The sequence below is a fragment of the Eublepharis macularius genome, chromosome 7 (assembly GCF_028583425.1).
Source record: "Eublepharis macularius isolate TG4126 chromosome 7, MPM_Emac_v1.0, whole genome shotgun sequence".
Taxonomy (NCBI): Eukaryota; Metazoa; Chordata; class Lepidosauria; order Squamata; family Eublepharidae; genus Eublepharis; species Eublepharis macularius.
Window position 1 is genome coordinate 315981 of NC_072796.1, and position 121896 is coordinate 437876.

At 46.8% G+C, this 121896-nt stretch overlaps 1 protein-coding gene across 1 annotated transcript; it reads right to left on the minus strand.

The window, feature by feature from the left end:
- Positions 1–56165: 56165 nt before the first annotated feature.
- CRIP2 (cysteine rich protein 2) lies at positions 56166–121643 on the minus strand. The gene is made up of 8 exons (XM_054984284.1): positions 121530–121643; positions 90227–90321; positions 83110–83167; positions 76072–76209; positions 74026–74094; positions 71560–71654; positions 69557–69614; positions 56166–57233 (listed from the first exon to the last, which is right to left on the minus strand). Exons 1-8 carry the CDS (start codon positions 121570–121572, stop codon positions 57166–57168), a joined length of 624 nt encoding a protein of 207 aa, XP_054840259.1. The 5' UTR covers positions 121573–121643; the 3' UTR covers positions 56166–57165.
- Positions 121644–121896: the final 253 nt, after the last annotated feature.

The window sequence follows — 121896 nt, forward strand, 5'->3', positions numbered from 1 at the left end:
CAGAGAACCACTTTGAGCAGCAGGACTCTAATCTGGAGAGCCAGGTTTGATTCCCTACTCCTCTGCTTGAAGCCAGCTGGGTGACCATGGGTCAGTCACAGCTCTCTCAGAGCTCTCTCAGCCCCACTCACCTCACAGGGTGATTGTTGTTGTGGGGACAATAACAACATACTTTGTAAACCACTCTGAGAGGGTGTTAAGTTGTCCTGAAGGGCAGTATATAAATCAAATGTTGTTGTTGTTACTACTATTAACATCATAATGCTCGCAAGGAGGCTTCTACATGAGATAAAAATGTAAAACCAAGTAAGTCTCATCCCATAAAAACTACTAATACTAATGGTTAAATGCCATTTATAATAACTATCAATACAAAGGTCAGACAAGTAGGGGGGAAATGGGCGAAGTCAACTGGAAGGGGGAAATGTTTAAAAACAACCATTGTGGTACACTGGCTAAAGTATCAGGCTAGGACTAAGAAGGCCTCGGTCCAAACCCCAGTAGAGCTATGAAGCTCATATGGCGACCTCAGGCCAGTCACTCACTCACTCAACCTAGAAATGTTTTAAATAAATACAATTTAATGTCTTTATTTATTTAGATAAATAAATAGCCCACCTCACAGGTCAGCAGAGAGGGTAAAACAGAAGACAAGAGATCCCTGTGCTGCCCTGAGAAGAAGGGCGGGATAAAAATTAAATACAGAAATAGCAACACTAATAATAATATTAAATATTAATAATGTTGGAACTCTCACAAGGCTATTGCTTGAATCCCTCTGGGAACATCAGTTCACAATCCCCTCAACGAAAAGCACAGAGGATGGAGTTAGGGATATTGCTGCAAAAGATACTATACTGCTTTCCTGGCCCTGACTGACTATCAATTCTGAAAATCAAACGAGAGAAGTTTTTTTTACAATAAAGAGCCATACATAGTACACCCTTCGCTCTGCTTTCTGACATTCCGCCAACTGCCTGCTGGGAGGCTCTTTCACACAATCGGAAATACTGTGAAAACCAAAGAGCCACGTGCCCAATAATTCAGAAGAGGCCACTCGCATCTACTTGTACACCCCGTGTAGGGCTCACTGCAGATGTTCTGCCGACTGTGAAGCAGTTCCTGGAAGCAGGGCCAGTGGGCACAATTCTGTTCTCATTGTATAGAGTTATGTGGGGGCTGCCAAAACCTCACACAAAGAGCAGCTGTGGGACTCAGCCCAAAGACACGCGTTTCTAGCAGAGATGCTGCTAATACATATAGCCAGGGGTCATTTTGTAGGAAAAGAGCTGGAGGAACTCATTAGATTTGCATATGCCACACCCCTTGACATCACCAGAAATGTGTCATTAGCATAACTGATTTGTATATGCCACACACACCCTGACATCACCTATCCTGGCTATTTCGGACCCAATCCTGGCCATTCAGGGCCGAAATTGGGCCCAAAATTGCAAAAAGGGGCTGAAAATGACCAAAAAGGGGCCCAAAATGGTCAGGATCAGGACACTGCTGAGTGGGAAAGTGATCCACCACCCGTCAGAGGCCCGACAGCAGCCCCTTTAAAGTTCGCTTCTGCCCATGTAAAGCAAGAAGTGGGGGCTTTCCTGCCTCACCCACACCCTTTAAGGCAGCCCTTGACAGCCAGATCAGGGGGGGGGGATAGATAACGATTGGCGTTTTTTGGATAGAGAAAGCCCAACAGTGGCATAGTTCTGGGTTCTAATCCCATCTCATTCAAATATACTCAGCACATGGCAAGACCCCTCAGTTTCCTACATGTAAAATGGGAATAATAATGACCCATAGGACAAAAACAAGGCAAGGCGGGGAGCGCTCATGCTTCCATATTTAAAAGTCAGGAATACAAGAAATACTTGCCCAAACCCAGACACCATGTGTTCATATCCCAAGAACCTTACAAGAATCCTTGAGGGTCCACCATTACTTAGAAATGCCACGGACATTTTTTAAGGCTCTAACGGCCAAAAGAATCGCCGGAGACCACAGCATCCTGATCCTAATGTGCTCCTGAGCAATGAGCAACACTCTTTTGCAGGCAGAGGGAGGCTGCAGAGCAGCAAGCTGGCCAGGCTGGGAAGCGGGATGTACTAAGACGAATGACGGGATTGCCCATTGGAAACAATGGGAAACGGGAATGCCTGTTGACTTGAATGGGCTCCACTGAAACACATCAGGGCAAGAAAAGAGGTGCAACGAAAACATGGAATGGATTTTGAAGGAAAGTGTCTGGGCCCAGACAGACTGTTCTGGGACTGGAATGACAGGCCCCATGCTGGAATGACGGGCCCTGGGTGTGCCAGAAGGGCTCTGGGATTGGAATGACAGGCCCCATGCTGGAATGACGGGCCCTGGGTGTGCCAGAAGGGCTCTGGGATTGGAATGACAGGCCCCATGCTGGAATGACGGCCCCTGGGTGTCCCAGAAGTGTTCTGGGATTGGAATGACAGGACCCATGCTGGAATGACGGCCCCTGGGTGTGCCAGAAGGGCTCTGGGATTGGAATGACAGGCCCCATGCTGGAATGATGGCCCCTGGGTGTCCCAGAAGTGTTCTGGGATTGGAATGACAGGACCCATGCTGGAATGACGGCCCCTGGGTGTGCCAGAAGGGCTCTGGGATTGGAATGACAGGACCCATGCTGGAATGACGGCCCCTGGGTGTGCCAGAAGGGCTCTGGGATTGGAATGACAGGCCCCATGCTGAAATGACGGCCCCTGGGTGTGCCAGAAGGGCTCTGGGATTGGAATGACAGGCCCCATGCTGAAATGACGGCCCCTGGGTGTGCCAGAAGGGCTCTGGGATTGGAATGACAGGCCCCATGCTGAAATGACAGCCCCTGGGTGTGCCAGAAGGGCTCTGGGATTGGAATGACAGGCCCCATGCTGAAATGACAGCCCCTGGGTGTGCCAGAAGGGCTCTGGGATTGGAATGACAGGCCCCATGCTGGAATGACGGCCCCTGGGTGTCCCAGAAGTGTTCTGGGATTGGAATGACAGGACCCATGCTGGAATGACGGCCCCTGGGTGTGCCAGAAGGGCTCTGGGATTGGAATGACAGGACCCATGCTGGAATGACGGCCCCTGGGTGTGCCAGAAGGGCTCTGGGATTGGAATGACAGGCCCCATGCTGAAATGACAGCCCCTGGGTGTGCCAGAAGGGCTCTGGAATTGGAATGACAGGCCCCATGATGGAATGATGGCCCCTGGGTGTGCCAGAAGGGCTCTGGGACTGGAATGACCGGCCCCTGACTGGATCGACTGCCCCTGGGTGTGACAGACTATGTCTTGGATCCTTGCTAATCCTGTCTTTAAACTTGAAAATATTTACCTTTCGGTACTCTATCAAATCAAGAAAAGCTTTACTGCATAAACTCAACAGCAGTATAAGTGGGGAAGGGAAGGGGAACAATCCAAACTTCGAAAAAACAGTTTAATTTGTCACTAGCAGTTTGTGCTACGCGGCAGTACTGCAGTTCAAGGGGCGTGGCATTTTCCCTTGCTCCCCATAATGACAGGACCTTGATGTCACACTTTTGTTCAACGGGCCCAAATGAGGTCACCTTCCACGGGTCTCTCAGAGGGTGGACATATATCATGTTTTTTGATTTATCATTTGGTATGAAAATTGCTTGCTTATTAATTTGAATTCAATAGTTTTTGTGCGGTCCAAAGGGGAAGGGTGTATAAACATATTGTTATCAATATTATATTGCCTTGTCAATGGGTGGTGGGTAGGGGGTGAAGTTTTAACTGTTATTTTATACTAGCAACAAAGTCCGTTGTAGGGGAAAAATATAACAGCCTCTAGAAAGGGCAGGTCAGGCGGGGCAGGCATTGCCGCTTCCACCGCAACATGATCTGGTCAAGGGGAGGGCAGGGCAGCCGGGCCTGGTGTTGCCCCCTCTGCCGCACCCCAGTATGGTCAGGGGGAGGACAGGGTGGCTGGGCCTGGCATTGCTCCTTCCCCAGTGCTGACCAATCATATTGGGAAAGGGCTGGGAGGCAGGACCATCCATCCTGCCACCTCCTCACCCCAACTGGGCTGCAGAGGGTTTGGCAGGTGGACCCTTCCCTCCACCAGCCAATCCCAGGCCTGATTTGGACACCGCAGTGCCAGGAGCATCGCTGGGGGGGAGAAGGGCCCTGGAGTACTCCTGTGCCCTGCAGCCACCTGAAACAGCCCTGAATTTGCCCACTGCCGAGACCAGGAGTGCTTCTGGGTGGGCAGAAAGGGCCCAGGAGCACTCCTGAGCCCTGCAGCTGGCTTATTTAGCCCTGATTCGAGCTGAATCGGGCAGCTGTGGAAACTGGGAGTTCTATCTGGGTTGGGGGCAGAAACGGCCCTGGAGTGCTCCTGCACTCCACAGTGGGTCGAATTGGGACTGCTTTGGTCCGAAATCGCCCTACTGTGGTGCATAGGAGCATGCTGAACCATCGGAGAGTGTGCCCAGGGAGTAGCATTCCCCGTGCTTCCCCCACCCCAATTGGCCTGGTCCTGCAAGTCCATGGCAGATAGACCTGAGCTGTATGGGTCTGGAGGGTAGGTCAACTAACTGTGCAAAGCTATGGCAAGTAGACGTGGCCTTGAGACATACAGGGGCCAAGTAGCCATAGCAAATAGATCTGGCCTTCGGAAGTGCGATCAGATCTACCTGCTTTGCAATGCCATGGTGAACAGACCTGGCCTTCAGACATGCAGAAGCCAGGTATGCTCCCCCCAGGCCATTCAATGCCATAGCAAGTAGACCCGGCCTTCAGATGAGTAGAGGTCAGGTCTACCCACCAAACAAAGCCACGGTGAGTAGACCTAGCCTTCAGACACGTGTGTTGGCCAGGTCTACCTCCCTGGCAAATCTTTAGCAGGTTGATCTGGCCTCTGTTGGCCAGAGGCCAGGTCTACTTACTGTGCAATATCATGGCAAGTAGACCTGGGTTTTGCACGTCTGGCATGTAAGCCGCGTTACCAACTGCACACACAACCTCTCCAGGCAGCAGATCAAGGCTTGGAGGTGGGAAACGGAGGTGGAGCCTTGGAGATGGAAGGCAAGCAACACTCTACCCACCTGTTCCCCCTTCCCCACAGCAGACCGAAGCTTGGGCAGGATCCTTGGGAGGCGGAGTGCAGTCAAGCCAGGCATGCCCCAGGCCTCCTTGATCCAATCATGAGGGTGATCCAATCACCCTCTGGTGAGGGTGGAGCTGACAGCTCTGCAATGCCATGGTGAATAGACCTGGCCAGCAATGTTTTATATGCAAACTTTTTTTCTTTATGAGTTTGAACGAGCATATTGCAGTCTTGGAAATTATTCACTCAAGGAACAGTTTTCCCACTTGCAAAAGACATCAGGAAAATCACAGTTTCCACCTCTCTATGATCTAGAAGCAACTGTTGACAAGATAAAATCAAGCGACCCACCTCCAAAGACAGGTGTGGAGAAGGCTGAGGGTTACAGAAAAAGTCAAACTTCACTTACCTGACTTTGTATAGATTCTGGAGGAGTTGCCCTCTGCCCACAGAGTGCCACCTTTACTGTCAGAGAAGTCAGTCGCTGCAAAGTGCAGGCTGTGAAACTCCTTCCAGAACCTGCTGTTTGTTCCTGTGCCAGTACTGGGCGCTGTTACCATATTATTGCAGCTGAAACGTCAATTGGCCATGTAGAGAAAACTGACAGACGAACTTAGAGCCAAAACACACGTTAAGAAAAACCTAGGCTCAGCACGTGTTCTCTTACCTCAAGGTTTGCCGGGATCTGTAGGCGTCCTGGAAGCTTAAAGTTTAGCATTTACAGAGCAGCAAAAAGGGAAAGGGAAATACAGGCGCCTGTATTTTAAGCTTTAAGCTTCCAGGACGCCTTTAAGCTTCCAGGACGCTTACAGATCCTTTAAGCTTCCAGGACTTTAAGCTTCCAGGACCCCTACAGATCTTTAAGCTTCCAGGACTCCTACAGATCCCGGCAAACCTTGAGGTAAGAGAACACGTGCTGAACCTAGGTTTTTCTTAACGTGTGTTTTGGCTCTTATTCTCTATCCAAGCTTCTTTAAAAAAGGAAGGGCAAATCTCAAAGGTCTGGAAGAAAAAAGGCAAGAGTGGGGGACTATGACTATAGCATTGTACCAGCAGCTGATTCAGTGCTGGGTTCATCACAAGATAAAATTGTTGAATTTGCCAGTGCTCGGAATAATAATATACTGAACATTTCAGAAATTGAGAAAACGCGGACTCCAGGTTCCACGTCACAAGATGCATGGCCATCACATTCCACTCCAAAAGCACAAGGGAATTTGGAGCAAGGCGAGCGGCTGGAGGCTCCTTGGAATAAAACAGCCACAGAAATGGGCAGAAAATTGATCAACAGAACACCGACCAATATCAGAGAGTCACTGAAGCCTGGGGCATGGCTCTGTGATGAGGCCATAGAGGAAGCCATTACTAGCTTCATCTGCCAAAGAAATCTGAATGAAAAGATTTTACTCTGACCAACATATATATATATATACAGTTGTGTGGCTCTGGGCAAACCCCATGTTTTCTCTCCATTTCTAGATCGCACAATGGCTTTCAACAAGGATATTTTAGTCCTTCCCTTCAATACAGATCTATACTCCACCGGACTTCATTGGGTATCGGGCATTGTAGTCTTCAAGTCAAGAGAAATTATAATAGTTGATTCAGCAAAAGATCAGGATCGATCACAGCAGCATGGAAACATTTTGTTGTCAACTGCTGCAGCATGTCATCAAATAGCAGGCATTCCTATAAGGCATGCAGAGTGGAAAATAATGTTATGTGCAGACACAGCACAACAGAACAATACTTTTGACTGTGGAGTCTACACAACATTAAATGCATTTAGCGTTATTTCTGGAGAAGAGTATGGTAGCCTACAAAGTGAGAATGTCAGAAACTGGATAGGAATAAACATTGGTTTGCACAAGGACTGCAAGTGCAGGAGTAACACAGGACAAAAACAGTTCCCAGGTTCCTACCAGAGCTTACACCGGCAACTTCTCGCAATGCCTACTGAAGCACGTGCACAGGAGCAACCTCTGCTACGCTATCTTCTGTCATTAGTCGATAAAGAATCCAGCAGATGGTCGACTTGCCCAGAAGAGTCAGGCCAGGGCAACTTCACCCCCGAAGACCGCATGGTGTTCTTGCTGCAGCTGCAGACGATGGTATCATGCAGCTTGCCTTCCTCCAGCCACAATCAAACTGCCAACGTACTTCATCTGCAAGCGGTGTGTGCACTACACATAATATCTGTAAAGAAAAAACGTTATGTTTAAGAATCTGGGAGGCCCTTTTGGGAGCTGGTTTGGAGGCTTCCTTGGCTGGAGAAATTCCCTCCCCCCCTTTTTTGGAGAGGCTTTTCACTTTTGCTAGCAATAAGTTATGTATGCTCTGTCCTTGAGTCAAGATAAGCTGTTCTTGCTGGCTAATTGGTAATTAACTTCACACCTGTAGTTTGGGGTCGTGTGCCAAGAGCTGCGGACTTGTCACACGTCCCTTTTTGCATGTGTCAGGTGATGTGGTCAGGCCTGCCTCACTTTGGTTCCAGCTTGAACCAATATAAACCGGCTGTTAGCCAACATGGAGCAGCTTATGTTGAGTGTCTATCTCAGACCTCTGCCTATGCTCTTTTGCTTTGCTTCTGGCTCTATTTGATGAGAAGGGCTGAAGCGCCATCTTTTGCCTTGCTGTTTTGTGGGACTTCTGCTTACTACAACTGAGAAACCAACTTGCTTTACCTCCTAAGCATCTAATGTGGTATGTAGAGCTTACTGCTGTAGGTTTTTGTTTGTTTGTGCTCACTTTGTGTCTTACGTATGATAACCTTGGACTTTGATTTAATAAACCTTTAAATTTTTACCTTGAGTAGGTTATTAAGACTCTGAAGCCTCACTGCTATAAAACCTTTGTTGAACTCACCCTGTGTGTGCTTGAGATCCACCTCCCAAACAACTATTCTTTAGCTAAATTCCCTAATAGGCTCTGGAGCTTTGCTCCCTAACTCCTTAGCCTAGGGATAGACTGGGGAGCTGGTGGCAGCCTATCTGGTGTGCTATTTGCAACAGGACCTTCCAGGCAGCCTGTGTCCCTTCCCCTTAGCTGGGCTGGGCCCCAGGGGCCTGGAACTCCTTGACAGGTCTTGTTCAACAGTTGCAACGGTATGATCAAATGTTGAATTCTAATTGCATCTTGTTATTGTCATAATAAGCAGAGAGCAGGAGATTGTTTTGAGAGGTGGGGGTCAGGGTGTCCAAAGGCAAGCTGGATGCAAAGAACTGTTTGCTTGTTCCCGAAATATAGCTAAGCCTTTGGCGGCCACAATTCCTATCTATATAACCCGTGGGAGGTGATCGGTGTAGCCCAGTCTAAGGATGCCAGGCAACTCTCGGGTGACTTCACTTCATGAGTAAAAGTTCTTTATTGATAAGATGCCAGTGTCATACACTTATGCCACGCTGGCGAGGACTTGCAGCCACAGACGAGTATCAAGCGGATATAGGTTCCCTGAAGGCCGCTGCAAATTTCTCCCCCTTTCTCCTCACAGCCCTCTATTTCTGCAGCCAGGAAAACAGGCCGTGTGCTTCATGGACTTCTCAAGGCCCAGCAGGCCCCCAGACCTGGGGCAGATCACAACAGGAACAAGCCCCCTTCTGTGCTCAGTTTCCAACCCTGGGTCCAACTGACAGAAGCACTCATCAGCATCAGCTTCAGTTGTGAGGGGTGTGGAATTCGAGAGGCAATCTGGAGCATCCGACGCCCAGCGGAGGGGAGCCAGTAGCTAGAGCCAGGCGGATGAGGATGAGGCTGGTGGCTGGGTGGCTGAATAAAACTTAATACGCTCTTATCACCTTGAACAAGGTAATCGTATGTTTTATGCCCACAAAGTTTTTCCGTCCGGTGTTACCTGGATTTTATTATTTTTCCAGGGCTGTGATTCCTCAGGAAAGGGATAGAAGCCTGGGCTGCAGTCAGCTCCAAATGGAAGGACAGTAAAAAAGGAGTGGGTGGAATCAGACCAGCCGGACTGTTTACTCTCTTTTCCCAAGGTGGGTGTTTTCTGCTCAGTCATTTAACAGTGTTTCAGAATCTATTCTGTTTCCCATGTTCTCCAGAGTGCCGCACATGCAATGGAGTCATGGGAGGGCGGCAGAAACATTTTTAGCCTGTCTTTTCCTTGGTTTTCCCTTTGTGTATATTCGGGCCGGGTAGGTTGGAATCCACTGCCCAGTCACTGCCGTAACGTGTCACGTCCATGAAGAATCAAATACTCCCCCCTCTGCATCTCACTGCTCCCTTGTCCTTTCCCTTGTAGCTGATTGGTGTGTCTGCTGGTAACCGCGACCACCCGCCAAGGCTCTCTGTACTCCTGTATCATCATCCTTATCAGTAAAGCAAATTGTAGGCTCGTTCCTGGCTTTTTCCGAGCCCGGAATTAGTCCTAATGTTTGCGTTCATTCCTGTGGGCTTTAAAAGCAGGGAAAGGTTGAAACTGCTGCTTCGTTTTCTGCCCCTCCCATCCTGACGCACAGCCCTTTATGATGCGAAGCGGCAGGGAGCTGCCGGGAGGGAATGAAGCACCAGCACTGCTAATCCTTTCCCAGTTTTGCTCAAAAAAACTGACTGAAAGTAGAGGAAAATATAGCAGAGATTGTGCAAAGATTGTGCATTGGAAGTAATGAGAATAGATTCACACACACTCCAGTGTAGCTCTGTAAAATTACTTTACTAAAGGATAACAATTAGGGTTACATTTGGAGAAAATAATAAATTGCTAATCTTACTACATCTTGCTAGATAAGTGATTGAGTAGAGACAAGAAGAACTGAAGAAGTGGACAAAGTGAACAAAGAGCAATAAAATTTCATGATATAGCATCAATGAATTGCCCCCAATAAACAAACTGCCCAATAGAAAATCCTAATCCTACTTCATTATGCTTAGTGACGCCCCTTTCTACTGCGAGAATCTTATTTGAAGCTCTAATGGTTACATTCAAAGTATGTTTACTAATTAAGTGGGTAACACAAACAGTTTAACTCTTTCATGACTGAACTGAAAACGCTTGCTAAATTCCCACAAAGTAGAACAAGCTTAAAAGGTACGTGTCTTTATCCAGAATGCCGCCACAAATTGCCTCTCCAGTAGCCAAATACCAGTCTAATCTGCAAATTTGGTGAGGGGAGGGGCTCCAACATGGCAATCTTGCAATACCTGTGAAATTTGCTTAAATAAATATTGATGTCAGCTCCAGCCCCCACAAAATTCTGCTCCAAACAGACACATGTAAATGCGTCAGCAGACACCAAATTGCCTAGAGGTTGTGCTGGGTCAAACAATGGGACCCGAAGCCATTTGGGCGCCAGTCAATGTGAATGCTCGGTGTAGCCTGCCAAGTGTGCGGTGCAGATTAGGCCACAGTTTTCCTGGTGTCCAGCAAGTTTTTTCATAAAGGTGGGAGATACGTGGCACCTGCCTAGCAAGTATACTGCTGTGCTGAGCAGGTTTTGGAAAACATTGCTTTGGCACCAGCTGACAACTCATTACAGGGATCTTCATCGTGTGACCAAAGGAACACTGCACCCAGTCTATCCTTGCTGCAGCAGTCATTTTGTGTCTGCACCCAACAGGGTGTGTCAGAATCACAAATATACCGGCAGACTCCAAAGGGTCTCAAGTTTGGGGACTCCTTTTTTTCTTGTTGGATTTAGAGTCCATTATCACTGAAACCTGACCAAAAGTGGGTAAGAACAAACCCAGTAAATAGATAAAACAGCAAGAGCACGCAACAAAATAAGACCATGATTTTGTCAACTGTTGAACTAAGGTATGAAATGGGTTTTTTCACAGAGAGACTATGGAGGCGTGCTCTGGGCCAGTGGTCGACAGAATGAACAAAACTGAGCAAGGAATTTGAGTGGGGTGTGACACTTGAGGGGGACATGGAAGTCTGGATGGCTGTGGAATAGGCTGTGGGAGCAGGAAGGGAGAGAACAGAACAGGATTTATGCCTGAAAATAGAAGAGGTGGCTGATACAGACTTCATGAAACTGTGATGAAACTGACCAGGCGAGAGGAAGGATAAAAATATAGGAGGATCTGAAATGATGATACTTAAACAACTCCCTGGAATATAAATTGAAATGTTAAGTGTTTGATTCCAGTCTTGGTGACTCTAGTTGCAGACAGCTATCTCTATAAGAGACCATTATTCCAGTCATGGGCATATCACTAAAACCACAGAACAATTCTACAATTTTTAGAGATTATCAGTGCACTCAAGGATGACTCAATTGGCTCCCACAAAGCTTCCGCCACACCAAGGGCTTTAACTGCATTCATGGGACTGAAATTACACTGCAAGACCACACCTCTCACACCCAGGGGCCGTCATTCCAGTCAGGGGCCTGTAATTCCAGTCCCAGAGCCCTTCTGGCACACCCAGAGGGCTTCATTCCAGTCAGGGGCCTGTCATTCCAGTCCCAGAGCCCTTCTGGCACACCCAGGGGCCGTCATTCCAGCATGGGGCCTGTCATTCCAGTCCCAGAGCCCTTCTGGCACACCCAGGGGCCATCATTCCAGCATGGGGCCTGTCATTCCAGTCCCCGAGCCCTTCTGGCACACCCAGGGGCCGTCATTCCAGCACGAGGCCTGTCATTCCAGTCCCCAAGCCCTTCTGGCACACCCAGGGGCAGTCATTCCAGCATGGGGCCTGTCAATCCAGTCTCAGAACAGTCTATTTGGTCCCAGACACTTTCTTTCAAAATCCATTCCACATTTTTGTTGCACTTCTCTTTTTTTTTTAACTCTAATGCGTTTCAATGGAGCCCATGGAAGTCAATGGGCATTCCAGTTTCCAATTATTTCCAATGGGCATTAAAGTCTCTCCCATTATTTCCAATGGGCAATCCTGTCATTCGTTTTAGTATATCACCTGAGAAAGCAAGCTTTCAGGCAGAAATCGCTCCCAGGATCTACAGAAGGGGTCAGGTGAAGAATCCTGCTCCTTAACTTCACACCTTTGCCTGCAAACTCTATCAGCTGCAGACCAAATGTCCCCCTCCCTACCTAATGCACCTATATGCACCTAATGGAGTGAAAGATGACTTTTTAAAAAAAATTATAATGCAATTAGACCAGTATACATATGATCAAATAATATTAGCGGGTGACTTTAATAGTGTGGTGGACTTGAAAATGGATAAGAAATCGGACTTGACAGAAAATAAAACTAGGAAACAACCAAAATCTTTTTTTTGAATTGATAAAACAGGAAAGTTTGGGAGATATCTGGAGGAGTAGAAATTTCAAAGTTAAAGATTATACATATTTTTCTTCAAGACACCAGTCTTTCTCACGAATTGATATGATTTGGGCATCTAAAGAGATAGCGGTTTGGACAAAGATTATAGAGATTATGCCAAGAGTAAGATCAGATCATAGTCCCATTTTATGGAAAGTCTCAATGGGAAGGAAAAAGTGGAAATGGAGAATCAATGAAGACCTTTTACAAAAGCAAGATAATGTGGAATATCTCCAAAAAGAAACACGATACTTCATTCAGGACAATTTAAATCAACAAGTCCCTACTAGAAAGGTATGGAACACTTATGAGGGGCTTACTGATGGATTTAAATGCCAGAGATAAGAGATATAAGGAAAGAAAATCGAAAGAAATTTATTATAAATTGACTGAGAAGGAACAGCAATTAAAAGAGAGACCAGGGAAAAAGAAAGTACAACAAGAAATAAAAATATTACAAAAACAATTAAAAGCCATGGAAAATAAAGAATTGGAATGGAAGTTGAAATCATTAAAACAAAAAATATTTGAAGGAGCCAATAGACAAGGAAATACCTAGCCTGGCAGTTAAAGAAGAAGAGAGAGAAGAAAACTATTAATAAGATAATAGAGGAAGGAAAGGAATTAACGCAACAACAACAAACAGAGAGAGCCTTTTATAAATATTATGCAAGGCTGTATCAGAAGAAAAAATTTGACTTGTCGGAAATTGACCAATATTTGCAATCTGCTAATTTACCAACTGTCTCTCTGGAAATTAAAGGAAAGTTAAATGCAGAGATAACCGAAGAAGAAATTATCAAGGCCATCGAATCAACCAAAGTAGGGAAAGCACCAGGTCCAGATGGGATAACGGCTAAGTTTTATAAAGTGTTTAAATATGACCTGGTGAAAACCCTACAAAAAGTGATGAATGGAGTATTAAAGGGAGATGGAATACCAGATTCACGGACTGAAGCTAATATTTCATTAATACCAAAAGAACAACAGGATTTGACTAATGTTAAAAATTATAGACCAATTTCACTGCTAAATAATGACTATAAGATCTTTGCCAAGGTTTTGGCAGAGAGACTTAAAATGTGGTTGATGGACTTTGTGGAAGAGGACCAAGCGGGCTTTCTACTGGATAGACAAATTAAGGATAATCTAAGAGTAGTGCTGAACGCAATTGAATATTATGATAAACACCCAGAGAAAGAAATGGCCTTCTTTTTTGCGGATGCAGAGAAGGCCTTTGACAACGTGAACTGGAATTTTATGTTCGCATTAATGGAAAAGATGGACATGGGAAAGGATTTTATAGAGGCAGTAACAGCAATCTACAGGAATCAAAAGGTGACAGTGTGTGTTAAGGATGGAACAACGGAAAAATTTGAAATAAGAAAGAACAAGACAAATATGTCCACTTTCTCCATTGTTGTTTGTTATGGTATTGGAAGTTCAATTAAGACAAATAAGGGAAGATCAAGACATAAGGGGCCTTAGAGTTAAAGGCTTCTCATTTAAATTAAGAGATTTTGCAGATTATGTTATGTTTATAACTGAAAATCCGCTCCAAACTATGCCGAAGTTGTTGGAAAAAATAAATTTGGAGACCTAGCAAGATTTTATTTAAATAAAAGTAAATCGAAGTTAATATGTAAAAATATGGCAAAGCAGAAGCAACAACAATTGATGGAATTAACAGAATGCGAAGTAGTTCAAAAAACAAAATATTTAGCAGAAAATATCTACAATATGATGTATAGATGGTATTTAACGCCTAAGAAGATAGCAAATGGGAATAATCAAATGTCAGATAAATGTTGGAAATGTAAGAAACATGAAGGTTCATTTTACCATATGTGGTGGACTTGTGAAAGAGCAAGGAGGTTCTGGGGGAACCTTATAGAAGCTATGTCAGAAATTTTACAAAAGTAAATAAGTAAAAACCCAGAATTGCTATTACTAAATTTGAATCTAGAAGGAATTCCCATACAAGACAGGACATTAGTATTTTACATGACATCGGCAGCAAGGATTTTATATGCTCATCTTTGGAAGACGCAAGAAGTACCATCTATAGAAAATTGGATACAAAAATTGCTGTACATGGCAGAAATGGATAAATTAACGAGGAAGTTAAGAAAACAGAATTCAGAAGAATTTTTTAATGACTGGGGGAAATTGAAACAATATTTAGAGAAGAAATGGGATGTGAAGGGAGAGTTATGGTTGTTAGATAATTATTAATTAGGCAATTAGAGAGGAGATGCTGATCTTTACAAGAAATATAGATAGGCTAGAAATGTAATCTATAGTTGAGGAATGTATTTTATTAAAGAAAGTACTTAAAGAAGGTAATTAAGGGTATAAGAATTAATTAAAGAAGTTAATTAGAGATATAAGAAGTACAGCTAGACAGTGGGTCGGAAAACTGTTGGAAGTCTAAGGAAAAAGGGGGGAGGGGAAAGGGTAGGGGAATAAGAAATTGAGGGGATTAATTGAAAATTTGTAATACTATTGTTTTAATTATTACTCACCCAATAAAAATCTTTTAAAAAAATATTTAGGGATTGAGCTAACGGCGAAGAATATTGATTTGTTTAAAAATAATTATGAAAAATTATGGGCACAAATAGAAAAAGATATGGTGAAATGGAATAAACTGAACTTGTCATGGCTAGGACGGATAGCGGTAATTAAAATGAATGTGTTGCCAAGAGTGATGTTCTTATTACAGACTATTCCAATAATAAAAGATCAAAAACAATTTGACAAATGGCAAAGGAAGATTTCGGAATTTGTATGGGCAGGCAAGAAACCTAGAGTTAAAATGAAAGTGCTGTATGACACAAAGGAAAGAGGTGGCATGCAGTTACCCAATCTACAACTATATCACAATACAGTATGTTTCACATGGCTTAGGGAATGGATAATATTGAAGAATTACAAGCTACTATCTTTGGAAGGTCATAAAGCCTTCGGATGGCACGCCTATTCATGGTATGATAAGGCCAAAGTAGATGCGATGTTTCACCACCATTATTTGAGACAAAACCTCTTTAAGGTCTGGCTAAAGTATAAAAAACATTTGAATGAAGAAACCCCAATGTGGATTATACCAGCAGAAGTAGTGAATCCCAGTTTGGAAGCCAAAGGACAAGAAATGGATAACTTATAAAGAAATTTTAATGGCAGACCAAACTAGAGGATTTGTAATTAAATCGAAGGAAGAGTTGCCCTTTCAAAATGGTTGGCTTCAATACTTACAGATTAAAGACTTGTATGAGACAGACCATAGAAAAACAGGATTTAGAAATAAAAATTCGGAGTTGGAGGAGTTAATATTGGAAGGAGATAAGAAACTGATTGCAAGAATCTATAAGTTGTTTTTGAAATGGTTTACAGAGGATGAAACAGTAAAAGTTCAAATGGTTAAATGGCAATAAACTGTAACAGAGAAATTACGATGGGGGCATGGGAATTTGTGGAAGAATACATTAAAAATATCAACTTGTATTTCAATAAGAGAAAATGTCTATAAAATGATTTACAGATGGTATTTGACTCCCAAGAAATTAGCGATTAATAATAATCAAATGTCAAATAAATGCTGGAAATGTAAACAACATGAGGGTTCTTTTTATCATATGTGGTGGACATGTGACAAAGCTAAAGCTTTTTGGTCTTCAATAGTAGAGGTAATGCCAGAGATTCTACAAAAGAAAATTAATCAAAATCCGGAGATGTTACTGTTGTGTTTGAATTTAGAAAAACATGACTGTAAAGACAGAGCGTTGATCTTTGACATGGCGACTGCAGCAAGAATATTATAGGCGCAATACTGGAAGAAAGAAGAGATACCTAAAATAGAAGATTGGGTACAAAAATTATTATATATGGCTGAAATGGACAAAATTACATGTAAATTGAAAGAAGAGGACCCTGAAGAATTTGTAAAAAACTGGGAGAAATTTAAAAATTATTTAGAAAAAAAGTGGGATTTAAAGGGAGAGTTATGGTCTTTTGACGTTTATTGAATTGAATGGACTAGCGGTACCTTTACCTATAGACAACATAGATAATTATATAAGATAATGTATAAGCTAACAGAGACATGAAGATTTAAGAGGTGAGGATAATTAATGGTAGCCGGGGGGGGGGGGGGGTTACAACGCTGTTGGAAGTCTAGTTGAAAAGGGGGGGGTAGGGGGTGTGTGAAGAAGATTAAAAGGGGAATAAAAGAAAGAGAGTAATAATGTACGATTATATCAACGTAGTAAACTAATTGTGATATTGTTTAGTGTATGTTTACCCATCCAATAAAATGTTAATTAAAAAATAAAGAAGCGAGTAAAGCCCACCCCAAAAGGAACAGGGAAGCATGCAGCCCCCTCCTCAATCCCAACACAGGAAAGCCCCCTCTTCGTCCCCCCCCCTCACTGGCCAGACGCACCCACTGTTGCTGCAGAGAAGGCAAAGCCCAGAAGAGACTGCCCTGGCCAGTGGCTGCCCTTCCATGGCCCTGGCTGGCTGCAGGACTGCTGCTGCTCCAGGAGAGAAAAGACCTCCGTGAAGAGAAGAGGCCCAGCCAAGCCCTGGCCCTGGGGCTCCTCTCCCAGGCCTTACAAGCTGCGGAGGGAAAAGAGCAAGCGAACAAGCAGCCACGCCCCAGCAGCTGCTCCCAGCACGAGGCTCTGCTAAAGTGAAAGTAACCCCGGGGGAGGCCCCGCCCGCTCCCTCCCTCCCAGGAAGGACAGGGAGGCCGCCTTTTGCGCCAGCAGTCTGGGCTGCTCAACTGCTACCCACAGGAGAGGAGGAGGAAGAGCTTGCACCAATGAATGGCAGGGGCCCACTTTGGACTGCCCAATCCAGAACAAGGGCCAGGTTTTAGAGACTGCAAAGCCTGATGCAACCAGCTGAAAACCTAAAAAAAAGGGAGGAATAGAGGACTAAATTCCACCCCACAGCTAAGAACATCTCTGCCCGTGTGTAGCGTACTAAAACAAAGCCAACAAAAGTATTTCAACACGCATGCCCATAGGAAGCCAATGCAGAATAGGCTGCGACAGAGCACATTAACAGAGCATGAGAGAAGAGAGGGGAGTCTATGCAGAGCGGGGGCTCAAAGGGTCTCTCCCTGTGGGTGGAATATTGGAACACTTGCAACACATCCCTCCATACTGGCTGTAGGACATTCTCTGTTCCTTTTCTGACCTTCAGCACAGAGATAAGCCCCCCCCCATTTTATTCCTTCCCAGCTCCTTCATGCCATGTGCATACGGTTAGAGGCACTTTTGGATATTCCTGCTGACTGTTTGCCCTTTCAGCCCGCACTAGATTGTGGAAATACTACTCCTGGCGGCCAATCAGACCTCTCCTGAAAGAGGCACACAGTGGGCCTGCCCAGGCACTTCCCAAGTCAGCCACTCTTACCTCTCTTTACTATTTATTTGTAGTTCGCCTTCCTCACTAAGACCCAAGATGGATTACACATTGTAAGTGAACACAAACAGATGAGCCAGTCTATAAACAGTGCAATAGGGAAGGCAGATACAAATGTGCAGAAACTGAAAACAAACAGAAATACAGCACAGAACTGAAAAAAACATGCCCAAACAACTAGAAGCAACTAAACATGACATACTAAACAATGCAGAGACTACTCAGTAGTCTCTTACAACGATGAGTACACAGAAGTATAGTCTACAGACCCTGTCCCTTTATCAAAGCATCTCTTTAAACCATTTCCTTACTGCACAGCCCTATTAGAAGGGTACAACCCCGCCCCCCCCCCACCTGGGAATATTGTGGCTTTGCAGAGTTTGCACAAAGTCACGGGAGGGCGGCTTTCTTGACCTCTCCAGGCAGGCCGTCCCATGAGATGGGAGCCACCACGGAGGAAGCGCTTGGACGGGCAGCTGTTAGGCAATGTGTGCGCAGCCTTTCTACTGAAATTTAGGAAAGGGGGCTGACCACAGCTCCTGTAAAATTAAAACCATAAAGCCACGACGCAGCATCTCTCAAATATCAGTTTCAAACAGTGGCCTTAAAAAAAACTGAAACTATCCAAGTTAAATACAGCCCAAGTCTAATACGAATTTGAACAGCACTCCGGATCACAGAGACGTCTCTGAAAGGCGTCATCAGACACCAAACCCACCCTCTGGGCTGGTCTCCCTGGCCAAGAGAGGGAGAAAGGTTTCTCCAAGACAAAATGCAACAACAGCTCTATTTCCGGAACAAGAAGGGTCATTCATGACTGAAAAGTTCAGACTGTTATAACGATAATAGAAGCATCTGTATTTCTGTTCTGTTTACAAGAAATAAAAAGTGGCAATATTGCCATGTATCTGTCAAGGCTCTATGCAAGCACATCTGCCCTCCCAGCTAGGTCTGCCTGAGGGGGGCATTGTATTTGCATGCACAATTCCCCAAACAGCTGGAAATATTGTCTGAAGGGCACTTATACCCCATTGCAAGTATTTACATGTGTAGACTGCCCTCTCCCCTACACACCCTGACATGCTTTGCTTCGGAAAGGCTGCTGGCCACTTGCATCAAAGGGATACAAAGAACCGTTTTCCCCCTTAAATCTGTCTGCGGGTGCCTAAAGGGTAGAAATGCAAGGAACATTTGCAGAAACACAAATACCCTGAGTTCACATCCCAAGAAGCCTCTGAGATTCATTGATGTTCCTTAATGACACAAATATTGGGGGGTTTGCATTTTTTTAGTCAAGAGTCCAGTAGCACCTTTAAGACTAACCAACTTTATTGTAGCATAATCTTTTGAGAACCACAACTCTCTTTGTCAGATTATGCTACAGTAAAGTTGTATTAACCTTAAAGGTCCTACTGGGCTCTTTACTATTTCGCAACGACAGACCAGCACGGCGAACTCCTCTGGGCTTTTTCCCCGAGAGATCCAGCTGCCAAAAGAGCGCACCTCCACAGACAACAGCATCCTCATCCTCAGAGGCGCTGCTGAGCTGTGAACTACACACTCTCCTTTGCAAGCAGAGCAAGTTTGCAGAGCAGCTCCCTGTTGTGAGAAATATTTCTGGGGGACCCCCTTAGTCTGGACCCCTATTCTGGGGAAGCCCCTCACCAAGGCTTGTGTAGGTGTTACACTAAACTGGCTTTCCCTAGTTCTCATCTGCGCTACGGACGTAGGCGGGCACCTTTGTACAGACAAGGTCTTCTTAACCAGTACTGAAGGTTTATTTTGAAAACAAACGAGAGACAAGAGCAGCAGAACCAGGCTCTGAAACTGGGCCGGTCCGCCTGCCCTCGACTGTTTCCGATGGTTAGTCAGACTGATAAAGACACAGACATACAGACATGCAAACAGCAGTGCTATAATACATAACCCCTACATAGACCTAAAAGAATATTATCACTATGTAATATAAAACCTCAGGCAAACCTATAAGCAAACAAGAATAGCGGCACTACAATATAAATCCCTCATGCCCCCAGGAGCGCTCCCGGACTACCCGCTGGAAACCCCAGGACCAGGCAGGTCCCTCTCGAGTTCCCAAGAGGCAGCGCCACCGTGACTGCCACTGACACACCTAGAGGACTGAACAGGGACCTACGTGTCCCCAAGGACCGGTCAGCGACTACCACTGGGAGGCACAGCACCTGAACAGGCTTCAGACCCTAAATTTGACTGGGACTCTGAGATCAAGTGGAGGGCAAGTGAACAGGGAGGAATACACGTGAGTCTGTTCACTTGCCAGGCAAGTGTAACTTGTCACTTGTAGCTTTGCTCCGAGTGATTTTCTAGCACTGACTGGTGTTATTCCTGAGCATCCATTATGTGTTATGCATTGTTCATTGATTGTGATTGACTGTATATATTTTTGTAGATGTTGAGCACTTGTGAACTTTAAATATATATGAGTCTTCAGAGAGTGGTTTTGTATATCCCATTTTTCTTTTAAGCCTGCCAGCATTTTCATTGGGAAGTGCTCACCTGTGTCAGCCCCCCTGACCAGCCCCCCCCCACCGGCTGGCTGGCTGGCCGTGGGAATGTCTCAGACCCCTCCCATTCCTTCCCTCAGCCCATCTGCTTCTACTCCCCTCTCAAAGGACAAGCCCTGCCCCAAAAGGGCAGCATGGAAAGGCAATGTGAAAAAAAGACCCGCATTCCTGCTAGCCCTGCCTTGAGGAGAACGTAGGAAGGGGGGGATGCAAAGGGTGAGGGGGGCACCTTGGGTAAGGGAAGGAGGAGAAGTATTGCGGGGGGGGCAGCCAGGAAAAACAAGAGGAGAGGAGGGCCCCAAACACTAGCAGCAAATAAAGTGCAAGTAGATATGCTTCCCTAGTGTTCAAGAGTTCTCTGGTATGGAGAGCTCTTACCCTCCGTAACGCCAGACAGTCCCCACAGCCCTGCCCCAGCTTAGTCACAAACATGGGGGACACCCCCCCCCCCCCGATTAAACAGACAAAATGAAGGAAGTGCCTCTTGGTACACACCTGAAATACAGGGAGGGCTGCGGCGCTCAGACGCTTTCAAGGCATACAAAGTTTTCCCCACCGGATTTAAGTTGGGCCATCAGCGTCACTGCCCCAGTTCCTTCCCCCAAATATTCAGCCCCAGTTCATCCTACGGCACAGGAACCCCCACCCCCCATGCCGCCACTCCAACCCTCCCCCCACAATAGTAGTCAACACCATGCTTGCCACCAAGAATGGGCTGAGGAAAGAACAGGGGCTGGGATGGCACTCACCTCAACCCAGCCAGACACCAGGAACATCAACCCCCCCCCCACCTAGACAACATGGGGGAGAGAGACAACCTCACCCACACAACAACCCGCACTTGCTGACCAAACTCACCAGACGTTGCTGCAGAGAAGAGAAAGCCTAGAGGAGACTGCATTTACAAAAGGCTGTCCTTCCATGGGCTGGACTGCCCCCCCCAGTGCTGACCCTGCTGCAGCAGCTGCAGAGAGGGAGGGAACCCAACTAGCCCAGGGAAGAGGGGCCCAGCCTAGAGCCCACCCACAGGCTCCTCTCCAGGCCTCACCAGCTTGCAGAGGGGAAAGAGCAAGCAAACCAGCAAGCAGCCACATCTCAGCAACACCCCCACAAGATCTTTTCCTCTGTGTGTTCAGTTTGTTTCATCAGACTTGCTATTTTCCAAAGCCAACCCTTCTTCTTGAAAGTGAGAGGGGAAGGGGAAGACTTTCAGTACCCAGAAATATAAAAGAAAAAAAATTCCCTGCCTATATGCAGAATACTAAAACGAAGCCAGGAACAGTATTCCACAGGCACGTGCGCACACACACTTATGCGCCTTATCAGATCTCAAAGCAGAACTAGCCACTGAAATGCATATTGACAGCGTATTGGAGAGGGGAGCCTCGTTAGGGGAAAACGTGTCCCTTCTTACTGGAATACTGGAGGGCTTGCCAAACATCCCTCCGTACCGCCTGAAGGGGATTGTCAGTTGATTTTACGACTGTCAGCACAGACCTGGCAGCACAGTTTGGTGCCAAACGCAATACCTCGATCTGGCATGGTTGGTTTAATAAATAGGTTCAATGAACACGTGTATTTACTAATAGTGTGGCGTAAGCCTGAACTTGCACATACACACAAGAAAGCATACAAGGACTAGGAGTACAGAGTAAGAAATATAGAGACGGTCGCATTTGCAGGTTCCCAACGATGATAAGGGGAATACTCACAATCCTGAAGCGGAGCAGAGACACGACAGCGAGGTGGTCCAATGCCAGCACTGGATCCACAGAGGGACAGCAAGGGGTTCTGGATAGGAATGGCCTGAGCACCTTGTGGTCTGAGAGACCAGCTTAAATACCCCAAAACGTACCCTGGGGCTGGTGCTGTAGTTGGTGGCTCTCACAGATTAAAACAAAGGCTCTAATGGGTTACTGAATGGCTTAGATGGGCCACTTTAGGAATCTGATTGTGATAAGTGACACCTCAGGAAGAGGGGACAAAGGAGGGAGGGGGAAATCCGAGTGGGCTGAATGGATGTTCCAGCGGACAGGGCTTGTCCTGATGTCATCAGCTTCTGGAATGCGGAGGTTTCTTTGAGATGCATTCTCTAAGTGCTTGGGATGGTCGGCACTTAGTTCCTTCTCCGGGGCGGCTCCTAAGATATGCAGAGCGGGGCGAGGTACTCTCGCTGCGGATGTGGTGTGCCCGCTTCGCCGAAATGGCTTCTCAAAGCAGTCTTTTCCTCTGGGTCTTCTGGCTGCCTGGGAACATGGATGCCGGCTGGGCATAGCTGGGGCTGGATTGCAGGTTGCGCCGGTAGCGAGGGCAAGCTCGGGGACCGGCCCGCGGGAGGCTCCAGGCGGGAACTGACCAGGGAGCGCCTAGCCAGGCTCGCTGGAGGTTTCCCCGGCAGGCGCCCGGCTGCTAGCAGCAGCTTGGGCCCATATGAGGCAGGCTTCCATGGAGGCAGGGGGAACAGCACGCAAAACACAGTCCAAAGCAGGGAACAGGCACGGTCCGTGGCAGATGGCACTGCAGGCACGGGGCACACTTGTGATAAAGTCCAAACACACACTGGGAAGTCCAGATACAGGTCCGGGCAGGGCTGCCCAGGAAGAGAGTCCTTTGTGCAGTTATCCAAACATGGAGTCAGGGAACTACACAGTCTATTGCAGCAGCAAGGTAATCAACAAGCAGACAGGAAACTGACACGTGTATCGGAACACACACGTGCAGGGCAATCTTGGTGTAGCAGTAAAACAGCAATGCAGGAAACTTTAACACCGTCCATGGCAGGCTTCAAAGCAGGAGAGGGGGCCTACTTGGCAACAACTCACAGCATAGGCCTGATGCCAGCTCAGCCTCTGGCCAGCCTCCTCCTTCACTGCTGCCTGCATCTTTATGCTGTAGGCAATTCTGCGTTATTAAAACAGAGGCACAGCAGTGTCTCAGCAAGGATTTCAACAGACCTGCCATGGTCCTATCATACTGCAGATGTGCTCAGAGTCAGGCCTCTTTAGAAGGACTACCAGAAGGTGACTGGGCAAGAATCCTGAATAAGCACATGGCCTTCCCAAATTTCTCCATCCTTATTGGAACTGGAGGCATTACAAGATGGATGGGGGTAGGGGGTGGGCAGAACATGATGTCCCGTTATGTGAAAATTAAGCATTGGTAAGTACATGCAAAAGCAGGCAAAGTCAGCTTTAGTGTCCAACATATAACCCAGATACATGCCCTGTTCACTCTGAAGGACCTTACAGTTTTGAGAGGTTAGAGGCCACAGTACCCTTTTATAGCTGAGAAACCCCAACCTGAAATCACCTGGTGCCCAAGTCCACCTCCAGAGAACATGGTCAGCTGCCACTGCTGCGCTCTACAGCTCCTCTCCCATTTTCCTCTGGCACATCAGCACACAACATAGAAAGATGAGGCACATACAATGTCTGGGGCAGAGCAAGTACCACAGGTGCACAGAAATAGACTGGTAGGAAGGCAAAGAATGTACAGGGGGCCGACAGGTGCAGAAAGGGGCACAGGCAGAGGAGCACCAAGGGGTGGGGGTCCAACAAGCAGCCAAAGTCCAACAAACCAACGAGGGGAGGGGGAGAGACCAACATAGAATACTCACCGTCTGGATTCACAGGCGAGTCCTCTGCTCTTCCCGCCACCCTTCCTGCTCAGACTCACTGGATGTCTCTGCACAAAAAGGAACGCCCACAGGAGACGCAGCACTTGCAACTGGCTGACCGCAGGGCTGCTCCTGCCAGCCAGAAAGGACCCCAGTGAAGAAGGGCCCAGCCAGTTCCTGGCCCTCACTCTGGTCCACAGGCCCTGTTGCCTTACAAGCCACAGAGGGAAAAGAGCAAGCCAGCCACCAAGCAGCCACGCCCCAGCAGCTGCTCCCAGCACAAGGCTCTGCGAAAGCGGAAGTAACCCTGGAGGAAGCCCCGTCCACTTCCTCCCAGGAAGGACAGGGAGGCTGCCTTGTGAACCAGCAATCTGGGGTGTTCAATCGCAACCCACAGAAGAGGAGGAGGAAGTGACTGCACCAATGAATGACCAGGGCCCACTTTAAACTGACCAATCAAGGACAAGTGCTGGCTTTGGAAAAAGCAAAGCAAGTAGCATAGACAAAAAAGTTCTTTGCAGAGAGCTTCATTGCAAAAATCTCCCATTCTAGAGCAAAGTAATAGGACATGAAAGTGAAAGAGATTTTGGTGGCTGAGGAGACAATACCAAAAGGGGCCAGGAGAGTAAAGAAGTCAAATTTCCCCACTGCAGCCCCCATCCCCATTTCTCAAGAATGTCCCTGCACTTTGCACAGGAATGAAAGCTTGGCCCTGATTCTCCAGGGGTGACCAGTGGCCCTCACAGCCGCCAGGAAAGCCTTCTTTGCCAAAGGCCTGAGCAGTGGCCATTGCCAAGCCCAGTGAGACAAGACACGCAATGGCTCACCTGCCGCTGCCCTAATCCGGCTCCATCCTGGGCACGTGATGGCCACGGCTGGCCTCTGCAAGCCTTTTGTCAATCAGGGGAGCAGTAGATGGCGGGGAAGGCGGTGGCCTTTCAGAGGGCATTTTGTTCGCCCGGTCTGCCTCCCCTGCCAAGTTTCAAAAACCAGAGTAAAGGCTGCATTTCCAGGCAGGAGAGGACAGAACCTCGGTCACGATCAGGAGGCGCACTCAAGGCAGCAAGCAACCCTCGCAGGGAGAATAAGGCCTCTTTAAAGAAGCAGAAGGGTCATTGTTTCATTTGTACAGCAGGATTTGGATCCAGCGGCACCTTAAAGACCAACAAGTGTTTCTGGGCATAAGCTTTCAGGAGTCAAAGCTCCCAACATAGAAATGTTTTAAATAAATAAATAATAGCACCCCATAGAACAGTGGCCCAGAAGCCAAGCAGGTGTCTCCCGGCAGCATCTGCTGAAACCTCCTTTCCAGAAAGGACTTGGGCCAGTCTAGCACAGCACCAGTCAGGCCCACCTCTGCCACACGGTTCAGAAGTTTTGTTACCCACATGGCTACCTGTTCTGCACTCCTTCCCTTAATGAATACTCTCAGCATGTCTAGGGCACAGAACAGAAACCAAAGAGTTCATGTAGAGCGGGGATCTCTTCCCGTATCTACCAGGGTCCTGTGGAGGGTGCTCTTCATGTTACTATCAGAAATGACAACAGGGATGGGGGTGGAGGGGAAGGAGACCGCTGGGCTTGCTGCCTCCTGGTAACTCTGCTAACAAAGGGGAGAAATAACCAGACACAACACTTGAGGATCTGCTGGTGATGCAGCAGAATGGTTGCCTGACAGCTGTGGTCAAATGGCTGAAAGGAAACAAACTGAAATTGAACCCAGATAAGATGGAAGTGATGCTGGTTGGGAAGGCAAAGATCTTGAAAACATCGGGCTTCCCACCATTGATGGGGCTCAGCTGACCCTGAGTGACTCCGTGAATTCCTCCATGGATGTCCTGGATCCGTTTTTTGGGGTTCACTGACCTAGAGTTTGCAATTCAGTGGGTGAAGGGGACACCAACTGTGCATGCCATCCGCTTACATCATCGTGGCGGTGTGGCGGACAGAGCAGCCTTTGGGATGCAAACTTCCCTCGGGCCCAACTAGCTGGCTTCTGGTTATGGAGTTAGCAAATATGAATGCTGTGCCGTCACAGGATGGCCTTGTCAACACTATCCAAAGGCACTGAGAAGTGCAGGGAGACAGACAGGGCGCACCAGGGACGCAGTCTCCCAATCAGAGGACCAGTGCAGAACATTCAGCAGGGCAACCAATGATGATCGTCTGCCATGAGATGGGCAACAATCAGACTGAAAAGGATCATCTTCATCGGTTTCCTCGGGAAATGCCTGGAGCCACACCACCTCCCCTTTCTCCAAGAGCAGGACTGAAAAGGGCATATTTGATGCTGGGCTCGTGCCGTTTCCCCAGAGTTGCTGCAGTGCAGTGGCAAGAGGGCTCCACCTGCCAGATTTCTCTGTAGTTTCCCTGGCTCATTCCCCCAGCAGTGGCCTGGCCATCCCTCGCACACTGGCACGCTGGACCACCATGATTTTTAAAAAAATTTACCCCCCCCAAAATCAGCAATTGGCTGTATCATTATAACATTACAACAGCGTGTCTTGCAGGCTCTCCATATTCACAGCTTTCATTTTTAAAACCCTCATCCCCTTTGTTGGGGAGATATACTTTTCTCATATCTCTGCAATGAAAGAGGCCAGGACACTTTAAAAATCAAAGCTGTGAATTCAGAGAACCTGAAAGATACACTGTTATAATGTTGGGACAATTTAAGGGAATTCCATTACTGTTTTTATTTAAAGACGCTGGGCCAGAGGGAGGGAATTACTGCCGCTGGGGGCAGAGGAAGGGGAAATGGCTGCCATGTGGGCTGCGCTGGGCAAATCTGAGCTTTCCCACCTACAGGACAGCTATCTAGGGTTAGCTAAGATCTTTCCCAAAACTTTGCATGAGAAGCAGGTTCAGGAAAGATCAGAGACAAGCAGGGGGGAAACCTGGCAGTGCACAAGCACACACCACAATGCCACAGGGAAGCCGGGGGTGGGGGGGACCCCTTTCCAAACAGCATCAAGCCTGGGCGCTGGGAGAAACCCTACGCAAGTCTACTCAGCAGTAAGTCCCATTTTATTCAGTGGGGCTCAGTCCTGGCCATGTGTTCACAGGCTTGCCACCTCCTGCATAAGGGAAGCGTTCTGACATCTCTGCAGCCGCTGAGCTCATCCGTTTCACATCGCTGCGCCCGTGCCTGAAAATGTCACCGCCAACATCGTTCGTTCCTCTTCGCCTAGGCCGTAGGATGCCTCTCCTCCTGAGCGTCCCTCCATGTTTGCCATCTTATTCCTGTTAGGGCATTAACTCCCACATCGTAAAATCCTGGGACCTTTATAGTTTTCTATGACTTGGCAACAGGGGTGGGCAGGGTGGCCAAAATAAGCGTGGAAAAGGCTCTTCGCCTCCGCCGGTCCCACCCCTCTTCCAGCAGCACCGCCTCATCTGATGGAGCCCCCCCCCCCCCAGCTGATGGACTAATGTGTAAGTACAAGCCAGCAGGGGCAGCCAGCACCACAGTGAAGCCAAGGACTGTGGCTGCCTGCCTCCCTCCACGCATCCTTGCCTCACCTGTCGCTGGTGCCTCTGGTCAGGGATGGAGCCAGTGGGGCAAAGCCAAGGCAGGAGGCAGGTGCAGCGCCACTAGACCACTGGCTGATTCTTGCCTAGCCAGCCTTATTGGTCCTCCTGGCTGCCTGGACTCTGACCGCAGGGGGGTGGGGTGGGCACAGGGATGCTCAGGAGAAGGTCTACCCCGGGATGTAAACTCATCAGAAATTTTCCCCTGGAGACTATAATGGCAAACTCGCTCCTGCTTAGAAGCCCCATCTTCCTTACCTGTTACATTCTAGAGTAGGACATCTGTTGCTCCTCCAGCCTCAGCCTCCCCAGTCTTCGGGTTGCAAATTCTTGCTTGAAGAATACCTAGAGATTTGGGGGTGGAGCCTGTGGAGGGAATGATTCAGGAAGGGAAAGAAATTCATTTCCAAAATATTGTTCTCCAGAGTCTTTAATACATCCCACTGTTTTTTGCAGCACCTCTATTTGTTTAAGGCCTGTTCCATGGTGCTCCGGGAAGATTTTGGCTTGGAAAGGGTTAATAAAAGTGCTATGTCCACATTTTCATTTCTAAAATATTGTCCTCTAGTCTTTAATGCATTACACTGTATTTTGCACTACCACTATTTGTTTAATGCTCGTTCCAGCCCGTTCCAGCCTATTCCAGTGTTTATCCTGCCCCCCCCCCACCAAAAATGTAAGTCAGTGCTCTTGCCACATATCTGACAAGGCTCTAAGGAAACACAGTGGCCTTGGCTGCTAGTTCAGCTTGAGGGGGGCATCTATTTACCCACAAGGCCATCCCCAGACAGCAAGAAATATTTGCTGAACTGTACCTATATCCCACTGCAAGTATTTCCATATTTAATTGGCCTCTCCCATACGTCCCCAGACCATTGTTTCAGCCATCTGACCCACAGTGCAGACACCAAAAAAAGGGGGGGGAGAGGTCCTAATAACAGGAAAACCTCCAAAAGTTACTTGTTCCTGTATATTTGTTGAACAGATGGCTGTATTTGTGCCTATATACAAGTGGTTGTATGTATACCTGTATATATTTAAATTAAACAAGCGGAAACATGCTCATTCCAAAGTTGCATAAGATGGGTACATTTTTGCAGCATATAAGGGCTTGCATTATTGCATTTTTTTATTTATGGATGTACACTGCAGTTATTGTAAGTAACCACTGTTCCCATTGAACAAGATGGGATATGGCATTGAGTAGACCTACTTAGTATGCCCCCCCCAACTGTTCTGAATCACCTGCTTACCATTTTCATTGAGCACCTCCTCCAGTGTCCTTTTGTTGCAGGAGAGAAGGAAAAAATTGTCTCCACCTGCTGGAGTTGCCAGTCCCCCATTCTCACACTCCACTCCCTGCCCTCGCTTGCCTGGCCAGCGGGGGAGAAATGCACCTCCAGCCTGAATTGGGGGCAGCTGCAGACTGTGCCATGATGTCATTTCCCAGAAGTGACTACATCACACGGCCCAGAAGCGTGCACGTGCGCTATGTGCACACCCGAGGGAGAAAGGGGGAAGGTAAGTACCGAGTCCCCCACATCCTGCTAGGAGAACAGGGGGACCTGCCAACCCTACTTGCATGCTCTCTCCCATGTTTCACAAATCTCCCCCTCAGTCAGACCTTTTTAACACAAACAGCTTCAGTCTTTCCTTACAGGAATGGCGCTCCAACCCAAAGAAAGCTCCCGACAACCCCAAAGTGTCTGCCCACAGCTAGCCAAAGCAGAAGAAAACAACCGCGGCCACACCAAAAGGAGTAAGACAAGCCCTCTGCAGCAGGAGAGAAAGTCACATTCTCACGTTTGCATTCCCCAAACGAAAGACTTTGGCCGCGTGCCCAGGAATTACGGTGTTCTGAACTTTCCCCGATGAAATCTCACTGCAGCATCCCCCAAGTGCTGGAGGTCAGCAAAAGCATCACAACTGTGCGAAGCTGAAAACACAACGGAAATCCAAAGGAAACATAAGGAGGACTGTGAATAAAGCAAATAAGTAAACACTGGGCCTCAGAGCCCCGGGTTCAAATCCAAGCTCTGCTCTCGACTACCTGAGGGATGGCAGCGGCTGTTAGCAAGGCACCCTTTCTCACATTTAAACTATTGTCTCTGTTTAATCACGATTCTGAGCTTGTGTCACCCTGGCTTCAGAAACTCCCCCTCTTCTGCACTTTCCCCGCCTATACCATAGTAGTTATTCAGGCCGTTTGGATCCAGGGTGTCCACCTTTTAAACTGGTCTGTCTAGCGCTCTTACCCCTTTAACAGAGACTGGATGAGTGGGTATGGGCACTGGAGGTTTTTAATGGCATGCAGGGAGCGAAATCACATCACATAATGATTGCTGCAAATCAAACTGATATTAAAGGGGCTGAGTTCTGGCTGCAGGCCTAGTTTCTGATTTTTTATTTAGGATTTGACTTCGGCTTCTGGTCATTACATTGACTTGATACATCTTGCCAAGTCATCCCCAATCAGAAGTCATTCCCAATCCGGACATGTGCTGGGTCTGATCCAGTCTCTGGTTCCAGAGTTGAGGCCTCCTATTTGGACTACCTCTTAGAACCGTCTATTAGACACTGTCATGAATAAGGAACTGGGGAAAATAAAGGCCCTCTGTGCTCAAAAACAATCTTTGGATCACCTCAAACCACACAGCTCCACACTCCAGAGACTCTGCCGTACAAGATGGCATGTGGTGTTGCTGATCTAAACTTTGGTTCTGGTGCTATGACTTCCCATTTGGGCTGCCTCCCTGTAGCTCATATTGGGAACAGCTTCTGTCCCAAAAGAGGCCTGGTCTTGAACCTCCTCAGATTTGGAGCCTGGACTAGAGTGTTAACTTATCCATTTCAGTGCCTGATTATAAGTGGTCACGTTTGCCCTCATGATGTTAAGAAGGCTTATGAATATGGCAATATCATAAGCCCCTCTTATGTGTTTAAAACACAGACTAGCTGCTTTGCTAGACATGAGATGTTAGCAAAGAGGTCAGACTAACTGAGCCCCACGTCGCGCACTTATGCATAACCAGAGAACAATGGAGGTCACCAGAATGTGAATGAATTCATTCACACACCTTTCAAAATCTATCTTTACCCCTTTTCCTACTATAGCCTCACCCATCCAGACAACATTTGTCATCAGATAATCTTTTTACACCTGTAGTTCCTCACAGAAAGGCACAATCAAACATTCCTACATCATTGTCCCAACTCAAAGACAGTTTGTCTCCACCAGAGACAACCATTAAACCATTGTTTATGAGCAGAAGTTGCAGTTCTGCCTCAGCATGTGTTTTGGGGCTCAGATCGCTTTTATTTTCTCCAGTTCCTAATGCACAGCAATGTCTAATAGAAGGTTCTGGGAGGCAGTCCAAATAGGAGGCCTTAGCTCCAGAACCAGAGGCTGGATCAGCACCAGCACATGTCCTCTTGCAGGGGGTAGTCTCTGGAGTTCAGGACTGTGTGATTTGGGGTGATCCAAAGATTATTTGGGGGTCCACAGGCCTCTCATATTTCCCAGTTCCTTATTCACTGCAGTGCTCCGGGAGCACTGACTTTGAGCCTATGTGCAATATGATAGTCCAGTGGAATGCCCTGTGTGTGTGTGTGTGTGTGTGTGTGTGTGTGTGTGTTGTAAGGATTGCTGAGACACTGCGGTGCTTTAATTTTTTAAAATGCACTATTACATACAGCATGAAAATACAGACAATACTGTAGGAGGAGGCCGGCAAAACATTTAGCTTGTGTTAGACCTGAATTAAGATACCCTGTGCCCTGAGTGGGTATTCACACTACATACCACATCCAGGCCTTGCACTCGGCATCTGGGAGTTGCTGAGGAGTTGTCAGGACTTGCCAGGTGATCCTTCTCCAAACAATTCACTGCATCACTCATGTGAAAGAGTTAAAGTTGTTTATTTAAAAACAGAAACACCAATAGCAAGTAACTCAGACAAAGGTATTGACTGGAATGCCTAAAGGTGAGAGAATACAGATAGATATAGGGTGAAGTTCCACCCAGTGAGAAAAGGGTCAGGTGGAGGTGCTGGAAGGGACACTCCATGGGGGAGTGTGCTGGAAGGGAAAGGAGAGAGTGAAGGGTGGGCTCTTCTCAAACAGGAGCTTTTGCAAGCTCAAGCCCTCACTATCCCAGCAAGACGGAAACATGGTAAGGGTTCCAAGAAACTGATGTGGATGACCAGAGAGCTCCAGAATAAGCTAAGGGAGAAAAAGGAAATGTTCAGGAAATGGAGAGAAGGACAGACCTCTGAAGAGGAGTATATGAGGATTACTAGGTACTGCAGATCAGCCATCAGAGAGGCCAAAGCTCAGTATGAGCTGGGTCTGGCCAGGAGGGCTCGCTACAATAAGAAAAACTTCTACAGATATGTGAGAAGCAAGCACAAGGTAAAAGAGGCAATTGGACCGCTGTTGGGAGTAGATGGAGAAACTCTGATGCAGGACAGAGAAAAAGCAGACAGGCTTAATGACTTTTTTTGCCTCTGTTTTCTCCCTGAAGAACTTGAGCCCATATAGAGATTGTAGTAGATGTGGCAGGACACCTGAGTGGCTAATTGACATTGACAGAGAGGTTGTAGAGAGACACATGGCAGCACTGGACGAATACAAATCCCCTGGGCCAAATGGGGTGCACCCAAGAGTGCTCAAATAACTTTCTAGAGAAAACAGAGTTTCGCTTACCATAACTGCTGTTCATTGACGTCTTCTGTGCAGGCTCGCATACTGATGTAATGACCTCCTCCATACCCTCTATAATGGGGAAAGCAATTGAAGCCGGATTGCCCGAGTATATATGGCGCAAGATCTTATCCTTGGGCTTTGGGTTGACTGCTGACACTTCCAGCTCCAAGGAGCGAGCCATTCTCATCATCTGCTCCGCATAGAGGTGGAAGTCCTCCGTTGGAGAAATCCTGCCGGAACCGATAATGATCTCATCCGGAGATCGATCCGATGGGGGACTTGGGCTCTGATCCCGGTCCACCTCCGAACGATGGTAGCTACGTTCCCACCTGGGAGAGCCGTAGTGGGAGTAATAACTACCCTGCAAATCCCACTTCTCTCGAGCCGAGGAGATTGAATAGGCCCGACGTGGTCGCAGGAGGTCGGAACCGAGGGCCTCTGCATGGCGGTAGTAAGAGTACGGAGAGCCCTGATCAGAAAAACGGTGGTATCTAGCTCGGGAAGGAGAGCTTATCCACAGACCTTCGCAGGGATCCCACTCATCAGCCAACGAGAGACAAGGAGGCGATCGGATCTGAGGGGAGGGGGTTTTGGGCCTATCCCACTCGGTCTCCGTCTGTACTGATGCGGTATGCTTCGCTTGCTCTTCTTCTTAGCTTTCTTGGGAGGAGGCTCAGACTGATCCTCATCCCTGGAGCGTTTCCTCTGCTTTGGCTCGGATGATGTCGGATCGGAGTGCCTCGGAACCGACGAGCGTGAAAGTTTCACCGGATCCGAACTCTTGGACTCCGAACGAGCAGAGTCGCTGGGTGGTCGCTCGGGTCTCGCTGGTTCCGAGCACCTCGGCTCCGAAGCCTTTGGTTCCAACCTTTTCGACTCCGGTTTCGTCGAAGTGCTTCTCGGACTCGGGCTCGGAGTCGAGGGAGACTTGGGGGTCTGATGGGCCTGTGGTGTGCCTGCAGTGCCGCTTGGATCGAAGGGAACTGTCTCTCTAGCGCGTCCCAAAGAAGCTGATCTAGCAGTAGACAAAGCGCTCCGAGACGATTTCCCACTCACTGACGGGGGCTTAGGAGGGATCTCCGCGCCATTAGTCGCCCACATGGCCCTCTTCCACAACATCGCCTCTAGCCTGGCTTTCCTTTCAGCCCTGGCTTTAGGCGTGAATTTTTGGCAGTGCTCACACTTAAGACACATTATGTGTCTCCCCCAGGCATTCAAGACAAGACTAGGCATTATAGTCATCTTGGTGGAGCACGTCGCACACCTCTTGAATAAAGCTTTCTCAGACATAGCATCTGAGAAAAACAAACTCTCACCGATTGATGAATTTCTAAAACTTTCGCTTCCACGTTCTTCTTCGCAACGGATGAGCTAGGTCTTCACCGGTCGGCGGCAAAGAAGAAACTGGAGGGTGAGGGTGCCCACCAGATGTAATATTGGTAGGAAAGACCGCACATGCGCACTGGCCGGTTGGGCGCCCCCTAGTGGACATTTAGCTAGAGAAAAAAAGTCCGGTCGGCAGGCCTGCGCATGCGCAGTCCCATGTGTGCCTGAACAGAAGACGGACAATGAACTTGCAGAACCCCAGTCCATCATCTTCAAGGCCTCCTGGAGGACTGGGGATGTGCCATAAGATTGGAGAAGAGCGAATGTTATCTCAATCTTTAAGAAAGGGAGGAAGGAAGACCTGGGAAACTACAGGCCGGTCACTCTGACTTCTGTTGCTGGAAAGATATTAGAGCAGATTTTAAAGGGATCGATCTGTAAGCATTTGAAGGACCGCTCAGTGATCCAGGGAAGTCAACATGGTTTTGTCCCCAACACATCATGTCAGACCAACCGGGTTTCCCTCTTTGATCGAGTGACGAGCTTACTGGATCGTGGGAACTCTGTCGACGTGATTTACCTGGATTTAAGTAAAAGTTTTGGTAAGGTTCCCCATGCCATTCTAATGGGTAAACAGGAAGACTGTGGACTGGATTATAGGACAGTTCGGTGGATAGAGAACTGGTTAGAGGACCACACCCAGAGTGGTGGTCAATGGTGTTTCATCAGATTGGAGGGAGGTGTCCAGTGGGGTGCCGCAGGGCTTGGTTTTCGGCCCGGTACTTTTCAATATTTTTATCAATGATCTGGATGAAGGAGTGGAAGGGCTGCTCATTAAATCTGCTGATGATACCAAATTGGGAGGGGTAGCAAACACCCAAGAAGATAGTTAAAATTCAACAAGACCTGAATACTCTGGAGAAGTGGGTGGTTGTGAACAGGATGCAATTCAACATAGATAAGTGTGCAGTATTACATCTGGGCCAGAAAAATGTGAAGCACAAATACAGAATGGGGGAATACACTTCTGAGTAGTAGTGTATGCGAAAGAGATCTTGGAGTAAGAGTGGACTGTAAACTAAATATGAGCAGTCAGTGTGATGCGGTGACAAAAAAGGCAAACTCAGTCTTGGGTTGTATCAAAAGGGCCATTACATTGAAATCACAGGAGGTCATAGCCCCTCTCTATACTGCCTCGGTCAGGCCACAGCTGGAATATTGTGTGCAGTTCTGGAGGCCTCACTTCAAAAAGGATGTGGACAAAATTGAGAGGGTGCAGAGGAGAGCGACGAGAACGTTCAGGGGTCTGGAAACTGAGCCCTACGAGGAAAGGCTGAGGGCCTTGGGAATGTTTTGTTTGGAGGAGACTAAGGAGAGACATAATTGCTCTCTTTAAATATTTGAAAGGCTGTCATTTGGAGGAGGGCAGAGAGCTGTTCCAGTTGGCAGCAGAGGATAGGACTCAACGGGCTTAAATTACATGCAGAAAGGTACCGGCTGAATATTAGGAAAACTTTTTCATGGTCAGAGTAGTTCAAAGGTTGAATCAGCTGCTTAGGGAGGTGGTTTGCTGCTCTTCATTGGCAGTTTCCAAGAAGAGGCTGGATGAATATTTGTCAGGGATGCTTTAGGGGTTGGACTAGAAGGTCTATATGGCTCCTTCCAACTCTGTGATTCTGTATGTGGAATTTCAGCAGGCAACATCTAGGTAGCCAGCCTGAGAACAATTTTGACATGGTTTGTTTGGTTAAGCTGAAATCCAGGCAGAGCAGTTCTCTGGAGAGGTGGCATGCAGGAGACCAGAGCCTTGGCTTTACTCACAGACTCATTCTAATCTGGTCTCCTGAAAGGAACTAATGGACGCTTGTGTCACAGGGGACCAGAGAACCAGCTTAACTGACAGATTTACTGGGGGGGGGAGGAGACACCTATGTGCTTGATGTGATCTCCTTTGAGGAGCTGCAAGATAATATTCAATAGAGAAATAAGAGTACTGGCCAACCTCACAGGGCTAGTGTAAAGAAACACTGGGGGGGGGCAGAGCTGCCCAGGATCTTGAAAGGAATAGCAGGAGTGACACACTTGATGCTCCCTGCCTCTTTCATGGAGCCCGTTTGCTTCTATAAGCTTGGGGACAACATCCAAAGCCTCGTCGATGGAAGGGGAGAAAGGAGGGTCTTTGGCTTTCTCCCAACCTGCTGGGAAGTAGAACTCTCCGCTGAATCTGCCCATGCATCTCACGGCCTTCATATGGCTTGGCTGTATGCACAGACCTTCTTGGAAGGTCTTGGAAACCTCCCTCTCTAGTTGGCCATGGAGCAAACCCTCCCCTTCCCTGGGAAACCACAGCAAAGCTGCATCTTTACTAAGAAACATCTTAGGAAGTGACCCTGGAGGCATTAACTTTGCATATGCAGAAAAACAACCGGGATTTGCCCCTTCTAATACGTTCCCATTGGCCACGGCCCCCTCCAACAGCCTGTTCCTGGCAGTCCCAACCAACAGCTGCCGTCACTTGCTCTGCTCCTCCCTTCCAGCCCTAGGAATCCTAAAGGGACGCTGCCTCCTGTGTCCCCACTGAGGGCAAAGCTGCCGCCATATGCTCTGTTCTTGTAGGTCGCTTTGAGTCCGCAACTGAGTGGAGAAATGGTGGATAAAATGAATAGTGGCCAAAGGGCCCACATGCTTAACAAGGCTGGGCACCTTTGCTGGATGTACAAGTATTATTAGATAAAAATATTTGGAGATGTAGACCCATGAATCCCGACCTGACCCCTTCAAGGGCCCAGCAGGATGCACATATAATAGGTAAACCAGAGGAATGGCTTAATGGCTTACTGAGAGAGAAAGACAGTGTGGCGGGAGAAGAGGGGTTTCCCCCATTGCTGGTGCAGCTGCAGAAAAAACCAAAACTACACCAACACAGAAGGGGGGTAACAAGCTTCAAACAAGTACAACAACAAAACCGGAAAAAGCACGCCCCAGACGGAAAAAATTTCAACCAAGAACAATAGTGAAAAGTGTAAATACAATATTTCATCAAAGTTATACGTTACTATACAAAAATTTTTAATACAACATCCTGAGGACACACAAATCAGTATACAAGGAAACCAAGGCAGTATTGCTGAGAAGATAGTCAGGGCCCTGACACACACGGATATGACTTGTTGGAAAATGAATTGTTCATTTGATTTTGTAATATATGGTGGCCTGAAGAAGGACCCTCAGGTCTGAAACGAGAAAAAGGAATTTTTTGGCCGGCTGATGCTCGTTGCCTTCCTCTCGCAGCAGCTCAAGCTATACCTTGCAGCAGTTTTATGGGTGTTTGCCCCTGGATGCACAGTGTACTCCATCTTATCGCGCGTACTTGGGAAGTCTATTGATTATAATTGGACGGACTATCTTCTCAGCAATACTGCCTTGGTTTCCTTTGGACTCTGTTGATATATATGTATACTGATTTGTGTGTCCTCAGGATGTTGTATTAAAAATTTTTGTATAGTAACGTATAACTTTGATGAAATATTGTATTTACACTTTTCACTATTGTTCTTGGTTGAAATTTTTTCCGTCTGGGGCATGCTTTTTCCGGTTTTGCTGCAGAAAAAAGGCAGCAACCAGAGGGCTTCCGCATGGCAGGTTTTCCCACAGTTTCTCTGGCCTGGTCCCCAAGAAGCGGCCGCCCACCCTCCACTGGGCTAACAGGGCTTCTGCAATTTAAAGAAAAAACTGCACCACAATATTGTTGCATCAATATACCATTGTGCACTTAGGTGTAGCGTCTCCCCTGAATTCCCAGCTTTCAATTAAAAAAATAACTCTTTTGCCCCTTCACTTGCAAAGATATGCCTTTTCCCTTGTATCTCTGCTGGAGAAGGGGCTAGAGACCTTTTTTGATTTAATGAAAGCTGGTAATTCAGAGAAGCTGCTACACCTGTTAGTGCAATCCTATATTGATACAGCAGCCACCAAAGCTGTACTTCAATCCTTCCCAACACTTGGGAGGCAAGCAGGTTTTAGAAGGAACAGAGAAAAGCCGGGGAAATCCCCGGAGGTGCAGAAATGCACCACGATGGAGTGGGGACCTTTAAAAAAAAACCACTTCCCCAAAGTACTGACTGCGGCGGGGGGGGGGGGGGGGCTAGATTACCTTTTTGGAAGATCCCAGAGATCTAGGAGGCCCAACCTGATCTCCTTACAGGACACTAATAGGTATTCTGAAGGCAAATGGACAGGGGGAACTGATCTCCTCAGAGGCAGCACAGAATGAAGATCTTCGCACTGAGATCTTCTCACCAGGCCCGGTGTCTGTCCTCTCCTTGCAGAGGGGAGATGCAGGGCCTTTTCTAGTACTGGCACCTCACTTGTGCAATGCCATCTCCCATGAGGATTGCCCAGCACCTCTCTTGGCTTCCTGGATGTGCTCGACCAAAATATGTATTTTGTAACCCCGGAGAAAACTGAGGGGGGGGGGAGTGAACAATACATCCCAACCCAACCTCCTTACAGCAACTACTGGCTACAAACTTTAAGTAACAGTACTGGCCTATCTACCTCACCAGGAATCTGGTGCACCTACATCTCAGCACTGGTAGCCTTGTGATCTACAACCGTAGCACAAGGAAAAAAACGACTCTACAAAATATGTAAATTATTGAGCACTCCAGAACATCATCTGTTATACAAAAACACACATATCAACTAATATTAAAAGATAGGGTCAAGTGACATTAATGGCTCCAGTTGAAAGAAATCCAGAATGAAAAAATGGGGAGGGGTGGGGTTAACCTCCCCTCCATTTAGGAGGTAAATAACACTGAGGTGAGAGAACAAAAACCCAAACCCATCCTGGCTCTGCCTTAATTTTGATCTTCTAACCCACAGTCTACATTGTATTGTATCATGTCTTAAACAGCTTTTTGGTTTGAATTGTTTTCCAGTTCTGTAACCTCAGTCCTACTGCACTGTTCATTGGAGGGCTTCACTGCTTGTTTTAATTGATTTTTATTTTTTGTGGCCACTCGTTCTCAGCAAGAAAGGCAGACTATAAAGTTAATAAATTACACGAGAGCAGCAAATAAGTACCACTATGAAGAAACATTTCAAGTTCTCCCGAGCCCATTACAATGTAAAGGGAAGGCTTTGAAATGCCCTTCTCCTACCTCCAGCCTTTTCCAGAATGCCCCCAGAATCTGAAGGAGGCAACAGGCGTAGCAGCAGAGGGACGCTCCCACACCCCACAAGGGACCAGTGCGAAAGGGACAGGCAGTTGCTGTAAAGGATCACAAGTCTGTTAAAGAGACATGCTGCTGCTGCCATATTTCAACCCCAAAGCACACAATTCCACAACAAAGGACCATACGTAAAACATTTTACAAATGTTTAGGGTCAACAGTACTGGTGTACCTCAAAGGCTTGCTGTATTCCTACACCACCTACCCAGTGGAACTGTGGAATGCAAATGTAATTGCCAGAGAAAGAATTATGTATCCCAACCAGTTGTCCTTAGAGGAAATTAATGCAATAAATAATAGCAATGGCCTGCCTTGCAGAACTTCTGTGAGTACCAGTGGAGTGGGGGAGAATAGACCTGTCAGGTCTGTTGCCCACTGTCCCTCCATCTTGTTTTTCAGTTTATGATATGTTGCAGTAGCCTCTTGCACCTGCTCCCTGTTGCTTTCCAGAATCTGAGATGAGCGAGCCCTTATATCGGATGGCCCACCACAGCGACCTTGGGACAGCTCCTTCCGTCCTGCTACTGGGACAGCTGGAGGGGTGGGGGAACATGTGAATGGGCTGATATAATGTATCCTGTGCTCAACGCATCATTCTTAACAAGAGACCTGTGTACAGCCAGACACCTTTAATTGCTTCTGTGTAACCTATGGACATATGTATGGAGAAGCTGATGACACCTCAATAAAAAACCATTTACTCAAGAGAGCTTGGATTTCTTGCTGCAAGGGTTGGGAGTCAACTTCAATGTATCCTGTCTTCCATAGACTGACAAGACCTGTGTAATCCAACCTAATCTTCTGAGGGCAACTGCTGAGATACGTGTGATTTCTACATATTCTGCAGCCATGGGAAAGAAACCATTTTGTTGCCCTTTCGTTCAAGAAAGTGAGAAAGAGGGAGGGTAATGAAAACAAACAAAATGCACATAATACTAGCTTTCTTATCAAACTAAACCCATTTTGCTGATTTAATCATATGAAATGCACCAACCAGAAATCCGTTAGCTTGTTTATTTTTTTTTATTTATTCAGATTCACTGTTCTCACTGAGAATCAAAACAGATTACAACCTGTGTGAAACTGCCACATTTGTCAAATCTAAAAAATGTTTAACGTCATAAGATTTCTAAAAGCAATACTGCAGATACACCTGAGACTTGAGTGACAGGGAGTTGAAAATTCTGCAATGTATGCTATCTTAGTTCATTTCACTCATTCCTAACATAGATATATTTAATAGCAATCTTTTAGTGCTGCAAAAATTTCAAATGGAGAACTTTAATGCTGTATTTACATTTTGAGAGAGTAAAACATTAAAAAGTATATCACACTTAAAAAAATGTCACCTGTGTTTTTTCACTGCTATCAAAAATTATAAGTATTCCAACAAGATAATTATGTCACAGCAGACTAGAAACTGAGCTTACCTCACGAGATTCAATCCTGAGCAAAAGCTGCCAGGTGGGGGAGCTCTGCGTGCTTGAAGTTTTTATCCCCCTCCCATGGCTCCGTTGGCCAGCTGGGGAGGCCTGGGGCATCTGAGGGACTTGCCAGGGACCCACAGGAGGCCACCCCACATCTCTTCTGTCCCCCAACAGCCTGGCTCAGCCTCTCAAAAAGGCAGGAGCCACTTGGACTGGGCAAGGATAAGCACATGCTCCAGGCAGAAGGGAAGAGCACAACTTTCTGTCGGTTGTTTTGTCTAACCCTTGCTTCCAAAGTCCCCATCAGCAGCCCCATTTTCCAAGCTGAAGACGATTGCTGCCTCCCCTTCCCACGGCTTTGCCTTGGAGTCCTCCTGACTGCCAAGAGGATTCTGGAGAGCCCATCATGTGCTTGCAAAGTGGCAGCACTATTCAAATACTTCCAATCCCCAACATATGGAAGGAGTGGAGAAACTACAGCTCCCAGAAGCTCTTGCTCACTCCAAGTGACTGCTATGCCCCCCCCACACACACACACAAGCAAGGAGTTCCTGGGGGCAATTTAAACATGGAGCTGAGGAGGCAGAAGAATCCATCAGTGCAACTTTGTGCTCGTCCAGCAGCCCCTTTAAAGTCCGCTTCTGCCCATGTAAAGCAAGAAGTGGGGGCTTTCCTGCCTCCCCCACATCCTTTAAAGCAGCCCTTGACAGCCAAAGCAGGGGCGGGGGGGGAGAGAATAAATAAGGATTGGTGTTTGGACAGAGAAAGGCCAACAGCAGCATGGGTCTGGGTTCTAATCCCATCTCATTCAAATATACTCAGCACATGGCAAGACCCCCTCAGTTTCCTACGTGTAAAATGGGAATAATAGCGACTAGGAGTGTGCAAGCCAAAAATTTTCGGCTATAGCCGAAAGTAGAAAGCCGAAAGAAGATTCTCTATCGTTAAAGCCGAAAGCCGAAACAAGAATCTCTTTCGGCTTTCAGCTTTCGGGATTCTTTCGGGATTCTTTCGGCATTCTTTCGGCTTTTTTCTAAGGGAAAATGCCTCCGTCTTCCAGGACGCCTGGAGGAGGCATTTTCCCACCGAATAAGCCCAAAATTGGTGGAGACCTTCCTCTAACCCTTCTCTAACAACCACCCAAGTTTCAGACAGATTGGACTTTGGGGGGCCATGTTATGGCCCCCCAAAGCAGGTCCCCCCATCCTCCCATAAGAAAGCGAAGGAGCAGCATATTGTTAGCATGCTGCTGCTAATCTTTCTTCATTATTTCCTATGGGGAAAAAATGAAGAGGCAGGCTTCCTTTGCCAGGGGTGGCATTTTGCATGCAAAATGCCCCCTTACCCTCAGGGGCCCTTCTCCCACCCCTCCTCCCACCCCCCACCAAGGCTCAGCCTGCTCCCACTTCGGGGGGCCATTTCATGGCCTCCCCAAGTAGGTGCTCTAATCTCTACCACTGACAGCTGGGGGAGGCTTGTGTTGCCAGGGGTGGCATTTTGCATGCAAAATGTCCCCCAACCGTCTGGGGCCCTTCTCCCACCCCTCCTCCCACCCCCCACCAAGGCTCAGCCTGCTCCCACTTGGGGGGGCATTTCATGGCCTCCCCAAGTAGGTGCTCTGCTCTCATCTCTACCACTGACAGCTGGGAGAGGCTTGTCTTGCCAGGGGTGGCATTTTGCATGCAAAATGCCCCCCAGCCCTCTGGGGCCCTTCTCCCACCCTTCCTCCCACCCCCCACCAAGGCTCAGACTGCTCCCACTAAAGTCCACCCCTTACAGCCCCACACAAACCCAATTCCCCCCCAGCTGCCACACACAGACCCAAATCCCCACATTAGCCCCTCACAGACCCAAATCCACCCCCACCTGCCCCACACCCATAACCCCAGGAACAGGCTGGCGAAGGCCAGCCCTCTCCCTTTGTTCCCTATGCTGGGGACTTCTAAACTCTCTTTCCCTGGGCAATTCTGCACAGCCCAGGGGTGCCACAATGGTGGGCACACTTCTGAGTGCCAGCTGGTCCCTGTGAAAGAGCACCTGAACCACAGACACCCTCCCTCAAATTCCCCCACCACCTACAGAGATGGCGGGCCAGCCAGCCCCATTGTTCCCTATGATGGGAACCAACTGCACAACAAAGAATAAAACAAGAACAACACAAAATAAAGTTTTAATTTTTTTTTCTCCCTTCCAAAGTACAAGTAGGCAAAGCATTATGACACATTACACCAGCAGTCCCCCACACAGAAAAATAACACAACTCACTTAACATCAGAGAATCACAAAGCATGATTCCTGTCAAAAACACTTTATTTCTTGAACAGCTTTAGGTTACACAGCAGGGGGGAACACCAAAGGGCATGGCAGCACTATCTTACACAAAAATAACACAACTCACTTAACATCAGAGAATCACAAAAACACAATTCCTGGCAAAAACACTTTATTTCTTGAACAGCTTTAGGTTACACAGCAGGGGGGAACACCAAAGGGCATGGCAGCACTATCTTACACAAAAATAACACAACTCACTTAACATCAGAGAATCACAAAAACACAATTCCTGGCAAAAACACTTTATTTCTTGAACAGCTTTAGGTTACACAGTAGGAGGGCACAACAGGGCATGATAGCAATGTACTACAAAAAATGATACAACCCACTTCACCGTTTTTGACAGCAATTGTGTTTGTGTGATTCTCTGATGTGAAGTGGGTTGTGTTATTTTTGTGTAGTACACTGCTTTCCTGCTCTGTGGTGCCTTCCTACTGTGTAACCTAAAGCAGTTACAGAAATAAAGTGCTTTTGACAGCAATTTTTTGGGGTGATTCTTTAATGTGAAGTGAGTTGTGTTATTTTTGTGTAAGATACTGCTTCCATGCCCTTTGGTGTTCCCCCCCTGCTGTGTAGCCTAAAGCTGTTCAAGAAATAAAGTGTTTTTGACAGGAATTGTGCTTTTGTGATTCTCTGATGTTAAGTGAGTTGTGTTATTTTTGTGTAAGATAGTGCTGCCATGCCCTTTGGTGTTCCCCCCTGCTGTGTAACCTAAAGCTGTTCAAGAAATAAAGTGTTTTTGACAGGAATCGTGTTTTGTGATTCTCTGATGTTAAGTGAGTTTTGTTTTAATTTTTCTGTGTGGGGGACTGCTGGTGTAATGTGTCATAATGCTTTGCCTACTTGTACTTTGGAAGGGAGAAAATAATTTTTTTAAAACTTTATTTTGTGTTGTTCTTGTTTTATTCTTTGTTGTGCAGTTGGTTCCCATCATAGGGAACAATGGGGCTGGCTGGCCCGCCATCTCTGTAGGTGGTGGGGGAATTTGAGGGAGGGTGTCTGTGGTTCAGGTGCTCTTTCACAGGGACCAGCTGGCACTCAGAAGTGTGCCCACCATTGTGGCACCCCTGGGCTGTGCAGAATTGCCCAGGGAAAGAGAGTTTAGAAGTCCCCAGCATAGGGAACAAAGGGAGAGGGCTGGCCTTCGCCAGCCTGTTCCTGGGGTTATGGGTGTGGGGCAGGTGGGGGTGGATTTGGGTCTGTGAGGGGCTAATGTGGGGATTTGGGTCTGTGTGTGGCAGCTGGGGGGGAATTGGGTTTGTGTGGGGCTGTAAGGGGTGGACTTTAGTGGGAGCAGTCTGAGCCTTGGTGGGGGGTGGGAGGAAGGGTGGGAGAAGGGCCCCAGAGGGCTGGGGGGCATTTTGCATGCAAAATGCCACCCCTGGCAAGACAAGCCTCTCCCAGCTGTCAGTGGTAGAGATGAGAGCAGAGCACCTACTTGGGGAGGCCATGAAATGCCCCCCCAAGTGGGAGCAGGCTGAGCCTTGGTGGGGGGTGGGAGGAGGGGTGGGAGAAGGGCCCCAGACGGTTGGGGGACATTTTGCATGCAAAATGCCACCCCTGGCAACACAAGCCTCCCCCAGCTGTCAGTGGTAGAGATTAGAGCACCTACTTGGGGAGGCCATGAAATGGCCCCCCGAAGTGGGAGCAGGCTGAGCCTTGGTGGGGGGTGGGAGGAGGGGTGGGAGAAGGGCCCCTGAGGGTGAGGGGGCATTTTGCATGCAAAATGCCACCCCTGGCAAAGGAAGCCTGCCTCTTCATTTTTTCCCCATAGGAAATAATGAAGAAAGATTAGCAGCAGCATGCTAACAATATGCTGCTCCTTCGCTTTCTTATGGGAGGATGGGGGGACCTGCTTTGGGGGGCCATAACATGGCCCCCCAAAGTCCAATCTGTCTGAAACTTTGGTGGTTGTTAGAGAAGGGTTAGAGGAAGGTCCCCACCAATTTTGGGCTTATTCGGTGGGAAAATGCCTCCCCCAGATGTCCGGGAAGACGGAGGCATTTTCCCATTGAAAAGCCGAAAGAAAGCCGAAAGAATCCCGAAACGTTTCGGCTTTTTTCTTTCGGCTACCCGAAACGTTTCAGCATTCCCCGAAACGTTTCGGCATTCCCCGAAAGAAGCCGAAACACTTTTGTTTCGGCATTCTTTCGGCATTCTGAATGCCGAAACGCACATCCCTAATAGCGACCCATCGGACAAAAACAAGGCAAGGTGGGAAGTGCTCAAGCTTCTGTGCTTAAAAGGCAGGAATACCAGAAATATTTGCTCAACCACACATACCACGAGTTCCCATCCCAAGAACCTTACAAGAATCCTTGATGGTCCACCATTACTTAGAAATGCCACAAACATTTTTTAAAGCTCTAACTGCCAAAAGCATCCCCCCCTCCCAAGACAACAGCATCCTGATCCTAATGTGCTTCTGGGCAATGAACAACACTCTCTCTTTTGCAGGCAGAGGGAGGCTGCACAGCAGCGCGCTGGCCAGACTGGGAAACAGGCTTTCAGGCAGAATTCGCACCCAGGATCCGCACAAGGGGTTGGATGAAGATTCCCTCTCCTTAACTTCACACCCTTTCCTGCAAACTCCATTAGCTACAGATCAAACAGGGAAGAGCCGACAAGAAATTCCACAGTACCCTTTCCTAACACCACTCATGCATCCTACAGAGACAAGTCAAAAGTCTGCACAAGTGCTTTAATTTCTTCACACATGGCACAACTCACTGGTGCCTCCCACTCCTGCCACGCTCAGATGGGCGTTGCTCTCTGTTGGATTGGTGCAATCAGCACAGACAATTCAAGTCAACTGCACACCCCCTCTACTCCACTTAAAGAGTGCTGTACACTTCCCGGAATTTCCTCAAAACATCTTTTTTCACTTTTGGAAAAAGCAGTAACAGAAGAGATCGCAGCCCACCCCAGAAGGAACTGGGAGGCATGTAGCCCAACACAGAAAAGCCCTCTATTCCTCACCCCCCCCTCACTGGCCAGACTCACCCAACGTTGCTGCAGAGAAGGCAAAGCCCAGAAGAGATTGCATTTGCAAGGGGCTGCCCTTCCATGGCCCTGGCTGGCTGCAGGACTGCTGCTGCTCCAGGAGAGAAAAGTCCCCAGTGAAGAGAGAGGCCCAGCCAAGCCCTGGCCCTGGGGCTCCTCTCCCAGGCCCTACAAGCTGCGGAGGGAAAAGAGCAAGCCAACAAGCAGCCACGCCCCAGCAGCTGCTCCCAGCACGAGGCTCTGCCAAAATGAAAGTATGCCTGGGAAGGCCCCGCCCACTCCCTCCCTCCCAGGAAGGACAGGGAGGCCGCCTTTTGCGCCAGCAGTCTGGGCTGCTCAACTGCTACCCACAGGAGAGGAGGAGGAAGATCTTGCACCACTTTGAACTTCCCAATCCCGAACAAGAGCTGGGTTTTACAGAATGCAAAGCCTGATGCAACCAGCTGAAATATAAAAAAAGGGGGAGGGGAGGGAATAGAGTACTAAATTCCACCCCACAGATAAGAACATCCCTGCCCATGTGCAGAGTACTAAAACGAAGCCAACAAAGGCATTTCAACACACACGCCCCTAGGAAGCCAATGCAGAACAGGCCACTACAGAGCACATTAATAGAGCATGAGATGAGAGAGGGGGGACTGTGCGGTGGGGGGGGGCTCAAAGGGTCCCTCCCTGTGGGTGGCATGTCGGAACACTTGCAACACGTCCCTCCATGCTGGCTGCAGGACTTTCTCTGTTCCTTTTCTGACCTTCAGCACAGAGATAAGCAACCCCCCCCCCCATTTTATTCCTTCCCAGCTCCTTCATGCCATGTGCATACGGTTAGAGGCACTTTTGGATATTCCAGCTGACTGTTTGCCCTTTCAGCCCGTACTAGATTGTGGAATTACTACTACTGGCGGCCAATCAGACCTCTCCTGAAAGAGGCACACAATGGGCCTGCCCAGGCACTTCCCAAGTCAGCCACTCTTACCTCTCTCTACTATTTATTTGTAGTTCGCCTTCCTCACTAAGACCCAAGATGGATTACACATTGTAAGTGAACACAAACAACAGATGAGCCAGTCTATACACAGTGCAATAGGGAAGGCAGATACAAATGTGCAGAAACTGGAAACAAACAGAAATACAGCACAGAACTGAAAAAAACATGCCCAAACAACTAGAAGCAACTAAACATGACATACTAAACAATGCAGAGACTACTCAGTAGTCTCTTACAACGATGAGTACACAGAAGTATAGTCTACAGACCCTGTCCCTTTATCAAAGCATCTCTTTGAACCATTTCCTTACAGCACAGCCCTATTAGAAGGGTACAGCCCCCCTCCTCAATACTGTGGTTTTGCACCATTTGCACAAAGTCACGAGAGGGCAGCTTTCTTGACCTCTCCAGGCAGGCCGTTCCATGAGATGGGAGCCACCACAGAGGAAGCGCTTGGACGGGCCGCTGTTAGGCAATGTGTGCGCAGCCTTTCTACTGAAATTTAGGAAAGGGGGCTGACCACAGCTACTGTAAAATTAAACCCATAAAGCCGTGAAGCAGCATCTCTCATATAACAGTCTCAAACAGTGGCATTCAAAAACCCTGAAATAATCCAAGTTAAATACAGTGCAGTCTAATAACAAATTGAACAGCGCTCCAGATCACAGAGACATCTCTGAAAGGCGTCATCAAAAACCAAACCCACCCTCTGGGATGGTATCCCTGGCCAAAAGAGAGAGAAAGGTTTCCCCAAGGCATAATGTAACAGCAGCTTTATTTCCAGTGCAGGAAGGGTCATTCATGACTGAAAAGTAAGTTCACAGGCTGTTATAACCATCATAGAAGCAACCCTATTTCTGTTCTGTTTACAAGAAATATAGACTGGCAAAGTTGCCACATATCTGTCAAGGCTCTAGGCAAGCACAGCCGTCCTCCCAGCTAGGCCTGCCTGAGGGGGACGTTTTATTTGCATGCCCAGTTCCCCAGACAGCTGGAAATATCATCTGAATGCCACGTATATCCCATTGCAAGTATTTGCATGTGTAGACTGCCCCCTCCCCTACAGACCCTGACCTGCTTTGCTTCGGAAAGGCTGCTGGCCACTTGCATCAAAGGGATACAAAGAACAGGTGTCCCCCTTAAATCTGTCTGTGGGTGCCTAAAGGGCAGAAATACAAGGAATATTTGCACAAACACAGATACCCTGAGTTCACATCCCACGAAGCCTACAAGGTACCTTGATGTTCCTTAATTGCACAAATATTGGGGTTTTGCATGTTTTTAGTAAAGAGTCCAGTAGCACCTTTAAGACTAACCAACTTTATTGTGGCATAAGCTTTTGAGAACCACAGCTTTCTTTGTCAGATTATGCTACAATAAACTTGTATTAATCTTAAAGGTGCTACTGGACTCTGCTATTTTGCAACTACAGACCAACACGGCTAACTCCTCTGGGTTTTTTCAAAAGATCCAGCTGCCAAAAGAGCGCACCTCCACAGACAACAGCATCCTCATCCTCAGAGGCGCTGCTGAGCTGTGAACTACACACTCTCCTTTGCAAGCAGAGTAAGTTTGCAGAGCAGCTCACCAGTGAAACTAGGAAACAGGCCTTCAGCAGAACTGGCTTTAAGGGGCCACAGGAAGGGTCAGCTGAGCAGCCCCTCCTGAACTTCGCCCCCTCTCTTGCAAGCTGCAGCTACTGATCAAACTGGGAAGGGCCAACACGAACTGCCATGGGCATCCCCCAAACACTGCTCAAGCATCCTATGAAGAAAAGCCCCCCTCCCCTCCCCAATTCCAACTCTGGTAGTTATTGAGGCATTCACCCAAGCATTTCTCCAGACACCAGCAGCATTCCCCCCCGCCCCCAAAACCTGGCTGCCATCCCCAGCCCACTCTACCCCATCTACACCCACCAACATACCGCAAACTCTTCCTCCCACCCACTGTTGCTGACCCAATTCACCTGACACCGCTGCAGAGAAGGGAAAGCCTAGAGCAGCTAGCATGAGCAAAGGGCTGGCCTTCCATTGCACTGCCTGGCCCCGGTCCTGCTGCTTCAAAGAAAAGGGAGAGCTCAGCGAAGAAAGACCGCCCAAGCCCTTGCCCACAGGCTCCTCTCCCAGGCCTCACAAGCTTGCAGAGGGAAAAGAGCAAGCAAAGAAGCAAGGGACCACACTTCAGCAGCAGCTTCGCAGCTGCTAAAGCAAAAGCAACCCGGGAGACCAAAGCTACTCTCAAGGAAGCACCAAGGAAAGAAGCCCCAGTGCTTTGCCCTCGTTCTCTGGCTCTCTTTCGAACCAAGGAGAGATCTAAAGGGAGGGGGAAGCGAGGAGCAGCCCGAGTCAGCTGCAGGGTTCACAGGGGGCTTTAGGGGCTCGGAAAAGCCTCGGTGGTGAAAAGGATGCAGGCTGAGCATCAAACCCTTTACGTTAAAAGGGCCTGTAAAATCCAGTCTTTTTAAGCAGCCTGTCTCCTCCATTATATAGGAGGAGGAGGAGGGAAAGAAATCCTCAAATGGCAAAAAGAGAGAATTTGGCCGGGGAGGGTCATGCAAGTGGGAAACAGTGGGCAACCCTCACCTTCAGCAGAGCCCAGGAGCCTTCAGGTATGGCTGCTCAGGTCACCCTGGCCGTCAAGAACAAGGCCTCTGGCTCAAAAACGGGGGGGCCCATCTCCAGTGAGGGAACCAGTGGCACTTTCCTGCTCTTTTTTCTTTTAAGCCTGCCAGCATTTTCCTCTGAGAAGTGCTCACCTGTGTCAGCCCCCCTGACCAGCCCCCAGCCCCACCCCCGGCTGGCTGGCCGTGGGAATGTCTCAGACCCCTCCCATTCCTTCCCTCGGTCCATCTGCTTCCACTCCCCCCTCAAAGGACAAGCCCTGACCCAAAAGGGCAGCATGGAAAGGCAATGTGAAAAAAAGACCCACATTTCTGCTAGCTCTGCCTTGAGAACGTAGGAAGGGGAGCTGCAAAGGGTGAGGGGGGCACCTTGGGTAAGGGAAGGAGGAGAAGTATTGGGGGGGGCAGCCAGGAAAAACAAGAGGAGAGGAGAGGAGGACCCCAATCGCTAGCTGCAAATGAAGTGCAAGTAGCTCCACTCCTCTGGTGTTCAAAATGCTGCCCATCCACAACAGAGCGCCATCTCCTGGCCACACAGGCACACGCAGCTCCTGCCCTCCGTAACGCCAGACACTCCCCACAGCCCTCCTTGAACCCAGACTCAGTGTTTCACTGGATAAAAAGGCTGCCCCAACTTAGCCACAAACAAAGGTTCCCCCCCAACACCCCCCCCCCCCGATTAAACAGACTGAGGCAGCAAAAGAAAGAAAGTGCGTCTTGGTACACTATGGCACTCAGAAGCTTTCAAAGCATACAAACTTTCCCCCACCAGGTTCAAGTCGGGCCATAACTTCACTGCCCCAGTTCCTTCCCCCAATATTCAGCCCCAGTTCATCCTACTGCAGAGGAAACTCCCCCCATGCCACCAACCCCCATGCCACAAAGGGAAAGGCTAGAGGAGATTGCTTTCACAGAAGCCTGTCCTTCCATGGGCTGGACTGCCCCCCCCCCCTGGCCAGTGCTGACCCTGCTGCAGCAGCTGCAGAGAGGGAGGGAACCCAACTAGCCCAGGAAAGAGGGCCCAGCCTAGAGCCCACCCACAGGCTCCTCTCCAGGCCTCACCAGCTTGCAGAGGGGAAAGAGCAAGCAAACCAGCAAGCAGCCACATCTCAGCAACACCCCCACAAGATCTTTTCCTCTGTGTGTTCAGTTTGTTTCATCAGACTTGCTATTTTCCAAAGCCAACCCTTCTTCTTGAAAGTGAGAGGGGAAGGGGAAGACTTTCAGTACCCAGAAATATAAAAGAAAAAAAGAAAAATTCCTGCTTGTATGCAGAATACTCAAAGCCAACAACAGTATTTGGAATATTGGAGGGGTTGCCAAACATCCCTCCGTACTGCCTGAAGGGGGTTCTCGGTTAATTCTGTGACTGTCAGCACAGTTTACTCTCTTGACCCCTTGGTGCCAAACGCAAGACCTCGATCTGGCCTGGGGGCTGAACGGCCACTAACACCACAAGGGCGCTTAACACAGGCCTGATGCCAGCTCAGCCTCTGGCCAGCCTCCTCCTTCACTGCGGCCTGCATCTTTATGCTGTAGGCAAAGTTGCATTATTAAAACAGAGGCACAGCAGGGTCTCAGCAAGGCTTCCAACAGACCTGCCATTGCACTATCGTACTGCAGATGGGCTCAGCGTCCGGGCCCTTGGGAAGGAGGACTATCGGAAGGTGACTGGGCGAGAATCCTGAATGAGCACACAACCTTCCAACATTTCACCATCCTTATTGGAACTGGGGGCATTACTAGATGGATGAGGGAGGGCAGGACACGATGTCCCATTAGGTGAAAATCAGGCATTGGTGAGCACATGCAAAAGCAGGCCAAGCCAGCTTCAGCCTCCAACGGACAACCCAGGTACATGCCCTGTTCACTCTGAAGGACCTTACAGTTTTGAGAGGTTAGAGGCCACCCCCAGGAGTCCGGAGGTACCATTTTATAGCTGAGGAATCCCAAGCTGAAATCACCAGGAGCCCAAGTCCAACATGGTCAGTTGCCACTGCTGTGCTCTACAGCTCCTGTCCCATTTTCCTCTGGCACATCAGCACACAACATAGAAAGATGATACACATACAATGCCTGGGGCAGAGCAAGTGCCACAGGTCCGCAGAAATAGACTGGTAGGAAGGCAAAGAATGTACAGGGGGCTGAGAGGGGCAGAAAGGGGCACAGGCAGAGGAGCACCAAGGGGTGGGGGTCCAACAAGGAGCCAAAGTCGAACAAACCGACGAGGGGGGGGGGGAGAGACCAACATAGAATACTCACCACTGTCTGGATTCACAGGTGAACCCTCTGCTCTTCCCACCACCCTTCCTGACCAGACTCACTGGATGTCTCTGCAGAAAAAGGCATGCCCACAGGAGACGTGGCATTTGCAACTGGCTGTCCTTCCATGTCCCTGGCTGACTGTAGGGCTGCTCCTGCAGGCAAGAAAGGACCCCAGTGAAGAAGGGCCCAGCCAAGCCCTGGCCCTGGTCCATAGGCTCTGTTGCCTTACAAGCCACAGAGAGTAAAGTACAAGCAAACAAACAAGCCACCACACCCCAGCAACTCCTCCCAGCATGAGGCTCAGCTAAAGCGAAAGTAGCCCTGGGGAGGCCCCGCCCACTCCCTCCCAGGAAGGACAGGGAGGCTGCCTTCTGAAGCAGCAGTTTGGCCTGTTCAATCACAGCCCACAGAAGAGGAGGAGGACAAGATTGCACCAATGAATGACCAGGGCCCACTTTAAACTGCCCAATCAAAGACAAGCGCTGGCTTTGGGAAATGCAGAGCAAGCAGCATGCACAAAAGAGTTCTTTGGAGAGAGCTTCATTGCAAACGTCTCCCATTCTAGAGCAAAGTGATAGGAAATGAAAGCGAAAGAGATTTTGGTGGTTGAGGAGACAATACCAAAAGGGGCCAGGAGAATAAAGAAGTCAAATTTCCCCACCGCAGCCCCCATCCCCGTTTCACAAGAATGTCCCTGCACTTTGCACAGCAATAAAAGCTTGGTCCTGATTCTCCAGGGGTGACCGGCCATCACAGCCACCAGGAAAGTCTCGTTTGCCAATGGCCTGAGCGGCTGACTTTCCTAAACCACGTGGCCAGGAAAGGCCCACAGCAGGGGCCACGGCCAGGCCCAGCGAGACGAGACACGCAATGCTGCCCCCAACCTGCTCCGTCCTGGCCATCCGACGGCCACCGATGGCCTCTGCAAGCCTTGTGTCAGCTGGGGGAGTGGTAGGTGGGGGGGAGGGAGGCGGTGGCCTTTCAGGGGGCATTTTGTTCGCCCGGTTTGCCTCCCCCGCCAAGTTTCAAAAACCAGAGTAAAGACTGCATTTCCAGGCAGGAGAGGAGAGAACCTCGGTCACGATCAGGAGGAACAGCCAAGGCAGTGATCCTCGCAGGGAGAATAAGGCCTCTTTAAATAAGCAGAAAGAGCCCCGTGGCGCAGAGTGGTAAGCAGCAGTACTGCAGCCCAAGCTCTGCTCACGACCTGAGTTCGGTCCTGCCAGAAGCCAGGTTCAGATAACCGGCTCAAGGTTGACTCAGCCTTCCATCCTTCCGAGGTCGGTAAAATGAGTACCCAGTTTCTTGGGGGTAAAGCGTAGATGACTGGGGAAGGCAATGGCAAACCACCCCGTAACAAAAAGCCTGCCAAGAAAACTTCATGATGCAACATCCCCCCATGGGTCAGTAATGACTCAGTGCTTCCACACCTTTACCTTTTACCTAAATAAGCAGATCCAGAGGAGTTAGCCGTGTTAGTCTGTAGTAGCAAAATCAAAAAGAGTCCAGTAGCACCTTTAAGACTAACCAACTTTATTGTAGCATAAGCTTTTGAGAATCACAGTTCTTTTCGTCTGATGCAATCTGACGAAGAGAACTGTGATTCTCGAAAGCTTATGCTACAATAAAGTTGGTTAGTCTTAAAGGTGCTACTGGACTCTTTTTGATTTTGCTAAATAAGCAGAAGTGTCATTGTTTCATTTGTACAGCAGAGTCGAGTTCCAGTGGTACCTTAAAGACCAACAGGAGTTTCTGGGGATCAGCTTTCAAGACTCAAAGCTCTCTTCGTCGGATATCTGATGACAGGAGCTTCGACTCTGAAAAGCCGCTCCCCTGAAAATCTTGCTGTTCTTCAAGGTGCTGCTGGACTGAAATCTTGCTGTTCTACTGCAGACCAACACGGCTACCCACCTGAATCTGTGTTTCTGACTGCTGGCTGTCTTGGGGGCCCTACATTTAGTAGAAAGGCGACATAGAAATGTTTTAAATAATAGTGCCCCATAGAACAGTGGCCCAGAAGCCAAGCAGGTGTCTCCCGGCAGCATCTGCTGAAACCTCCTTTCCAGAAAGGACTTGGGCCAGTCTAGCACAGCAGCAGTCAGGCCCACCTCTGCCACACGGTTCAGAAGTTGTGTTACCCAAATGGCTACCTCTCCTGCACCCCTTCCCTTAATGAATACTCTCAGCATGTCTAGGGCACAGAACAGAAACCAAAAAGTTCATGTAGAGCGGGGATCTCTTCCCGTATCTACCGGGGTCCTGTGGAGGGTGCTCTTCATGTTACTATCAGAAATGACAACGGGGATGGGGGTAGAGGGGAAGGAGACTGCTGGGCTTGCTGCCTCCTGGTAGCTCTGCTAACAAAGGCGAGAATTAACCAGACACAACACTTAAGGATCCGCTGGTGATGCAGTAAAGTGGTTGCCTGACAGCTGTGGTCAAATGGCTGAAACAAATTGAAATTGAACCCAGATAAGGTGGAAGTGATGCTGGTAGGGAAGACAAAGATCTTGAAAACATTGGGCTTCCAGCTGTTGAGGGGGCTCAGCTGACCCTGACTGACTCAGTGAATAAAGTCTTTAGATGCTCAAAAGCCTCTTGGCACTCTGTAGTCCAATTTAATTTAACACTGGGCTTCACCCATTGTACTCCTTTACCCTTGGTTTTCAACAAGTCAGTTAAAGTTAAGGACATTTGAGCAGTTTTTTATGAATGGTCTATAGAAGTTGGCAAACCCCAGGAACGATTGCAATTGTCTGCTGGTTCCACCGCTTGAATTTTCACGGGGTCCATTTTTAACCCTTGCTTACCTTACCTACCCTCCTTAGCAAGCTGGACGCAAGCCGGTAAAATATAAAGAGATTTATTATAGAAAAAACAGGAGTGTATGCTAGGCAGAACCTGCTCATAAATAATATTATTTGATTTATATACCGCCCTTCAGGATGACTTAACGCCCACTCAGAGCAGTTTACAAAGTATGTTATTATTATCCCCACAACAAAACACCCTGTGAGGTGGGTGGGACTGAGAGAGCTCTGAGAGAGCTGTGACTGAGTCAAGGTCACCCAGCTGGCTTCAAGTGGAGGAGTGAGGAATCAAACCCGGCTCTCCAGATTAGAGTCCCACGCTCTTAACCACTACACCAAACTGGCTCTCAAAGACATTTAGGCAAGGCAAAAACAAATAACAGCTTGCTAACTATGTTCTTCCTAGCTAAAATACTCCTTTGCTGTCTATCTGTCCAGACATTCTCTGAGTTGGTTCCAGGGCAGGTTGTTCTTGCCAAAGTCCATCCATGCCAGCTCACTCTGGAGTTGGCATGGAGCTTGAGGCTCTCCTCTTCCATAGCTGGTAACTGGCAGTGGTTACAAGGTAGCATAGCTAGTGGAAGAATGGTGTAGAAAGGTGGAAATGGTAAAAAGTGGTAAACTGCTTGGTAACAGAGAGGCTTCTTCACAGTGGTGGGGGCCATCAGCTGACTCCAAGAACCAATCAGGGCTCACTACTTAACTGGCCATTACCCAAGTGTGAAAGATGGGGGCGTATGGCTTGGGGCTGAGAGCAGCGCCAGGCACTGGGCTTGCCAAGGCCGCTTTCTCAGGAACCGACGGGAATGCAGGTGCAGCCAATGACCAGTGGCCGCGCCTCTCTCAGCAAACGGGACCAGAAAGGCCTGTTGCAGGCATGAAGCCCGGACCAAAGTTTTACTCTGAACATGCTGAAATAGGGCCTGCTCCTCACACCCTCTTCAAGTACTGGAAGGGCCGTCATAGAGAGGATGGCGTGGAGTTGTTTTCCGCTGCCCCAGAAGGTCGGACCAGAACCGACGGCTTGGAATTAAATCGAAAGAGTTTTCAGCTAAACATTAGGAAGAACTTCCTTTTTTTAAAATTTTTATTGGGCGAGTATAATATAAATGTTTACATTTCCCAAGTCTGCCCTTTCTTAATCTATTCCCCCACCCTTTCCCTCCCCCCTTTCTACTATAGACTTCCAACAGCTTTCCAACCCAATGTCTAATCCTACTCTACTTAATATTGATTATTTAACCAATAAATTGTTCTCTTAACTAAGTAACTATTTCATATCATTGTCCATATTTCCCCCTTGTAATGATCACTATCTCCTCCCTTAATCAAAAACTAAAAATGATCCAATAACCACATCTCCCCTTTTACGTCCCACTCCTTTTCTATGTATTGTTTCAGTTTCCCCCCGTCTTTAAAGAATTCTTCTGGATTTTGTTCTCTTAGCTTCCTTGTTAATTTGCCCATCTCAGCCATATGTAGTAATTTTTGTATCCAATTCTCTACAGACGGCACTTCTTGTGTCTTCCACACCTGGGCATACAATATCCTTGCCGCCGTCGTCATGTGAAATACTAGTGTTCCGTCTTGTGGGATAATTCCGTCTAAATTCAAGTCCAGCAAAAGCAGTTCTGGGTTTTTATTTATTTGAATTTGTAAAATTTGTGACATAACTTCTGTAATTTTCCTCCAGAACTCCCTGACAGTCAGAGCGGTCCCTCCGTGGAAGAGGCTTCCTTGAGAGGTGGTGGGCGCTCCTTCTCTGGAGGAGGTTTTTAAGCAGAGGCAGGATGGCCGTCTGACAGCAAAGATGACTCTGTGAACCTGGGCAGGTTGTGACAGGGAGGGCAGAACGGGTTTTGCCATCTTCTGGGCACGGAGCAGGGGTGCCGCTGGGGCAGTCGGGGAGTAGTTGACCAACTCTATGATTCTACATCATTTCCATGAACAAAACGGCAACACACAACAAACTGTCAAAAACTTTTATTAACAGCAAAAAGAAAAAACAGTCTGGTAGGACTTCTGAGTTGTAGCAGCTGATCTGTGGTTTGGGTAGCACAGGCTTTGCTGAGTGTAGATAGTTTAGTGTCGTCTCCATTCCCTTATTCAGGGCTAGTGCCAGCGGTGCCTCTTCGCAAGAACTATTGCCAGGACAACCCAGAATACTATTCTGTCTTCAAAACAGAAGGCACATTACAATCTGGTTATAAATAAGCCTCAAATCTTAATGAGGCAAAAATAGAAACTGAAAACTGCCCTACATCTTCTCATTCCCAGTATTATAAGTTTCAGCCTCTTACTCTTTCCAACTTTGTGGCAAATACATCATTTTCAGGCAGCAGACTGCAGCAGACTTGCATGTGCACAACAACAACAACAGCAAAGACCCTGGCAAACATCACGTTTACTTCCTTGACCACAACATATTGTCTATGTTGGGACGCTTCAACTCCCACAGACTGCCCAATAATACTGATGGATTGAAGATTTTGCAGGAGCCACTATCAGGGTCAGGGTCAAGGTCAGAGACTGCAGCAGAGGTTATGCAGGAACTCGGGAGCGAGACTAAGCAGTCTTGATGAAAAGGATAGCACAAAACGTCTTAGCCGTATTCCTGAATCTGTTAGTGCCTATTTGATTGTCTTCTTGGCATTCACATTCACCAACTTACCAAGAATCAAAACACAAGAGTGGTAGTTGGCTGTGCAGTTCCCTGGAGTCATAGTTAAACATACAGCAGATCTATGTGAACGGTGTCAGACAAAATACTAGCCTTCAGTACAATTGCCCCATAATGGCTCCCCGGGTGTCCAAGAGAGAGAGGCATTTTTATGTACTTCTTAATAGCACAGCTGTTAGACAACAGAAGGTCCACTACAGAACAAGCACCACAGGTGACCTAACTACATCTAAACACAGCAAGAGGTTAGGCAAGAGAATATAGTGCAAGTGGACTGAGCACATGGGGTGGATGGACAGATGGACAGACAGATGGCACTCTTAGGGCTGGTCTTTTGCTTCAGGGTCTTTATCGTAGATATAGCTGCCAACCGCACCTGTGTTCACTCCTGAAAAAGAATAAAAGCATCAGCAGAAGAAGGGCAGACAAGAGCTTGGCAACTGCTCCTTACGTGACAGGTATGGTACAGAATCCGACAATCGGCCAATGGTTACAACCAGGGCTTTTTTTCAGCAGGAACGCGGTGGAACAGAGTTCCGGCACCTCTTGAAAATGGTCACATGGCTGGTTGCCCCGCCCCCTGATCTCCAGACAAAGGGGACTTTTGATTGTCCTCCACGCTGTGGCAACCCATTGAGTTCCACCGCCTCTCTTCCCAGAAAAAAAGCCCTGGTTACAACAACAGCTCAGTGACCCTATAGTGAGGTCTACATGCTCTGCAAACAGAGGGGATGTGACTATGTGTGGTTTTGGACCCTAGTAGAGTATCAGTGTTCCTATATTGTTGCAGTAACATAGATTAAAGCACATTACACAAAGCAATACAAAGCAATATGCTAGTATTCAAAGAGGACTCCTGCACTTGCCTGAACTGTTTTTTCCCCATAATGTTGCATAACTACAACAGGTGTGCTTTCATCTTTGACAGCCAATTAAAAATAGTAGACACTTTTTCCAATAACCGATGGCAAATGTCCATACGGTTACAGAGTACAATATTGTTTGAATGCTATAGTTATTTTTAGTGGAAGAACTATTACTTTGGGTGATGGGGGGGGGGGAGTTGGGGAATGGGGTTGGGCAGGGGAGGGAATGGGAGGAGGAGGGTGATAGGGGCTATATTGACATGTTTTGTAAGGACAATATTAACAGTTACATGTTTTTCTTTATATTTTTCACTTTACTATTCTTGGCTAAAGCAATTTATAAAGGCTGTAATGTTCTTGGATATTCATTAATATGTTAAAAGCATATTTAATTTTTTTTTCTCACTAATATTCTAAATATTACCACAGAAAAAAAGAAAAGTAGAATTATAAGCATTTATGGATAGTAGTTTAGATAGTAGTTAGGAATCATGTTAAGATATAAGTTATTACCTGTCTTAGAGACGCCAAATTATAGTACTTTACTTATAATCAATGAAGATATATTTGTATATAGACTTCCGGTTTGGGATTCATGGAGGTCTAACGCAGCTCCATTTGCGGAGCTGACCGGACTGCCGTTTTAAGCGGCCGGCGGGGTGAAAATAGCCCGCGGCCGACTGCTCTCAGGCGGAGAGCAGGCAAAGAACGCTCAAGACCCTAGGGTGAGTTAGATCTCGGACGAGGGGGGGCTCTACATAACGGGTCCCCTCCCGATCCTTGAGGTCCCACCTTGCGACGGGTCGGCTACAATCTCTGCGGCAGTTTTGGGGCCAATTCGGCTGGCATAAGACCTACATACCCAAGCTTTGATTGGGGGAAGAAGTGGAAAGGAGAACTTGAAATCGAAACAGCGATTACAACCCGAGGAAAGTGAAGGGAAGGTAAAGATCACTATCTTCCGATACGGGACAGATTGATAAAAACAGAGAGGAAAAAAAAGTAGACTTTTAAACTGCAACAGACTAGCGAAAAGGAGGGGAAGCTTCGGCAGGAGTTGTATTAGAAAAGAGACTAAGTTTAAAGAAGTTATTAAAGAAATCGGATTATTGTTTTGAATACCTGTGGCTTTGGAGCTGTGAGAAAAAGACACCATCGCGAGACCTGCTGTGGGAAGACGGGAGACAGGAAGTGCGTAACAACAATAGAGCGGCTGGAGAGAAGCGGCCCTTGTTGGAGGGCAGGAAGAAGGGAATCGCCATCTTTGAGAGTGGAAGGGTCGCGGCTTCAGCGGAAAAGGAAGTAGGCCATATTGGATTATAAAATCATAGAGAGACCATAGAGAAAAGACGCCCGACATTTTGGACCCTTTAAAATTAATTTATGCAAGAAGACCGGGACATTTGAAATAAAAAAGGTACTAAATTTAACGCCACGGAGCTAAGGAAGAGAGCGGATTCGTGGGAGCGAGCCAAAGCAAGCCCCACGATGTCGAAGAAAGAGTGGCAATCGGCAATAGAAAACCTGGATAAAAAACTTTTGGAGGTGATTAAAGAATTTAAAGACATGAAATTGGAGCTGATCAAAGAGGTTAAACAGACAGTAAAATCGGAGCTGTCAGAAGTAAAATCGGAGCTGTCAGAAGTGAAGAAAGGTATGGAAACAATACAAAGTGAATTACAAGGGACGCAGCAGAGAGTTAAAACAGTAGAAGGAGCGATGGAGAACTTAGCAGATACGCAACAAACAGAGATGAGGTTGATGAGGGGAAGGATGGCGGTTGCGGAAAGTAGACATATGGAGAAGCAGCTCAGATTTCGCGGCCTGCCGGAAATGGAAGGAAAGACAGCGCAAGAGCAGATGACGGAGGTGTTAGCTGAATACCTGGGGAAGGAGGAGGAGGAAGTTGTGGCTATCCTAGATGTGGCATATCGTGTGAACTCGAAAATTGCAACCCAGAGAAAAGTACCAAGAGACGTGATTGTACAATTTACAACAAGAAACATGAAAGAGAAGATTGTGACTAAACAGTTTCAAGATCCATTGGAGATCGATGGCAAGACAATCATTATAATGAAGGAACTACCCAGATCAGTGTTACTAGACCGGAAAAAATATAAAGCGCTAATCCAGATGCTGAAGGACATGAAAATCAGGTACAGATGGGAGCTCCCAGAGGGTTTGTCCTTCGAATTTGGAGGCGCCAAAAAGCGTATCAGATCTGAGCGGGAGATGGAGCGATTTATAAGGGACAATGAAAAAGACTTACCAACAAGATTATGAATATGGAGTGTAAAGTATTATCTTGGAATGTAAATGGACTAAATTCACCGAATAAGAGAAAAAATATTTTTCACTGGCTACTAAAACAAAAATGTGATATTGTTTGTTTGCAAGAGACTCATATTCGAAAACAGGATGTAAAATATCTAAAATTGGGGAAATTGGGCAAAGACTTTGTAGCGGCCTCAAGTAAGAAAAAAAGAGGAGTGGTGTTGTATGTAAAAGAGGAGCTACAACCAAAATTCATAATGAAAGATGTGGAAGCCAGATTTGTAGCAGTGGAATGTACTTGGAATTTAAAGAGAGTGTTGGTAGTCGGAATCTATGCACCCAACGGTGCAAAAGAGAGCTTCTTTGAGGATTTGAGGAAGCATTTAGATGATCTTTCATATGACCAGATAATTCTTGCTGGAGACTTCAATGGAGTGACAGATTTGGAACTGGATAAAAAGACTACAATGGCACAAAAGAAAAGAGGACTATTACCAAAGCTCTTTTTTGAGTTGATTCAACAAGAGACTCTTGAAGATGTATGGAGGAGAGAATATCCTAAAAGCAGACAGTTTACTTTTTATTCTGCAAGGCACTCCACATTATCAAGAATTGACATGATCTGGGCCTCAAAAGATTTGGCGTTATGGACTAAAGATGTAGAAATAATGCCGATGGTAGGCTCAGATCATAACCCAATTATGTGGAAGCTGGGGAAAAGGAGGAAAAGGAAAGCATGGAGAATAAATGAGGATTTGTTACAGGAAAAAGAGAATATGGAAATATTGAGAAGAGAGACAAAGTTTTTCATACAATACAACGTGAATAAAGAAGTACCAACTGATAAAGTTTGGGATGCTTATAAGGTGGTTATAAGGGGCATACTAATGGACTTAAATGGTAGAGCAAGAAAGAAGAAAGAGGAGAAGAGACAAGAGATTGAGGAGAAAATAAAAGCTAAGGAAATACAGTTAAAAAAGAGACCAGGGAAAAAGAAATTATACCAGGAAATTAAAATATTGCAAGAACAGCTAACAGCAATGAGTAATAAAGAATTGGAGTGGAATCTCAAAAGGCTGAATCAGAAAGCGTTTGAGGGTGCAAATAAACCTGGGAAGTACCTGGCTTGGCAACTGAAGAAGAGAAGGGAAAAGAAAACAATAAATAAAATTTGTGAAGATGACAAAACGTATTTGGAACAGAATACCATTAGTAGAGCCTTTTATAAATTCTACGCTAAACTGTATAATAAGAAAGAAGTAAATAAAGATTCAATAGCGTCATATTTGGAGAAAATGACACTTCCAGAAATCTCGGACGCTTGGAGAAATAAACTGAACAGTGAAGTAACGGATGAGGAAATAAGTAAGGCAATACAATCTGCAAATCTAGGAAAGGCGCCAGGGCCAGACGGACTTACAGCTAAATTTTATAAGACTATGGCCAATGAGCTGGCACCATTCCTAAAGGAGGTGATCAATGGAGTTTTAAGGGATCAAAGGATTCCAGACACTTGGTCTGAAGCGAACATATCATTGATCCCAAAAGAGGGCCAAGACTTGACTAGTGTGAAAAATTACAGACCAATATCGTTACTCAACAATGATTATAAAATCTTTGCGAAGATACTGGCGGAGAGACTGAAGGGGTGGCTTTCGGACGTTATAGAGGAGGAGCAAGCAGGCTTTCTGCCAGACAGACAAATAAGAGACAATTTAAGGACAGTGATTGATGCTATTGAATATTATGATAAGCGTTGTGATAAAGAGGTTGGTTTCTTCTTTGTTGACGCTGAAAAGGCATTTGACAACTTAAACTGGGACTTTATGTTTGCCACCATGGAAAAGCTACAATTAGGAGAAAGATTCATCAGAGCAATTAAGGAAATTTACAGAGACCAGACTGCAGCAATTGTGGTGAATGATGAATTGACCAAGAAATTGACTATAAGCAAAGGAACAAGACAAGGTTGCCCGTTGTCTCCACTGTTGTTCATTTTAGTATTGGAGATTCTGATGATACAAATACGACAAGACGAGGAAATTCGAGGAATAAAAATAAAGGACTATTCATACAAGGTCAGAGCATTTGCGGATGACATAATGTTAATTGTAGAGGACCCACTGGAGAACATGCCAAAAGTGATAGATAAGATCAAGGAGTTTGGAGACTTGGCAGGTTTCTTCATTAACAAAAAGAAGTCAAAGATACTATGCAAAAACATGACTAAGCAGAAACAACAATTGTTAATGGAAACAACGGATTGTGAAGTAACAAGTAAGGTGAAATATTTGGGAATTGAACTGACTGCAAAGAATATAGATTTGTTCAAGAATAATTATGAAAAATTGTGGATTCAGATTGAGAGAGACTTGATTAAATGGAATAGGCTCAATCTGTCATGGTTGGGTAGGATTGCAGCGGTTAAAATGAATGTGTTACCAAGAGTGATGTTTTTGCTACAGACAATACCAATCATCAGAGACTCTAAACAATTTGAAAAATGGCAGAGGAAAATATCAGATTTTGTATGGGCAGGCAAGAAGCCTCGAGTGAAAATGAAAGTTTTACAAGATGCAAAGGAAAGAGGCGGAATGCAACTGCCCAACCTGAGACTTTATCACGATGCAATCTGCCTAGTTTGGTTGAAAGAGTGGATGACATTAAAGAACAAGAAACTATTAGCCCTAGAGGGATATAAAAAAATATTTGGATGGCATGCATACCTATGGCATGACAAAGTAAAGGTCAACTCGATGTTCCTGCACCATTTTGTACGGAGAAGTCTATACACAATCTGGAAGAAGTACAGAATTTATCTACAAGAAGGAACTCCTTGGTGGGTGGTTCCATATGAGGTGATAGACCCGAGAGCTGTTGATAACGAAAGACAATGTTTGACTTATAAAGAAATAACTAAAATAGAAGCATCTAAACTTAGAATAAAGACGCAAGAGGAACTATCACCGAACTACGATTGGTTCCAGTATAGACAGATCAGAGATTTGTATAACTCGGACTCTGTAAAGGGAGGTATACGAATAGAGAATTCGGAACTAGAGCAGACCCTTCTTAAAGAAGACAAGAAAAGAATATCCAAGGTATACCAAGTACTGTTGAAATGGTATACTGAGGATGAGACAGTTAAAACACAAATGGTGAAATGGGCTATAAATTTTAACAAAGAGATAACAATGGAGGCATGGGAATACTTGTGGAAGACTACAATGAAGACAACGACATGTACAAATATTAAAGAGAATATCTACAAAATGATCTATCGTTGGTACATGACACCAAAGAAGATTGCGCTAGGGAATTTGAACACTTCTAATAAATGCTGGAAATGTAGGAAGCATGAGGGCTCCCTCTATCATATGTGGTGGTCGTGTGAGGTAGCTAGGCAGTACTGGGGGGAAATAATAAGAGAAATGAGTGAAATTTTACAATTTCAAATAAATAAGAACCCAGAACTCCTGCTACTAAACTTGGGAATGGAGGGAATTCCAGCCCATCATAGGACGTTGATATTTTATATGACAGCAGCAGCTAGACTTTTGTATGCGCAAAAATGGAAAGTACAAGAAGTGCCAACTATTGAAGATTGGACCTACAAATTGCTGTACATGGCAGAAATGGACAAGATGACAAGAAAACTGAGAAATCTGGACTCAGGGCAGTTTAACACAGATTGGGAGAAGCTGAAACAATATCTGGAGAAGAAATGGGAGGTGGGAGGAAAACTGTGGCAGTTTGAGAACTACTGAAGTATAATAAAATGTAGAGGGGGGTGACTTTACCGGGGGGGGGAAGAGATAAATGTGAATTTATAAGCAGTTAGATTAACAGATTGATATATATATAGATATATATTGGTTAATAAATAGAATATTGATAGAAAATAATTAAGGATAAGGATTAAATATACGGATTGAGTAACTAACAATATTTTCTTTCTTTGATAAGATTTGTATAATGCACCAAACTGAATGTATAGACGAGTCAAATTGATTGACTATGTGACGAGAGTTATATAGAATTACCATAAAAAGATAGAATGAGTAATACATAGAGAATAAGTCAAATTGTTTGATTTAAATGTGTAAGATCTTTATGGTTTATGATATATAGGTTTATGATATATAGAAATATTCAAAATTGGAAAATGGGATAAATTGTTTATCCAAGATGGAAACAAAGACTTACAGTTTGGGTATATAATAAGAAAAGTAGTTAAGGATGTACTGCTTAGTATAATGGAGAATATGTATTTGTTTTAGATAGAGAAATTTAATAGAAGTAAGGGAAAAGGGACAAAGGGTTGGAAAACTGTTGGAAGTCAACAAAAGGGGGGGGAAAGGGAGGGGGTTAGAAATGAAAAATTTGGGGAAAATTGAATGTAAATGTAAAAATAACGGATTCTAACCCAATAAAAAATTTTTCAAAAAAAAAAATATATTTGTATATAAAAATATTTTTGAGTTAGCAATATCTAAGTTACTCTAAATGTATGTAGTGGGAAACTTATTTTGTACTGCTGGCTATTTTTCTTGACTTTGTAACTGTTTATAAAGCATATTTAAATTTTTTTAAAAATGGGGAATAAAAAAAATAGTAGACACTATTAGAGATGGCCATGAACCCACAAGAAACAACCATGAGGTTCATTGTCCGTGGGTTAAAACGAACCGGGAACCAGGAACTGGCATGAACTGGGACAAGTTTACGAACCAGTTCGTGGTTTGTGGGGTTTAAATGCCCCTTTCTGGCTGCTCAGCAGCAGCAGCAGCAGCGGCAGGTAAAGGGGCATTTGACAGTTTAAAGGGCCCTTTCCTGCCTTGCAAGTGGCAGGTCCTTTTAAACTATCAGCTAGCAGAGGGCAGGGAGGGGATCCCCTGCCGCTTGCAAGGCAGGAAAGGGCCCTTTAAACTGCCCAAACCCCAGCCCCCCCAGCCCCAGTCTCAGTCTCAGCCCCACACTCACCTTGCCCTGCAGGCCTGCGGCATCCTCCCTCTCCTCCCGCGAGGGGCAGGGAGGCCGTTTTTGGCCTCTTCTGCTGCCACATGGGCCTGCAGGGCGGCAGCGGAGGCTGAAAACCGCCTACCTGCTCTTCGCTGCCATGACCATTTGAGGGGCGGGGAGGCTGTTTTTGGCCTCCTCCGCCGCCCTGCGGTCCCATGTGGCAGCAGAAGAGGGCAAAAACAGCCTTCCTGCCCCTCACGGGAGGAGAGGAAGGATGCCACGGGCCCGCAGGGTACGGTAAGTGTGGGGGTGGGGGTGGGGCTGTTTATATGGCCATTTTCCCAGGGAAACTGGCCATTTAAACTGCTCCTTTACGACCAAAATGAACAGTAGACCAGTTCATGGAAGTCTGTGGAAACGAGCTTCCAAGAAACACTGGTTCATGAACCACAAACAGGTCTGGTTTGTGTGCTTTTTTGGGCGGTAATTGGATTCGTGCCCATCTCTAGACACTATCTAGATTAATGCTCTCCAATCATAGAATGGACCAATTGTGATCTACCAATTTAACTCAACGATCTTAGGTATTTAATAAGAACAACAACAACAACATTCGATTTATATACCGCCCTTCAAGACAACTTAATGCTCACTCAGAGTTGTTTACAAAGTATGCCATTATTATCCCCACAACAAAACACCCTGTGAAGTGGGTGGGGCTGAGAGAGCTCTGAGAGAGCTGTGACTGACCCAAGGTCACCCAGCTGGCTTCAAGTGGAGGAGTGGGGAATCAAACCTGGCTCTCCAGATTAGAGTCCCGCGCTCTTAACCACTACACCAAACTGGCTCTCATTTGCATAAGATAACCTATAATACATTCAAATTCAGATAGTATGAGTTCTGATTGGAAGAAATCTTATGAGAATCTAGGTGAGAATTTTACCATTGCTATGGGAATTTTAATGCATTTCACAGAAACTGTTATTGTTTTAAACTTAGAGTTAATTAGGAAATGTTAGTAAATCTAATTCTTATTGCATTTGTGTTCTAATGTGTATGATTTATATTAATCATATATGTTTTGATAACTTTCTTCTTTAAAAGAATAGTGTGTAATTTCAATAAAAAGAAATTAATAAACCCTAGAAGTTTTCTGTTTGCCTTGATGAGAAAAAAGCATTGCAAGAACCCCATAAATAATGTACGGATAAGCAGAACTTGTTCGAAGAACAGTCATCCAGCATTTGCAGCAGATCAACCTGATATTAAAGCGACAGCTAGAGTCTCTCTACATGAGACATCTTACACGGGGACTCTCAAGTGACTTACTTTCTGTGTGTACTCTGTCTCCCAAGCAGTGCATGTGTATTCACAACAGCAGAACAAGTGTACGATCTTTCACATGCTGATGTGACAGTGTGGAAATCCCCAAAGTTCTGCCTATTCTCCAGGGCTCTAGACCAACCCTGGGGATTCTGCCCTGAAGCACGCCCCAGAGATGGGCCATCTGGAGATATTCCACCTGGATGGGATAGGGATGAACTACCTCAGCTTAAAAAGAGAAGCGTTGATACGTTTTCCTTTGGACAGGGATATTGCAGCCTTGTATAAGGGCATAAACTGAGTTAGGCTTTTATTAGGGGCTTTTTAGTTAGGATTTCGGGGTAGGGTAGAGCAAGAACCTTGTTTTGAGGAATTAAGCAAGCACCCTGTAAATGGCCCTACAAAATCTAACTTTTCTGGTACTATTTCTGATGCTGGGTTCTCTGAGAGTTTAAAAGAGTGGCCTAGTATTAGCTAGAAGCCTGTCAGTCTGACATATCTGGTAATGAGGTTACAAAGGAATCTAAAGTGCTGAGAAGCCCTGTCTGGAAGGAAAGGATTAATAACTCCCCTCAATGTATGTGTTGTTAACTTAGGCTCAGGTTCAACCAGTTAACTCCCAGTAGGGAATGGAGTGTGAGCCAGTTGTACATTTGTTCTTAGTACAACCTTTCCCCCTCAGAGCCCCCCACTCAGCACTCCCTTTTTCGCATTCCCTCATAAAATCAGGGGCATCCAAAGCCAGGCAGCCGCAATATGTACCAGAAGAGGCGGGCATTAGGCTCCAGCGGTCACAACAGGTACTTTTGTGGCTGAGTGTGGCTTACTGGGATGGGACCAGAGCAGGCTACAGCTGAGGTGGCTGCAAGGACACCTGGTATGGTAGGGAGCCACGCAGAGATGCTGCCATTCGGCATCTTAGGAAGTGATGGATTTTTATTTAGTTAGTTACTTATTCGATTTTAGCCCTCCCTCCCTCCCTCCCCGCGAACAGGCTCAGGGTGGGGATAACTCCCTAGCCTGGCCGATGGGAGGGGAGGAGCATCCTGATATCCTGGCTTAGTATAAGACAGCAACAACTGCCGCTCCCATCACGGCAAGGACAAGGGCAAGGCTGGCTTGAGTGGAGAGCCACGACAGAGGGTTAAAAAAAAACCAAGCAGAATAAGGGGCGTGTTGGGGGAAAGTTGTGTGGGGGAGAACGTAAGGAGAGACGAGGTTGGTGGGGAAAAGAGACAAGGGATGGGGGTGGGGAAAGGGAGATAGAGAGTAAGGACCAGGACGAGGGCCAGAAGAGTGAGCAGCCCTGAGCGCTAGGGTGGCATTTTGCCCCCTTTGTGTGTAACTCCTATAATGACACCTTGCTAGAAGGCTCTGAAATAGAGGGCATTGTGCTGCCCCTCTGCGTTTCGTAGCGTTTCATGGGGGATTTAGCTACTACCAAAGCCTTTCACCTTTCTTCTCTCTCATTTTGTCTTGTATTGTAGGAACAGAAAGAACAGAGCGCGAGATCTTACTAACCCCAAGAAACAAAATCAGTCACTGATTGAAAATATATACTCCAGAGTCACCCAAGGAGAGTCTTGCAATCTCACACGTAATATACTCAAGATTCATCAAAAATAAATTCACACAATAACATACATGTATCTGGACAGACAGACAATAGCAGCTGATACAGCAACAAGAAACTTCCCTCTTAAAGTGGCCCATGCTAGTAATTCACAATGAAGTGGCATATGCAGAAACACGTGCCAATTTATTATGTACTAGCTGCACATTGTTTGTCTACAACAAACAAAAAGGGGAGACACTGATCCCTCAAAAAGATGAGAGGAGGAAGCACCAAAAGACAGAGATCTCTCAGTGTCCAACACTGTCTCGACACTGAGAGATCTCTGTCTTTTGGTGCTACACCTCTGAAGATGCCAGCCACAGCTGCTGGCGAAACGTCAGGAACTACAATGCCAAGACCACGGCAATACAGCCCGGAAAACCCCCAACAACCATCGTTCTCCGGCCGTGAAAGCCTTCGACAATACATCGAGAGGAGGAAGCGTCTGAACAGGACTTGTTGGCAACAGAGAGAAGTTCTACGCTGTCTCAAACAGTACTCGTAAAGAGTGAACACTTCCGGTGGCAGACAAGGATCAACTCTGCCTTGGGGGCAAGAAGGGAGAATTTCTCTTTCTCAGTCCTCTTCCCCCACCCAGGGCATCCCAAGTGGACTATCATCGCTGCCTGACGCTTGCAGGCTCTCAGGCTGCAGCAGGCACTGTGGGGTGGAGAAGAGCAGAGAACGGCACTTTCGGTTACACGTATCTACAAGGAGACAGATCGAGATGGGTAGCCGTGTCACTTTGTCTGTGGCAGTAGAAAAGAGCAAGAGTCCAGTAGCACCTCTAAGACTAACAACATTTGTGGCAGGGTATGAGATTTTGTGAGTCACAGCTCTGAAGAAGGGAGGTGTGACCCACAAAAGTGCAGACCCTACCACAAATTTAGTTAGACTTATTGGTGGTACTGGCCTTTGGTGTCAGAGCCTGTTAACCTGAGTAACGCCATGTTTAACTTTGTAGTGTTTAGTCTTCTTTCCCTCTAGGCCCCAACACCTGCGAGGAGCCGAGTCCATGGGAAAGGAAATCCTCTTATCTGACTGTTCGACCTTGGCCAGCTCTATGTTCCTCTGAGAAGCTTTGCTATGCGAACTCAAGGGGGGAGGTTGGGCTTGGGAGTGTGAAATGTAACCACGTTCTTTCCATGAGTCATTCTTGACAATACTTTGGTTGGCCAGGATCTCTATCCTGGAATATGTACGTCTAGAGATGGATGCTGTTCTTCACAATAAACCTTTTTGAAATCAAAAGAGCTTGTCTTCTTGCAGAAAGGGAGTGGAGCAAACTATCATTTCTGGAATGACATAGTCTGACATTTGGCACATATCTACACCACTGTGAAGCCTTGTACCCAGCTGCCAGCTGAATAATGGACAGGAGGAGACCATTGCTTCCCTCCCCCCCTTCCATATGCTGCTATTGGCATTAATATTGTCAGGAGATGCTCTCATGGCAGCCAAGCCCCTCCACTCCATGGCTCCCATACACGATGATTAGGAAAATATAATGACGAAATACAGTGATTTTCCCAGTGTGTCCCTGACATGGCAGCTGAATCCTTCCATACCCACTGGCAACATCCCGTGCATGGGATAGAGTACTGCTAAGCTGCCCGTCACTTCTCTTACTTTCTTTCCTGGAAATTCCTTCATTCCCTATATTACACTCACCTTTTGGTCCAAAGAGAATCCCATAGCAAGGTTTGTGGCAATAAGGCTGTCCATCATGCTGAGAAGAGAAAATAGGAGAGACTTATTTATGTATTTATTTATTTCTGACCTTTATAGCCTGCCTTTCTCACTGAGACTGCTCTAGGCTCTGGCTGCTCTGGGAGTCTCTGCCTTGGGTCACAGCCTTGGAATCTTGGATCAGTGCTGCCCGAGACCACCTGAGAGCTGCCTGCCTTCCGGCCCGCAGACAGGGTTTGAGAAGTCAGTGTGTTTAATTTTTATTAGTTTTCCTTGGGGTGGGGGAGGGGGACTGATGTTGGCTTGTAAAGGAGAAGTAAAAGAAAGGGGGCAAGCTTTTCCTTTCAGGTTCCTTCCTTTGTCGACTTAATTTTCTTTTGTGTTTGTTCCTTTGCTTGTTGGTGTTTATTTATGGTTTAGTATTTAAAGGATTATTGTGTTGGTGGTCAGGGGGCATCAGAATTGTTTTTTTGGTTGTGTAGTGGAGTATTGTTGGTTTGTTCTGGGGAAATGTCTTGGTGCTAAGTTTTTAAAAATAACTTTTTATTTCTGATTTTTTGTATAACAATAACATAACAATAATACAATGGTAACAAGAGTCTAAACATTTTAAACTAGGTTAATGAGTCAAGTAAAGAACGGTTTTACAGGTGTTAACAATCAATAAAGACAAATGTCTACATATTTCTTAGGTACATTAAAATCTTCAATAGAATGATCCATGATATAGATTAAGAAGGGAAGCCATCTTTCCATAAAGAAGGAATGGTGATTAGGATTCTCAAAAGAAGCTTTTTGGTCTGTTATTTTATCAGAAATTAAAAGATCCCACACCTTTGATATCCATTGTTTGATTGTGAATACACAGTCAGTTTTCCATTTTTGAGCTATAGTCATTTTAGCTGCTGTTCGCATCTATCCTGTAGATAGGTACCTTAGTTCTGTGCCATAAGTTCAGCAGTATAGCTTCTGGTTTGCGATATATTGTATAGCCTATAATTTTTTCAATGATGTTAATAATCAAATCCCAATACATTTGAATCTTTGGGCACATCCACCAGCAATGTAAAAATGTGCCACTTTGCCCACATAGTTTCCAGTATCTGGGATATTTATTAATTCTACAATAAAGGAGATTTAATGTAGTAAAGTACAATCTTGTATAGAGCTTAAAAGGTTTGAAGTTACAGATTTGGAAGTGAATAATTAGGATGACCAGATTTATTTCCATTGTTCGTCTTTTATATTGCCTTCAGTCTTTCTGCCATGCATTCTGAGACACTGCTATGGTTGCCCACAGTTTTTGATTCAGGAGTTTGTATAATAAGGCTATCAGGCCTTCTACATTGTGCAAGTTGATTTTTATAAGGTTTTCAAATAGTGTCAAAGGTCTATCTATTAAGGTCCTGATTTCTCTTTTATGTATGAAATTGTGTAACTGATGATATTGATATCAAGGAATCTTATATTCCAGTTCAATCTGAGATTTTGTTTTCAATTTGCCCCTGTGAAAAATGTCATAAAATCTGCATGCCTTCACTGACTTGTTATATTCCTGGGTCTGGCCTAGAAGAAATCACTTTTGTCCCAGAAACGCCATTACTGGGGAGGTGCCTGGGGTTAAAAGAGTCCTAGATTTATCCCAAATTTGCAAGGAAGTTAACAAAAAAAGGATTGCTTGAAATGCCACTAGGTCTTTCTCTAGGTTTGTTCAAAATTACATCTTGTACCTTATATTTTGTCTCTAGATAAGCTTTTGGACACATTTGCTTTTACTATATACGTCACAAAATCTATAAATGCCTGTATTTCTCCAGATTTTAAAAGTATCTGAGTTGTCTCCTGGTATAAACCATTTTTGCACAATTTAGCCACATCAGACATTACCTGTGAGAATTAAACCAAAATCTGCTACAGTTTCAAGTCATGTTTTGCCTTTTCATGTAGAACAAATGGAATATGTATCCGAGTTCATGGTGATTTACCTCAGCATGGCCTCCAGGTGTTAGAGTCTTCCCACAGCGCTCACACCGTAGGCAGGGGCGGTGCCAGTCTTTGCCCAAGGAAGTCACCTTCTCAGCTAGAACAGATGAGAAACTGCATATAAATTCAGAGGAGTTAGCCGTGTTAGTCTATAGTAGCAAAATATAAAAGAGTCCAGTAGCACCTTTAAGAGTAACCAAGCCGAGTTCTATGCCCAGTAAAGTTGGTTAGTCTTAAAGGTGCTACTGGACTCTCTTCTATTTTGCATGTAGATTCAACTCACTTTGGGGGCAGGTACGCCTGCGTTGGTGCTGGGAGAGCAGCAGCAGTCTCAAGCACCTGCCATGTGCCTCACAGAGAACAACAGTGTGGGTTTCTAAAGCCACGAAGTGCCTGAACAGCTCCACAGAAACAGCAATGTATACAGTTCAACTTCCTGAAAATCTCAGCTTTTAAAACAGTTTTTGTCCTTTATAGGTAGATAACTGTGTTGGTCTGCAGTAGAAGAGCAAGATTAGAATCCAGTGGCAGCTTAGAGACCAACTAGATTTCCAAGTTTTTGAGAGTCAAAGGTAACTGACGAAGAGAGCTTTCGCTCTCGAAAGCTCATACCCTGGAAATTTAGTTGGTCTCTAAGGACTCAAGGACTGGACTCAAATCTTTATCTTTTATGGATGCCAAAAAAAGGTCTGCAATTATGTGAGTAATATGTAATGAAATTGCTGAGGCAGGAGAGAGACTCAACAGGATTTCAAGAGACAAAAGTAGGATACAACCAATATACCAGCCTGCTTAATGTGTGTAATTTATGCTGGGCATAGAACTCAGCTTTTGCTGTAGAATTTGAGTTATTTTGATTCCCACACAACTTTTGTACAAGCTAAATGGAAATCTCTCTCTCTCTCTAGTAAATACATACACCCACTCACTAGGAATGGTATACATCGATGTATTGTCGAAGGCTTTCATGGCCGAAGAACGATGGTTGTTGTGGGTTTTCCGGCTGTATTGCCGTGGTCTTGGCATTGTAGTTCCTGACGTTTCGCCAGCAGCTGTGGCTGGCATCTTCAGAGGTGTAGCACCAAAAGACAGAGATCTCTCAGTGTCACAGTGTGGAAAAGATGTAGGTCATTTGTATCTACTCAGCAGGGGTGGGGTTGAGCTGAATCATCCTGTAAGAGTTTCCCAGGGTGTGGAATGCTAATGGTGGGAGGCTTCACTGTATCCTGAGGAGGTTCTGTTGCATATGGATTGGTGCTTGATGTGCTAATCTTCTCTGCAGGGCTATTGTCCGGTGTGGAGTGTTTTGTTAGCCTGGTGTTTTTCAGAACTGGCAACCATGCTCTGTTCATTCTTAAGGTTTCTTCTTTCCTGTTGAAGTTTTGCTTATGCTTGTGAATTTCAATGGCTTCCCTGTGCAGTCTGACAAAGTAGTTGGAAGTGTTGTCCAGTATTTTGGTGTCCTGGAATAAGATACTGTGCCCTGTTTGAGTTAGGCTATGTTCAGCCACTGCTACAGGAAAAGTGTTTTTGCCATATATCAAAGGAATTACTGATCAGATGGGAAAGCTTTTGAAAAAGCATAACCTTCAAGCAGTATTCAGACCCACCCGAAAAATACAACAGATGCTACGATCAGCAAAAGACAGTAGAGACCCCCTAGTCTCTGCAGGAGTATACCGTATACCCTGCAACTGTGGACAAGTTTACATCGGGACCACAAAGCGTAGCATCCAGACAAGAATAAAAGAACATGAAAGACACTGCAGACTTGGAAAACCTGAAAAATCAGCAGTGGCTGAACATAGCCTAACTCAAACAGGGCACAGTATCTTATTCCAGGACACCAAAATACTGGACAACACTTCCAACTACTTTGTCAGACTGCACAGGGAAGCCATTGAAATTCGTAAGCATAAGCAAAACTTCAACAGGAAAGAAGAAACCTTAAGAATGAACAGAGCATGGTTGCCAGTTCTGAAAAACACCAGGCTAACAAAACACTCCACACCCGACAATAGCCCTGCAGAGAAGATTAGCACATCAAGCACCAATCCATATGCAAAAGAACCTCCTCAGGATACAGTGAAGCCTCCCGCCATTAGCATTCCACACCCTGGGAAACTCTTACAGGATGATTCAGCTCAACCCCACCCCTGCTGAGTAGATACAAATGACCTACATCTTTTCCACACTGTGACACTGAGAGATCTCTGTCTTTTGGTGCTACACCTCTGAAGATGCCAGCCACAGCTGCTGGCGAAACGTCAGGAACTACAATGCCAAGACCACGGCAATACAGCCCGGAAAACCCACAACAACCAATGGTATACATCCTTTTTAAAAATGTGCACAATCGTCTACACCGATGGTTACTGTCTCTGGTCATGGGCTTGGCAGTGCTGGTTTCACAGGGCCACAAGATCTTAATGTACCTATGAGGCAAAAGGTAGCTGTGGTACACTTACCAAAATAGACCTTCTTAGAGCAGCGGGGGCAGATGTTAGGCTCTCCAGTGAAAGTGGTAATGCTGGAGGCTGAAACACAAGACAGGAAAGCATGAATCCCCAGGCATACCTCGAGAACTGCACCCAACAGAAAGCAATCCATCCTTATGGCATAGAGCTCTGAAGCCAGCAAGCTGAAGGCAAGGCTGACCTTGATGGATACAGCCTGGGAAAGGGTTCAAGGGGGCAGACAGGGTTAAGCGTACTTCAGAGCACTCTCCAATTGGGACCAGAGGTTCAACATCCAGGTGACAGGCAGGGGCCAGAAGAAGTATTCCAAAACTGAATTTCCAGAAGTGAGCTTTTGTGGCTTATCCAGATACTGGTCCCTTCCTACAGATTTTAAACTTTGCCATGGCCCAAATAACATTACAATTGTGTGAATTTATAACAGAATCACATTTATATTTTTAACACACAGTGCAGAATTGAAGATTCTTCCCTCCAGGACTATGTGTACTCTGACTAGAATAAATTAATACTACAGAGCAAGGACAGCTGGATTCTATGACTTTCCTTAATGTAAATTAAGCACATTTCTGCATTGTGCTATTTTCATAATGTATTCTAGCAAGTACCAAAGCCCTGCTCCTCAAACCACTATAAGTCTTATTCAAACCACCCTTTTATCTTTCAGACTGCAGCAGGCATCTTATATATTAACATCCAAGTGGCTGTATCTGAGGATACTTAAATCCAGAGATTGGAACCATGAACAGACAAGACAGATCTTTCTACACACCTTAAAAATGCCCCAGGTTTGTAGAAAAATCTGAAATCTTTAAAAAAAATGGTTTTTTTTAAAAAAAAAACCGAAGTGATAAAAGGAATGCCTGTAGCTTTAACCAGATGCCCTCAATGGCTGTTGATAGACAACCAAAACAGTTTAGCCAATATTCCAGACTTGATTTCTGTCAGTAAAAGGTAGGGAGAGGGGCAGGGCTCTTTTGAGGGCTGTTTTGGCCTTTGAAGAATGATTTATTGGGCCCATGCCCAGAAACAACCACCAGCTGACTTGATACCACATGACTTGCATGACTCACCCAGGCCTGGCTGCTTGCTACTGTTCAACAGCAGCTTCCCCCCGCCCCAAGCTAGTATAGTGTAGTGGTTAGAGTTTCAGAGTAGCATGTGGGAAACCCAGGTTCAAATCACCACTGTGCTGGGTGTCTTTGATCGAGCCATGCACACTCAGCCTTACCTACCTCTCAGGGTTGCTGTGAGGATAATATGGAGGCAAGGAGAATGATGTAAGCTGATTGGGTCCCCATTGTGGAGAAAGGCAGTATATAAATGATGAAAATTAAGAAATATAGGTGAAGATGGGGGGGGCAGATTAAAGGTAACTTGTTTAGTGGGTCTGAAGGAGAGAAGGATGTAGGGAAAGGTGAGCACCTGGAGGCTGCCAGGAAAAAAGAAAGAGGAAGCAGTGTAGGGAAGGGGATGCTGGGAAGAGTGAAGTATCTCCCGCAAGTCCTTGCAAGTTCCGCACCACACAACAGGGCCATAGGGGAGAGGAGGTGAAGACAGGTGGGCAGACAAAGGTGGCTGGGAAGGAGAGCAGGAAGCTGGAAAGGAGGAGAGGCTATGGGGGGGGGGGCAAGGAAGGGAAAGAGGATATGCTGAGGGAGGAGAAATGAAATGTCGCCTTCTCAAGTCCTTGCAGGTCTGCACTCGTTATCTGTTAATATTCACCTGTATTTACAGCCACAAGGAATAAAACTATGGAGCTCTGGAAGATGAATTCTGTATATGCAAAAATACATTCTGCACCTTTTCTCAACTCTTGCACAGTTGTCAACACACAACCCTGAGTACATCCAACCCTGTAAGCAGACCACAACATTTCCCCATACTTCAGAGAGGATATACTGAAGAAATACAAGTGCCATAGGATGTTGCCTGCCACCATCCTAAGGTTTCTCTGCTACCTGTCTCCCTGCCCATAAAAGTGTAATGGCTCAGTTGCTTTGATGGTTTTCAGGCTGACTTTGGCTCAGTGCTCACCTTTGCTGGGTCCCTCATGTGCAGCACTAACTTTCTTTCCTTCTGCCCTGGATCCGTACTCAACTGGGCCTGGCACCAACTGTCCTTCGGCCTGAGGCTTGTCATAGATGTATGATCCTGCCCCTCCAATATTCACACCTGAAAAGGGGAGCAGTACAGATGAGTTTGCGGCTGGAAGCCTTCGTGACTTTCCACAGTGCACCAAAGACACATTTTGTAGGAGGCTTGAAGCACTGCATTTTGAGTAAACACAGCCTTTGGGGTGAAATGCCTCGCACCCCATATTTTAGGTCAAAGGTATGGTAACTGGGTCTGCCCTCTGTACATGCTCACAGAGGGCCAAGTGCCTTTTACAGCCTAGCCAAGTACACAACAGGAAAAAGCAGGGAGGATGTAATTCATCTTCCCACACCAGAGCCAGTGAGCTCCATAGATATGCAAATGGACTAACCAGAGAAGACCAATGGATAAAAAAGTCACACCTTGTCACAGATCCTGAGAGGTCAAAAGGAAAAGAAAGATGACTGGCAGAGGTGGACAAAAGAGATGCTAAAAAACCCTGACCCCCTTTGCTTTTGGACCTCCTCACATTACTTACAGCTCAGGACGGCCCTGGTCACAACCAACGCTTTTTTATTTCTGCTCAGAGCTTCAGGTGTTCTCTACTTTACCCAAGTAAAGGGCAGATTAGAGACTGGGCAATAATTGGCCATATCAATAGCACAAAATAGCACACAGCTTGCCTGATCTAGATGTGTGTGTGTGTGTGTGTGTGTGTGTGTGTGCGTGTGCGCGCGGTGTGTGTCATTTATAGCCCACCTTTCTCACTGAGACTCAAGGTGGATTACTCAGTGTGAGATTAGTATAGTCAGTTTCAAAGACATTTCCGTAAACAATGCCATAGGGAAAATAAACACTATTTTACAAAGATATAGCATTACAATACAGAGTTGAAGAAATGATGAAACAGAACAGAAAAAATTCTAGGGCTGACATTAGACCATATGAAGCACAAGTCGCTCATAGGAGCACATATGTAAGACAACAGGTATTGCATCCTGAGCAACATGGATAGCGAAATATAGAATTGGGTGTCATCTGCATATTGACGACATCCAACTCCATAGCTGCAAATTTATTTATTTATTCAATTTATATACCGCCCATCCCAGGGGCTCTGGGCGGTGAACAGTTAAAATTGATAAAAACAAAAACTAAAATCAATATACAAATAATAAAACAAATTAACAAGGTGCAGTGGTGGGGAGAACCTTCCCCACCCCAAAGGTGGGAGGCCGACATGGCACCGCCCCCTTCAATCACCAAACGCCTGGCGGAACAGCTCTGTCTTACAGGCCCGGCGGAACGATAATATGTCCCGCTGGGCCCGGGTTTCCATTTCAAATGAGTTCTCCTAAAGGCTTTACATAGAGGTTGGATAACGGGAGATAAGATGGTGCCCTGCGGAACTCCGCAAGATAGCTCCCATTCTGGAGGCAGCAGATCTCCAACGGCAACCCTTTGAGTCCGCTCCAAGAGAAACGATTTAAACCAGTCCAGGGCACATCATTTGATGCCCACTTCTGTCTCTAAACGCCTCAACAGGATGGCATGGTCTACTGTGTCAAAGGCTGCAGACAGATCCAGGAGGAGCAATAAGGAGGCGTGGCCTTTGTCTATATTCAGACGGAGATCATCCACTAACGCTACTAGTGCTGTCTCTGTCCCATGCCCTGGTCTGAAGCCTGATTGGAAAGGGTCCAGAGCGCTGGAGTTATCCAAGAAGATCTGGAGTTGGTCAGCTACCACCCTCTCAATTACTTTGCCCAGAAAGGGCAGATTAGAGACTGGGCGATAATTGGCCCCATCATCTTTGTCTAGGGATTTTTTAAAAATTAGTGGATGGATAACCACCTGTTTGAGCGGCTGGAGGAAGATGCCCTGAGTTAGTGATTGGTTTACCATAGACCTCAGTGATTTATTTATGAGATCCTTACTTGATTTTAACAGCCAAAAATGTGCGAGTACCTGCTGTAGCTGGCAAAAGCAGAGCAGGAGCCTTGAGACAGAGTTGCAGGCTGAAGCAGCTTCCATCACTGGCCGAGACTGAATGCCAAGAGTTCAGTCCAAGGGAAATAAGGTACAAGGTGGGGCCAAGAGCTTCCAGGCACAGAGGTGCAGGTCACAGAGTGTGGCGAGCTAGGCTGTTTTCACGCCGAGCCCTGCTAGGTGTCCTCCTTTTATCCTTGCACTCAGGTAATAGGCTGTGACGCAGGTGTTCCCTCTTTGCTTGATGGCTGCGCCTCGCTCTCAGAGCTCAGTCCCATCAGGTGCTGAGCTTGCAAGCATGCGTTCCTGTGTCTTTCCCAAACAGCGGCCCTTGGCCAGTTACTCCATCTTGCGGCTGGCTTGAGGGGCTCAGGCCTCCTGAGTGCCAGTTTCTCCTCCATTCTGTGTGAGCCCACACACAAAGCGGCTTCACCAGAGATCCCTGGCTGTATTATTTGTCACTCCGTCGAAAGCTCTTCTGGCACCACGGCGGGCGCAGGTGCAGGCTCCTCTGGAGTAGAGGCCGGTTCTGCTGGCTCCTCTTAGTTGCTCATCCTCGGGAGGTAAGGTGACATGCCGAGGTTGGCCCATGACCCTACACAGGGGTTAATACTAGTGGTGTTGGTCTGCACTTTGGATGTACTCAGAGGAACGCCTCTAAAGGCCAGGGGACAAATTTGGGTAGCCACTTGGGTAACAGTTTACCTACAAAACAGCCTGCTCCTTCAGAGCTGAGCCCATGTTAGATCCTATAGCATATAGATTTTAAAATCTGAAATGCTGGTGTGTGAGCTATAGCCACCTACAGCTTTCCTGATGCAGCAATGTTTTACTTCTTTTGGCTGACTATGCTTTCAGTCCTATCCATTCTAGGCAAGGAGCCCAGGACTAGGAACAATGACCAGGGATATTAATGAAGGGAAATTCCAGAGGTTCTAGAAACACAATAAGCTGGACAAAAACAAATCTAGGTCACATGATATTAGGACAATGGCTTGGAAGGAGGGCAAATAAAAGAATTGCCGTATTTGAATGGTAGAGAGAAAAATGGTTTGAATTTTGCCATTTAAAAGTGGTTAGTTTTACTGTCAAATTATCAATAAACAAAGTTACCTATACAATGAAAAGGAGTATTTCATGAATGGAAAACTATTAATTCAATTCTCCTGTACTTCTTGATCTTTGTATTTTTTGATCTTTGAACTTTGTAAACCACTTAGTTAAAATTGGGATATAATTCATGTAAAGCAGAAGCGATGAGTTAAGAATGAAATAACTCTTTCAATAGAATAAGTCTAGAATAAGTCTTTCAAAAGAATAAGTCTAGAATAAGTCTAGTTAGTGATGGCTAAGTCTAGCAGGAACAAGAATAACCCCAAAACAAAAGATCTGGGAGCCATAAAAGCCTTCCTCTTGACGGGCAATGCTGTTTTATCTCCAAGTACCCAAGCAACAACAAGGTGCGAAACGGCGACCAAACAGCACTCCACTGAGGCCGACAATACGACAATTTGCACACAAGACTTAGGAGCCTGTGACGGAACCCTGAGATTCCACATGGGCTCACGAGGGCCACCTAGAGCGTCTGGATTCTTGGACCCCTGGAGCGTACATGAGAAGAACGCTCTATGCTCCATTGCACATCAGGGCTAGCTGGCCAACTTAATCCTTTTTTAACAAAGGGCAAGCAGTTTGGGCCAGATCCCCTTTTTGTCATGTTGGTGCAGAACCATTAAAATGGTGGGACCATCTTGTAATAATTTTCTGATGGGTGAAAATAGTCTCTGACATCAGAGATGGAGGTTTGCTTGGGATTAGTTAGGTTTGCTAGTCAATCTCACCAAGGAGGCTGGCTTAGGTCAGACTCCATTGCCCATAAATATCTGGGAGCTCTGGACTTTTCTTTGTCCCCACTCTGGAACATCTGGAGACCCCAAGGCCAGTGGCCCAGGGGCTAAGGACTCCTCCACTATCTTGGTACTATAAGGAACTCTGCATATGCTCTGAGGAACCTTCTACAATTTAGGTAAAGTGTACCTTGCTGAGTTAGCTCAACATTATAGTATTATTTGATAGACTGTATGCTGTGTTATAGTGTGTTCTTCCCTGGATTTTGTATCTTGTCCTCCTTCCTACCTTTTTTGAATCCAGCCACCATTTGCACTTTTTTATAATTTTATAATTTTATTTATTTATAGTTCGCCTTTCTCACTGAGACTTGAGGCAAATTACACAGTATGAGATTAGTACAATCAGTATCAAATACATTTCCATACAGTATAAAGGACATTTCCATAAATAATACCATGGGGTAAATTGATATAAACTGTCTTTCTATAAAAGCATTTTTGGCTTCCTTGGTACAATTCATTTCTCTGGGATATTTCTCTGATTTCTCTTCCCTACATGCCAGAATGCTTAATGCTCAGATTGTGCCAACCACTGCTTAATTTTTTAATCATGGTTTATGAAACCCCTGTACTAGTTTATATGATGTGTTGCTGAATGAACAATGAATTTCCTAAACAGAGTTAATTGTGCAGAACATCCAAGTAAAATATAGCTACAACTCTCTCAAAAAAACCTTTGTTTATCAGTTTGGTGTAGTGGTTAAGAGTGCGGGACTCTAATCTGGAGAGCCGAGTTTGATTCCCCACACCTCCACTTGAAGCCAGCTGGGTGACCTTGGGCCAGTCACAGCTTTCTCAGAGCTCTCTCAGCCCCCCCCCCACCTCACGGGGGGGGGCGTTGTTGTGGGGAAAATAATGACATACTTTGTAAACCGCTCTGAGTGGGCATTAAGTTGTCCTGAAGGGCGGTATATAAATCAAATATTGTTGTTGTTGTTGTTGTTGTTATTGTACTGGTTTGACAGAATTTGAAAGATTATTATATAATAAAAAAGAGGAGAAAAGGTTCTTATATAAAACATAAATTATTTCAGGAAAAAACATTTCAGTCTAATTTTATATCCTCTTCGGAAAAAAATCTTAAATCCTTCTATTACTGATGAAGAAAGAAAGTCTACCTTTACATATAGTTCCACTAAGTCAATTTGAACAAACATAAAAGAAAAAGTTTATAAAGTATCACTAGTATTTAATTCTAGATAAATTAAACAAGATCTCAACTTCTGATATGCTTGTTGGAGATGCAGAAAATAAGCAACTGATTGTAAGAGTTTTCTTGGAAAAAACTAGTACTCTAGACTCTTTCCAGTCAGGATTCAGACCAGGGCATGGGAAAGAGAAAGCACTAATAGCATTGGTGGATGATCTCCATCTGAATATAGACCAGGGGTGGCCAAACTGCGGCTCGGGAGCCACATGTGGCTCTTCTAGACATATTGTGTGGCTCCCGGAGGTCTCTGAGTATCACTGTGGCCATACATTTTATTTTAGTCTAGTTTATTTCCCTCCCTCCCTTTCCTCCTTTCTTTCCATGTCTTTCCCTCCCTTTTCCTTTTTTCCTTCCTTCTTTCTTTCCATGTCTTTCATATTTTCAATAAAAATAAAAAGCAATTTTCTCATCTGAAGTCACTTCAGTGCATCCTGTCTTGTGGCTCTCAAACATCTGACGTTTATTCTATGCGGCTCATACATTAAGCAAGTTTGGCCACCCCTGATATAGACAAAGGCCATGCCTCCGTATCGCTCCTCCTGGATCTGCCTGCAGCCTTTGAAACAGTAGACTATGCCATCTCATTGAGGTGTTTAGAGACAGAAGTGGGCATCAAAGGATATGCCTTAGACTGGTTTTAATCGTTTCTCATGGAACGGACTCAAAGGGTTGCTGTAGAAGATCAGCTATCTCCAGAATAGGAGCTATCTTGCGGGGTTCCTCAGGGTCCCTTTCCTCATCTGAACAGGGCCCCCTGAAGCCGCCACCCTGCACGTGGGCAAAATCAACGGCAGCCCGTACAACCCTTTCTGTGTAGTGGCCCCTACCCTGTGGGACAGCCTGCCTGAGGAGGTCAGGAGAGCCCTCATTCTCCTAGCCTTCCGCAAACGACGAGAAACCAAATTATTCAAAAAGGCTTTTGTATTGTAGGGAGGGGTCTCAGATGCTCCGCTAATGAGTTAAGGACCATAGACTTCACTACTATGTTGCCTCACATACTATCTGCTGCTTTAAATACGTGCTGCTATGTCAGCCCTAGAATTGCTTATGTTCTGTTTCAGCATTTTCTTCAATTCTGTACTGGATTCTTGCTAATCTTACGTCTTTGTAAACTTGTGTTTATTTACCCTATGGCATTGTTTACGAAATTGTCCTTGATACTGACTGTACTGATCTCACTCTGTGTAATCCACCTTGAGTCTTAGTGAGAAAGGTGGACTATAAATGACATACACACACACACACACATACGTAAGAGGCATACCTTCTTGTTTAAAGGTTTGGAATCAAGTGATTACTGAAATGAAATAGATCTTGAATTTTCAAATTCTTGAAGCTCCAAGGGTAAAGATTATACTTCACTGAAGTACAGTCTTTACAGAAGCAAAAATGATATTAGGTGGCTAAGTCCTAAAGATTCACAAGTTATGGCAAATAGCTAAATTATCAAACTTAAATTCTGATAAATTATCAAAACTAAAACCAACTTTTTAAAAGCGGAAAATCCGTTTATGATTGTTGGACCTGAGAGTTACAATTACAATGGATTGGTATAACTATGCAATATTCGTGTAATTTTGAGTATGTTTTTTTAAAAAAAATACTATTTATTGCTGAATGTATTTTTGTTTTCTGCATGATGTGGGTTAAGAATGATTTTTCTAAAAAAAAAAAGGCGGAGTAGTAGTAGAAGATGATGAAGATGATGATGACGAAGAAGAAGATGATGATGTCTCCAACTGGCTTTAAGGGAAACTAAACAACATCAAGCACTGACAGACAGACGCCGGCTGTGTGGGTGAGACAGAAAAGAATGCAGCAGCATTTATGCCTGACACTAAAAAGCTGGGAAAAAAGGAAAAAAATTACCTTTCGGTCCAAACAATGTTGCATAGCAGGGCTTGTGGCAGTAGGGCTTCCCATCATGCTGCAATGAAGAAACAGCAATTGCATTAAACTAGCCAGATTTAGGAAAATACAGTGTTTGCAACAAGTGGTTGCAAAGGCCACCTCAGCATTTCACATGCATTAGAGATGGCAAGTCTGTTAATGACAGGACGTTTTGAAGGTCTTGCATTCACAGGGTCGCCATAGGTCGGAGACAACTTGATGGCACACAACACACACACACACACACACAGATGGCAAGGAAGTCAGGAGGCCCAATAACCTAATTACATTTCCTACCAGCAAACACCCCATGAGCACTGCAGGGTCGCCTAGCAGCGAACTCAGAGTGGGACCACAAGTGACACCTGACACAGGTTGGACACTTGCCAGCTTCCCTCAAGTTTTGATGGGAAATGTAGGCAGCTTGGCGGAATGTTGGACAAGTGACAGTTGAAAAGTCCGTTGGACAGGAGTCGGAGAGCGAAGCTGCGAGACCAGGATGCCAACATTTCCCATCAAAACCTGAGGGAAGCTGACAAGGGTCCAACCTGTGTCAGGCGTCACTTGTGGTCCCGCTCTCACTGCAAGTGCCCTTCAGCAAGCCAGTGCGCCTGTTTTGGTCACTCATGCCAACACCCTACATTTGCATTGAAATTTAAGAACTCTATCCAGTATCATCAAGGTACATCCAACACAGTCCTGTAACACAAATGGAAAGCGCCCGTTGTTGGCCCCACTATTAGCCCCTGACTTTTAAAAAAAAAAAATCTTGGGAAGTCTCTTTTCTTTGGGACATTTTAGTGTTCAACATGACTAGCTAAACTTGTCCTAATACATAAAAGGCAAACCGCATTCCTGACGACTCACTTCTTATCCCAGCACAAGCACAGTACATGGGTTAAGAAGAGAGCTGGCGGTGTGCCCCCTCATCTAGTTGGTGCGGAGGTTTGGGCTGGGCTGTCATCAATACGCGGATGACACCCAGTTTTTTCTGTTGATGGACGGCCGGCCAGACACGGCCCCAGACAATCTGGCCAGAGCTCTGGAGGCTGTGATGGCATGGTTGAAACAGAGCAGGCTGAAATTGAACGCAGTGAAGACAGAGGTCCTGCAGCTGGGACGCAGGCTGCCAGATGTTGGGATCCAGCTCCCTGCCCTGGATGGGACACCACTGGCAACTTTGCCAGTGGTGAAGATTCTGGGCGTGCTCCTGGATGCCTCCCTATCGATGGAGGCACAGGTCACGGCGGTTGCCAAGTCTGCATTTTTCCATCTCCGTCAGATCAGTAAATGAACTATAGGCCCCTTGGCCGTCTTTGGGACCCATATTAGATCATTTCAGCCCTCTTTTCGGGGAAGAGGTGGACAGGCTTCTGCAGGTGGTACGGCCTACCACGTGCCCCTTGGACCCGTGCCCATCATGGCTGGGGAAAGCCAGTGTTGACGGGCTTCGGGATTCCTTGGAGGCGATTATAAACCTGTCCTTGAGCTCTGGGGTTTTTCCCAAGGCGCTGAAGGAAGCTGTGGTATGGCCTCTTCTGAAGAAATCATCATTAGATCCTGCTGACCTGCTCAATTACCGACCGGTTTCCAACCTTCCGTTTTTGGGGAAGGTGATTGAGCGGGTGGCAGAGAAGCAACTGCAGAATTTCCTGAAGGAGACCTCGGCCCTAGACCCCTTCCAGTCTGGTTTCCGCCCGGGACATGGGGTCGAGACATTGCTGGTCACCCTCACAGATGATCTCCGCAGACATCTGGATCAGGGTGGATCAGCACTGCTGATTTTGCTGGATCTGTCAGCAGCGTTTGATACGGTCGATCATGAGCTTTTGACCCACCACCTTGCCGATGTGGGGATTCAGGGGACAGCACTGCAGTGGCTGGTCTCTTTTCTCCATGATCGGGGACAGAGGGTGGCGCTTGGGGAGAGAGTGTCATCTCGTAGGCCATCTCGTATGTGGTGTGCCACAGGGAGCGATACTCTCTCCATTATTATTATCTGTATGCGCCCCCTCGCCCGGCTGGTGCGGAGTTTCGGGTTTGGGTGTCACCAATATGCGGATGACACCCAGCTTTATCTGTTGTTGGACGGGCAGCCTGGATCGGCCCCTGATGCCCTGGAGCGTGCTTTTGAGGCTGTGGCTGGTTGGTTGAGACAAAGTCGGCTGAAATTGAATCCCACGAAGACGGAGGTCCTGTATGTGGGTCGTGGGGAGATGGCTTTGGGACCCCGGCTTCCTACACTTGATGGGGCAGCGCTTACACTGGCCCCGAGAGTTAGGAGCCTGGGGGTGATTCTGGATTCCTCCCTGAAGATGGAGGACCAGATCACTGCAGTTGCCAGGTCTACCTTTTATTATCTTCGGCAGGCCAGGCAGCTTGCCCCTTATTTGTCTCCCCGTGACTTGACTACAGTGGTCCAAGCAATGGTCACCTCTAGGTTGGATTACTGTAACGCGCTCTACGCTGGGCTTCCCATGGGCCTGATCCGGCAGTTACAGCTGGTACAGAATGCAGCAGCGCGGGTCATTGCTGGAGCACCGGTGTGGGAGCATATTACACCGGTGCTACGCCAGCTGCATTGGCTGCCAGTGGAGTACCGAATCAGGTTCATGGTTTTGGTGTTAACCTACAAAGCCCTACGCGGACTGGGACCGACGTATCTGAGGGACCGTTTCTCACCATATGAGCCCCGGAGTACTCTCTGCTCTGGTGGAAAACATCTTTTAAGTGTGTATTGTCGAAGGCTTTCACGGCCGGAGAACGATGGTTGTTGTGGGTTTTCCGGGCTGTATTGCCGTGGTCTTGGCATTGTAGTTCCTGACGTTTCGCCAGCAGCTGTGGCTGGCATCTTCAGAGGTGTAGCACCAAAAGACAGAGATCTCTCAGTGTCACAGTGTGGAAAAGATGTAGGTTATTTGTATCTACTCAGGAGGGGTGGGGTTGAGCTGAGTCATCCTGTAAGAGTTTCCCAGGGTGTGGAATGCTAATGGCGGGAGGCTTCACTGTATCCTGAGGAGGTTCTTTTGCATATGGATTGGTACTTGATGTGCTAATCTTCTCTGCAGGACTATTGTCGGGTGTAGAGTGTTTTGTTAGCCTGGTGTTTTTCAGAACTGGCAACCATGCTCGGTTCATTCTTAAGGTTTCTTCTTTCCTGTTGAAGTTTTGCTTATGCTTGTGAATTTCAATGGCTTCCCTGTGCAGTCTGACAAAGTAGTTGGAAGTGTTGTCCAGTATTTTGGTGTCCTGGAATAAGATACTGTGCCCTGTTTGAGTTAGGCTATGTTCAGCCACTGCTGATTTTTCAGGTTGTCCAAGTCTGCAGTGTCTTTCATGTTCTTTTATTCTTGTCTGGATGCTACGCTTTGTGGTCCCGATGTAAACTTGTCCACAGCTGCAGGGTATACGGTATACTCCTGCAGAGGTTAGGGGGTCTCTACTGTCTTTTGCTGATCGTAGCATCTGTTGTATTTTTCGGGTGGGTCTGAATACTGCTTGAAGGTTATGCTTTTTCATAAGCTTTCCCATCTGATCAGTAATTCCTTTGATATATGGCAAAAACACTTTTCCTGTGGGAGACTGTTTTTCTTTGGTTGTTTGATTCATCCTGGGTTTGATTGCTCTTCGGATTTCATTTCTGGAGTAGCCATTTGCCTGAAGTGCGTGGTTTAGATGATTAATTGTGACCCGCACTTTCTCAATGAGGAAATTAATCATCTAAACCACGCACTTCAGGCTCCCGAAAAATACAACAGATGCTACGATCAGCAAAAGACAGTAGAGACCCCCTAACCTCTGCAGGAGTATACCGTATACCCTGCAGCTGTGGACAAGTTTACATCGGGACCACAAAGCGTAGCATCCAGACAAGAATAAAAGAACATGAAAGACACTGCAGACTTGGACAACCTGAAAAATCAGCAGTGGCTGAACATAGCCTAACTCAAACAGGGCACAGTATCTTATTCCAGGACACCAAAATACTGGACAACACTTCCAACTACTTTGTCAGACTGCACAGGGAAGCCATTGAAATTCACAAGCATAAGCAAAACTTCAACAGGAAAGAAGAAACCTTAAGAATGAACCGAGCATGGTTGCCAGTTCTGAAAAACACCAGGCTAACAAAACACTCTACACCCGACAATAGTCCTGCAGAGAAGATTAGCACATCAAGTACCAATCCATATGCAAAAGAACCTCCTCAGGATACAGTGAAGCCTCCCGCCATTAGCATTCCACACCCTGGGAAACTCTTACAGGATGACTCAGCTCAACCCCACCCCTCCTGAGTAGATACAAATAACCTACATCTTTTCCACACTGTGACACTGAGCGATCTCTGTCTTTTGGTGCTACACCTCTGAAGATGCCAGCCACAGCTGCTGGCGAAACGTCAGGAACTACAATGCCAAGACCACGGCAATACAGCCCGGAAAACCCACAACAACCATCTTTTAAGTGTCCCTGGCCCTAGGGAGGCCCGCCTGGCGTTGACCAGGGCCAGGGCCTTTTTGGTCCTGGCCCCAACCTGGTGGAATGCTCTGTCTTGCGAGACAAGGGCCCGGCAAGAGTTGCTTGCATTTTGCCGGGCCTGTAAGACAGAGCTATTCCGCCAGGCATATGGCTGACGCCGGGCAGTGCCTGCCCACCCGTGAAGGGGGGGTTAAACCATCGCCCCTATGCGAACACAGAGGCATGTATGAACCACTATGCAGCATGAATTGTAATATTTAATGTTTTTAAATGTTTTTAAATGTATTATTTAATGTTTTTAAATGTTTTTAATGGTGTTTGTATTTGTTATCCGCCCTGAGCCTGCGAAAGCGGGGAGGGCGGAATATAAATATAATAAATTAAATTAAACTTGCCCCCTACCTGACACCCCAGGACCTGGCTACAGTGACCCATGCAATGGTCACCTCCAGGCTAGATTACTGTAACTCACTCTATGCTAGGCTACCCCTGGGCCTGATCCGGAAACTACAACTGGTCCAGAATGTGGCGGCACGGGTCCTGACTGGTATATCTTACCAGTCACACATCACACCTGTCCTGTGCCAGCTGCACTGGCTTCCGGATGAATTCTGAATCAGGCTCAAGGTGTTGGTTCTTACCTTTAAAGCCCTGAGCGGGTTGGGACCGGCATATCTTCGGGACCGCCTCTCCCTGTACGTTCCCCGGAGACTGCTTCGATCAGTGGATAAATGTGTACTGGTGGTCCCCAGCCCTAAGGAAGCCCACCTCGCTTCAACCAGGGCCAGGGCCTTTTCAGTCCTGGCCCCAGCCTGGTGGAACGCTCTGTCAATGGAGACCCGGGCCCAGCGGGACATATTATCGTTCCGCCGGGCCTGTAAGACAGAGCTGTTCCGCCAGGCGTTTGGTGGTTGAAGGGGGCGGTGCCATGTCAGCCTCCCATCTTTGGGGTGGGGGAGGGTTCTCCCCACCATTGCACTTGGTTAATTTATTTCATTATTGTTTTGTATATTGATTTTAGTATTGTTGTTTTTTGTTTTTATCGATTTTAAACTGTTCACCGCCCAGAGCCCCTGGGATGGGCGGTATATAAATTGAAATATAAATAAATAAAAATAAATAAAACGGTTTGGCTTCCCGCCGCCTCCTTGGGGCCTCTAGAGGCCCGGAAAGGCCCAGCGTTGCTGTGGGAAGGCCCGGCGCCATAGCGCCGTGCCTTCTCACCACCTCGGCGCTTCCAGAGGTCCGGGAAGCCCTGGCCCAGCAACAGGAAAACCTGGCACTGTGCTGCTGGGGCTTCCCACTGCCTCAGGGCCTCTGAAGGCCTGGAAAGGACTGGTGCGGCAGCAGAAAGACACGGTGTCGTGGCCCCAGGTCTTCTCACTGCCTCAGAGCCCGGTGCGGCAGTGTGGCCCAGATGAGTGACCTACTGTGGTGTGGGTGTGCCTGGTCTGGCGGCCCACTGTGGCACAAGGCGGCCTGGCCCAGCAGCCCACTGTGGTGCGGGGCTGCTTGGGTCGCAGCTGGGCTGTGGTGCGGGGCTGCTTGGGTTGCTGTGATGCTGGGCTGTTCTACCAACGGCCCGCTGTGCCAAGCCACTGTAGAGTGGTGCTGGCTGAGCCGCTGCAGCGCAGGGCTGCCCAGCCTGTTGCGGTGTGGGGTTGCTCAGCCTGGCGTCCGCAGCAGCACAGGGCTGCCTGGCCTGGCAGCCCACTGTGGTGCGGGGCTGCCCAGCTTGCTGTGATGCTGGGCTGCCTGGCCCGGTGGCCCACTGAGGCGCAAGTCTGCACAGGCCACTGCAGTGCGGGGGTGTTTGGGCCACTGCAGCGTGGGGCTGCCCAGCCCACTGAGATGCAGGGCTGCCTGGCCCATTGCGGCCTGCTGCGGCACAAGGCAGCTCATCCCAGCACCCACTGCTAGAGCCTGTTGTATTATTTCACAATGGGCTCCGGTGCTGGTATCATAGATATCTTAATAGCACACCTTCCCATGCATATTTCCCCATGCAGCCAATTAGAAGGACTTTTTCAGTTCCTGAAGTTCAGGATTCAGCTACTAGCACTAAAAAGAAGTTAAGAAAATGTCTTCTGCCACTAGAAAGAACTAGAACAGTTAAGGCGAGGGGCGATATCCTGGGCCCGTTGCAACATGCAAATCTGACCCTTACCTGACTGGGTCTGCCTGCTTTTTTACCAACTGAACACAAAGACAACTTCAGTTCCTGAAGTTACCTGCCAACTTCTTTTCCTGCCAACACCTTCTCCACACTGTGACACTGAGAGATCTCGGTCTTTCGGTGCTACACCTCTGAAGATGCCAGCCACAGCTGCTGGCGAAACGTCGGGAACTACAACGCCAAGACCACGGCGACGCAGCCCGGAAAACCCACAACAACCAAAGAAAACTTCCTTTGGGGACGCAGGCAGGACCATGAAAAGCAGTGCCTTCCCACAGGGTCCAATCTCCCTGCAACGCTAGCAATACTGCTGTCCTCCCCACTGTCTCGGTATTAAAGAGCCCAGGAATGGGAGGCAGAGCCTGAGAAGAGATCAGCCCTGCAAGTTTACCCCTCAGGTGTTCACCCTCCCAGGCACAGTAGTGCGCAACTCAGCCTTACCTCAGCATGTCCGCCAGCGGTCAATGTCTTGTTGCAGCGCTCACATTTCAAACAGAACTTGTGCCAGTCTTTCCCCAAGGAAGTCACTTTCTCCGCTATGTGACAGAAGAACACAAAAAGCAACAGGGGGCAGGTGAGATTACACGATGCACCAGTCCATTTCTATCCGCTTTTCATACTTCATAGCCGGGACTGCATTTTTTTAAAGAAATCCAGCACTGAGAAGAGGAGAGGGGGCTATTAAACCTTTTTTCTTCTGACCCATCTTTCTTCTGTAAATTGACCACCCAATTTGGGCTTCTCTACATATGCCTGCACAGGTATCAATTACTCACTCTTCCTTCTACAACTGTTTTTCCAAAAACAAAAGAATGCATCTTATTTGGACACAAACACTCACATACAGTCATAACAAGTAGGACTACCGGCATATTTGCATAGTAAGTTTATCCACTGAAAACACTGGACTCAATGTATTATCATTAATAATTAAATACATTATATCATATTCAACCTCTATGTAAAAGCCTTTAGGAGAACTCATTTGTAGCTATGGAGTATGCAGATGTTACCAAGCTCTATATCTCGTTACCCTGGTGATGCAGTAGAGGTACTGAGACACTGCTTGAGAACTGCTGTCAAATGACTGGAAGCAAACGAACTGAAACTGAACCCAGACAAGACAAAAGTGATGCTGGTTGGAATGACATTATGCTTCTGACCTTTGATAGGGTTCAGTTGCCCCTGGCTGACTCAGTTAAGAGCCTAGAGGTTATACTAGACTTGCTGCTAGAGAAGCGAGTAAATGCAGCTGCAAAAAAAAGAACTTCTTACAACTTACAGGGCCTGGAAGATGGCCTTCACACGGCGGATCTGGTCACCAGGATTCATGGCACAATAACATCAAGACGAGACAACTGTAATGCTCTCTACATAGGTCTCCCCTCAAAGTCAATTTGGAGAGTTTAGAGGTGCCGAACGCTGCAGCTTGTTTACTCTAAAGAGCTGGATGGAGCATGCATATCACTCCCATTCTGCAGTCACTTCATTGGCTGCCCACCAGTTACCAGGTCCAATTCAAGGCCATGACTATCACATTCAAAGCCCTTCGTGGCCTTGGCCGCTCATGTCTGTGCTACCACTTCTTCCCCTATATTCTGACATGGCAGCTTTGCTCATCTGGTCAAGGTCTTCTGCAGATACTATCCTGCAGTTGGGCAAAATGAAACAGCTGCCCGCACACACAAGGGCTCTCTCTGTGGTAGCTCCCAGCTTACGGAACGGCCTGCCTTAGGTGGAAAGGAAAGCCCTCACTCTCCAGGCTCTCCACAAACTATGCAAGACTGAATTATTCAGGAGAGCTTTCTACCCAGGTTATAGGGCTGTGTCATAAGAAGTAGCTCAGAGAGAGGCCTTGGTAGGGGCAGGGGCTATTCTCTGCTGGGTACTGTCTACTGATGTAGCCACGTGCCTTCTAAGGAGTTTCCACACTGCTAAAAATGCCATGAAAATTAGTTATCCTTTGTTTAAGATCAATTTAATTTCTGTGCTTGGCTTTATGCTTGTTTAAAATTTTTCTGCTACCATTTCCTATTGTATCTATTTCTCTGACTGTTCGTTATTGCACTTTGCTCAGTAAGTGTCCAAGATGTTGATTATGTTGTGTTTTCACTCACACTGTTGTAATCCGCCTTTGATTTCAGTGAGGAAGGCAGGAGGAGGAAGAGGAAAAGATCCCACCCTGAGAGCTGAGGTCACCACTGTTAGAAAAAGGGTTTCAAGAGTGAGGCATTTTAAGAGTACTTCTCTAACCGGTTTGAAAAGAGAACCCGTGAGAACCCGTCAGGACGACATGAAGGCACCAGGATGGAAATCTGAGAACCACCAGAGGAGTGATTTGAGAAACCAATGATGCGTCAGGATAAGGACACCCCACCCCACCCCGTTCTAGTGATGGTGAATAGAAGTGCCACTTGTCCATGTAGGGCGTTCGCTCTCAATTCATAATCCCAGCCGGGCGGATCCCTTACTGGAGGCTTCCTGGTGATGTTCGGCCAATTTGGCCCCACTGAGACCCCATCCATTTTAACACAGAAGCAACATGGCCGGGAAGCCTCTGGGGCCTGTGCTATTTTCCTGCATGTTCTGGGAGTTCTAGCCAGAACCCCAAATACCCCTCTCCAGTCAGGTGAGCAGAGATGGGGTAGCAGTTAGGGGTAGGGGGTCCCCCCACCCCAAGTGAGGGGGCTGACAACCCTAATTGGGTCTCTTCCTTCTGCACCAACCAACATCAGCTTTCTAGGTAACATTGTAAATACTGCAGGCAGGTCTTTTCGAGGACAGCGTCATCTCAGTCACTTGGTCTGAGTATCACAGCTCTAGAAATGGCTGATGCCTCTCAATTTCCACGCAGATAGAAGTAGCCCGGGTAGATCTGAGTAGACCTGAGTACCTTATTGGTCTGTGGGAGAGCATGTCTAGAACCACCTCCGGAGCGCTCTACTAGGCTAGGATTAGCCTTTCACCAGAGTCTGAGGGGAGAGGTCCACTCAGCCTCCACCTGTCCAAAAGTCTGGAAGAGAGACCACACTTGCCCTTTCTGGCAGCTTCCGAAAAAAATTCCTTGCGGCCGTTAGGGTCGGCATTTCATCAGACCCCGAGGGATGTTCAGAGAGCTCTAGGGCTGAAACAACGTCAGCTGCAAGATACTGGTGGTATTCAGCATTGAAAAGGCGAGTGGGCGGCCCTAATGCAGTAACTTCCTCCCCTGAAATATCCCTCCTTGCCTGATGGGGCCTCTAACATCTCAGATATTAGGCTCTGTGAATCCATGCCCTGCCAGGAGCATTGAGGCCACTGTTTTTTGGGCTGTTTTAGTTAGCCACTTCCGCTGCTGTTGCTGACTTGATTGGGCTCTGGGGCCGGGTTCATCTCCAAATTTCCCACCTGATTCTGCGCAGACCAGAAGCTGGCAAGCCAGATCTTAGCCTCCCGTGCCCTGAAGTGGCCACTTTAAGATTGTTGCTTTGCAGCCTTTTAAGTTCCATTGCTTGCATTAGCCACCCAGCTATCTCAGGGGCCACCTGAGACAAATATTGAGGAGCTCCTGGCTTGACCTGCCCTAAACCCTGGGTTCCTTATTGGAGTTTACTGCCATGACGGCTAGAGGATGCCACAGAGGCCGAGCCAGCATCACAGAACCCGCTCACACAGCAGAATTGGACTTTCCCCCTCAAAGGACCCCACTTCCTGTGACAATAGGCAGCCTCTCCACTCTCCGCTCCATTCCCCTGACCAGAATTCCCCACCTGGGACTCCCAGGGGACATCTCTTGGAGTTGCCTTGCGGAAGAACCTTGGAGCAGAGAAAAGATGGCCGTCTGAGGCATCCAGCTGTGTGCCCATTGCCTCAGCTGAAGGAGGAGGCATTGAAGGAAGGTTTTTTTTAAAAAAGGGCTTAAGAAGGAGAGTGGAAGGATAAGCAGAATAAACAACAGAGAAGACCAGAGAAGGAGAGGCACAGGAAGCAACAAAAAGGCTGCGAGAGAGATCTAATGAAGAGAGCTCCTCCTGAACATGTACGCACCCCTTCTCTAGGCGGGAAACATTCTGAAGGGCAGGTGATTCCCCCACCGACTGGGAACAGGAAATCAGTATCTTAAGTCCTGCCTCCTTGTTTAATTAGTGGGACTCACCCCTGCTATGATGCTGTACACCTCAGAGTGAGAAAAACCTTGCCTTGAGAAGCATTTCACTCTTTCTAAGCGAGAAAATTCCCGGACACGGATGGCCCACACTAGCCCATTATCAGCTCTCATGAAGCTAAGCAGGATCAGCCCCGGTTTGTAATTGGATAGGAGGTCACCAAGGAAGTTGAGAGTTGCTATGCCGAAGCAGGCAATGGCAAACCACCTATGAAAGTGGCTTGCCTTGAAAACTCTACAGGGACATAAGTCAGCTGTGACTTGATGGCACTTTCCACCACCAAAAGAGAAAATATTTCATAAGTTTTTTTTCATTACTCCCCCATTACTGTCAGAAAACCTGAAAGAAAGTCCTCAAGAAAAAAAGATGTTTTTATAAACATTTCCAGCCCTCACATCTCTATGTACTGGTCCTGGTGTCACAGAAAAGCTTTGTTCTTTGGTGTTCTGGTGCCATCTCGTCATAAAGGGGACGGGTGCCAGTGATGGGACCAGTGCCAAGAATGACAGCTATCCTATGAATACAACTCCCCGTGTCGATTCCTGTGTCACACATGCAGTATGTTTCAGAAAGATGTAACTGGTTTGTCTCAGAATGATAAAGATGTCTCTGTCAGGGTCACTACAGATAAGACCCTTAGCAACCTGCTAGACTAGTGACGCAAATGTGTTTTCTTAATTAGAATGGAATTTTTTCCTCTAACTCCTTTGTTTTACTTGTACCTTTCTACTGTGGCAAACTAGAACCAATTAACTTAGAGCAAGTATTTTCTACAGCATAAAGGTTACAGCCCAGGCCTTTGTTCAGCAGAACCTGCCTGCCATTTGGGGCTCGTAAGCTTCTCCAGCATGTGCTGAATAAACAAATCAATATGTAAGGCTGATTTTATTTTATTATTTTCCATGACGGTCACTTAGAATCACTAAGATCTGGGCGACAATCCCAGGACTGGAGGCACGAGCACAGTGGAAGTGGGGAATAGTTTCCCCTGGAAAGCACCACTTATTGTTTACAATATTGCTATAAAGTTATTTAGTAATGAATTGTATTGGACATGAAATCCGAATGTATGTTGAATCATTGTATTGCCTAGAGAACATGGATATTGTATGCTTATTTATATTCTATGCGTGGTTGTTTATTTATGAGAAGCACTTTGCACTTTGTGAGTTATTGGAGGGGGGGGGGAGATCAAAAGAAAGTCGAACAGAAACTGCACCAAAGTCTCAGAGGAAAACGCTGAAAGTTTCATTGAGAACTGATATCTCCTTAACCAGTAGCCACAGGAGGAAGGCAGCATCTACCTAGAATCACATCTAGCTGTGCAGATACTATTGATATTGTAATTCCAGTAAGGTGTTTCGATTTATTGCCAGATTGGCCAGGTGTCCTGGAGGATTTTTGCCTTCCTCTGGGCACAGAGCAGGGGTCACTGGAGGAGGTGAGGGGGGATAGCTATGAATTTCCTGCATTATATAGGGGGCTGGACCCCTGGGGCCCCTTGTTCCTGTTACTGGATTCCACAATGCTCTAGGGCACTGATGGTGAACCTTTTTGAGCCCGAGTGCCCAAACTGCAACACAAAACAAACTTATTTATTTCGAAGTGCCAACATGGCAATTAAACCTGAATACTGAGGTTTTAGTTTAGAAAAAACAACTCATACAGTTGTCCGAACTAATTAACATCTCTCCCTTTCTCTCTCACTCACTCATGAGCCACGAACGAAAATAAAGCAAGTTAAATGAAAGCTGTTTGCCTTTCTTTACACTAGCAGCGTCTTGCAAGCACTCTCTCACACTCACTTGAGAGTCACGAATGGAAGTAAAGCAAGTTAAATGAAAGCTGCTTGCCCTCCTTTAGAAAGCCAGGCCCAGCAGCCCGGCTGCTACTTCCGCTTCCTGCTGCTAAAGAGACTGGCAACAGGGAGGCAGCACTGAGGAAAAGGAATCACGTGGGCAGGGCCAAAACCCACGTGATCGCTTTTCAACGCTAGGGGAACTCTGTTGCAGCACGTTCCCCCTCCAAATGAGCCCTGGACTTAGTGATCTGGCGACATGGCTCACGTGCCCACAAAGAGGGCTCCGCGTGCCAGCTGTGGCACGCGTGCCATAGGTTCGCCATTGCTGCTCTAGGGGATTTTATGATTCCAAGTATGTGCTCAGTTGAGGCTGTGGTGGGAGCATGGAACCTGAACACCTCTGCAGCCATACTCCACTGTAACAGCTTCACGGATCTGAGCAGGGCCATCTGCAGGTGCCAATCCACAAAAGGGCAAAATCAACAACTGCCCATACACGCACTTTCTCCACTGTAACTTCCACCTTATGGAACGGCCGGCCTGATGAGGTCAGGATGGCTCCCACTGTCCTGATTTTCCACAAACTGCTAAACTTAATTATTCAATAAAGTTTTTCTACAAAGTTAATAGAGTTATACTGTCCAGAATGTTTTAGAAAGCTACTTGGGTAAAGGCTTAGGGACTGTGATCTATACTAGACATGGGCACGAGCCGAAAAAACCCCAAACTACCTGATTTGTGGTTTGTTGCTATTCCACAAACCAGGAACCAGGAACTTTCACGAACTTTTACCAGTTCAAGAATCCGTTTGTGGTTCGTCGTTCATGGAAATCAAACACCTGGTGCCGGCTTCAGAAGCCTGTGCAGGGTGTGTGAAACTGACAGCCGCCTTCTCCTGTTGCCCCGATTCCACACAGTGGAATCTTCTCTCCTGAGAAGCAGATACATTTCAGCACCCAGACTGCACGCTCTCAGTCAAGGCCACACAGAAATGAAAGCGCAAATCTCTTGGAGATAAGGAAGAGCCTGCCAGCTCCTTTGGCAATTAATATTAGCAGTTTGGACACCATCAGGAGCCTTCTCATATAATGCATAAGATACTGTATTATAATATGAAATGCTGTGTCCATGTCTAACGCATACCCCCTCCCGCATATCAGAGATTTATTGAGCGTGGTGGCGCAAGGAATTTTTTTTTCTAAACTGGATTTAAAAGATGAGTACTTCCGAGTGAGAATAAGGGAGGGGGGCGAATGGAAAACTGCTTTCAACACCCCGCTGGGGCAATCTGAATATCTCATCATGCCTTTTGGATTACAAGGGGTCCCGGGGTTTTTGATGAATTTAATTAATGAAGTCTTGCATGAATACCTGTACAAAGGTGTGGTTGTTTACCTTGATGATGTGTTGATTTATTCACGATTATGATTCGCATGTAAAACTGGTCAGAAAGGTGCTGACCACTTTAAGAGACCATAAAAGCTGTTTACTTTGGAACCGGTTCTACAGCATCCAGATGCAAACCGTAAATTTATTGTACAGGTGGACGTGAGTGACATCACAATTGGGGGGGGTACTCCTGAAAATTGATGAGGAGGGAAAATTGCACCCCTGCACATACGTGTCTAAAAAGTTTTCTGAAATTGAACGCCATTGGAGTGTATGAGAGAAGGAGGCTTCCGCTGTAGAACTGGCACTCGCTACTTGGAGGCACTGGTTAGAAGGGGCCAAGGGGCCATCTGAGGTGTGGACTGATCATAAGAACTTAGAAGCTTCATGCACCCCCCGCAAGTTAGGTGCCAAACAGTTGCGGTGGGTGGAATTCTTTTCCAACTTCAACTTCACACTGAAGCACCTCCCCGGCAAATGTAACTTCCTGGCAGATGCGCTCTTGCACATGCCCCAACATGAAAGCCAAAGGGAGGAGGTGATTGATACGATGTTCTCACCAGCCCAACTGGGAGGGGCGGTGACTACCCGCAGCCAAGCTGCGCAAAAAAGCCTGGCGCCCAGCCTCCCTGAGTAGGGGGAGAAAGTAAAAGTGGAGGTGGAAAAGGATGGGGGAAATGTACCAAAAACCCATCTAAAAAAGGGGACGATGGTAACTGGTACAAATCCGGTAAGTTATACATCCCAGCCAGCCTGAGAGAGGAAGTGCTGAAACAATGTCACGATTGCATCTTGTACAGAGACAGTTTTGATGGCCAACCATGAGAAAAGACATTTCTCAATATGTATCTTCTTGTCGAGTATGTGTAATGGCAAAATCCAGAAGGGGAAAAACCCCTGGGCTGTTGTAACACTAGAAACTCCTTCTAGACCATGGGCTGTGGTCTCGATGGACTTCATAACTGATCTTCCCCCTTCAAAGGGACACACTGTCGTTCTAGTGGTGGTTGATTTGTACTTCCATCCCCACAGCAAAGAAACTGGCCACCTTTTTCATGCAGCACGTGGTGAGGCTCCATTCATTTCCTGAAAAGATCATCTCAGACAGGGGAACAGTTCGTTGCCAACTTCTGGCGGGAGCTAATGAAAGTAGCAGGAATTGAACAAGGACTTAGCTCCGTCCAGCATCCAGAGACTGATGGGCAAACAGAAAGGACTAATCAAGTATTGGAACGGTTCCTAAGATAATTGGCTTGATTTCTTGGCATTTGCAGAATATGCTTGTAACAACTCCATACACAGTTCCACAGGGGCCTCCCCATTTAAAGCAGCACAAAGCTACGAAGGAACAGCAATGCCTTTTGCTCAAACCCCAAAATCTCAGCAACCAGGAGATCTAGGGGAATGGTGGACTAATTTGACAACCCAATGGGAAGTCATACAAAAGACTTTGAACAAGGCTAAAGAGGACTATAAAAAGTTTGCTGACAGAAAACGTTCTGTCCAATGGGAACTACAAGCAGGAGACTTTGTGTATATCTCCACAAAAAACCTAAGGGGGGAGCAACCTAGTAAAAAACTCGGATGGAAATTTTTAGGACCATTTAAAGAAATTGATCAATGAAGTAACTGTAGAGGTGGATCTACCAAAGACCTTAAGACAAATACACCCAGTATTCCACCTCAGCCTCTTGAAAAAAGCTCCCCCACCTGCCAAGTGGCACCTGGAACAGAGAGCTCCTCGTCCCATCCTAATAGATGGGCAAGTGCACCATGAGAGAGAACATACCTTGGACTCTAAAATGAAACAAAATGTACTACCTTGTGAGCTGGAAGTATTTTGCTGAATCCCACAGAGAATGAGTGGAAACCTCATATAAGAATATCCCCAGACTCATCTCCATAAACTATCCTGGTAAGCCTGGACCCCTGGGAGGGGGAGGACATTCTTGAGAGGGGCAGTATGTCATGTATGCCCTGCATCCATGCCATTGTTGTGTTGTATGACATCACTGTATTCTGACTTTCATACTGAGAATGATGTAGACAATTGTACCATTGTGGTCCGCTACATTTTACACTGCATTTTATATTATAATACTGCATTTTATGCATTATAAGAGAAGACTCCTGAGGGTGTCCGAACTGCTAATATTAACTGCCAAAGGAGCTGGCAGGCTCTTCCTTATCTCCAAGAGATACGCGCTTTCATTTCTGTGTGGCCTCGGCTGAGAGCGTGCAGCTGAGTGCTGAAATGTATCTGTTGCATAAGAGAGAAGATTCCTCTGTGTACCTTATCTCAGACTAAACTGGTTTCTGTTCCCTTGTGACTTTTTAGGCTTTCACACCTAAATGCAAAGGAGGGGCGGGAAAACGTCTCTCTATATCAGTAGTCCTATTGTTCGACTAGTTACTTCTGTCGACTTCTACCTATGAGTGAACACCTGAACTGTATGGATCTCTAAACAAAGTTCTTCACCCAAGGCACCTGCCTGCTTGCTGTGAGGGGCTTGGGGGTCTAACTGCCGGGGATTGACACCCTGGGACTGACAGAAGCAGGAAAAGTCTGTCAGTTTCAAAACACCCCGTGCAGGCTTCATCTGATCGGGAGAAGCTGGCGTGGGGCATGTGAAACCGACAGCCCTGTTCTCCGGTCCCCCGAGTGGCAGGAGAATGGGGCTGTCAGCATCACTCACCCCACACCGGCTTCAGCCCATCAGCTGAACCCAGCACGGGGTGAGTGAAACTGACAGCTCTGTTCTCCTACCAACCAGGGCGTAAGGAGAACAGGGGCTGTCAGTTTGACAGACCTTGCGCTGGCTTCAGCAACGGCTGACAGCTTCACTCACCCCGCATGGGCTTCAGCCCATGGGCTGAAGCCAGCAAGGGGTCTGCCAAACTGACAGCCCCCGTTCTCCTGCCGCCCAGGGCAGCTGGAAAGGGGGAGAGTTTGAAGGGAAGAAGGTTCCCTGCACTGCTTGCAAGCAGTGTGGGGAATCTTCTTCCTTTCAAACTCTCCCCTTGTCCCGTTTGCAGACTCACACTGGCACAGTAGGCAAGAGACAACTCCCAAGTTGTCTGAGCAGGGCAAAACACAGTTCCAAAGCTCAGTCACCAACTGGGCAACATTCACAGCTTCAAGTCCAAAGGGGTATTCCCGAAACACATCCACATGAACAGGCCAAGGTCAGAGACAAGAGAATCACTTCCAAACACAGCATCAAGGTCAGTAGTAAGCGGACACGTTCCTTCCACACAGCCACTCTCTTTTCGGTCCTCACAGTGCTCAGCTGCTTGTGCTGCATCCTGCACCTGCCTGCTATCTCAGTCCTGCTCCTGCAAGCACTCATCATCACTAATGCTGCTGGGCCGGTGCTGTGCTGCTAGCCTGGCACTGCGCCTTCTGGCTTGGAGGGCTCTCCTAGCCCTCCTCTGACGGCACTCTCGAGGCTCTGGTGATGAGGGGGAAGAGCTGGCCTGCACCTGGCTCTCTGCTGCTGACCCAGGGCTGGGAAGCAGAGGGGCCGATGTGCTGGGCCCTGGCTGTGGGTCTATGTCTGAGCCTTCACAGACTGCCTCCTCCTGCAGTGCCTCTGCCACTGGCTGTGGATCTGGGTCAGGTTCGCCAGCTGCCTCTCCCTCAGAAGAGTCCTCTGAGTCTCTCTGCTCTGCTGGACCAGGTTGGTCCATGACATCCCTCCTTTCCTCCAGCCAGCTGGAAAGGGGCAGAGTTTGAAGGGAAAAAGGTTCTCCACACCATTTGCAAATGGCGCAGGGAGCATTCTTCCCTTCAAAGTCTCCCCCCCCCCTTCCTCCAGTTAGCTGGAAAAGGGCAGAGTTTAAAGGGAAGAAGTTTCCCCGCGCTGTTTGCAAGTGGCACAGGGAAACTTCTTCCCTTCAAACTCCACTTCCATCCTCCAGCCAGCTGGAAAGGGGGAAGAGAGCCAGTTGGAAAGGGGGAGCTGACAGCTCCTGTTCTCCTGCTTCCCTGGGTAGGAGAATGGGAGCTGTCAGTTTCACTCACCCCGCGCCTGCTTCAGCCCATGGCCCAGTGTGGGTTGTGTGAAACTGACAGGCCTGTTCTGGGGCTGTCAACTTCACTCACCCTGTACCGGCTTCAGCCCATCAGCTGAACCCAGCATGGGTTGTGTGAAACTGACGGCCCTGTTCCCTTCCGCCCAGGTGGCAGGAGAACGGGGCTGTCAGCTTCACTCACCCCATGCCCAATTGGCTGAGGCAAGTGCGGGGTCTGTCAAACTGACAGCTCCCCTTCTCCTGCCACTCAGGGGACAGGAGAACAGGGCTGTCAGTTTCACTCACCCAGCACTGGGTTCAGCCCATTGGCTGAACCCAGTACGGGGTCTGTCAAACTGATAGGTCTAGTTCTCCTACCACTCGGGAGACAGGAGAACAGGGCTATCAGCTTCACTCACCCCGCACAGGCTTCAGTCCATTGGCTGAACCCAGCGCGGGGTGAATGAAACTGACAGCCCTGTTCTCCTGCCGCCCAGAGCAGAAGGAGAACATGGGCTGTCAGTTTGACAGACCCCGTGCTGGCTTCAGCAAGGGCTGACAGCTTTAGTCACCCTGCACGGGCTTTAGCCCATGGGCTGAAGCCGGCGCGGGGTCTAACTGACAGGGGGGGGAGTTTAAAGGGAAGAAGGGAAGAAGGTTCCTTGTGCCGCTTGCAAGTGGCGCGGGAACCTGCTTGCCTTCAAACTCTTCACCCCCTTTCCTCCCTCCAGCTGGAAAGGGCAGAATTTGAAGGGAAGAAGGTTCCCCGTGCTGTTTGCAAGAGGCGCAGGGAGCGTTCTTCCCTTCAAACTCTCCCCTCTTCCTCTAGCCAGCTGGAAAGGGGGAGAGAGCCAGATGGAAAGGGGGAGCTGTCAGTTTCACTCACCCTGCGCCTGCTTCAGCCCATCAGCTGAACCCAGCGCAGGTTATGTGAAACTGATAGCCCCATTCTCCTGCCGCCTGAACGGGGCCAGACAGTCTGGCTTTACAAACCGCTGACGACCCCCCATGAACCGGGTCAAAAAAGTCGTGGAGTTCGTGGAAAACGTGATCCCACGAACTGCGTTTTTACGAACCACGAATCGGCCTGGTTCGTGCGTCTTTTTCCTTCATATTGTGATTCGTGCCCACCTCTAGTCTATATTACTGTGCTGCCTGTTGTTGTAAGTTGGACCCTGCTATGTCATTTTCTGCACCATTTAACATGTTATGTTAATACTTAGGTTTCACTTCAGTCCTATTTTCAGATTTCTAGTTGATTGCAAATTTCTACAATTCCTGTCTTATTGCATATTGGATGTCCAGCCTGTAGATTCTACTGACTTGCTCTGTATAATTCACCTTGAATCCCCAGAAAAAGGCAGACTATCTATAACATAAATAAATACTGCTTGACTTAGAAAGCCAGCTGGCTGTGGTGGCTTGGAATCAGTTTGCCAAACTCCAGCTGGTGCAACAGCTGCATCCATTCCTGCTTCAATCAGATCAAGCCACAGCGATGCATGCCTTAGTTACATCTTGCCTGGATATTACAATGCACTCTACTTGGGGTTACCCTTGAAGCCAGTTCAGAAACTGCAAACTAGTGAAGAATACTACGTAACCCCAATATTACAGCAACTACATTGGCTATCAATCTACTCCTGATCCAATCCAATCCAAGGTGCTGATTCTATCCTTTAAAATCTTACATGGCTTGAGACCAGGTTATCTGAAGACCAACTTCTCCCATACTTCCCTGCCCAGGAGTTAAGACGACAGAGGGAGGCCCTCCTGACGGTTGCATCAGCTGAGGAAGCTTGGCTGGTGGGTACACAGTGTGAGCCCACTCTGACTTGAAGTGGTGCTTGACTGGTTCTACATATCCCAAAGGGTTTAGAAGAAGGAGCTGAGAGAGAAATGTTTTAAATAAAATAAATAATAAAAGCCAAGTCTGGGGGAATTAGAACGGTGTGCTCTGAAGGATATAAACATGAAAACGATAACTAGGTGAGTAACTTTTAAGGCCTTAGCTTAGAAGGATCTGTAAAATGCAGGTGCCAACATGTCCTCATCATAAAGATCAACAAGAAGAACGTTGGTGTTCATATTCATAGGGGTACACGAAGATCTAATTCACAGGCCTTCCAGAGCTGATACAATGTGAGTTTAGCAAATCCAGACTGCAGCTGGGTAGGGCATGTGGAGAAGCACACAACTGACCCATCATTTTCAGTATAATCACTCAATACTGCTCATGGAGCAATGTCATTCCTGTAAGCACTTGAGAAAAATGTTTTAAATTTTTCTTAATGCTTGCAATAATTATATTCTTTAGAACTTCTCAATCACATTTTACACTTTTGAGGGAACAAGAGTCAGCCCACGAAATGACCTGAGGACCTCACTGTTAAACCTCCCAGAAACAAAAACTGGTTGAAGCAGTAGCTTGAGTTTAAAGCAACGAAGATTTGGATTTGGGCTCAGGTGCATTTTAACAGATGTTACAGCACAAAACTAAAACTAGTCCAAAGGCTGCCCTGCCAGATGAGAGCCTCTAACAGCCTCTAAGTTGCCACCGTCATGACCAGGAGAGGGTCCGGTGGGATCCACCCTCTCCCTGCCACTACACGGCAAGACCCTGCACTGTTCCCTTCCGTCAGCAGCACCGAATGTGCGCTTGGTGCACAGCAAGCCGCAACAGAGAAGGGTTCACAACAAAGCTGCCGCCAGCTCGATTACTTCTATAGTTCAGGGACTCCTTGACACTTTTGCAGACTGCTGGATCAGGTAACGGGGTTTTAATATTTCAGGCTGTTTTCAAGCTAGAGCCTGCATTCCTAGGTCTTCCAACCTGAGCTGCCAGGAAACATATTAGTGCTGACTGAGCATAAAATTCAGGACACAAGACGAAGTTCGATCATGTTAATTCTTTCTGAGCTACAGAAAAATAATGGCAAGTCTGGGCCGCAGGATGCCATCTTCCACTGGACTGGTTCACAGGCACTGTAGAAGAAACAGTGCAGCTAAGTCTCTCAGTCTATCTCCCTCCCAACAGAACTTGAGTCCCAGAAACTCCCATGCCGTTTTGCTGGTTGTTGTTCCAACACGAGATTCTGGTTGCTGTTATAACCCTTGCCTTGCACTGAAAGTCTTTCCTTTGCCTCTCCTCTCAACACAACTCCGTGTCTATTTAATTTGTCACAGAAAGTATAGCTTCACAAGAAGGAATGAGACAGACTCAAGGCTGTGTTTCTGGGAATAACTCCACCTGTCTGTGGGGAATATTCACAAAGATGGCCCACCCACCTCCCATCTTAAACAAAGGAAGTTTGCATCCTCTTCAAATGAACACAAAGTATTGAGCCGTCAGCTACTGATGGGAACTGAGGCATTTTTCCCATTGAAAAAGGAAGCAGCGGTCATGCAGCCGTGTCCTGGAAACTGACGGGAGAATGCCACACAATGTAGAGATTCCCACAAATTATAGCACAGAGAAAGCAGGAGAAATTGCAATGGCCAATAGATTTAGGGTGGGAAAAGGAAGTATTTCATCACAAAGCATTAATTTATTTAAAAATGTATACTCTGCCTTCTACACTCGAGGCAGTTTACAGCTTATAGAATTCACTGTTGCAAGGCAGACAACAGCAACCAGTTTAATCAATCAATCAATCAATCGATCGATCGATCGATCGATCGATCTATAATCCGCTCTCCTCATGAACGGGCTCAGGGTGGATCACAACAAACAAACAAAAACACACTGATAAAACAGTATAATGATAAAAGCCAGATTTAAGGCATAAAAACAAACTCTGGACCATGTTCCTAATATCCCAGGGCGGGATTCACTTCACCCTTCCCTGTCAACCATAAGGGAAAGAGAGGGGTGGAGGCGTGAGTCCATATGCGATCTGCCACCATTCCTACATGGGGCAGATTACGCATATAGCCCCCCACTAAAAGGAGACAGGCAGGGAGGCCAATCGGTGGATCTGAATACTGGCCTCAACCAAATGCCTGGTGGAACATCTCTGTCTTGCAGGCCCGCCGAAAGGACACAATTGCTTTAAAAGCAATTGGGTAAATTCATGCCCAACTATATACATGAAGAATATGCCAATCGCTGTGATAGCTAAATGGAAACAGATATGGGGTCCAGGGTTCAATAGCAGAGCATCCATTTTGCATGCAGAACGTCCCAGATTCAGTCTCCAGAATCTCCAGCTCAAAGAAACAAGTAGTAAGTGAAAGACCCTTCAGGGCCTGAGACCTAGGAGACCCAGTGCCAGTCAATGCAGAAAATACTGACCCAAGGTCTGACTCAGCATAAATGTAAAATGTTGGGAACCAATAGAGCAAAATTTGAGGTGGGGGCCTGGAAGCATGATTGGGTTGGCAACTGTTAGAAAAGAGTTGCTGGACAAGATGGACCTCTGGTCAAACTGGGAAAGCTGTTTATTTTTAAGATAGTTTTTCAATATGGCAGAAGACCAGTAATAAGGAGTGTGATTTAAATGAAGAAGCTAAGAGCCAAACTCGATATAACAGCAGCCACAGGTCCATCCTGTGGCAGATGATGCCATTTTAGGAGCAGCTGTAGTTCTTTGAAAATCGCAACACGGCCCCAATCTGGATCGGGAACATGGCGCAGTGGCCCCAGGAGCTATTATTCACCCCGGGGCATTTTCAGGTGCCAGAGCAGCAATGGGGGGGGGCACTGTTTCAGCACCTGAAAAGACACAGGAGGTGGTGAAGAAAGAATGACTGGTCCAGATTACAGATTTTTTTTTAAAAAAAATACAACTGTTTCTAAAATGGCATTAGCACCCATGGGGTGGACCTCTGGCCACAGTCACGTCTAAGCCACCAACCACAGAAGAAGATGTTTGCTTCACAGAATGTTTTACAGTGTTTCTGATGTCTACCAATCATTGGTGGACTGCAGAAATCTGTAAGCAACAGATTTCACCTTACTTGGAAAGGATCCCAGTGATACCAAATTGGGTGGAGTGGCAAATACCCAAGAAGATAAGAGTTAAAATTCAACAAGACCTGAATACTCTGAAGAAGTGGGCGGCTGTGAACAGGATGCAATTCAACACAGGTAAGTGCACAGCATTACATCTGGGCCATAAAAATGTGAAGCACAAACACAGGATGAGGGGGTACACTTCTGGGTAGTAGTGTATGTGAAAGAGATCTTGGGGTAAGAGTGGACTGTAAACTAAATATGACCAGTCTGTGTGATGCGGTGGCAAAAAAGGCAAACTCAGTCTTGGGTTGTATCAAAAGGGCCATTGCATCGAAATCGCAGGAGGGCATAGCCCCTCTCTATACTGCCTTGGTCAGGCCACACCTGGAGTGTTGTGTGCAGTTCTGGAGGCCTCACTTCAAAAAGGATGTGGACAAAATCGAGAGGGTGCAGAGGAGAGCAACAAGAATGATCAGGGGTCTGGAGACTGAGCCCTATGAGGAAAGGCTGAGGGCCTTGGGAATGTTTTGTTTGGAGAAGAGGAGGTTGAGGGGGGACATGATTGCTCTCTTTAAATATTTGAAAGGTTGTCATTTGGAGGAGGACAAGGAGCTGTTCCAGTTGGAAGCAGAGGGTAGGACGCGAAGCAACAGGCTTAAATTACATACTCAAAGATGAAATCAGCTGCCTAGGGAGGTGGTGAGCTCCCCTTCACTGACAGTTTTCAAGAAGAGGCTGGATGAATATTGGTCAGGGATGCTTTAGGCTCAGCCTGCATTGGGCAAGGGGTTGGACTAGAAGGTCTGTATGGCCCCTTCCAGCTCTGGGATTCTGTGATCCATTAGCCCTTCATCAAAGACACTCTCTCTTTTCTAGATGGTTCCCACTGCTGAAGGAATTTATTTTGAATGTATGCTCAAGTGCAGCTTATGGCATTCAGTAATCTCTTGTAATGAAAAAACAAATATAATAATATTTAATGTTATACAGACAGCAACAGTTCTACTTCCCACACATAAAACCATCAGAAGAATTAAGGACAGTTTTGCAAGTTGCCTGGAAGGGGGCCATCGAGAGCGCTTCCTAACCTCCTCTGGCAAGCCAGTCCATAGGGCTGCTGCCATAACAAAAACAGGCACAGTTCATTTAACTGTTCATTTCTCAGAAAGAACTGATTTAGTCACATTAGCTGCTCACTGAGATCAGTGGACAATGGAAACCAGAGGAGTGAAGCAAAAGTCAGACAGCAAGTGTCCAGAGGAAAGGAAATTCTGTAAGTGTCCTGGATATAATCTCAGGAAATTCTGTAAGCATGTTGAATAAATTTAGCATCTAGCAGCCAGTTCAGGAAGCAGCAGTGACATAATGTCCCCACACCCAGGCCAGCCACCAGCACAGAAGCCCAGAGTTTTCCCCAGAGGGGAAACTAAGCTAATCACCAAACAGAGAAACGCTATACAGTGCAACTGTTCACAAATACGGAGTTTTCTTCTTTTTCTAAGAACCTAACTGTAGCTAGGATGGAAAGACTCCTGCTTTAACAATTTATACCACACCCAGTTGTCCCAACTCATGCTGTGTCTTACTCAGCATTGCTCCACCATTCCAACATCTCTCTGCTTCCTCTCCAAGAGATGTGGGTAGGTCTGTAGCACGAAAGGAATCCAGCAGGCGGTTCAGTGAACCAATGCTTTGGTCAGGAGTGTTGCTTCCTTCTTCAGGAGCACCTCTCTTCTGAACCACACAATTCTTGCCTCAAGTACAGCTTGCTGTGTGGAGACGAGAGGCGCTAAATCTAAGAGGTGGGGGAAGGAAGGAGAAGACATTTTTTGCAACTGCCAAATGTCATCTGTGCTTTCATTTTAAAAGCTGGAAAAATCACAGTTGGAGAACTCAGAGTGTAATTCTGAGAATGCTTCCCCATCAAATGAACCTGAGAATGATTCTCAGTAGACCTGTTCAGGATGGCTCTCTAAAGCACAATTCTGGGAACAAGAAAGAAGCTAGCACATCCGAAGCCATACAGCACAAAGGCGGCTGCTTTCACGCACAAGTGCTCCCGACTTTTTACTGAGCCCCAAAGCAAGTTCTTGTTGCATCAAGCAACACCCACTGTATTATCCCTTCTGTTTCCAACTTGGTCACAACATGAATAGCAGCAATACAACAGCAAAATCTGCAGGACAGCAAAATCAACAGAGCCTTCCTGGGACCGAGGAATAACTTCTTCAGGCTTGAATCACAGAGTACATCATGAAAACAGGAGCTGGGTTCTTAACTTTAAGTTTTATTTATTCATGCACTTCATTTACACTCTTTCTCCCTCCCCAGTGGAGACCCAAAACAGCGAACATTGTTGTTTTCTCCTCTGCTTTATATGCACAACACCCTCTGAGGTAGGTTAGGCTGTGTGTGTAACTGGCCCAAGGTCACCCAGCTGAGTGGAGATTTGTACTGGGGTCTCCCAGATCCTAGTAGGGGTGTGCACAAAAAAAAATTGGGAGAGGGGTAGATGTGAAGAGGGAATATCAAACCAGAGAAAAAAATCGATATTCCCTGAATACCAAATTGATTCTCTAGTTCAGTTCAGTAAATACAGCAGAAATTTGGTGAAATTCAGCCATTGTTTCCTATGGGAAAATCAACCCAGGGGCTATCTGGTGGGCGGGGGTGTGTGTGTCATTTTTCAACCAAATGCCACCAAATTTGCAGGGAACCTACTCCTGACTGTCCTCTAAGGACACCCCCGTTTCATGAAGATTGGACCCCGGGGTCCAATTCTACGCCCCGCTGAACAAGGTTGCCCCCAGCCACTCCATTGTTTCCTATGGGGAAAAAGTCAAAGCTTGGTTCCCACTGCAGAAAACACCGGCTGGCCAAGGCCCCCTCCCAAATGCAAGCTGAACTTATCCCAGAGAAAGCCCAACAGAACCAAACTGAAGCAAGGGGACGCCTCGTGCTTGTGGCCGAGTAGCGCTTGGTTCTGTCCTGTGATGTCCCCCCCCCCACTAGTGAACCCAGTGCCTGGCTGCTGAGAATGACACTGGTCCTATTGGGCTTAGTCGCAGTAGTGCCCTTTGTTCCAGTTTGGTTTGGGTGGAACGGGTGTGGTTCTATGGTGTGACCCCCTTGCTTCGTTTTGGTTCTGGGTCGCTTCAGTTTGCATCCGAGTGTGTGGCTTGGCCATGGCAGCCTTGCCCCAGTGTGTTTACCTGATTAATTTGGTTTAAAAAAATCCAGAATACCAAATCTGATTCAGTATTTTGATTTGAAATACCGGATTCCAATGAATCAATCAAAATTCAGTATTTTAGACTGAATTCCAAACCAAATCGCCCTTCCTTAGATCCTAGTCCAAAAGTCTAACCACTACACCACAGTGGCTTATACACACGGTCTGTATTTAGCCAGGGCTCTCGACCTTCAGAATGCAGCTGGAACCAACGTTTCTTGCCTGCCAGATACGTTTTGGAATCTCCTCCAGCTAAATCTGCGTGCCCCTACAAGGAAAGCTGCACATATCTACCAGCTTCCTCACAGTGGATTGCAAATACAAGCCATTTTTAATTAGATCCGAACGGTTCTAAGATATTTCAGGAATACAATTTAGGATTGGCTTTGTCAGGGATGATGTTTATTGCTGCCCTGTTGGTAAAAAGATATTTTTAAAAAGGACTATTCTCCTCCTCCTTCTTCTCACTGTTCCCCTCCTTTTTTTAATCGAACACACAGCGTGCCTGCCGACTTCCCCAACAACGACGACACGTTATTCTTATGCTTGTGGATTCCACCAATTATCTCCCCCAACCGAAGGCGCAAACAGGCTGTGCTGCATTGTAGGAGAAAAGAGAAGTTAATGCAGGCTGCAGGATTCTATCCCCAAATCTTTGCACATTCTGTCAGTCCAGAAGTCAGAGGAACACGGCACACGGTGGACCAAGCGGACATGATTGGACACGGACACATGATGATGGACTTGTATCTGTTCCCTAACATGTACTGTAGAACGGTTTCTTCATGCTGCACATGGCTTTGCAGCATGATTAACTTATGGGGGAGGGGGGAAATTAATGATTCTGTTAATCCTATCTCTGCAAGACAACAGGCAGGCAGGCACCATGCCAGCCATAACAGCAGAAGTACTTCCCTGGAGGGGCTGGGGCCGAGGAAAGAAATCACCAGTGACAACTGCAATCCGTCGGTAAGGGATTGATCTGAATGGTGAGGTTAAGAAGACAACGCGCGCGCAATCCATTAACTTTGTGTATGTGAACACTTGGCATAGGCAAGGCCCAGTCTCCAGCTTTCACTCATGATTAACATCTTAAGTTGAAGTTTAACGTGGTGACCAACAGTGCTGTAAAGGTTGAAATAAATAAAGGAGAAGAGAAGACACACCGTATCTCTGTAATTCACAGTTAGCACCAGGAGGAAAGCAGTGCCGCCCGTGTCTCCCTCTGCAAAAAAGAATATTATTTTGTACTATCCCCCTGCCCAACCCTGACCTCTCTGCTTAAATGCACACCTGATATGCTGGAAGAAGGGTCGGAGCCCCCTCCCCAGGTAGGAAGCTGAATTTGGTGAACTATTTCGCTCACCAAACCAAAAGCTCCCTTTGCGCTGGTCCAGCTGGCCCACTCGTTGACCATGGTGGTCAGCGAACCCATTTCTGTGAGCGTTTCTAACTCACAGAATGGAAAGAGGTGTGGGGTGTGCGTGCACACGTGTGCGCGCCTGTCCATGTGCAGCTGGAGATTCAGCAGGGGAGTTGGGGGCCGCGCTCTCTGCACAACAGCCAAGGATCATGTTATGCAAATGAGGGTGAAATCTGGAAACAAATACCTGATTTTTAAAATGAAGAGAGCCACAGTGAGGGCTGAGGCATTCTGAACTAAGCAGGACATTCTGCTGCTCTCTTTCTTGGGGTTATTCCAATTTCCAGTTACGACTGTAGAAGTACTGCAAAGGTAAGGAGAAGGAGCATCGGCAGGAGCTGCATATCTGCCTAAAAGATGGTGGTCTTTTTGGTCTCTTTCTGATTAACCCTGAATCAAATGCAAGTGATGCTCCTCCTGCTGCTGAGACAGGCACTGCCTGGTCTTCTAAGATGATTTTTTCACAATGACTACCGATTTGGTTAGCTGCAGTGAATGAGCAAGAGGCAAAGAGGACTTGAGTCTGTGTTTAGTTCAACTCCTTCTCTTTCTTTCAACATGATCTACGGTCCTCATGGGAGGCCATTGTTAACGCGTCCTTGGGCACTGGGGTTTTTCCTGGGCCATTAAAGGAAGCCGTGGTGAGACCTCTCTTGAAGAAACCATCACTGGACCCTACCGTCCTGGTCAATTACAGCCCAGTTTTGAACCTCCCATTTCTGGAAAAGGTGGCTGAGCAGCTGGCAGTGGAACAGCTACAGGGTTTCCCGAAGGATGTCTCAACCCACAGATCCCGTTCAATCTGGGTTCTGGCCAGGACATGGGACGGAGACGCTGCTGGTCGCCCTCACGGATGACCTTCGCAGACATCTGGATCGAGGCGGTTCGGCACTGCTAATATTATTGGATTTGTCAGCAGCGTTTGACACAGTCGATTACGAACTTCTGACTCACCGGTGGGGATACAAGGGGCTGCCTTAAATGGCATGTCTCTTTTCTCCACGGTCGGGGACAGAGGGTGGCACTTGGGGACAAATTGTCACCCTGTCACCCATTGGTGTGCAGGGACCCGCAGGGTGGCATACTCTCCCCTTTATCGTTTAACATCTGCATGTGCCCACTTGCCCAGTTGGTGTGAAGTTTCGGGCAGACTTTACTATCTTTCTGCTGGGCCTGTAAGACAGAGTTGTTCCGCCAGGCTCATGGCTGAGGTTGGGCCTCCACTGGCCGGAGGATGCAACATCTGCCCCCCTCCCTGTGAAAGCTGCCCACCCCTGTTTGTTTTTCAGCTGCTGTTACTGTGCTGCTATATCTAGTTGTACTGCTATATTGTTCGTTAATAGTTGTATTGCTGCTGCCAGGCAAAGAGTGCTGCTATTTTTATATGATGTTTTAATGTTTTATATTGTAAAAACAGTAAGAGGTAAAGTAAAGCAACCATCAATTTTCTTTTTTTCTTTTTTCTTTTTTTATAAAATACTTGCAACCATTAATTTTCTTAAATTAGTACAGAAGTCTTGGGTTGACTGAAAGTGCCATTAAGTCGCAGCTGTGGATTTTCAAGGCAGGAGATGAACAGAGATGGCCTGCCATCTTCTTTGGTAGTCTCTCATCCAGGCACCAACCAACGTTGATCATGCTTAGCTTTCAAGATATGACAAGGCCAGTCTGGGCTATCCAGGTGAGGGCCCAGAAATATAGCCCAATGTTTTTGTTTCCCTGGCAAACCCATCTGGAATATGGCAATATTTCTCTTTTAATCCAAACACTTGCCAGCAAGGACCTGATATGATCAACATATACCATAATTCTGGCAAGGGGTATCCAAAGCTGAGGAGGGAAATTTTTCTTTTTCTAGATTCATTGTTTCAGAAAATTATTAACAATGATTGAATGCCATTGGCAGTGCTGCATTAGTCAAGTTCCTGAGTTTCTTAAATTTTTCAGATTATCCCTATGAATTTTCTGAGACAGTACAGGCATGTTTTATTATGTATTAGCTGAGTGGGGAGAAAACCACAAATGCATATACTAATCCAATTAACCAAGTTATGAATTCCCGTAATTGGCTGAGCAGGTCAAATCAAAACAAAAGCTAAAATTCTTATTTCATACTGTGGAGAGGAAGCAAAACCAGAACTGTGATTACTTATTGTTTCACATTCAGCACACACACAGAGAGCAACGTTTTATTTCTTTTCTTGAGCTGGAAGTGTTTTGATAAGATACCTGTGAATGCAACTAGAAGTTTTTCTGCTTAATTAAAAAAGAAAAAGAGGAATTATTCTCTCTTTCAAAATGTTTTACCTATGGAGTAAAATGGAGTGAAGTGTTTTAGTTATGGCACAACACAATTTGTGAAGAATTTTGGTGTGCAATCAGTTGTCCTTGCCCACAGATTCCTAGGTAAAGCCGTTAACAAATGAGAATGTGGTTCTGAACCAGATTTGCCTAGGGCTGCCAGTTCCAAGTTGGGTAATTCCTGGAGATCTAGGGGTGAAACCTGGAGAAACCTGGAGAAAGTGGGGTTTGGGGAGGGAAAGGACCTTGGCATGGCATAATTCATAGAGTCCATCCCCCAAAGTAGCTGTTTTCTCCAGGTGAACTGGCCTCTGTGGCCTGGAGACCAGTTGTAATTCCAGGAGATCTCCAGCCACTACCTGGAGGCTGGCAACCCTGGATTTGCCCCAGTCTGATATGGAACTTATACAAGTAATACTAGGGGGAGTGGGATGGGGGTGTTGCAGTGGCCTCCGTGGAAGAAATAGATGGGTGGCCTTTGTATAGGTTAAAATTAAACATCACCAGTTTTCAGTGCCTTTGTTTTTTCTCATTAAATTTAGACAAAGCACATGCTCCAAAACAGAACGAGACAGAAAAAATAACAGAATGCACTGTCCCTAAGAAAACCAATAAAATATTTGGGAATATCTGTAACGGGGCAAAATGATAATTTATATAACGATAACTATCAAAAAGTTTGGACAAGTTTTATCAAACATTTACTAAGATGTGAAAGATTGAAAATGTTGTGGTTAGGAAGAATTTCTGCTGTCAAAATGAATATATTACCAAAGTTAAACTTTCTGTTCCAAATGTTACCAAACTTTATAGATGAAAATACCCTAAAAATGGCAGAAAATAATAAATAATTTTGCATGGAATAAGAAGGAATCAAGAATAAGATTTAAACTATTACGAAGTGGAAAAAAGAATAGGTTTAGCTGCGTCAAATATCAAACTGTATCGCTGTTTCTGATTATATATCTGAAAACTAAGAACAATTATTATTAGATATGAAGACAGATGGAAAGATATTTAAATAGAAGTGAAAATTAAGAACATACGCAAGTTTTATATAGATAGGTGATTTAATTGATGACAGTATTATTTAAATGATAGTTTATTCATTATATTTTATACGATTTAGATATGTTTAGGTTCTGTGTATGATCTAGATGACTACTGATGACTGTAGTAGTGGATGAGAAAAGAGGTATGATTTTGATGATTCTATGACTGTAGCTTATGTCTGGCGTGTTTGAGTTTATTAATTGAAATTTAAAAATTAAAATTAAAAAACAAAGCATATGCAATATATAGTAAACCCACAGTTAATATGTTATAATGCAAATAAGGCACTTTCATGTACAAATTTTGCCTTTCCAACTTGATTTTTCCCCTACCTGCCATGCAGCAAACACTGAGGGTTAAACTAGATAAGCAGGTGTTATGGTTGGGAAAGGGGTAAAGTGTCTTCCGGGAACAACCTCAGACCAAGATTTCCCTGGGGAGCCCTCTAGTGCCACCACTTGCCACCACTCAGGTACCTCCTGAGAACAGCTAGACTGGCCCACTGGGAAGCAGCTCCTCCAGCTCAGCCCTAGCAAAACAACCAAGCCACAGGGTGGAAACCCGGAAAAACGATCTTCAAGCAAACTCTGGGTAGCACCCAAATGGTCTGGCCCGTAGGGAAGAGACTCGAAAAAATATTCCAGAGAAATGGATTGTACCAAGGAAGCCAAAAGCGCCTTTACAGAAAGGTTTATTCTAGACAAAAAGGGGAAATGGTGGGGGTGGGGTGGGGGGTTTCAAAAGGGGCAGTGAAGAGGACCAAACACAAAACACAGGGAAGAGCATACAATCACACAGCACACTATCAAATAAAATAATGGTGGGCTAACTCAGCTAAGCACACTTTACCTAAGTGATAGAAGGTTCCTCAGAGCATACGCAGAGTTCCTTATAGTAGCAAGATAGTGGAGGAGTCCTTAACCCCTGGGCCACTGGGTCTCCAGATGTTCCAGAGTGGGGACAAAGAAAAGTCCAGAGCTCCCAGATATTTATGGGCAATGGAGTCTGGCCTAAGCCAGCCTCCTCGGTGAGACTGACTACAAATCTAACCAATCCCAAGCAAAGCTCCACCTCTGATGTCAGAGACTATTATCACCCATCAGAAAATTATCGCAGGATGGTCCCACCATTTTAATGGTTCTGCACCAACGTGACAAAAAGTGGACCTGGCCCAAACTGTTTGCCCTTTGTTTAAAAAGGATTAAGTTGGCCAGCTAGCCCTGATGTGGAATGGAGCATAGAGCGTTCTTCTCATGTACGCTCCAGGGGTCCAAGAATCCAGACGCTCTAGGTGGCCCTCGTGAGCCGTGTGGAATCTCAGGGTTCCGTCACAACAGGTTTTCAAAGAGTTGGGTCCAGGCTCCCCAGCTCCAACTCAGGTCCTCCGATGCCTTACAGCAACTGAGGGGAATGGCTTTTTAAAAATAATAGAGAGCCCAAAGGGCTTCAGAATGCCACCATGGGGTGGGGGGAGCGCTTGCAAGCCATTTCCCAGTGGTGTCAAAATAGCACCTGGGAGGGGGGGGGGAACACATCCTTGTTTTGACTGCTCTGCGTGCACAGAATACTCCCCGTGGAGCAGGAAAATCAGGACCCCCGCCCCGCCCCCGCTTGCTATTTTGGAAACTGGCTTGAGCAGAGAGACAGGAGCCCCTCCCGTCTGCATTAAAGCGGCCTACAGGGCCAGAGCTGGCCTCCTGTCTTGTCCCTTCTACACTGGGCTTAGTCACATTTTTTCCTGCAGTAAGACTTTGGGAATTCATAAATATGCCAAACAGTGCAATTTTATAAGCAATTACACAGGACACATTTTGTGTTGTTAAAGGAAACCTGGCTGGCTGAGGATTGTAAAAAATAAACTGAACAGAACTTATTAAAGATAAAAAATAAGTTGAGGCTTGAATATGCCAAACAGTGCAAGTATTCTGATTTTTTTCCTGGCCAAAACCCCCACAAAAAACAGTTGGTAGTGCCACGCAGAAACTGTTAACAAACTTAGGTGTTGTGCCTGCTGAAACGGAGAAGCAACTCGGCAAGCCTCTGCCCTCTCCGCAACTCTCTCTGTAATCCTACAAGGCGTGCACAGTTTCACTGCTCGCGTTTCATGACTGACATCTCTGCTATTAAGTCAGAAGCTTTCTGCCTTTTCCAAGAATATCACCTATCTTTTCTGGTCGGCACCCAGCATTATCTGCAAGTCACCAGGGCGCTGTTCTCCTCGACAGGAGCCACTCAGACGGTAAAATGGAAGACTATTTTATCCTTTCTGACAGATTACTGGCTACCCTGCCCCAAAGAGGCTGCATTTTTGCCAGGCACACAGTCTCAAGCATTGACAAGTATTGATCAAATAATACTTGATAGGAAGTTTACAAAATTATGCCTGGAATAGAAAAAGTGCACACGGTTGGCTATTTGCAATAATGCTAGAAAGCGGGGACAATTAAATAGACGGACAAGAGATTCAGGACAGCCAAAGGGAAGCACTTCTTCACTCAACATGTAATTGAATTGTGGAATTCACTGTTAGCGACCATGGTTGGAGTCCACTTACATAGACGGTTTTAAAGGAGATTGGACAGATTAATGGAGGTCCATTATCATTAGTGGCTATTAGCTAAGATGACTAGAGGGAACCTCCTTGTCCAAAGGCAGTATACCTCTGCACTCGCCGCCCTGTTAGTAGTCAAACCCGCTCTTACACTAATAGGGAAGCATATGAGTATGGAATATCATAAGCCTCTCTCCTCATGTGCTTTGAACACAGAAAAAATGTCTGGCAGGGCAGGAAATGGACAGCAGCTCTCGGCTAGGAGGTGGGAAAAAACTGGAATGTGAGCAATGAGGTAAGACCAGCTTTCAGCCCCACACAACCGGAGATGTGCAGATCTGTGTAACAAGAGGGTCTTCAGAGGCTCCTGAGTTAATCTTGTCACCCACCCTGCCGATCTTTCCTTATCCCTTTTCCCAATGTAGGCTATTCACAACCTGAAAAGCCTCTCCCATCCAGCCATCGGGAGTCATCATATCTTTTACACCTTTAGTTCCTCACAGGAAGGTTTAATCAAGCTTTCCCAATTTTATTGTCTCATCTCTGGAGACAGCTATCAAGTTATTGTTCTAAGGCAGAGACACACAGCCTCGGCCCAGGATACATTTCTGGTCTACAACTGGCCTGCACAGCTGCATGCTCGGTGTGTGTCCTGGGACCTCCCCCACTCACCCTCAGGCTCAAGTCTGAACCCCCCTCCTGCTCCCTGACAAGAAGTGCCGGTCACTCAAGGCTGCTACTCCAGTGGGCGTTCCCCTCCTCCTCTCCTAGACTCGGTCCTGAATCTCTGTCCCAAGACTGTGAGCAGCACGGAACAGAGGCTGGTGCACAGAATATCTGAAACAAAATGGAACAGTCAAGGGGTGAAATCAGGCAAGCTTGGAAATGATGCAGAGACGCAGTGCTCGGGGTTGTTGTGCTACCTTACTTTTCCGTTTGGCGCTTGGTCACTCTGCCTGCCTCTACATCTGTTCTGTTGTTTCCCCTGGCCAGCCACTGTGAACTGGCATCTCCCAAGAATTATCATGATACCCTGAGAGGCAAACAAAAATGTGAGAGGCAGGAAGTGCCTCTCATCACCCTCGGTCCATGGAAGAGCAACCTAAATGTCCAGCAGGAACAGCAACCTAGACAGCCAAGATGCCCCACGGACTGAAGCCCTGCCACTCTTTTCCATTGTATATAGCAAAGAATTACGCTTCTGACTCATGCCACATTCAAGAAAAGCATAATCAAGGCCTTTCATGGAAAGGGCTTCTTTTTTTAACTGCAAGTCCACCCAGCTTCTCCTCCTCCACCCATCTCGAGCCAGGAAAGGGAGGGCTGCACAGACACTGTCTATTCTGGGATGTTATCCATTTGCTTTGGAAAGATGTCATTCTCCTCTCATATATGGTCCTCACATTCTTCCAGGCAAGCCAAAAGTCTTGCCTGGTTTCCCAGAGATGAACAAAGTCTTATACACACTGTTGGAGAATTACTTCCCTGTCACATTTTTATTTAATTCTCAGGTTTTCATAATAATTCTTGGAGGATGCAGGGTCTCTACAATAGCTGCTCTGCAAGCTGTTCAATTCACCTTCAAAAAACAACAGGCTGACAGAGGCAGCAGCCCTTGAAAATTCAGTGGGAAACTCGCCTTTGACACAGTTTAAGAAAAATGTCGTTGTTTTGCTGAGTATTCAAGAATCAACTGCCTTTTCCAACAGGAATAAAGAATCTTAAACAGGAGCGTTTGGTAGCATTTGGAACTGACAGAACACTCTACAGATTTGTTTTTGCTGTTACGGATTCTCAAAATCAGTCACATCCCGCTTTGTATTTTAGTATAATACACCGAAACAGCTGCTACTGGAAACAAAGTTTCTGGTGGTCCAGCTTCTATTTTACTAACTAGTTTAAGATTTTGTTTAAGAGGTAACCTCATTCACAAATTCAGGAACACCTCAATGTCCCGTTGAGAGGGATATGCTTATTTTCTGTCGAGTCAGAAGCAATCTCAAAACCGTCATTCTTAATGCAGTCTGTTGCCCCATTCAAAACAGGAGCATTTTGATGGGATTATTTGGTGGCATCTGAGAGACCGAGGGAGCAATCCTAAACCAGTCTACTTGAAAGTAAGTTCCATTTTATTTAAGGAAAGTTTTCTTAGGACTGCAGTTTGAGTTGAGAAAATGCCATCCACAATGTCTTATTTGCATTTCTTATCATTCAGCAATTGGCAACGCTCAGGTCCAGAGCCAAGACGCAAGATGACCGATGCACTGCAGAGATCTTTCGCAGCTTCAGCTGGCGGCTGCATTTTACCACTGAATAAATTTTGTTTAAAAACCACTCAAATCTTTCAGAAAAGATACACAATTAAAAATCAAGTCTAAGACTGCACAAGGATCTTTCCTGAAAAATCGATGGGGATGTCCAATTTTAACTTTAACATTTGCTACAAGTGTTCATCCAGAGAAATCACCCTCAAAGTTCACATCTTGAGGGAAAAAAGGGCTATTCCTCATACTCTGCTCAAAAGACCAACATTTTCCTAAAGACTACACAAAGAAAGCAAAAACATTATTCATCTTAATCTTAAAAAAAGGAAGAGCTTTTTTTCATCCACAAGCAAACACCAATTTAAAGGAAACTGTAATTTCCTCCCTTTGTGTTGACTTGGCGGCTGTAGGAGAGACCTGTGCGAGAGACACTGACGGATGCAAGAAAGGAGGATTTAGGAAGACATCTTATTCTGATGTCATATGCTTCATCAACTCACATTCAATCCCAGGAAGAGAAGAGAAACAATGCGTGACAAATCCTCAATACAGAATTGATACCAGGCTGAGCATTTACCTACTTTATTTATAGCCCACTTTTCTTGCTAAGATTCAAGAGAGATTACATTGTTTTACACTGTGTAATCAAATAGTACTTGACATCCAGTAAACAATACAATGAGACTAGGATTACAAATATTAGCTGTATGAATTATTCTGGGTTTGTAATTTTGTATAAATAGAAAAAAAATTTAAAAGATGTACCTGGAAAGCCGGTTAAGACCGCAAGTTATTGAGAAATTAAAAAACTGTTCAATGGATTGACTGCTCTGGCTACATGAAACTCTTTCGGTCTCTGAAAAGTTTCCATCTTCCTAGGAAGTTCTCTATCCAGTCTATTTCAACAAGGCAATGCTACTTTAATTCCATGAAAAAATGATGTAGTGTGCAAAGACCTTGAACCTCTAAAGGCAACTAAATATATAATTCCCAGAATGAGTGGATGGAGAAAGATCTGGCAGGAAAGTAGCAATAAATGGACTTGGCTGGATTTCAAGGGCCTCCCTTGAAATAGAGGAGTAACATGTAAAATAACACCATTAAACCAAGAAACATGACTAGAAGCCAACATTTCAAAGATAATCAGCACCTTCTCAATTCAGAAAAAGTCAGAGGTAGTTCAAATCAACTGCAGCGTTAAGCACCACACACAACTAGGATGACAAATCCAATGACACTGCTACCCTTTATGTATCTCAGTTTCCTACAGATAAAACTACTGAGAGCATTTCTTACCCAGCTGCACTGTGCAGGGCAAGCGAACGCCGGCCAGAGAACCCCTCCGTATCACCTGGGGATGCGGAAAGGTCTCTCTCTGGTCTCTACGGGATTCCCATGTTCCTGTGCAGTGTACAGAACAGACAGAGTGCCTAGGGCACAGAAAGTCCCTTATCGTCTTTCTCTTGTCTGACATTCACACAAAGAAGATTTCTCAGCATGCCAAAAGAATACAAAGACTCTGAGGGGGGAAGAACATAACCCAGAGATAATTCCTTTTTCCTTGGGCGCCTGCTTCTTCCACACTTGCAATCGACTTCCAAAGAAAAGGATGGAAGCAACGGCTTACGGGTAACCAATAGCACACTGAACCACCACCCAAGAAGCAAAAATTAACAAGTGGGGAAAGGGGATCCTGGCTGCCATCTTGTAGGGGGAAATCAGATTTAAACCACTGTAAGATTGTTCAATAAATAAATAAAAATGAAATAAATGTAAGGTTCACGTCTCAAAATACCCAAGGATTCCACCCCCCCCCCCCCGCCGCCCTTTTTGTAGCAGGTGCACAAAAGAGTCCCTCCGCTGTTCACCACGGGGGCGACGGCTGCACAGCCCGACTGGCCCGCTTGGGCACGGAGGAGGAACAATGGAGACGGCACCAATTCTGCCAGAAGAGGCTGGAGGGGAGGTCTGGTAACCTAGCAACGAACTGATGGGGACAAGGAACGTGGGGGAGGAAGAAGAAGCGCTGGGCGGGGAGACCAAGGAGCGGGGGGGGGAGGCAGGCTGGCTGGCTTGCTGGCAAAATTCATGGGGAGAATTTTATTCTGGAAGAACTGAACTCCCGAAGGGAAAAAGGGAGCCCGGCGCGGCCAGGGAAGCGGCCACCCGCTCCCTTGGGCTATTCATCCAAGCCTCTCCGCGGGGCCAGGCTTCCCGCAGCGGTCGGTCCTCGGAGGCCGCCGGGCAGCAGGAGGGTTCCGCGGTGGCCTGTCCCTGGAGGCTCCCTCGGGACGGGGCGGCCAGCCTTGGCCCGAGCATCCCAAGGGGCGCGCCCAGGGAGCCGCGGGCGCGAGGGGCCTCCCGGGGCGCGCCCAGGAGGGGCAGGTGCGGAAGGGCCGGCTGGCGAGCGCGGGCGGCAGACCCGGCGGGGCTCGGCGGCTCAGCGCAAGGACGCCCCTCCGCGCCACGCGGCCCGAAGCCGCCTCGGCCGGGCAGGCGCGGCGGGAGGGCTCCGAGCGCCGGGACCGGCCAGCCGGAGCCGCCGAGCCGGCAGGGCTGGTGCGCCGCCCCAGGGCTGCCCGAGAGCCGAGCCCGGCCGTGGCCCGCCACTCACCGAAGTAGACGGTCTTGTCGCACTTGGGGCACCGGGATGCCATGGCGGGCGGCGGCGGCGGCGGCGAAGAACCGCTGGAGCTCCCTGGGCGCGCCCGCTCAACGCCCGCGCGTCCCGGCCCGGCCCAGCCCAGCCCAGCCGGCTCAGCCCTGCTCCGCCCCGGCCGCTCGCCCATTGGCTGCGCCGCGGAGGGCGGGCGCGTGTGCGGAGGGCTTCCCCGGGTCCCCAGCGCGGGGCGGCGTCCGCGGCCGGCCCCGCGAGCCTCCTGCCTGCTTCATCCGGCGGGCGAACCAGGCAGGAGGCGCCGGCGGCGTTTCTCCGGGGGGGGGGGGAGCGCGGAGGGCAGCCCTGCGCGCCGCGGCGCCCT

Excerpts from the sequence above, each read along its gene's own strand:
- CRIP2 (XM_054984284.1), bottom strand. The coding sequence starts at position 121,572 with ATGGCATCCCGGTGCCCCAAGTGCGACAAGACCGTCTACTTCG. Across the intron at positions 74,095-76,071 it reads ACATGAGGGACCCAGCAAAG|CCTCCAGCATTACCACTTTC; the intron begins GTGAGCACTGAG and ends CTTGTGTTTCAG. Across the intron at positions 57,234-69,556 it reads GATTCTCTTTGGACCAAAAG|GAGTGAACACAGGTGCGGTT; the intron begins GTGAGTGTAATA and ends ATTCTTTTTCAG.